General features: G+C 46.7%; 2 protein-coding genes across 4 annotated transcripts; both read right to left on the reverse strand.

Moving 5' to 3' along the window:
* Positions 1–2,372: 2,372 nt before the first annotated feature.
* DUSP7 (dual specificity phosphatase 7) lies at positions 2,373–20,504 on the reverse strand. Its single transcript, XM_056525052.1, has 3 exons — positions 19,797–20,504; positions 11,629–12,057; positions 2,373–3,272 (listed from the first exon to the last, which is right to left on the reverse strand). The coding sequence occupies exons 1-3, from the start codon at positions 20,152–20,154 to the stop codon at positions 2,965–2,967; spliced, it is 1,095 nt and encodes a 364-aa protein (XP_056381027.1). The 5' UTR covers positions 20,155–20,504; the 3' UTR covers positions 2,373–2,964.
* A 7,069-nt stretch (positions 20,505–27,573) lies between these two features.
* Positions 27,574–65,584, reverse strand: POC1A (POC1 centriolar protein A). 3 transcript variants are annotated; one of them, XM_056525054.1, is made up of 11 exons: positions 65,326–65,584; positions 60,879–60,963; positions 50,687–50,877; positions 42,666–42,845; positions 42,158–42,265; positions 39,290–39,405; positions 36,804–36,937; positions 36,562–36,630; positions 35,144–35,287; positions 30,748–30,909; positions 27,574–27,746 (listed from the first exon to the last, which is right to left on the reverse strand). In XM_056525054.1, the coding sequence occupies exons 3-11, from the start codon at positions 50,845–50,847 to the stop codon at positions 27,654–27,656; spliced, it is 1,167 nt and encodes a 388-aa protein (XP_056381029.1). In that variant the 5' UTR covers positions 50,848–50,877; positions 60,879–60,963; positions 65,326–65,584; the 3' UTR covers positions 27,574–27,653. The 3 variants fall into 3 exon arrangements, with proteins under 3 accessions (XP_056381029.1, XP_056381028.1, XP_056381030.1); XM_056525053.1 differs by having other exon boundaries at positions 50,687–50,858; positions 65,326–65,540; XM_056525055.1 differs by lacking the exon at positions 30,748–30,909 and having other exon boundaries at positions 50,687–50,858.
* Positions 65,585–115,041: the final 49,457 nt, after the last annotated feature.

Genomic DNA, 115,041 nt, shown 5'->3' on the forward strand with positions numbered 1-115,041 from the left:
TACTAAGCTGTTAAACATCTTATCCCCTATCCAAAGGATAGGGGATAAGATGTCTGATCGCGGGGTTCCCTACTGGGGCCCCCCATGATCTCCCACAGCACCCAGCGTTCTAAACAAACGCCAGGTTCCTGAGTCAGTGGTTGGGACGTCACGCCCCCTCCATTCATGTCTATGGGAGGGGGCGTGTCTTCCGACACGCCCCCTCCCATAGACATGAATGGAGGGGGCATGTTTGTGACGTCACCATCACCGCCTCCATGCGTTCTGAACAAAATGTTCAGAATGCTGGAGCCCCGGAGTACCCCTTTAACAGGAGCAAATTATCAGGTACATGAGCATTCCTATGAACGCTTGTTCCCAAAAATTAGGCCATGTAAAAGGGCCAGCGATCAGCCAATGACTGAGCAAACTCTCAGTCGTCAGCTAGTTGCCCATTTTGTGCAGCCAATAAATTATCATTTTTATCAGCTGATAAAGGATGAATTTAAAGGGCCACACAAATGATCCAGTGATCGTTCATGCAGGCCAGATGTACGACTGATCAAGCCTTGATAACAGAGATCGGTACTTGTAACCTGCAACCTGTCAGCCCATCTAAAAGGGACTTTATAAGTTCCTTTAAGTGCATCTGTCACTTAGCCCTTTAAAACTACCCGAACAGTATAGCAGGGCGTAGTGTCCTCATGCTAATCATACTTCAGTGCGAGAGAGGTGAAGCCAGGGGTCTGCTGTACCCCGGGCTGCAATGTCTTTCTCCTCTTAAGTGACGGCCACTCTGCCGTTTGATTTATACACAGGGCACCCCTGCCGGTCAGGAATGCGGTGCACGTGCGGGGAGTCTGTCAGACACACTGCAAGTGAACCACAATCCCCATTGGTGGTGCATATATGGGCAATCCACACAGGGACGCTGTTTGCAATGAGCCGTGTGTTAAACAGCGAAGAGGCAGTGACTAAGAGGTGAGGCGTTGTAACCCAGGGGATCGGCAGACCCATGCCTCTGTGACGCTGTAAGACGGCAGAAAAAAAACAGAATAAAGCCAAATTACATAACAAAGGTATGACTTGTATAGTGTATAAACCCCCTGCTATACTGTGCTGTCAGAATAATAGGTAAAGCAAAGGTGCACTTTCAGGAAAGGAAAGAAAGGCTGATGAGAAGACTGCCTGACAGACGCTGCATATAAATGAACTTTGAAGAGGCTGAAAAACAGAAAAGTGTTTTTGCACCATAATAAGAGCAAAGTACAAAAATATATTTTCGTTGGTGTCCATTGCCTTTCAATTCCTCATGATTTTCAAGATTTCTGCTTGTTGTTAATAGGTGTAACCAAGCCCTATTTACACAGATAATCTGCAACGTACACAAGGCCTATTAGGAAGATGCAGAACAATTAATTTTTTAGTGCTAAAGTTTTACATAAATGAGACTGGACACCAGCCCTTTTATATTCAGGGCAAAGGCAACCCATGAAACTGACTTGTAGAGCGCTATTTGCAAATATATTATAGACCAAAAAGATCTAAGGGGAAGGTGCACAAATCTAGTTACAGCCACATATCAGTGTGGCTGCATTTTATAGTTGCCCCAAGTTAAAGGGGTCAGTAATGCTTTATAAACTGCGTGTGATGCAGAGTAAACATAGAGCCAGTGGGGGGACATGTATCATTATTTGTGTATGGTAGAAGCATTTTACCCCTTTTGCCGAATTCTAAATTATGCGCAATCAAGCGCAATGAGTTTCATAAATTGCGGGCAAATATAGTAATCTCCTCATACCTCCGCTCTTTGAAAAATGAAATTGATGATTCAGAGCATCTTGCTACGTGCAGTCCAAGAGGGCTTATATTTGCGGTAAAAATATGGTCATTGCACAAGATTTCTGCGGGTAAATGAAATGTACGCAGTTAATATATTTGTGCGTACTAAATATGTCACTCCAAGGTACACCGAAACATACACATCTGGAGGAAATGCTCCACCAGAATGTACACAAAAAAAGACGCAAGAAAACAGCTAAATTTTGCGCAAAAATTTAAACACAAAACAGGGGTAAAATCTTTGATACATGTCCCCCACTGTCCTCACAAAGTAGGCGACTGTGCTGCCTGCATACAATTTGCATAGAATAAACCTCCCTCCTCCTCGAAGGCGGCCTACCGGATATGAACACTTTTACATTGTTAGCGCCTTGGATACTTTGTCAATACTTTCAATATGGCACAATAGAAAACCACGCAGTAGCTGCATAAAGTAATACCCAATCACAGAGAAGCATGGGAGAGAACGCGACATTCATTCCTCCGGCGGCGCGATGGTCTTCCCGTCTTACATTGTCCTGTAAACTGTGCAAACAGCATTTGGTCAATAGAAACATTTGGCTTATAAAAAAAAAAAAAATACCAAAAATATATAATGTACAAATAGAAAAGAAAGAATAGAATAGTTTCAGGGATCTTCTCGTAGAAAAAAAATAGAAAACTCTGATTAACAAAATCACCCACCTAATATTATTAACCGATTAGTCAAATATTATTTACCCTTCACCCATAGGAGCACCTGCACGCTCTAGAACGTCTCTGCAGACACCATGCAGTGAACATGGAATGACTTCATAGCAGAGCAGTTTTCTAGAGCAGGAAGCTGCTCTAATATCTATATTTTCAGTGAAATTCCTTCCAACAAGAATCTAATAATCTGGCACCTATCGGGTCCCACTGATCCCTGATGAAAGGAACTTCGCTATAAGTAAAGACAGGAACTGCCTAGAATATAAAAATAAAAAATAGACCTTTGCTTCTATACGGGTCTCAACGTCGATTTGTTAAGTGCAAGATGAAAACCGGAAGAGACTTCTGCTCCGTTTCTCAGATACAAAAGGAAAGAACTTACAGAAGGTGAACATACAAGATACTCATCATCCATTGCTCCCCCACCACACATGGACCGGAGGAGTTACTAGATCATGTGAACTCCAGGCTGTCCAGCTGGAAGAGATTGTTATTGGTTGGTGTGGTGAAGTACAGCTGGTTTGTGGGAGACCGGATGTCGCAGGGACTTTTCAATCCCAGGGTCCTTTCGAAGTCCAGCAACTGTCCCATGAAGTTAAAGTTTGGCGAGATGTTTGACTTTTTCCTCTTCACAAAATCGTAGGCGTCGTTCAGAGAGAGGTTGAGCTTCTGCATGAGGTACGCCACGGTGACCGTGACCGAGCGGCTGATTCCTGCCAGACAATGGACGAGGATCCCACACTTGTTGGAACGAGCCTCATCTGAAACGACACAAGACACCATCACAGATTACAATTATTATTGTAGGGTCATCCAAGAATGGTCTGCAACTTTCTTGTAAGATTTGTGTTTCTGGTTGTGCCTGTTTTTAGGATCTCTACTTGCTGCCAGTGAATAATGGGGACATTCTGGTTTATATCCAGGTGCTAGATAAATATTTTGATCAAATATTTTTCAAAGCTGATAGTTTGTTACATCATATCAAGGTTGGACAATCCATTCTAAGTGATAAAGGACAGCACAAACTTCTCTTACCTGCACTGACACAGTGCAACAAACTCATCAGTTGTGTGAGCAGTACTAGGTCAGAACAGATCACAGCTACAAATGTTTATTCAATGACAACAGGGAGAGATTTGGAAACTAAAACATAGATGAAATCTATAAACAAAGTGTCATGTCTAGTACTTCAGTTACATCCAGAGCTGCATTCATAGTTCTTCTGCTCCAGTCGGAAGTCCCTATAGTACAATCACTGCCAGAGCTGCAGTCTCAACACCACTAGCTACTCCTTGGTTACTGAGGTTTGTCTGTATAAGGATATGTTCACATTGTGAAATCTCCACCCAGAGATATTTCGGGTTGGAAATTCCGTCTAAGCGGCTGCCACCGCTTAGTGCCGCGGAATTTCTAATCGAAATTCCATGTGGAGATTCCATAGTGTGAACATACCCTAATGCTGAAAAATGCGTCACCTAAAAGTATGGCTGTAGGATTGTAACGATTATTGAGCTTTCACAACACAATACAGTGGTCCCTCAACATACGATGGTAATCTGTTCCAAATGGACCATCGTTTGTTGAAACCATCGTATGTTGAGGGATCCGTGCAATGTAAAGTATAGGACAGTGGTTTACAACCTGCAGACCTCCAGATGTTGTAGTTTTGCAACATCTGGAGGTCCGCAGGTTGAAGACCACTGGTATTGGAGGTTATACTCATGTGTCCCCGCTGCTCCAGACCGTCACCGCTGCCCTGGATGTCGCCTTCCATCGCTGTCACCGCATCCCCGGGGTGTCCCCGACGCTCCGGCAAGGCCTCTGCTTCCCCGGCATCCTCGCTCTCCGTCGCCGCCATCATGTCACTACGCACGCCGCTCCTATTGGATGACAGGACGGCGCATGCAGCGACGTGATGACGGCGATGGAGAGCGCCAACGATGCAGGGGATCCTGAGGAGGACGCGCCGGAGCCCCGAGGACAGGTAAGTGATCGTCAGCGGACCACACGGGGCACTGTAAACGGCTATCCGGTGGCAGCTTAAACAGTCTGCGCTGCCGGATAGCCGTTTATGCGATGGCCCAGACATACAAAAGCATCGTATGTTGATGCTGCCTTCTACATGTGAGGGCCTCTGAGAGACAATCGTATGTTGAAATGATCGTATGTCGGGGCCATCGTAGGTCGGGGGGGGGGGGGCACTGTACTCTTTGGTAACTGGAAACAGTCAGAATGGAGAATGCAGCTCTGGATGTAGCTGGAGTGTCAGCAGAATGTAAAACCACCTCCATATATCCATTTAGTGCAACCATTGTCACACACTTGGACTTTGTTTCCAGATGCAATAAAATCCTGCAAAGGACAGAGAAGAAATTATCTGCTGCTGGGATCTCATGCAATATGGATTATATTTCTGACTGCATTCGAATGGAAACACTCATTACAGTGATCCCTCAAATTACAATGGCCTACACATACAATAGTTTCAGGATACAATGATCTTTTCTCGACCATTGTAACTTGAAACCAGACTCAACATGCAATGCTACGGACAGTCCAGATCTGCGAAACATGTAAATGGCTGGAAGAACCGACCAATCAGAATAGACATTCACTGGTAAAACATCTGTATTACTGAAGTGCATGCACTGACTGGCTGTCTGGCAGTGCCCCCTACAGTACAGGGAGGTATTACATGTTCTGTACTACTCTTTACCTGTGCCAGGGATAGATGTTCCAGGTGAGGGGGCGGCACCATTGGACTTTTTGAGGACATTGTGTGTACTGTACAGGGCCCTGAAGAAGCTCCTGTCCTCTACATAGAAAGTGATCTACAGCTCCCAGCAGATCTTTCTTACTTTTATGTGTAAGGACTTGCTTTATCTGTATCTGTGGGGGGAGGGAACCTACAGCAAAGAGGGGGAAGATAGTGTAGATAGAGAGGTGGGAATTATAAATGTACCTGGGGGTGGAGCGGAGGGAGGGGTTAGAATAGTTAATAGGAATAGGCTTCATAGGAAAATAAAACTTACACCCTTGAATCCCATTAACCCCAATAACATAAAGGATGGAAATGTAAAGTGTATGTTCACAAATGCCAGAAGCCTAGCAAATAAAATGGGGGAGCTTGAGGCCTTGATACTGGAGGAACATATTGATATAGTTGGGGTCACTGAGACATGGCTGGACTCCTCGCATGACTGGGCTGTCAATCTGCAGGGGTTTACATTGTTTCGCAAGGATAGAATGAACAGAAAAGGTGGTGGAGTCTGTCTGTATGTAAGAAGTGGTATGAAAGTCAGTGTGAACGATGCCATAGTGTGTGATGATTCTGAGGAGGTGGAATCACTGTGGGTAGAATTACAAAAGGAGGGAAATACTGAAAAAATAATATTTGGGGTAATTTACAGACCCCCTAATATCACTGAAGAGATAGAAGTTCAGCTTCATAAACAAATAGAGAGGGCCGCCCGGGCAGGTACAGTGGTAATAATGGGAGATTTTAACTATCCAGATATAGATTGGGGTCCGGGGTTGGCTAAAACTACAAAGGGGCGACAATTCCTAAATTTATTGCAGGATAATTTTATGGGCCAGTTTGTGGAGGACCCAACAAGAAGTGATGCCTTGTTGGATCTGATCATTTCCAACAACGCAGAGCTGGTTGGTAATGTAACTGTGCGGGAAAACCTTGGTAATAGCGACCACAATATAGTTACTTTTGACTTACAAAGACAGGCGGGGAAGGCAAAAACATATAACTTTAAAAAGGCAAACTTCCCTGGGCTGAGGGCTGCACTACAGGACATAGACTGGGGGGAGGTGTTCTCAAATACTGATACAGAAGGTAAATGGGACATCTTTAAATCAACTCTAAATAACTATAAAGCTAAATATATACCAAAGGGGAACAAATATAAACGATTAAAACTAAATCCTACATGGCTGACAAATGATGTTAAAAGAGCAATAAACAACAAAAAAATAGCCTTCAAAAAATACAAATCTGATGGGTCAGCTATAACATTTAAACAGTACAAAGAGCTTAATAAAATCTATAAAAATGTAATAAAAACAGCAAAAATTCAAAACGAGAGACAGGTGGCCAAAGAAAGCAAAACTAATCTTAAATATTTTTTTAGATATATAAATGCAAAAAAAACAAGGACAGAGCATGTAGGACCCCTTAATAATGATAATGGGGAGGTTGTCACGGGCGATCAAGAGAAGGCGGAGCTACTGAATGGGTTCTTTAGTTCTGTATGTATTATGGAAGAAGGAGCTGACATTGGCCAGGTCAGTGCTGGTAACACATCATGTAATGTACTGAACTGGCTTAATGTAGAGATGGTACAAGGTAAGTTAAGTAAAGTAAATGTAAGCAAATCTCCAGGGCCGGATGGATTACACCCAAGAGTTCTTAGAGAGGTAAGTTCAGTAATATCTGTACCCCTGTTCATGATATTTAGAGATTCTCTGGTGTCTGGTATTGTGCCAAGGGACTGGCGCAAGGCGAATGTGGTGCCAATCTTCAAGAAGGGCTCTAGGTCTTCGCCAGGAAACTATAGAGCGGTAAGTTTAACGTGCATTGTGGGTAAATTGTTTGAAGGACTTATACGGGATTACATACAGGAATACATAGGGGATAATTGTATTATAAGTGATAGCCAGCATGGGTTTACTAAGGATAGAAGTTGTCAAACCAATCTAATTTGCTTTTATGAAGAGGTGAGTAGAAGCCTTGACAGAGGAATGGCTGTGGATATAGTGTTTCTGGATTTTGCTAAAGCGTTTGATACTGTCCCTCATAGACGTCTGACAGGTAAGTTAAGGTCTTTGGGTTTGGAAATTTTAGTTTGTAACTGGATTGAACACTGGCTCATGGATCGTACCCAGAGAGTGGTGGTCAATGATTCGTACTCTGATTGGTCCCCGGTAATTAGTGGTGTACCCCAAGGTTCAGTACTGGGACCGCTGTTGTTTAATTTATTTATCAATGATATAGAGGATGGTATTAACAGCTCTGTTTCTATCTTTGCAGATGACACCAAGCTTTGTGGCACGGTACAGTCTATAGAGGATGTGCATAAGTTACAAGATGACTTGGATAGACTAAGTGTCTGGGCATCCACTTGGCAAATGAGGTTCAATGTGGATAAATGTAAAGTTATGCATCTGGGTACTAATAACCTGCATGCATCGTATGTCTTAGGGGGGATTAAACTGGCAGAGTCACTGGTAGAGAAGGATCTGGGTGTACTTGTAGATCACAGACTACAGAATAGCATGCAATGTCAGGCTGCTGCTTCCAAAGCCGGCAGGATATTGTCATGTATAAAAAGAGGCATGGACTCGAGGGGCAGGGACATAATACTCCCCCTTTATAAAGCATTGGTACGGCCTCACCTGGAATATGCTGTTCAGTTTTGGTCGCCTGTTCATAAAAGGGACACTGTGGAGCTGGAAAGGGTGCAGAGACGCGCGACTAAACTAATATGGGGCATGGAACATCTTAGCTATGAGGAGCGATTAAAGGAGTTACAATTGTTTAGTCTTGAGAAGAGACGTTTAATGGGGGGATATGATAAATGTATATAAGTATATCACCCCTGGCATGCGTGCCATTCATGACACGCAGTGTGCTTTTGAGTGTCATGCAGGGCTGGCTCTGGGCGAGAGGCGCTTACTCCGCTAATGGGCATCCAGGACGCTTGTCCCGGATCTCCAGGCGAGCGAGCGGCGCTTTAAGCTGTGTGCACACACACACACAGCTTAAGCCTCCTCTCAGTGTGAGCTGCAGGACCTGCGGCTTCACTGAGAGGAGACCTGTGAACTTTGCCCCCACGCAGTGCAGGCACCGATGACGTCACTCATAGGCGCATGCACTGTAGTGGGAGAAGAACGCAGCCAGCTTGTGATGCTGAGGAGATCGCTGCGTGGGAAATAGGTGAGTAAAAGTTTTTTGTTTTTTTTATTCATCCTGGCATCAGCAGAGCAGGGAAGGCAAGGTGATGGGAGGGGGGATGCAAATGATGATGATGAGGGGAGGAGAGGGAGGGTGCAAATGATGATGATGAGGGGAGGAGGGAGGGTGCAAATGATGAAGGGGGGTGCAAGTGATGATGATTAGGGGGTGTAAGTGAGGATGATGATGAAGGGGGATGCAAGTGATGATGGAGGGTGCAAGTGATTACGAGGGGTGCAAGTGATGATGGGGGTGGTGGAGCAAGTGATGGGGGTGGTGGTGCAAGTGATGGGGGTGGTGGTGCAGGTGACGGGGATGCAGGTGACCGAGAGGGGGGGGGGGGGGGGTGCAGGTGACCCGGAGGTGGGGGGGGGGGTGCATGGGACGGGGGGTGCAGGTGACAGGGAGGGGCATGATGATTTGGATGTGAAGGAGCACTGGCTACTTCCCTACCTGGCTACCTACCTTATTAATTTCCTTGGTACATACCCACCTACTTAGCCACCTGGCTACCTACCTACATAGCTACCTACCTACATAGCAACCTAAGTAACTATGTACATACATACCCATTTACCTAACTTGCTACCTACCTATGAACTTACCTCCATATCTACTTACCTACCTGCATAGCTACCTACCTACCTACTTATATCTATATCCAAGGAAAATTGTAGCTTACGAAAGTGCAGAATTCAGTGCAGTTTGTTCCATTTCAAACAGTGTTACAGAGAAGGCTACATTTCATCATCTCTCATGCTTGACAAAGGCGAAGACAGGTCGCTTAAATGTAGCCTGCTCTGTAACACTGTATAAACTCCAACGAATTCTGCACTTTTGGGGGGTGCACTGGAAAAATGTAGAAACTAAGATGTTTGTCCTGCAGATGCTGCAGTGATGGGTTTTGGCTGGAAGAAGTCGTCATGGTGGTCTGAGCCAGATGAAGAACAGAAGGAAAGAGGACGCCGCCGACCGTAAAAGACGTGAATTGTGAGTCAGTTAATGTAATTGTATGTACAGTATATTATTGTGCAACACGTCCGATTCTGGGGTCTGTATTATGGTGGGGTCTGATTCTGGGGTCTGCATTATGGTGGGTGGCGAGTCTGGGGTCTGTATTATGGTGGGTGATGATTCTGGGGTCTGTATTATGGTGGGTGGTGATTCTGGGGTCTGTATTATGGTGGGTGGTGAGTCTGGGGTCTGTATTATGGTGGGTGGTGATTCTGGGGTCTGTATATGGTGGGTGATGATTCTGGGGTCTGTATTATGGTGGGTGGTGATTCTGGGGTCTGTATTATGGTGGGTGGTGATTCTGGGGTCTGTATTATGGTGGGGTCTGATTCTGGGGTCTGTATTATGGTGGGTGGTGATTCTGGGGTTGGTATAATGGTGGGGTCTGATTCTGGGGTCTGTATTATGGTGGGTGGTGATTCTGAGGTCTGTATTATGGTGGGTGGTGATTCTGGGGTCTGTATTATGGTGGGGACTGATTCTGGGGTCTGTATTATGGTGGGGTCTGATTCTGGGGTCTGTATTATGGTGGGGTCTGATTCTGAAGTCTGTATTATGGTGGGGTCTGATTCTGGGGTCTGATTCTGAAGTCTGTATTATGGTGGGGTCTGATTCTAGGGTTTGTATTATGGTGGGTGGTGATTCTGGGGTCTGTATTATGGTGGGTGGCGATTCTGGGGTCTGTATATGGTGGGTGGCGATTCTGGGGTCTGTATTATGGTGAGTGGTGATTCTGGGGTCTGTATATGGTGGGTGGTGATTCCGGGGTCTGTATTATGGTGAGTGGTGATTCCGGGGTCTATATTATGGTGGGTGGTGATTCTGAAGTCTGTATTATGGTGGGGTCTGATTCTAGGGTTTGTATTATGGTGGGTGGTGATTCTGGGGTCTGTATTATGGTGGGTGGCGATTCTGGGGTCTGTATTTGGTGGGTGGTGATTCCAGGGTCTGTATTATGGTGAGTGGTGATTCCGGGGTCTATATTATGGTGGGTGGTGATTCTGGGGTCTGTATTATGGTGGGTGGTGATTCTGGGGTCTGTATTATGGTGGGTGGGGATTCTGGGGTCTGTAATTTGGAAGGGTCTGATTCTGGGGTCTGTAATTTGGAAGGGTCTGATTCTGGGGTCTGTATTATGGTGGGTGGTGATTCTGGGATCTGTATTATGGTGGGGTTGACTCTGAGGACTGTATTATGTAGGGGGGGGGGGGTCTATAGTATACAGGTCTGAGTTAAAATGGTTGTTCTCACTGTAAGGTCCTTATAGGGAGAACAATATATAGGGACAATTCTGGGAAAAAAAACACCCTGTGACAAGCCACACCCACATCAAGCCACACCCACAACAAGCCACACCCATATTGCCGAAACAACAAGCGACTTCGAAAGAAATGTGGGCACAGCACTACCAAAAAGTTGCCTACCCCTGGTCTAAACAATACTCTTTAGTATTGTCTAGCAGCACAAGTCTCTTTTGCTGTCCTGATAGTTTGTTATAATGTATCAGTGTAGGTGACAAGTTGTGAGAAATGTAAGGTCTGTGGAGGCACTGTATATGACAGTGTTTTCCAAACCGGGCGTGTCAAGTTGTTGCAAAACTACAAGACCCAGCAGGCCCGGACAGCTGTTGGCTGTCCGGGCACGCTAGGAGTTGTAGTTTTGCAACAGCTGGAGACACTGTTTGGAAAACACTGTCATATACAGAGGCAGATGGCTTTGTTCAAAATGTAGATCTGGCCGCGGCACCTCTTAATGAGTGCAACTGGAAAACCCCTTTGACCAGGTAAATTTTGTGACAGCAATATACAAACTTGGCCTTGGCATGACATGGAATCTGGAGGTTGACATAATATATTGCATTAGAGCCAGTAGAACATATATATAGAACATAGGGGAAAAGTTGCTGAGTTGCCCATAGCAACCAATCAGATCGCTTCTTTCATTTTTCAGAGGCCTTTCCAAAAATTAAAGAAGCGATCTGATTGGTTGCTATGGGCAACTCAGCGACTTTTCCTTTGGACAGGTTTTAATAAATCTCCCCGTTATATACATATATATACACATATAATTCGTCTCTAGATGAACATAAAGGAGAGGATTTGACACCATCAGTAAGGATGCCGGCGGTTATCACCTACCAATGAACGAAATGGCCTCCGGGAAGAACTGAGACAGATTCTGGCTCCAGTGATCGGAGATGGGGATCTGCTTGTACTTAAATTCTCCGTTGTGTTCGAATGTATTGGGCAGGTTTGGCGTCACATTCAGGATGTATTTGATGTTATATTTTGCCAATATATCCAAGTTGGCAGAATCTTTTGCGCAGCCTAGGAACAAATATGGAAGGATCTGGACGGGGAATGTGGTCTGGTTAGTGAGGGCGGGGCTTCCTTCCGATTCAGTCGCACTGTTGGGTTCTCGATCAGATTCGCCATCGGAACCTTCTGAACTTATTCTTAAACTGCCCAACCTGAGCAAAGAGTCCGGGGATGGATCGGTGGGGGAGGGGATCTCCAGGCCGTGCTCACAATGCTCCGGATACTCCCTCTGGAACTTACTGTATCCACCTGGAAATGAGCGGAATTAGAGATAAGATACAAAAAGTGAAGAGTAACTCTATCCCCAGCCCGTTGGCACTTTTACCTCAGTAAGGTTAGGTTCACACTGAGTTTATGCTGTCCGTCACAGGTAGCTGTCAGCATTCTTCCAAAAACAGGATGCTGATACAGAAGTAGGTGTCATCCATTTCAATGGCTCGAACAGTGTGGCCTACTGACTCCATATGGGACACTAATTTTCTTGCATTCAATAGAGAGGTCTGCTGTAATATTGAATCACTTTAAATTTGTGTATACCAGTGGAAATCGTCCCAAATGGAGAAACTAGAAGCCTCAGTTCGACCCATTGGAATTAATGATGCCTGCTGCTGTATCCCACAGTATGGTGGTCCCTCAAGTTACAATATTTATTGGTTCCAGGATGACCATTGTAAGTTATAACCAATGTAAGTTGAGTCTAGTTTCAAGTTACAATGGTCCAGAAAAGACCTTTGTATGTTGAAAATATTGTAACCCGAGGTCATTGTAAGTTGAGGAACCACTGTATATGTCGGTATCCTATTTTTGGCAGAATGCTAGTAGATACCTGTGACAGACAGCAAAAACTCAGTGTGAACCTAGCCTTACCAAGGTGAAAATGCTAAATACTGTGTCAACAATTTATTATTATTTTTTTTAAATGCTATTTGCAACGTAACAACTGCCCACCGTGGTAATCGTAGCACCGCCAAGTGTGTACATGCAGTAATGGGTGGCATTTTGTCGCTGCACCATTTGGACATGACACCATTGATCTCTAACCCTAATGTGGATCAAGGGTCACCAATATTGTATAGAAGCAGCAAGATGGTGGCTGTAGATTTCTGGAGACTGATTTATTAATAATTGTGAGAAAAGGGGTGACCTCTGTGGTTCCCATAAGAATAGGGGTCGGAGGTCGCCCGTCGGGTGTATATAAGAAGTCTTCCTGCACAACGTGATGTGACAAGTCGACTCCACCCGCCCTTCCGGACGTTTCCTTTATTACACACGTGAATTATGACACCCACGCAGAATGTGTCAGTAACCCTCGGCATGCTGTAGCCTGTCTTACACCCTGACCAGGAAACATCACAAGCGGCTGCCAAAGGCGAGAGCATTGTAGGGAGCAGTACTGAACCAGAAATACATAGGAGTTTCCCAGTTATATCTGTTTCTGGAAAAGCTGGGTGACAACTAACATGGGAGCTGTCACCAAACTTTCCAGGGAACCCAAGAAATCCTGGCAGTGATACGACAAACATGGATGCAGTGTTAGTGAGACATTCGCTGTATCACTGATTACACAGAGCTGAAGATCTGGTGCTGTGTAGTCAGATAGCGAGTGCAGATTATGGGGATGCTTTGTGGGGAGATGGCCACATTACAACAGACTCTATACAGACGTAGCAGAGCTAAGTGTGTCATCTCATGGTGCAATCTGGTTTTACACAAATTCAGCTCTGCAACTTCCGCCAGCTCTACTTCCCAGAACTGGTCCTTGTCCTGTGTGACCATAACTCCTCAGCGTTGTGTTATTTACGCTTTATTCAGAAAGCTTCTTCTCTGCAGAACGAAAACTTCGGCAACCTCCTAACCCGCTGTGCGTCAGCTCCTCGCCATTTCCTAGATTTCTGCTTGTTTGTCAGTGAATAGGAACATACAGGCTAAGGCTAGGTTCACACTCACTCGGGTTTACTCTAATGCAGTGTTTCCCAAAGATGGTTCCTCCAGCATGCTGGGAGTTGCAGTTTTGCAACAGCTGGAGGCACCCTGGGAACACTGCTCTAATGCACACATTTGAAAAGCATTAAAAAAAAACTTACATTTTGCATGCATACTATTAGGGATGTCCCGATACCATTTTTTTAAGACAGAGTACGAGTACTGATACTTTAATTCTAGTACTCACCAATACCAAGTATGAGTAGGGTGACCAGGGTGACCCGGTCTCTGGCGCTACTTACCGTGCTGATATGTGGGTCCTTGTCATGCGCAATGGAGGCGGCTGCTGTAGTATGAGCCAAGATTTCTCTCTTCTCCATTGGGCTGAACCAAAAATTAGCATTATGGGCGAGACCGATGACCACATGGTGAACAGCTGTAGAAACCGGGTCACCTGCACCTATCTACCTATAAATTCAGGTTAATGCAGGTGACTCTGCTGTAAGATTGCCTTTAATATTAGGTAGTATCCCCTTGCAGACACTAGCAGCAGCAGCCCCCTGTAGACATTAGTAGCAGCCCCCCCTTGTAGACAGTACCCCCCCCTTGTAGACAGTGCCCCCCCTTGTAGACAGCAGGCACCCCCTGAAGACATTACTAGCAGCCCCCTGTAGACCGCAGCCCCCCTTGTTGACAGCAAGCCCCCATTTAGACAGCAGCCCGCCTTGTATACAGCTAGCCCCCCTTTAGACAGCAGTCCCCCTGCAGATGTTAGTAGCAGCACTCCTGTAGACCTCAGCCCCCCTTGTAAACAGCAGGGCCTCCCTGTAGACCGCAGCCCCCTTGTAGACAGCTAGCCCCCCTTTAGACAGCAGCCCACTGCAGATGTTAGTAGCAGCACTCCTGTAGACCTCAGCCCCCCTTGTAAACAGCAGGGCCTCCCTGTAGACCGCAGCCCCCTTGTAGACAGCTAGCCCCCCTTTAGACAGCAGTCCCCCTGCAGATGTTAGTTTCAGCCCCCCTGTAGACCGCAGCCCCCTTGTAGACAGCTAGCCCCCCTTTAGACAGCAGCCCACTGCAGATGTTAGTAGCAGCACTCCTGTAGACCTCAGCCCCTCTTGTAAACAGCAGGGCCTCCCTGTAGACCGCAGCCCCCTTGTAGACAGCTAGCCCCCTTGTAGACAGCTAGCCCCCCTTTAGACAGCAGCCCCCTGAAGATGTTAGTAGCAGCCCTCCTGTAGACCACAGCCCCCCTTGTAAACAGCAGGCCCCCTGTAGACCGCAGCCCCCACCCTTGTAAACAGCTCACCTGTGGCTGTCCTCTGACGGTTGCTGCTGCCCCGTTCTCCCGTCCTCCCGTTCGCATAATGGCGTTCTGTGGAGGAGCATGTGACATACACGCCACTCTGCTTCCTCCGTAGCGTTACGCTGGGCGCAGTGGAGGAGGTGGACGGGAGGATGGGAGAAAAGGGCAGCGGAGCAGCAGCAGGTATCGGATTTGGTATCGAGGACATTGAACGAGTCCCTGATACCAGGGAAATGGCTAGTATCGGTATCGGGACATCCCTACATACTATTGTTAAAACTAACAACCTAAAATCGGATGACAAAAAAATCTAATCGGATGTGTCTAAAATTTGTATCTGTCAGACATTTGGTAGTTTGTTTTCACACGTTATCGTTGTATTTAAAAAAAAAAAAAAAAAACTAACCTTTTTTTCGATTTTCAAGACAATTTTGAAGCTACTGCATGTAGCATGTGAAAATAAAATTTGTGTACAATTAAACGAATCAGACATACAGTGATTCAATCATGATTTACATAGATGGTAATATATAGATATACAATAAGATTGGATAGGATTTAAATCAGGATCGTATGAACTTGAAGAATGCAAAAAAACATTATGTGAATGCAGCCTTGGACAAATACTAAATACAGATTCTTCTGCTTACCGTATATACTTGAGTTTAAGCAGAGTTTTTCAGCACGATTTTTCGTGCTGAAAACGCCCTCCTCGGCTTATACTCGAGTGAACTCTCCACATGTCAATCCATTCTCAGTAGTCTTCAACCTGCGGACCTCCAGATGTTGCAAAACTACAACTCCCAGCATGCCCGGACAGCCATCGGCTGTCCGGGCATGCAGGGAGTTGTAGTTTTGCAACATCTGGAGGTCTGCAGGTTGAAGACCACTGATAAGGGATTGACATGTGGAGAGACCACTGATAAGGGATTGAAGACCACTGATGTATTTCCCACCCTAGGCTTATAGTCGAGTCAATAACTTTTCCTGGGTTTTTGAGGTGAAATTAGGGGCCTCGGCTTATATTCGGGTCGGCTTATACTCGAGTATATACAGTACATTATTTAAAAAACAAGAACAAAAAACATACATTGCAACATATACATTTTTTTTATGGAACAATAACAGACTACTATGCTGTTCTACAAAGCATAATTTTTTTTAAATAAGACTGACGTAGTTACATGGCAACCTTATCCACCATGGCGCTGCAGATGTATTTACCTCACAGAATGATGTAGACTACTAGAACTGTATCAAACCCTCCCCTGGGAGAAGTATGTCAGTACCAAAACCCTTTGGAAGGTTGACCTCCCTCAGGGACTAAAACCCTGTATAGGGTCCTATTAAAAACATCCTTTATTTATATGCATTAAAATATATGAATGTGAAATTGATCAAATAAATCACCATTAGTTTCATTTTCTCAGAGATCTCTCGTATTAGCCAGTTTGTGTATTTCTCTACCATGATCTGTTTCATGAGGTAAATATAGCGGGAGGGGGTCAATTTGGCCCGCTATATTTACCTCATGAAACAGATCATGGTAGAGCTATACACAAACTGGCTAATACGAGAGATCTCTGATCAAATAAATCACCATTAGTTTCATTTTCTCTATTTCACATTCATATATTTTAATGCATACAAATAAAGGTTGTTTTTGGTAAGAACCTATACAGGGTTTTAGTCCCTGAGGGAGGGAGGGGAGCAACCAAGGGTTTTGGTACTGAGTAATTGCCCTGGGACTCGCAAGGGATGAGTTTATATTAAGTCAGGACAGGTTTTTAGGATATGGATATAAACAATATGGCTAGGGCAACACAGCGTCTTTGGTCGGAGCAATGGTTACGCCATGGTGTTGCATTGTAGGGATCATGCTGCAGCGCAAAATGGGGTCGCTCTGCAATCTACCGCAAATACTACGACCAGGAATCAGTTCGGACATGTGGAAGCCAAAGTCGCAATGTAGCCCTAGCCAAATGGTTGATATTCAGAAAACCTGTTCTGACTTAAAGGAGAACTCCAGGATATAAAAATTGTCCCCCATACTGCCGGCAGTAAAAAAAAATAAAGATGTACATACCTTCCTCCGCACCCCCGGTCTGACTCGGCCGGCGATAGGCTGAACAGCAGTGTGAGAACGCTTCAAAACACAAAATTCTTCACTACATTGGCACCTGCTGCTGGGGCCGAAAATGTCACACTGCTGCTCAGCCTATCGCCGGCCCAGCCGGGACTTCACTGCGGACGGTGATTGGCTGAGCGCAGTATGACTCGCCGACCACCGGCAACCAGGAAGAGGATCCCGGCGGAGAACGGAGCCAGTTACCGGAGGCCCCGGGGGAGCGGAGGAAGGTATGTACATCTTTATTCTTTTACTGCCGGCAGTATGGGGGACAATTTTTATATTCTGGAGTTCTCCTTTAAAGGGTTGCTCCACTGGAAAGCATTTTTTTCTAAATCAACTAATGCTAGATAGTTAGATAGATTTGTAAATGACTTCTATTAAAGAATCTTAATCCTTTCAGTATTTATCAGCTGCTGTATGATCCACAGGAAGTTCTTTTCTTTTTGAATTTCCTTTCTGCCTGACCACAGTGCTCTCTGTTGACACCTCTGTCCATTTTCGGAACTGTCAAGAGTAGGAGCAAATCCCCATAGCTAACCTCTCCTGATATGGACAGGTGTCAGCAGAGAGCACTATGGTTAGACAGAAAGGACATTCAAAAAGAAAAGAACTTCCTGTGGATCATCCAGCAGCTGATAAGTACTGAAAGGATTAAGATTTTTTTAATAGAAATAATTTACAAATCTGTTTAACTTTCTGGCACCAGTTCATTAAAAAATAAAAAATAAAAAGATGTTTTCAGTGAAGTATCCCTTTGATACTTTCCACAGGTGAAGGTTTGTTACAATTCTATCCAGTGTAGACACTTCTTTTTTAGGTAAACACATTAGCAGAACAAATCTCTCTGCTGATAGTTTGTCACAATGTATTAGCACCAGAGCACTGTCTAAACTGACTAGGAGGAGGGAGGAAAATGAAAAAAAGATGCGGGGCGCTCTCTGGCATAGTAAATTGGATATTTGATGGTTAAAAAGAAAAGAGAAGGAAAAAAACCACCACCACACCTGTGCGGTGGCACTGACCTCCAGGAGTTGTGCGATGAGTAAGGCACGACGGTCGTGGTGTGCTGTTACAGCTTGCTGCCCCCAGGAAGGGGTCACAGAAAAGACAATGAAGGAAATAGAAGCACAAAAAATGTGGGGGTTCTGTCTCCCAAGCGCTACTGTGTAAATAAGTCAGGATGCCAATGGATACAAAGTATTTTTTTATTTTATTCGTACGTAAAGGGTACAACTGGACAACGCGTTTCGGCGTCTTCTCACGCCTTCCTCAGGTCCACAACAATAATTTTACGGTGTCCTATAATGGCCGCCTATACACAGGAACTCACTACCAGGATACCGCAAAATTATTGTTGTGGACCTGAGGAAGGCGTGAGAAGACGCCGAAACGCGTTGTCCAGTTGTACCCTTTACGTACGAATAAAATAAAAGAATACTTTGTATCCATTGGCATCCTGACTTATTTACACAGTAGCGCTTGGGAGACAGAACCCCTGCATTTTCTGTGCTTCTATTTCCTTCTAAACTGGATAGAACACCACACAACATTTGGGGCTTCCATCCCAATATCGTCGGCACCCAGTCGGGAACAGGATGGCACATATACTGTGGCAGAGTGCCATTCACTATAATCAACTGCGCTTTGGAGTCTGTTGAAAATAGCGTATACGGCCCAAATAGTATTTCAGGCCATTGAAATGAATGGCACCCACTGCTCTCTGTTCTCGTCGGGGGACGACGACAAATATTGGGATGGAAGCCCTAAATGCTGTGTGAACCTAGCCCAAGATATGTTTACATGTGACAGAGAGGTATCTGAGGGTGACCCGTGGATTAACATGACAAATGGCCCCACTGTCATGGATAGGGCTATTCCTTGGCTTTTTCATGCACACTCTGTGGGGAGAAAGTAAAAGAAACATGCTACGTCTTTCCATGACAGAAGTCATCTTCCCCATGGCGGCGCCAAAATCTGCATGGATGTTTTCTGTCAAGTGTGAACGGGGTTGGAGGTAAACAACATTGACAGAGATTTAAGCGTGGAAGCAATAACGACACTCATGACCAGGAGCTTAGGCCTCCGGGTGTAAAGTAGGTTTCTTGTCACTGACAGCAAGCAGAGATCTTGGCAATGACCAGGAATTCTCACAAAACCCCATAAACAAAAAAAAAATGATTTGCCTCAGAATCTACATTTCTGGCACTTTTCAGCTTCTTTGGGGGTTTCCGCAGGCTCCTTGGCGCAGATTATGGCTACATTATCCCCAATCATTGCCACAATCTGGTGGTGACGTTGGGTACTCCCCATAGTCTTAGAGCAGTGGACCTCCAGATGTTGCAAAACTACAACTCCCACCATGCCCGGACAGCCAATGGCTGTCCGGGCATGGTGGGAGTTGTAGTTTTGCATGCTGGGAGTTGTAGTTTTCTAAAGGTCCACAGTTTGAGGACCAGTGACTTGGGCTATGTTCACACACACTATATAGGCAGCAGGTACAGTAGGTGTGATCATAATAATCGAGGAGTGTAAATTGGCCCCATCCCTGAGCCCCTCCCCCTCAGCTGTGGACTACATCTCCCAGAATGCCCTGGTCTGCACAGTGGGAGTTGTAGTCCGGGGACGCACCTCTCAGGTAGTAGGCTCGGCAGCCGTCTTCCCGCAGCTTGTGGAGCAGGAGGCCGAGCACGGAGCTCTGGTTGTCCGGCCAGTCCAGCGTCGCCTCGTCGTACAGCAGCACGGTGTCGGCCTGTCGTCGGCGGGAGAAGGCCTCAGCGTCGCTAGCGATGACTGAGCGGACGGACATGCTGCCTGTGCGGAGGCGGCGCAGCATCAGGCCGGGGACTGTGACGCTGACGGCCGCCTCGATGTGAGCCGCCTGGTAGCGCTCCTGGGGGCGGCAGTCCAGAAGCAAGAGGCCGCTCCCGCCAGACTCCAGGGACTCCTGCAGCCACCGGACGCTCTTACTGGGGGGCGCCGCCGCCATCGGGGGCCAGCGCCGGACGCCGAGCACCGAGACACCCGGGATCCCCTCCTCCGGGAGGAGTCAGCGCTGGGGCCGCGCCTGTCACTGAGCAGAGCCGGGGGCGCGCCGGGAGACGTCACCGCTGGATGTGCGAACCGGAGGAACAGCATCGTGTACACAGAGGAATAGAGAGTGCCGCTCTGGAGTAATGTGTGACTCCACCAGCAGAATAGAGAGTGCAGCTCCGGAGTAATGTATGTGTGACTACACCAGCAGAATAGAGAGTGCAGCTCTGGAGGAATGTATGTGTGACTCCACCAGCAGAATACAGAGTGCAGCTCTGGAGGAATGTATGTGTGACTCCACCAGTAGAATAGAGAGTGCCGCTCTGGAGTAATGTGTGACTCCACCAGCAGAATACAGAGTGCAGCTCTGGAGGAATGTATGTGTGGCTCCACCAGCAGAATACAGAGTGCAGCTCTGGAGTAATGTGTGACTCCACCAGCAGAATAGAGAGTGCAGCTCCGGAGTAATGTATGTGTGACTCCACCAGCAGAATCGAGAGTGCAGCTCTGGAGTAATGTATGTGTACACTGACTCCACCAGCAGAATACAGAGTGCAGCTCTGGAGGAATGTATGTGTGACTCCACCAGCAGAATAGAGAACTCAGCTCTGGAGTAATGTATGTGTACACTGACTCCACTAGCAGAATAGAGAGTGCAGCTCTGGAGGAATGTATGTGTACACTGACTCCACCAGCAGAATAGAGAGTGCAGCTCTGGAGTAATGTATGTGTGACTCCACCAGCAGAATAGAGAGCTCAGCTCTGGAGTAATGTATGTGTACACTGACTCCACCAGCAGAATAGAGAGTGCAGCTCTGGAGTAATGTATGTACACTAGCAGAATACTCCAGAGCTTCTCTCATTCTGCTAGTGGGGTCACTGGGGGACATGTATAATTTTCAGTGTATAATAGAAGTTTTTTTACCCCTCTTCCTGTTGTGTAAATTTGGCGCAGCTGCGTTAAATTTATCATTCTTGCACAGATACTTTGTTGAATTGCGTTGAAATTTAGAATTCTCCTCAGAGCATAAATTTACACCGCAGCTCTATTTAGTAGGAGCTTTGTCTGCAGTGTATCTGCACCTAAACAGTAAGTTTTGTCCTCGTTATTAGTTTTAGAATTTTTTTTCTTCATTATGTAGAGTTTTAATCTGACAATAATACCACTTTTTGCACCAATTATAACACATCAATTATACCAATGTCCTTATTCTTCATTTAACATCTGTGACCCCCCCCTGTGCAAATAACCTCAAATGTACATGGTGCACTCTACCTTCTGGGCCTTGTTGTGCGCCCGCAGAGCACTTTGCGCCCACATATGTGGTATCTCCGTACTCTGGCTAAATTGTGTCCCAAAAAATGGGGATTTTTTTCCCATTTACCTCTTGTGAAAATGTAAAGTATGCGGCAATACCTGTATGTCAGTGTAAATAATTAAATTTTTATACACTAACATACTGGTGTAGACTCCAACTGTTCCTTTTCATAATGGGTAAAAGGAGAAAAAGCCCCCCAAAATCTGTAAGGCAATTTCTCCCGAGTACGGCGATACCCCATATGTGACCCTAAAATGTTGCCTTGAAATACGACAGGGCTCCAAAGTGAGAGACCGCCATGCGCATTTGAGGCCTAAATTATGGTTTTGCATAGGGGTGGACATAGGGGTATTCTATGCCAGTGTTTCCCAAACAGGGTGCCTTCAGCTGTTGCAAAACTCCCAACATGCCTGGACAGTCAATGGCTGTCAATGGGAGTTGTTGTTTTGCAACAGTTGGAGGCTCCATTTTGGAAACAGTGCCGTACCAGACGTTAGTCATATTTATTGGGGAGGGGAGGGCGGCTATGTAGCGTTATGTGTATATAAAGTGTTTTTTACTTATTTTATTTAAGTGTAGTGTAGTGTAGTGTTTTTAGGGTACAGTCACACGGGCGGAGGTTGACAGCGAGTTTGCTGCATCTCAATCTTGCAGCACTCCCTGTAAACCTCTGCCCATGTGAGTGTACCCTGTCCATTCACAATGGGGGGAGGGGGGGGGGAGAACATCCAGCTGTTGCAAAACAATAACTCCGAGCATGCCCTTTGGCTGTCCGTGCATGCTGGGAGTTGTAGTTTTGCAACAGCTGGAGGCACACTGGTTGCGAAACATGGAAACAGACTCAGTGTTTCGCAACCAGTGTGCCTTCAGCTGTTGCAAAAACTTCAAATCTCAGCATGCAGTGACAGCAGAAGGACATGCTGCAACATGTAGTTATGCAACAGCTGGAGGCATACTGCTACAACTCCCAGCATGCCCTTTGGCAGTCCGTGCATGCTGAGGGTTGTAGTTATGCAACAGCTGAAGGCACACTGGTTGCAAAACACTTGAAAGTTTTTTACTTAACTTAGTGTTTCCAAACCAGTGTGCCTCCAGCTGTTGCACAACTTCAATTCCCAGCATGCATGGTCTGTCAGTGCATGCTGGGCGTTATAGTTTGGAGGCACAGCTGGAGGCACACGGGTTGGGAAAAAGAGTTAGGAAACGAACAATGTTTCCCAACTAGTGAGCCTCCAGCTGTTGCAAAACTAATTCCCAGCATGGCCAGACATGCTGGAAGTTGTATTTCGGCAATATCTGAAGGGTCAGATGTTGACGAACTACAACTCCCAGCATGCTTGGGCAGTCTGGGCATGCTGGGAGTTGTAGTTTTGCAACAGCTGGAGGTCCACAGTTTGTAGACCACTGTATAATGGTCTCCAATCTGTGGTCATCCAGATGTTACAGAACTACAACTCCCAGCATGCCTCGACAGAGTGGGCATGCTGAGATTTGTAATTTTGGAACATCTGGAAGAGCACAGATTGGAGACCATTATACAGTGGTCTCCAAACTGTGGCCCTCCAGATGTTGCAAAACTACAACTCCCAGCATGCCCAGAAACCCAAAGGCTGTCTGGGCATGCTGGGAGTTGCAGTTTTGAAACTCCCAGAGGCAGCGGTGAGATCGCTTTACGCCAATCTCACTGCTGCCAATGAAGATGCCGCCCTGCTGCTGCAAACTCACCACCGGGGACGCACCACCTCCAGGACCGCGTGAGGACGCCGCTCGCACCGGGACCGCTCGGGACACCGCATGGCCGGGTAAGTGACGCCAGGGGACGGGTAAGGGACACTTAGCAGAGCGGTGTGTGTCCCGATCCCCGTGATCCGGACTCACACACCGCGCTGCTATCAGCTAGTCATATTTGACCATCTGATAGCAGTGATCGCTGGGGGGGGATGAAACCCCCCCGTGGTCACATGGTAAGATGGCTGGTTATCAGTGATAGCCACCATCTTACCGGGCGCTGGGGAAAAGTATAACGGAAAGCAGTAAATTGTAAAAATAAAAGGAGAATGATCTACAGTGTTAAGTGGATTACAAAGCTATTATAATGTGACGGATCTTGTTCAATGATAAGTAAGATATCAAACATTTCCTATGTAAATGTATTAAATTGTTGGATCATAAAATAACAATATACAAGTGATCTAATGAATAACTGAACTGTTAACAAATATTCTATATGCAAATTATTTTCAAAGTGCTTTGGAATAACCAAGGAGTAAAAATATAAAGCAACCAAATGAGGAATTGAGATAGGAAAGTGATAACATTCTGGTGGTTCCTTAGTAGAACTTTCCTTCAGAAATAGAAAGGATTTCGCTACGTGCAGTTAAAGTTGGCTTATATTTATGGGGAAAAAGACGCACGTGCGTCAAAATTTTTGGTGCAAAGGAAAAGTACGCAGGTAATAAATCCATGTGTACTATAGATGTCACTCCAAGGTACCCTGATTCAGCCACATCTGGAGGACATGCTCTACCAAAACGTGCGCAAAAAAATGCGCAAAAAAAAGGGCTTGCGCAAAATTTTGCGCAAAAAAATACACACAAAACAGGGGTAAAATCTTTGATACATGTCCCCCACTGTGTACATTACTCCAGAGCTTTTCCCACTATTCTTCTAATGTATGTGCACTGTGACTCCTGTAGCAGAATAGAGAGTGCAGCTCTGGAGTAATGTATGTGTACACTGACTCCACCAGCAGAATAGAGAGCACAGCTCTGGAGTAATGTATGTATGTAGACAAGCAGAATACTCCAGAGCTTCTCTCATTCTGCTAGTGGGGTCACTGTGTACATTACTCCAGAGCTTTTCCCACTATTCTTCTAATGTATGTGCACTGACTCCTGTAGCAGAATAGCGAGTGCAGCTCTGGAGTATAAGGCCCCTTTCACACTGCCGCTGTGCCCTGCCAGAAAATGGCTGTTAGGCTCTTTTTTTTTTATTTATTTTTTTTTTTTGATGTCTTTAATGTTAGTTATCCGGACGGGGCCCGACAGATCCCTTTTACTATTATGGGGTCCGTCGGGTGCCGTTGTTTTTTCTTAGCGGGAGAAAAAGTCATATAATTTTTTTTTCTCCCACTATTCTCCAGTTTTCCTGACCGGTGTTGCACTGTCATGTTCAAACGGCAGTCTGAAAGAATCCTCATGGCTCCTTATGCTGCGGATTTGCAGACAATGGACCCCAGTGTGTCTCAGATGTGCCTGCTTAATAATTATTCCACTTTATTTACATAACTTTTCATCCTTCCGCCAAAAAACAGAATAAAAAAAAAAAAAAAAAGTAATTGGTCATCTGTACCCAAAAGAATACGTACAAAGGAGTACAGCTCAAAACAACAAACAACTGCAAACCCAAGCCTTCACACAGCTACAGAAAAAAAAATGTAAAAAAATACTGGTGTAGTGAAGAAGACTGTTCCCTGTAGAGAAATGTGTCCAAGCAGCTGATAAATGCTGAGTCAGCAAAGCCACTGTGACTGGCTGAGACACACACACCCGCCCTATACTATTGGTTGGGGGGGGGGGGGATGTGCAGCCTCGCTCAGCTCAGGATTTGGCGCCAGCTTCCTGGGCACATTTCACTACCCCCAATCTCTCCGCTCTCACAATGGAATATAGCAAACTGTATCCTCTCTATGAGAGTGGAGAGATCAGGGCAGAGAAATGGAGAACAGGGATGGTAAGAATTGTGTCCCCGCTGCTGCAGCTCACTCTCGCCACTGCTGTAAAACTGTGAACCCAATCCGCACGGCTCTCATCAGCCTGGAGGATGTAGAAATCTGTGTCCCCCCTGCTGGCTCTCTCCATTCCCTGCAGCGAGGATGTAGAAATCTGTGTCCCCCCTGCTGGCTCTCTCCATCTCCATTCCCTGCAGCGAGGATGTAGAAATGTGTGTCTTGGGGTGCAGAGGCAGGAGAGACCGCTATCCATCACCGCTCTCCTCTGCCTCTGATTACCACTTCTTCAAATCAGTGTACCCATGCCTCACTGCTTCCCCACAGATTTTCTACATCCTCGAGGCAGGGGAGAGCAGGGATCGCGCCCTCCCTTGCCTCTGCACGGGGGACACTGTCACGGGGAAGCAGTGAGGTGCGGGTACACTGATTTGAAGAAGCAGTAATGAGAGGCAGGGGAGAGCGGTGATGGATAGCGGTATCTCATGCCTCTGCACTAAGGGACACACATTCTTACATCCTCGCCGTGGGGATCGGGATCCAGGCTGATGAGAGCCAGCAGTGGGGACACACATTTCTACATCCTCCAGGCTGATGAGAGCCGTGGGGATCGGATTCAGAGTTTTACAGCAGAGGAGAGAGTGAGCCGCAGCAGCAGGGACACAGTTCTCATCATCCCTGTTCTCCACTTATGTCCCAATCTCTCTGCTCTCATAGGGGGAGATTTATCAAAACCTGTGCAGAGGAAAGTTGCCCATAGCAACCAATCAGATCACTTCTTTCATTTTTAACTAGACCTCTGCAAACTGAAAGAAGCAATCGGATTGGTTGCTATTGGCAACTGGGCAACTTTTCCTTTGCACGGGTTTTGATAAATCTTCCCCATAGAGAGGATACAGTTTGCTTTATCCTGCTGTGAGAGCGTGGAGATCGGGGTGTAGTGAAATGTGTCCATTGAGCTGGCGCCAAATACCAAGCAGAGCGAGGCTGCCCCCCCCCCCCCCCAAACAACCAATAGTATAGGGCGGATGTGCGCGTCTCAGCCAATCAGTGACCTGCTGACTCAGCATTTATCATCAGCTGCTTGGACACAATTCTCTACAGGGAACAATTTTCAAAGTGGGGGGGGGGGGGGGAACCAAAATCCTAAATATCAGTGTCCTGAAGGCCACAATAGTCAGTAACATTAAGGAGTTAATGTGTGTCCCAAGGTGACACTTCTCATGTCTACTTATCAGTGGGTGGAGGTTGTGTCAGAGTGATGTGGAAGTTACACACAAAACCTTATAGCAAGAAACTTCCTCCTAAAGTTGTGAAACCACAAACAAGAAATGTGCTAATAGTATTGTTGAGGCCAATGAGGAAATTATTGCAGTAAGATGTCCTCGTAATAAAGGCGATAAGTGACCATATGATCAGGATCTGCTGTAGAGAGGTGGGCGTCTGTGCCCCCCTATGGGAGCACTGGGTGATAACCAGTATGGCTGCTACTACAGTTTAACAGATAGGAGACAGGCTTGCTTCAAATAGGTGGTAGGTAAACATGGCGCTGGACAGCCCCACCACCTCTTTGAAGTAAGCCCATCTCCTATCCGCTGTATTGTCATGTGGAATGGCTGCAGGGCGATAACTTTATGCCTTCTTCAATGGTTGTGTTTGGGGTACACAACTTACTGGGGTAAGCGTATTCCTCACCCCGTTCTTTCCCTTATCGCCTGGATTTACTACGCTATGTAGCGCTCTGTCTGAGGTTTAAAGGGGTACTCCAGTGGGAAAAGCATTTTTTTAATCAACTGGTGCCAAAAAGTTAAACAGATTTGTAAATGACTTTTATAAAAAAAAAATCTTAATCCTTCCAGTACATATTAGCTGCTGTGTACTACAGAGGAAATTCTTTTCTTTTTGGATTTCTTTTCTGTCTGTCCACAGTGCTCTCTGCTGACACCTCTGTTCATTTTAGGAAATGACCAGAGCAGCATATGTTTGCTATGGGGATTTGCTTCTGCTCTGGACAGTTCCTAACATGGACAGAGGTGTCAGCAGAGAGCAATGTGGTCAGACAGAAAAGAAATCCAAAAAGAAAAGAATTTCCTCTGTAGTATACAGCAGCCAAAAAGTACTGGAAGGATTAATATTTTTTTAAATAGAAGTTATTTACAAATCTGTTTAACTTCCTGGCACAAAAAAAAGAAAGTTTTCCACTGGAGTACCCCTTTAAACGTGACTATTGATCCAACCATAAAGGAAGTGAAGCCGATCACTGCCGACTGCTGTCAGGACTTATATAAGCAACACAAAATAAACAAAGGGTGGGAAATATAAAACCCAACAAAAACTATTTATTGATAAAATATTTTATATTTACAGTAAAAAAGGATAAAATAAGCTTTGTACACGAGTACAGCACCATCATGTGTCCATGCTGGGCCTCTTCTGCCTTTCCATACATTCTCTCAGTTTGTCTTCAGTCAGAGAGAGTCTCTGCTCTAAAATACCTACGGTCTAGAAAAGAGAGGGAAATAAAAGAATATATATGAGGATAAGGGGCTCTTCACAGTGTTGATCATCAGGGAGAACTGGGCCGCAGCGATTTCCCACCTCAACAGGTGATTGGCTGAGGGGGCTGTTACTCCTGAGACCAGGTTTAGCATAAATGGAGTACCCCTTTAACCCCTTAACGACGCAGGACGTATATTTACGTCCTGCGCCGGCTCCCGCGATATGAAGCGGGATCGCGCCGCGATCCCGCATCATATCGCGTGGGTCCCGGCGCTAATCAACGGCCGGGACCCGCGGCTAATACCACACATCGCCGATTGCGGCGATGTGCGGTATTAACCCTTTAGAAGCGGCGGTCAAAGCTGACCGCCGCTTCTAAAGTGAAACTGAAAGTATCCCGGCTGCTCAGTCGGGCTGTTCGGGACCGCCGCGGTGAAATCGCGGCGTCCGGAACAGCTGATCGGACACCGGGAGGGCTCTTACCTGCCTCCTCGGTGTCCGATCGACGAATGACTGCTCCGTGCCTGAGATCCAGGCAGGAGCAGTCAAGCGTCGATAATGCTGATCACAGGCGTGTTAATACACGCCAGTGATCAGGATGAAAGATCAGTGTGTGCAGTGTTATAGGTCCCTATGGGACCTATAACACTGCAAAAAAAAAGTAAAAAAAAAGTGTTAATAAAGGTCATTTAACCCCTTCCCTAATAAAAGTTTGAATCACCCCCCTTTTCCCATAAGAAAAATAAAACAGTGTAAAAAAAAAATAAAAATAAACATATGTGGTATCGCCACGTGCGTAAATGTCCGAACTATAAAAATATATCATTAATTAAGCCGTACGGTCAATGGCGTACGCGCAAAAAAATTCCAAAGTCCAAAAAAGCGTATTTTGGTAACTTTTTATAACATTAAAAAGTGATCAAAAAGTCAGATCAAAACAAAAATCATACCGATAAAAACTTCAGATCACGGCGCAAAAAATGAGTCCTCATACTGCCCCGTACGTGGAAAAATAAAAAAGTTATAGGGGTCAGAAGATGACATTTTTAAACGTATAAATTTTCCTGCATGTAGTTATGATTTTTTCCAGAAGTGCGACAAAATCAAACCTATATAATAAGTAGGGTATCATTTTAATCGTATGGACCTACAGAATAATGATAAGGTGTAATTTTTACCGAAATATGCACTGCGTAGAAACGGAAGCCCCCAAAAGTTACAAAATGGCTTTTTTTCGATTTTGTCGCACAATGATTTTTTTTTCCGTTTCGCCGTGCATTTTTGGGTAAAATGACTAATGTCACTGCAAAGTAGAATTGGCGACGCAAAAAATAAGCCATAATATGGATTTTTAGGTGGAAAATTGAAAGGGTTATGATTTTTTAAAGGTAAGGAGGAAAAAACGAAAGTGCAAAAACGGAAAAACCCTGAGTCCTTAAGGGGTTAAAGGGGTACTCTGGTGAAAACCTTTTTTCTTTTAAATCAACTGGTGGCAGAAAGGTAAACATATTTGTAAATTACTTCTATTAAAAAAATCTTAATCCTTCCAGTACTTATTAGCTGCTGAATGCTACAGAGGAAATTCCTTTCTTTTTGGAACACTGATGACATCACGAACACACTGCTCTCTGCTGACATCTCTGTCCATTTTAGCAACCCTGCATAGCAGATGTATGCTAAGGGCAGCATGGTGGCTCAGTGGTTAGCACTGCTGCCTTGCAGTGCTGAGGACTTGGGTTCAAATCCCACTAAGGACAGCAATAAATAAAGTTATTATTATTATAACAACGTCGGCAGAGAGAACTGTGGTCGTGATGTCATCAGAGAGCATTCCAAAAAGAAAAGGATTTCCTCTGTAGTATTCGGCAGCTAATAAGTACAGGAGGGATTAAGATTTTTTAATAGAAGCAATTTACAAATGTTTAACTTTCTGCCACCAGTTGATTTAAAAGAGAAAAGGTTTTCACCGGAGTACCCCTTTAAGTAGGTAGCTTTAATATTTCTATCTCGGCATAATACACAAGTGACATTTATCCTTCCATCCACGGAATAGATCAATCTCAGCCTATAACATTTCCTCTTATATTTTTTTTTAATTTTATCTCTTCCAGTAGTTTGTGTTAAAGAGTACCTCTCATAATCTTGTTAAACTTTATAATCCTCCCAGTTCACTGCCTCATCATGATAAACTACCCCCTGCCTTTATTTTTATAAATTTTTTAGTTTTCTACCTTGATATTGCTCTGTATTCTCTGCTCAGTCTCAGTCAGAGTCACAGACCGGGAAGGGGGGTTACCCAGCAGGTGTGACATCATTTGAAGTCATAAAGGGGAGAACTTCCTCCCTCACTCTGCTACACACAGCCCAGAGCATATCAGTGTGTGAGATGAGCTATGATTGGATAAGGCTGCACCCCCCCCCCCTCATCAGCATTTCCTGCTTTTGGACTTCTGCCAGGCAAGCAGGAGTGAGTCCAAAGTCTGTGCAAAAGATGGGTGAAAAAGTAGGGAGACACCAAGTGGCAGTTTTTTTTTTTTTTTTAAACACAAAACAGAAAAGTAAAAATTTTTAAACAAAGTACATTAGAAAGATTTTTTTTATTTACCATAAGGAGTGCAATAGCAAGTTACTTTTAATGAGAGTGCCCATTTAATAGATGCCACATTCGTGCATCCCCGCCTCTCCCATAGAGCTGTATGGAGGGGGCGTGTCATCGATCTCAATTAGGTTGACAACACGCCCATTAGCCGCAGGAAGGCCGGGTCCCCGTACAGGAGATCGCGGGGGTCCCCAGCAGTACAACCCCCCACGGGATCAGACACTTATCCCCTATCCTGCTATGGCTGCAGTACTCTTTAGAGTGAGCATTCGATTTATGAATAAGGAAGCTCAGAATGAACAGATAAGAATCTCTCATATGGGAGGTGCAGCAGTACACAGAAATATACAGTGAGTACATGACAAAGAGGGGTGTAAGGCTTCTATGACTGATGGACGTTCCTACCTGAGTAAGAATATCTAACTGTCCAACGATGTGCTCCAGAGTGTTGGCGACATTCCGCATATTGTAGTCATCAGGTTGAGATTTTGGTCTACAGTCGGTAGACTGGGGTCTAGGTGGGATGGGGCTCCTTCTGTCCTCCAAACTCACCATGGTATTGTGAGGCTGGGAAGACACCAGACAACGTATGTAATAACACATAAATTGACTCCTTTCATTGAGCAAAAGCTGTGTAAACTGGTAACTGAAGGCCAACTCCATGCCACGTAAATGCAAATCTCACTCCCTACCCCCAGGTGAAAAGCAAAAAAACATCCAGCCTTCTCCACATTAAAGGGGTATTACAGCTATGCAAAATGTATCCCCATTATCCACGCAGTCTTCCGGATAAGGCCAGTCTCTTTACTCTGATCTTCTGGCCCCCACCTTCTGAGAGGAACTGGCTTTGGGAGTGACAGCACAGTCCACCAATCACGCACTGCAGCAGTGTCCCACGTGAGCTGGTGACTGGCTGAGGGGGCTGTCACTCCTGAGACCAATTTGACAGTTAATCTGCTGGGACCTAGCGCACCGGGGTGTACATTTACTTCCTGTACATGACGCAAGCATCGGAACAGTGCTCGCATCATGCATGCCAGGCCCGGCTGCTATCAGTAGCCAGGAACCCGCCGGTAATGGTGATCACACTGATGGCAGCCATTAACCCCTCAGATGCAGTGATCAATACAGATCGCGGCAATGCAGCACTTTGATTGAATGATCGGATCACCCGCGGCACAGCCACGGGGATCTGATCATGCAAGAGGACGGAGGTCCCCCCACCTGCCTCTCTCCCGTGGTGGTCTTCTCTGGTCTGACATCGAGCAGACCAGAGAATAAGATCGCCAATAATACCGATAAGTACTATGCCTATGCATAGCACTGAACAGTATTAGCACTCTATTAATCGCTATAAAGTAAAGAAGCGGCACTCCAGAATCAAATGAAGGTTGTGTTTATTCACCCATCATGTGCAGAGATGCGACGTTTCAGCCTCACAATGAGGATTTTCTCAAGCAATTATGTGTTACATCACTTCCTTTTATATATAAAAAAAAAAAAAAAAAAAAAAAAAAACAGTGACATCATTGTCATACATACATACATATAACAAAACAATTAAAGTGCAAATATTCACCATCAGTGGCAATACCTTTCCATATATATAAATCCAGTGTACAGTGACATTATAATACATCATATTCCAATGTATATCGTGCTATATAAAGCGTCATCGCATATAAATCATACATAGTTATTGTATAATTTCAGCTCAGTGGGCCGTCCTTACACTGCTCACCTCCTCCGCTGTCATGTAGCCACGAGATTATTCGTTTGTATACAAACAAACTGCGCAAGTACGGAAGCTCCCTTCAACGTCATATCAGACGCGTCACGGATCACCGTGTTCGCGCATGCGCGGATTCAATGTAACAGAATGCTGTGCCTGTAACAAGTCGGCCGTTATCTGGCGCATGTGCATCCATGTCCTTCTCGGCCATCTTAAGCCAGGGCAGCGATCCCATCTATCAACAAGGTATATGTGCAATATCAATAGGCTCCATGAAATGTGAAAAACAAACTGTTTAGCCACCAGCAAGTCTGTATTATCAAGTGAAACCAAAAATATAGGGCAACAGAACAATTTGTGTGCAGTGAGTAAATGCATAGGGCAACTATATATTCGAGGTGAGTATATATATTTTTTCATTAAGAGGGCATCCCACAATGTGGACTAATTAATGCCACATAATATGGACAAGTTTACCATTACATATACGTTAGACTACATAAGTTTATGGAACCCTCCACACACATCCATATACATTCATGCATGAAGGTAGTGTGTCAGGCTCCCCCCATAATCAGTCTATCACCAAAAATGGGAAGAGGACCCATAACCCCTGGTCCGTCCCGAGGCTGTCAAACAGCCACATCGGGCCCGTCCCTGGGGTAATAATTGACACTTATTGGAAGAAAGCACATGGACAACATAGTCCTAGCACCATTTGGACCACATAGTCCTATCGGTGTTTGGTTCGCATCTTAGCGTCACGCAAAATATTAGTGAAGGGGACCATAAACTGTAATCAAGGTTTAATATCAAGTAATACTATCTAATTCAGGATGACCACCTGTGAACCTACCGCTCACCTATACAAGGCCGCCACTCCACATATCTCAATCATCACACCATATGTCATGAAAACTATTTTATTATACAATAACTATGTATGATTTATATGTGATGATGCTTTATATAGCACGATATACATTGGAATATGTTTTATAAAGTCACTGTACACTGGATATATATATATATGGAAAGGTATTGCCACTGATTTTGAATATTTGCACTTTAATTGTTTTGTTATTATATGTATATGAGACAATGATGTCACACTGTTTTTTGATATAAAAGGAAGTGATGTAACAGATGATAATTGCTTGAGAAAAGCCTCATTGTGAGGCTGAAACGTCGCATCTCTGCACATGATGGGTGAATAAACACAACCTTCATTTGATTCTGGAGTGCCGCTTCTTTACTTTTTGCTGGAGTTTCCTTGGTTTGGGGTCAAGACCTGAGAAGCAGAGCACCCGCTGGTGAGCTATAAGCTCTACATTATACAGTGCCGATTTCTCCATTCCTTGAGGTGTTTGGACTATTAATCGCTATAAATAGTCCCCTATGGGGACATAAATAGTGGGGGGAGTAAAGATAAATAAACAAATAAAATAAATTAAAAAGGCCGTCCCCCAATAAACCTTTGCGCTTTGACCATTCGGTTTAATTAACATTATATTTTAATAGTTCGGACTTTTATGCATGCAACAATACCACACACGCTTAGGCTTTATTTTTTTTACATATTACTATTTTAAAAATGGGAAAAGGGGGGGGGGGTGATTTTAACTTTTATTAAGGGGTTAATGCATTATATTTTTTTTTTTAACTTTTTTTTTTGTTCCCCACAGGGGACTATGACATGCAATCTTTGGATTGCATACACTGATAAATGCTTCTCCATAGGAGAGCATTGATCAGTGTCATCGGTGCTCCAATGCTTCAGCCTAGCATAGGTCAACGCAAGGCTGGAGCACTGATCAGATGACAGAGAAAAAGGTAAGACAGCTCCCCCCGTCCTCTCAGCTTATATGGATGCCGCGGTTTTGCCGCAGCAGTCCCGATCAGCCCACTGAACTAGCCAGGAATGGGAATAACCTTGAGAATAACAGATTGGCGACGTCTGGCATTAGCCGTGGGTCCTGGTTGCTTAACCTGCTGAGCGGGCGTCCGCAAGTACAATAATATAAAAAGTAGGTAATCATGGCTATTTTAATTGTATTGACCCACAGCATAAAGAAAACGTAATTTTTACCATAAGGTGTTCAGAGTGCAAACCAAAGCCTCTAAAATATGCAAGACATCAGTTTTCATTTCAATTTCCTCATACAATAATTGAGTTTACTGTACATTTTATGGTAAAATAACTGATGTCATTACACAGTACAGTTAGTCACACAAAAAAACCAAGCCCTTACATGGGTCTGTGGATGGAAATATAAAAGAGTTATGATTTTTAGAAGGTGAGGAGAAAAAAAAAAAAAAAAAAAAAACGCTAAAATAAAATTGTCTGTGTCCCTAAAGTCAAAATGGGCTGAGTCTTTAAGGGGTTAAGCCCTTTCCTGTGGGTAGGGGACAGGTATGCCATAACCGGAGTACCCCTTTAAGTACGTGGTTTCAATATTTTGATTGCTGCAAAATACTCAACTGATAGGTCAATATAGTAACAAACAAACAAGAAAATGTCCCTGAGGGTCTCAGGGTAATAGTGTATTGATCAACCTTTAAGGGGGTGCCCCCTCTCGGGGATAGACCCTTACTAGATACCCTCCCCTAAAAAACAACTTTTATTCAATTCGTATAAAATATAATAACCCCTACACACGTTTTAAAATTATCAGCAATGCAGTGCTGTGCTTCAGAGGGGGTATTATTATGACCCCCTACTGTGTCCGGTATCACTGGAGCTATGGTACTAAATTATTGTGTATAATTGGTGTGCTTTGTATCTGCAACACCTAACCATGAACTACCAGTCCTCTTATAATTCAACCTGCCGCTGGTTAAAACTCATTCAGAACCTCCCCGACGTTTCGCGGAGAAATCCGCTTTGTCAAGGGTTGCGAGGCAGTAACAAGACAACTGCCCGATAATCAGACTCAGGATTCCTATTCCTGCCGGATAAAGACATGTCACCATATCTAGCACATGTAGGAATAAGACTACAACGTGTGGCTGGTGAGTCCCAATATCTTAGCCTAGTCATGTGTATAGCCCTGATAGATTTCACCTTACCCCCTCATGTGCTGGGTCTGCTTGGGGTTGGAGCAGGGTACTACTTGCTTTGGTCTCTGCGCCGGTCATGAACACATCTCGTCTGTTGTGCTTCATTACGTCGCTGTACGTAGAGGAATCAAAGTTTGTTTTCCAGACCATGATCTAGGCAGAATAGAACATGTGTGAGCGGTGCGCACTCTCATCAGCCTCTTCGGTGTGTGCCACACACACAGGGGAGTCTTATCAATACCTGTATGACAGGAAGAGTGGAGCAGTTGCTTATAGCAACCAGACTGTGTCATTGATTCTTCAGAGATCATTTTAACAACTAAAAAAAAAGAGCTGATTGGTTGCTATAGGAAACTGCACAACTCTTCCTCTGCACAGGTTTTGATAAATCTACCCCACAGTCTTCATGCCACACACCTAGTCATCACCATCTCAGGTACAATGGGTAAACAGTCTTCATGCTTCTCAGGTGTGTGCCCCCACCCCCCCCCCCCACGCACAGTCATCACCATCTTGCGTGCAATGGGCACACAGTCTTCATGCTTCTCAGGTGTGTGCCCCCACATACAGTCATTGCCATCTTGCGTGCAATGGGCACAGTCTTCATGCCAACGTAAAGAACGTAGTCCTGCCCAAGACTAAGACCAATCCCAATAGATAAGTCTATCTCTGTTCACACGTTCACTGTGGTGCAATCCAGAGGAAGCAGAAGCCAATATTAATCAAACAAGTAGAAGAACATAAGGATGCACTCACCCGGGATTCTTGAAGATAGAAGACTTTATTCATTCATCGGTGTATCACACAGGCAAGTAGGCGCAGAGGAGAAAACCTCATCCCGGGTGAGTGCATCCTTTCGTTCTTCTACTTGTTTGATTAATACAGTCTTCATGCGTCTCAGGCGTGTGCCCCCACATACAGTCATCGCCATCTTGCGTGCAATGGGCACACACAGTCTTCATGTTTCTCAGGTGTGTGTGTGTGTCCACGCGCACACACACACAGTCATCGCCATCTTGGGTGCATTGGGCACACAAACATGTCACCATCTCAGGGGTGAGGCCCACATGCAAACAGTCATCTTCATAAGGGGCACACACCTGGACATTAAGTCTTATGGCCACATGACAATGATCTTGCACTGACCTGATGAAAGGCTCTGAGGTTGAAATGCATCGCCTGTTATAATTCTTTATTTAAAAGCTATAAAACACACACACACACACGTATTCAGAAGATCTAACGATCTTATGGCTGAAAATTAATTAACAATGTTTGTCCTGAGTGTTGTGACCAGAGCATCCCACTAATATGTAAGGGCACCTAGCTCCACGGTTTTCCTGATGCCATCTTTTGTTTTCTAATCGTGTACACAGACACTCTCAGGTGGGAGCCCCATACACACGTCCCCTGTAAACAACACTCACTTGCTCATCAGATCCTCCAGAGGCGAAGAACCGTCCTTCCTTAGAGAACTTGACACAAGTCACTGCTCCCTGCAAAACATAAACAGGACTTAGTGAATGAAAACTCTTATTTCCAGTATAATAAATACACAAACTGCAAGCAGAGATCCTGACCATGTTAAAGAACTGAAACAAAGTACTTGTGAAAGCTGCTGAGTGTCTGGTAACAGAATGAGACTGGAGTTTAAGCCATATACGCTTACCTGATGGCCATGCAGCGTGTACAGTAGCCGTCCCTCCAGCAGGTCCAGGATCTTCAGGGTGGAATCATTAGAGGAGGTGACGAGATAGTTACCCGAGGGGTGAAAGGAGAGGGAGTTCACTGCTCCGCTGTGTACTGAAAGATACAGGAACAGACACCAGCCATCACTAGGAGCCCTGCATCACAGGACCCCTCACCATTTTACAGACCGGACAAGGAATAAGTGTTGTCATTAACCTAAAATCACTTCAAGGGGCTGTTTATTGGGTAACACACTATATAAATATAACACACTATATAACTCCAACATGCATAATATCAATCGGACAAGATATTACTTTTCCAGAGTGCTGATGGTCATGGCTGTGTGTAGAGGGAACACAATATTATGTTATACATGCTATGCCAGTGTTTCCCAACCAGGGTGCCTCCAGATGTTGCAAAACTACAACTCCCAGCATGCCTGGACAGCCTTTGGCTGTCCAGGCATGCTGGGAGTTGTAGTTTTGCAACATCTGGAGGCACCCTGGTTGGGAAACACTGTGCTATGCACTCGCTACTTTACTTTGTGCCCTTTGCATAACCATGAAAACTGCTTTTTATTGTCCCAGCCCCCACCATCACTGTAGGCAAGACACACTTGTCTGTACTCCTCACCTGGTTGCTGCCACACGCGCTTATCATCTGAACCAAATAAGTTTAGTTTGGTCTCATCGGACCACAGGACATGGTTCCAGTAATCCATATCCTTGGCCTGCAGCAAACTGTTTGTAGGCTTTCTCTGCATCATCTTTAGAAGAGGCTTCCTTCAGGAACGACAGCCATGCAGACCAATTTGATGCAGTGTGCGGCCTATGGTCTGAGCACTGACAGACTTAGCCCCCACCCCACCCCACCAACCTCTGCAACAATACTGGCATCACTCATATGCCTGTTTCCAAAAGAAAACCTTTCTATATAACGCCGAGCATGTGAACTCAACTTCTTTGGTCTACCATGGGATGGCCTGTTCTGAATGGAACTTATCCTGTAAAACAACTGTATGGTCTTGCCCACCATGCTGCAGCTCAGTTAAAGGGTCCGACCCCAGCCGTCGGACCCCCCACAATCTAACTCTTATCCCGTATCCTTAGGATAGGGGATAATTTGTACATCCCGGAGGTATCCTTTAAGGGTCTTGGCAATCTTCTTATAGCCTAGGTCATCTTTATGTAGAGCAAAAGTTCTCTTTTCAGGTCCTCAGAAAGATTTTTGCCATTAGGCGCCATGTTTAACTTCCAGTGACCAGTATTAGAGAGTGTGAAAGTGATAACACCACCTGCTCCCCATTCACACCAGAGACCTTGTAACCCTAAAAGAGTCACATGACACCGGGGAGGGAAAATGGCTAATTGGGCCCATTTACCACTTAGAGGTGGACTCACTTTTGTTGCCAAGTTTTAGACATGAATGGCTGTGTGTTGAATTATTTTGAGAGGACGCAACATTAAACTCTGCTATACAGGCTGCACACTCACTACTTTACATTGTAGCACAGTGTCATTTCTTCAGTGTTTTCACATGAAAAGATAAAAATGTGAGGGGTGGACTCCATTATTGCAGCTAGCACCCCCTCAACGAAAGTCTATGGGAAGGGGGCGTGACCGCTGTCACGCCCCCTTCCCATAGACTTTCGTTGAGAGGGCAGGCGTGACGTCACGAGGGGGCGGCCTTGAACACGGAAGCCCGCACACTGCGTCCAAAGTAATAAACTTCCAGGCGCTACTAGCGGAGCTCCGGAAGACAGGGCAGTGGAGAACCCCTTTCACTATTCCTATAAAAAAAAATACAAAAAAAACACACCTTTCACATTTTCAGCAGCAGTTTACATTTAATGGTTCAGAATCAGTCAGGGGAAGATTTTATTATACACGTGGCTTCTAAACAGTATAGAGCGATGACCTGCAACCAGAAGCTAAAACTACAACTACCAGCAAGCCATTACAGCTTCATGCTGTCAGAATATGCTGGTTGTTGTAGTTTCACAACAGCTTTGGGGACACAGATTGCTTGTGGATTGAGTGTGATGTGGGAAGTCTTGACAGGCGTCAGCCACATTAGTGACTCAGCAAATACCGCGATTATACCGACCTCTACTCTATAAACACAGCCGGGATCATAGTATACACAATGGGCTATTTAAAGGGATGTGAGGTCATGTTTTTCTACGAACTCAGGTTTATCACTAAAGACATCTCACAAGTTTCAACATCGTTTTTTCCCCCCATCAGCTTGAGGACTTGCCCTATAATGGCAGTATTTAGGCTGGGTATTGTACAGTATGATGTGGTGCGGGCTCCTTTTTACCAACACGCTACTAGGATGGTGTCTTTTAGGTTCATTGACTGTACAACCAGCTTAATGATGTGTGTCCTATCAATAATTCCCCACTTAACTATATGTCTTCAGGTGGGGAATAACAGGAGCCCACATTGCAGGACACAATACCTTGGTAATGCTGGATAAGTTTGTTCATTCGGATGTCCCAAACTTTCACGGTGTTGTCAGTGGCCGCAGCCGCCACACAGGTCCCGCTTGGGTGAAAGTCCACAAAGTTCACAAACCTGAAGCACAAAGCACAGGAGCCGCCTCACATGTCAACACTGACACTCAAAGACTTAAAGGGGTACTCTGGTGAAAAACATCTTATCCCCTATCCCTTGGGATAAGATGTCTGATCACGGGGATTCCGCTGCCGAGGACCCCCGCGATCTCCGGGCCGGCAGCATCCGGAACACCGAAGCCTCCATGTTCATGATGTGACGTCACGCCACACCCCCTCCATTCATGTCTATGGCAGAGGCGTGATGGCTAGTACGGGAGTTCGCTCTGTGCACGAATAACGGGGATGCCGTGCCGGAGATCGCGGGGGTCCCGACGCTGGATAGGGGATAAGATGTTTTTCACCAGAGTACCCATTTAGTACACATAATGATTAATTTCAAAGTCAGAGGTACCAAGGCATATACTCCATGGTGGCCTGTAGGGGGTGGTATTCCATTGATCTGTATGGCAGAGACTTTATGACTACTTGTCATATGAAATCTGACAGGAACCTACCCCCTTACTGAGGAAACTGAATTCTAATAGTTATTTTAATGTCACTGCGTGCTGTCAAGAGAGTGGGAACATTTGTGTATATGTCTAGAGAACTGTTTCCCAACCAGGGTGCCTGCAGCTGTTGCAAAACTACAACTCCCAGCATGACCGGACAGCCTTTGGCTGTCCGGGCATGCTGGGAGTTGTAGTTTTGCAACAGCTGGGAGTTACCCTAGTTGGGAAACATTGATCTAGAGGCTAGAATCTAAAATAAACAGACCTAATACTTTTTGTAACTGAGAATTTATTACAGTTGTATCCAGGCAAATCTCTGAGCTAAAGACATCTGCAGCACAAATCTCTCTCCCCTGGTGTTTGTTACAATGGTTCAGTGAAGGTAAATGTGTCAGGTCCAGGCTGTTTACCTCACAGTGGATTGTCTAGACTGATAACAACTGTAACAAAACATCAGCTGCGAGTAGTACGAGATCAGGATGGGCTTTCAGACACCAGATTTGTATAGGCCCCCATTAACTGAACAACAAAAATGTTAAAAAGCTAGAGAAATTGATGCAAAAGACGTTTTCTGGCAACCAGAAATCCTTTTTATCTACAGTCCTCATCAGGGAGGGGTCCATGTATTAGTATGTACAGTCATGGCCGTAAATGTTGGCACCCCTGAAATTTTTCTAGAAAATTGAGTATTTCTCACAGAAATGGATTGCAGTAACACATGTTTTGCTATACACATGTTTATTCCCTTTGTGTGTATTGGAACTAAACCAAAAAAGGGAGGAAAAAAAGCAAATTGGACATAATGTCACACCAAACTCCAAAAATGGGCTGGACAAAATTATTGCCACCCTTTCAAAATTGTGGAAAAATAAGATTGATTCAAGCATGTGATGCTCCTTTAAAACTTTCCTGGGGCAAGTAACAGGTGTGGGCAATATAAAAATCACACCTGAAAGCAGATAAAAAAAGGAGAGGAGTTCACTTAGTCTTTGCACTGTGTGTGCCACACTAAGCATGGACAGCAGAAAGAGGAGAAGAGAACTGTCTGAGGACTTGAGAACCAAAATTGTGGAAAAACCATCAACAATCTCAAGGTTACAAGTCCATCTCCAGAGATCTAGATTTGCCTTTGTCCACAGTGCGCAACATTATCAAGAAGTTTGCAACCCATGGCACTGTAGCTAATCTCCCTGGGCGTGGACGGAAGAGAAAAATTGCTGAACGGTATCAACGCAGGATAGTCCGGATGGTGGATAAGCAGCCCCAAACAAGTTCCAAAGATATTCAAGGTGTCCTGCAGGCTCAGGGAGAATCAGTGTCAGAGCGAACTATCTGTCGACATTTAAATTAAATGAAACGCTATGGCAGAAGACCCAGGAGGACCCCACTGCTGACACAGACAGACATAAAAAAGCAAGACTACATTTTGCTAAAATGAACTTGAGCCAGCCAAAATCCTTCTGGGAAAATGTCTTGTGGACAGATGAGACCAAGATAGAGATTTTTGGTAAAGCACATCATTCTACTGTTTACCAAAAACGGAATGAGGCCTACAAAGAAAAGAACACCGTACCTACAGTGAAATATGGTGGAGGTTCAATGATGTTTTGGGGTTGTTTTGCTGCCTCTGGTACTGGGTGCCTTGAATGTGTGCAAGACATCATGAAATCTGAGGATTATCCTTGTATTTTGGGTAGCACTGTACAGCCCAGTGTCAGAAAGCAGGTTTTGTGTCAGAGATCTTGGGTCTTTCAGCAGGACAATGACCCCAAACATACATCAAAAAGCACCCAGGAATGGATGGCAACAAAGCACTGTTGAGTTCTGAAGTGGCCAGCAATGAGTCCAGATATAAATCCCATTGAAAACCTGTGGAGAGATCTTAAAATTGCTGTTGGGAAAAGGCGCCCTTCCAATAAGAGAGACCTGGAGCAGTTTGCAAAGAAAGAGAGTGGTCCAACATTCCGGCTGAGAGGTGTAAGAAGCTTATTGATGGTTATAGGAAGTGACTGATTTCAGTTATTTTTTTCCAAAGGGTGTGCAACCAAATATTAAGTTAAGGGTGCCAATAATTTTGTCTAGCCCATTTTTGGAGTTTGGTGTGACATTATGTCCAATTTGGTGTGACATTATGTCCAATTTGCCTCAAGAACAAACACTTTATTGCCTGCTGGGGATCCTGGGAAATGTAGTTCAGTAAAAGCAGGTGTGTCAGGGTTTTCTTGCAGTTTGATGGTATTTAAGTTATGGAAATGTCCTTACCCGCCATGTTCACAGAAGGAGTGTGTGCATTCCCGACTGGTTTTGTCCCACAGTTTTATGGTTTTGTCGTCACTGGCGGACACGATTAGTCGCCCATCTGGTGAAAACCTGAAGGAGGGAAGAGACTGAGAACAGTGCTACAGAGGGTGAGTTCAGCCCCTGATCATCACATCATGTTTCATTGTGGAACTTACAATATCAGTTATCAGGGGCCATTTGGGCTCCCACCTTAGTGTAGGAGCTGCCTTTGTCTTAGGTACTTATCCAAGCAGCACAGAAGGTGCAGAGAAAGAACTATGAAAATGACATACCCAAGGTCATCAGGTCAGTTTACAGACATGTATGCATGCCACCAAATGGCTGCCCATAGCCGCCAAAATGGCTGACAATGGTCACAACTAATAGCTAATACCGATCATCTGACAAGGCATGTGCTGTGACAGCTAATACACTTGTCCTCTGTGCTGCTGTGGGGAGCTGTAGCATTAGAAACATTAATGGCACCTACTTGGCACAGCGAACCCAGTTTATGTGCTGATTCAGAGAGAAGAGGAACTTTTGCCTGTGAACCGTCCACACTTTGACCGTCTTATCATCTGACGCAGTGACCAGAGACTGCCCGTCGCTGGAGAAACTGACACTCCGCACTGTGCCCGTATGGGCTTTAAACACAGTCGATTCTCCTTTTCTGGAAAACAAAATCACATGCATAATGTCTGATGGTCAAACATACTAATACATCTCTAAACACAGGGAAACACTTTTTAAAAGGAGCCCATATTCACTCATCAAAACCTAGTTGTTTCCTCTTCATAGATCAGTCATAGAAAGGGAATTTATCATCTAGTGGTATGCAGTAATAGTAATGGTGACCCTGGTCACAATTGTACTTTTTTTATTTTTAATTAATACATTGCACCATTTAGGAAATATTTAGATAAATCAGAATATGCAAATGAGTATTTTTGGTACACTGGTGGTGTTGTGTGTTTCTATATTCTATTCATAAACTCCCTCCGCAATTATGCAGCTGCAACATGTGCCAAGATCCCGCGCTTGCAGGTTAAAGGGCTTATCCAGGAAAAAGTATATATATATCTCTCAACTGCCTCCAGAAAGTTAAACAGATTTGTAAATTACTTTATTAAAAAATCTTAATCCTTTCAGTACTTATGAGCTGCTGAAGTTAAGGTTGTTCTTTTCTGTCTAAGTGCTCTCTGATGACACCTGTCTTGGGAACTGTCCAGAGTAGAAGCAAATCTCTTGCAGTTCCCGAGACAAGCAGATGTCAGCAGAGAGCACTGTTGCCAGACAGAAAAGAACAACTCAACTTAAGCAGCTGATAATTATTTGAAGGATTAAGATTTTTTTTATAGAAGTAATTTACAAATCTGTTTAACTTTCTTGAGCCAGTTGATATAAAAAAATAATAAATAAATAAAAAAGTTTTTTTTCTGGAATACCCCTTTAAAGTTTTACTGCACAAGAATGGGATCTTGGCTCTAGGAAATAACTATTTCCAAGATGACATCTGTCTAAAGAGACTGCAGCAGTTCTTAAGTTAGTGCTGCAAACCTTTATGTGTATATCTCCTTCATATGTTACACTAGTGTTTTCCAACCAGGGTGCCTCCAGCTATTGCAAAACTACAACTCCCAGCATGCCTGGACAGCCAAAGGCTGTCCGAGAATATGGGGAGTTATAGTTTTGCAACAGCTGGTGGCACCCTGGTTGGGAAACACTGTGCTACACAATGGTATTGTTGTTACTTGCCTTTCATTACTTGGATTCTCCAATCCACAATAGTCCAGGCATGTTGGGAGGAGGACAAAGAGGAAAGAACAGGGGGGGGCATTTACTAATCTTTTACTATGTAGTCTGGTTTTTACCCTGTTTTTTTCTACTTCATTTTTGACTATGTGCGACAAATTTACTAAATTGTTGCACGGCATTAATAAATTTGGCACACATAGGCAAAAGGGGGAAATTTACTTCATGTAGTAGAAAAAATAGTCTGTTCCTTTTTCCAGCTGTCTGAATAGGTTTGGCTGCTGGTTTCCTTCTGGATCTTTTGTTTTTGAGTTTTTTTTTAGCTTTTTCACCACATCTAAATAATTCAATAACTACAGTGGTCCCTCAAGTTACAATATTAATTGGTTCCAGGAAAACCATTGTAAGTTGAAACCATTGTATGTTGAGACCATAACTCTATGGAAACAGGGTAATTGGTTCTAAAGGCACCAAAATGTCATCCAAAAATAGGAAAAAGTGACAAAGAAAAATAAGTAGATAACTGATATAGATAAAGCAAATCCTTATATATACAAGTAATAAAGATCTGGTGGGAGCTGTAAATCACTGTCTATGTCAGTGTTTCCCAAGCAGGGAGCCTCCAGCTGTTGCAAAACTATAACTCCCAGCATGCCTGGACAGCCAAAGGCTGTCCGGGCATGCTGGGAGTTGTAGTTTTGCAAAAAATGGGGCCACCCTGCTTGGCAAACACTGGTCTATGTAGAGGACAGGAGCTTCTTCAGGGGTCCTGTACAGTACAGGCAATGTCCAAAACAAGTAATGGAGTCGCCCTCACCTGGTGTCCAAAAGAGCAGCTAACCCTGATACAGGTAAAGTGTACAGAACATGTAATACCAGTCAGTGCATACACTTCAGTAATACAGGGGTTTTACCAGTGAATGCCCATTTTGATTGGTTGGTTCTTCCAGCCATTGACACGTTTTACAGATCTGGACTGTCTGTAGCATTGTATGTTGAGTCTGGTTTCAACTTACGATGGTCCAGAAAAGACCATTGTATGTTGAAACTATTGTATGTTGAGGCCATTGTAAGTTGAGGGATCACTGTAAATTGTAGTCATGGCTCAGAAGTGGTAAACGGCGTTTAGTGTGTGTGTGTGTGTGTTTATTACATTTTTTAACACAGTTTTTTTCTCCCTAAATGTACTTACACTTTTTTTTTTTTTGGTTACTTCTTCTACAGATCTGTGTATCCTGTGGACTCCTTCGGATTCGGTGGACTACTTCGATGACCAGCGTTTTTCTTTGCTTGATGTTAATAAAATGGTTAACGAGGGCTTGTGGGGGAGTGTTTTTTGTAATAAATTTTTTTTAAAACCTGTTGTGTTTTATTTTTATTTTACTTTACTAGACAGGCTTAGTAGTGGAAGCTGTCTTATAGACTGAGTCCATTACTAAGCCGAGCTTAGCGTTAGCCACAAAAACAGCTAGCGCTAACCCCCAATTATTACCCCGGTACCCAACACCACAGGGGTGCCGGGAAGAGCCGGTACCAACAGGCCCGGAGCGTCAAAAATGGCGCTCCTGGGCCTAGGCGGTAACAGGCTGGCGTTATTTAGGTTGGGGAGGGCCAGTAACAATGGTCCTCGCCCACCCTGGTAACGTCAGGCTGTTACTGTTTGGTTGGTATTTGGTTGAGAATAAAAATAGGGGGACCCTATGCGTTTTTTTAATATATTTAATTATTTATTTAAAAAAAAAAACGCATAGGGTCCCCCCTATTTTCATTCTCAGCCAAATACCAACCAAACAGTAACAGCCTGACGTTCCCAGGGTGGGCGAGGACCATTGTTACTGGCCCTCCCCAGCCTAAATAACGCCAGCCTGTTACCGCCTAGGCCCAGGAGCGCCATTTTTGACGCTCCAGGCCTGTTGGTACCGGCTCTTCCCGGCACCCCTGTGGCGTTGGGTACCGGGGTAATAATAGGGGGTTAGCACTAGCTGTTTTTGTGGCTAGCGCTAAGCCCAGGTTAGTAATGGACTCTGTCTATAAGACAGCTTCCACTACTAAGCCTGTCTAGTAAAGTAAGAAAAAAACACAACAGGTTTTAAAAAATTTTTATTACAAAAAACACTCCCCCACAAGCCCTCGTTAACCATTTTATTAAAATCAAACAAAGAAAAACGCTGGTCATCGAAGTAGTCCACCGAATCCGAAGGAGTCCACAGGATAAACGGATCTGAAATGAGAAGAAAACAAAAAAATGGGTTAGTACATTTATTATCACCTGCTCACACATCTCCCGCCCCGCACGACTACAACTGCCAGCATGCCCTTACAGTAAGGACATGCTGGGAGTTGTAGTTGTGTGGTGCAGGAGATGTGTGAGCAGGTGATAATAAATGTGACAAGCTTGTCCCCTGCCCCCAGCTGCAGGACTACAACTCCCAGCATGCCCTTACAGTAAGGTGGGGCGGAGGCCGGGCACAGTGTTTCCCAACCTGGGACTTGTAGTTTTGCAACATCTGGAGGCACCCTGGTTGGGAAACACTGTTTTAGGCCAGTGTTTCCCAACCAGGGTGCCTCCAGATGTTGCAAAACTACAAGCCCCAGCATGCCTGGACAGTCAAAGGCTGTCCAGGCATGCTGGGAGTTGTAGTCTTGCAACATCTGGAGGCACCCTGGTTGGGAAACACTGGCCTAAAACAGTGTTTCCCAACCAGGGTGCCTCCAGATGTTGCAAAACTACAAGTCCCAGCATGCCTGGACAGTCAAAGGCTGTCTAGGCATGCTGGGAGTTGTAGTTTTGCAACATCTGGAGGCAACCTGGCTGGGAAACACTGGAATAAAACAGTGTTTCCCAACCAAGGTGCCTCCAGATGTTGCAAAACTACAAGTCCCAGCATGCCTGGACAGTCAAAGGCTGTCTAGGCATGCTGGGAGTTGTAGTTTTGCAACATCTGGAGGCAACCTGGCTGGGAAACACTGGCCTAAAACAGTGTTTCCCAACCAGGGTGCCTCCAGATGTTGCAAAACTACAAGTCCCAGCATGCCTGGACAGTCAAAGGCTGTCTAGGCATGCTGGGAGTTGTAGTTTTGCAACATCTGGAGGCAACCTGGCTGGGAAACACTGGCCTAAAACAGTGTTTCCCAACCAGGGTGCCTCCAGATGTTTCAAAACTACAAGCCCCAGCATGCCTGGACAGTCAAAGGCTGTCCAGGCATGCTGGGAGTTGTAGTCTTGCAACAACTGGAGGCACCCTGGTTGGGAAGCCTGCGCAACTTACCGGCTTCCGTAGGATCCAGCGCTGCACGACAGTGCCGCGCGACGATCTCCGACAGCGATCGTCGCTGGAGCCTCGGAAGGGTAAGTGAACCTCTTCGCCGGTCCCCTTCAGCTGTTTAGTTTTGCAACAGCTGGAGGACTACAGTTTACAGACCACAAACCAGGGGTCTGCAAACTGTGGCCCTCCAGCTGTTGCAAAACTACAACTCCCAGCATGCCTGGACAGCCAATGGCTGTCCAGGCATGCTGGGAGTTGTAGTCTTGCAACATCTGGAGGCACCCTGGTTGGGAAACACTGTTTTAGGCCAGTGTTTCCCAACAAGGGTGCCTCCAGCTGTTGCAAAACTACAACTCCCAGCATGCCCGGACAGCCAATGGCTGTCCAGGCATGCTGGGAGTTGTAGTCTTGCAACATCTGGAGGCACCCTGGTTGGGAAACACTGTTTTAGGCCAGTGTTTCCCAACAAGGGTGCCTCCAGCTGTTGCAAAACTACAACTCCCAGCATGCCCGGACAGCCAATGGCTGTCCAGGCATGCTGGGAGTTGTAGTCTTGCAACATCTGGAGGCACCCTGGTTGGGAAACACTGTTTTAGGCCAGTGTTTCCCAGCAAGGGTGCCTCCAGCTGTTGCAAAACTACAACTCCCAGCATGCCCGGACAGCCAATGGCTGTCCAGGCATGCTGGGAGTTGTAGTCTTGCAACATTTGGAGGCACCCTGGTTGGGAAGCTTGCGCAACTTACCGGCTTCCGTAGGATCCAGCGCTGCACGACACTGCCGCGCGACAGTGCCGCGCGACGATCTCCGTCAGCGATCGTCGCTGGAGCCTCGGAAGGGTAAGTGAACTTCTTCGCCGGTCCCCTTCAGCTGTTTAGTTTTGCAACAGCCGGAGGACTACAGTTTACAGACCACACACCAGTGGTCTGCAAACTGTGGCCCTCCAGCTGTTGCAAAACTACAACACCCAGCATGCCCTGACAGCCAAAGCCTATGGCTCTCAGGGCAGGAGCCCGGGCTGACATTACAGTGCAGCCGCCCGGGCTCCTCATACGGTCTCCCCGCTACCCCCCTTGTCTCCCGCCCGGGCTCCTCATACGGCCTCCCCGCTACCCCCCCCCTCCCCTTGTCTCCCGCCCGCGCCGCTCAGCTCCCGCTGCTACAAGACTACAACTCCCAGCGTGTCCTCACTGTAAGGCCATGCTGGGACTTGTAGTCTTGCAACAGCAGACAGATGGGAGTTGTGTGGCGCTGGCAGGTGAGAGGGGTGGGATGTAAATCACTGCAGTGTCCCGGTAGCGCAGTGAGGGTAGCGGGGAGAAAGTATGTCGGAGCCCGGGCGGCAGTAGCTTTTCCTGCTCCATGTTGGAGCTGGAGTAAATTTAGTCAATTTTTACGGCCGTTGCGACAGTTTATTGCGCAACTGCGACTGTCTCAGTTAATAAATTCCTGACCACTGCAAGTCAAAACTGAAAACTTGCGTAAATTAAGCGGGAAAAAAAAATTTGACTTTCTAGCTCTTGCTAGGGAAAGTCGCACAATTTATAGGGTAGGCGCAATTGCGACAATTTTGCGCCAAAAATAGTCAGAAAAAAATGACTAAACCCCTTAGTAAATGCCCCCAAGGGTCTATAGACTTTTCTGAAGCTTGGGTTCAAAATAGACTCCTGGAGAAAAACTTTGTTCAAAAGAGATTGTCTGGGTCAGACAGCCCCATTAATGCTGAACGTAAGGGCAGGAACAACCATATGGTGCCACTCAGACAATGTGGCTTGTTTAGCACAGGATGACGGGTGAGATATATTAAAACTTAGCAACTAATCGGATTGTGTTTTGTAAAAATCATTTAATAGGTGCCTGTGTAGTGAAATGATAAGTGTGTTACTTAAATGCACCACTAGGGGGAGTAGTAGCTTAACAATTGTCACCTTGTATAGACCCAGTAGATGAAGTTTCCATGCCTGGACTCAATATTTTTTATTATTTGATTATTTATGAAAACCCTTTTCCCTCTAATCCAAAAGGGCTACAAGTGCTATGTATGCAAGGATAGCGTCCCAAGTCTCCTGTTGGAGCACATGATATGTATGCAGCACCCTTTTATTCAATGTCTATGGGAGCTGCCAGAGAGCCAAGAACAGCTTGGCCATCTGAGCATGGATGACCTTCGTTCCATTCCAACAGGGGATTCAGAACCCCATTCTTGAGACTTGCAGAGCATCCTAGCAGTCGGACCGCCATCAATCATACACTTACTGAACTAACACAGTGCTTGCTGTTCTTTACATTCTTCCGGAGGCTGAAAACCCTTCCAGGCCAAATACAATCCAGTATAAAACAAATCAAAACACCACTTTAAGCTAAATAGCCTGGTATCCCAACTGATACACTGTAACAAACTATCAAGACAAGAGGGAAATTACTGCAGATTGCGGATTGTCAGAATTACATACAAATGAAGCAAACCTTCAGCTGTGAGAAATAGGTCAGGATGGGTTTTAAAGGGAAAACGTTCACCCGCACTATAACCCGATACAGTAGTGCGAGTGAACAGTAGACTGATGCGGGGTCTCGGACTGCTATACCTACCTGCAGTCCTGAGCCCGTTCCTCCAAATGTCCCCTTCTTCCAGCGCTGACTTGCGCTCTGGAGGCGGGCCCGCTGGCTAGATTTGAGTATACATAAGCGCCGGTCATGTGAGCGCTCATGCCTACTGAGCGCTCACGTGACCGACACTTATGAATATTTAAATTCAGCCGGCAGGCCCGCCTCAAAGGGCAAGTCAGCGCTGGAAGAGGGGGACCTTCGGGGGATCAGGGCTCCAGACTGCAGGTAGGTATAGCAGTCTGAGACCCCGCATCGGTCTCCTGTTCACCCGCACTATAATCCGGTGTATAGGGTCATAGGCCCACATTTATCAATGTGTTTACACCGTTTTTTCCTTCTATATTTGGCACTAATTTGGCGCAAAGTATGGTTTTTGCGCCTTTTTGTTTAGAAGTTTCTGCTGATTTTGAGTTACGATCCACTGATTTGGGCAGTACGCATGATATGGACGTGTTTTATCAATTACGCCTTTTCTAAAAAGGCGCAAAGACCAGAAATCCGGCAAAAATTTACACCAAGCTCAAGATGGTGTAGGAAATCCTTCTACGTGTCCACTGCGCTATCACAAAAACCAGTGTAAGAGAAAGGTGTAAGATAGAGGTTTGAGGGTATTACCGTGCTTGCGCCAAGATCATCAAGATGCGCGCGCCTTTTTAATAAAAAAGGCGCAAGGACAGGAAATATACGGGGTTTAAAAAGACGCAACAAAAACACGGAGGTAGACAGCTAATGATAAATGTGGGCCATAGTGCGGGTGAAAGGGTGAACGTTTTCCTTTAAGTCACCAAACACGTTTATATCCCATCACTTACTGAAAGCAGAAAGGAAAATAAAAAAGTACACACACTCCTCCCTGCAAGTTAAGGACATTGTAACCCAAATACTCACACACTGGGAACCCAAAGACGAACGGTCTTATCTCTGGAGGCTGACGCAAGAAGATGCCCCGAGGGCGAGAATTCCACAGACATCACTGCGTCCTTATGGCCCACAAAGCGATACGCTCTCATCTGAGGCTTCATATTCCAGACCATCACACATGAGTCCATAGAGCCGCTGGCTGTGAATACATGAGTACCCTATAACATGTATGTATGAATCCCAACACATCAGAAGAGATAAATGACTAGCTTACGCAATTACTGTGTGTGTATATATATATATATATATATATATATATATATATATATATATATATACACACACACACACACACACACACCATCCAATGGTGCAAGGACCAGCAGAGGAAGGTGGTAAGTAACCCTATAACAGTGGTCTCCAACCTGTAGACCTCCAGATGTTGCAAAACTACAACTCCCAGCATGCCCAGACCACCAATGGCTGTCTGGGCATGCTGGGAGTTGTAGTTTTGCAACATATGGAGGTCTGCAGGTTGGAGACCACTGCCCTATAAGATAGCATATCTAGCACTCGTACTTTCTTCGTAAAAACATCACACTTTATTAGTATCCATCCATTATTAGCAGTGACGGGAGGCGATGAAAACAATGGCTTCCAGAGATCATGTGTACTGTCAGAATCTACTCCTGTCACTGCTATTAACGGATACTAAAGTCACATTTTACAAAGAAAACAAGAGTGCTGGATCTACTACTCTTTATGATAGCGGTCTTCAAACTGTGGCCCTTTAGAGGTTGCAAAACTACAACTCTCAGCATGCCCGGACAGCCAGCGGCTGTCCGGGCATGCTGTGAATTGTAGTTTTACAACATCTGGGAGGGCCACAGTTTGAAGACCACTGCTTTATGATGCATGTTTACCTCTGATCACCAGCTAGGATGAGTGTACATAAACAGCAGAGCCTGTGTATGTATGTATGTATGTATGTATGTATGTATGTATATATATATATATATATATATATATATATATATATATATATATATACACATACATACATACACACACACAAAGAAAGTTGCAACAGCACTCTAGGTCAAAAAAATGGAGGCTCTCAGCGTACTTTTTGATCAAAATGTGTCCCCCCATCCACCACGCGGAGGTGGCCTCATATCGGATGGGACCCTAACATGATAACTCACCTCTGCTGTGCATATAGCCTCTGACTGTGTGACATGTTTGATCAGCCATTGACTAAACCACCTCCAGTCTGAGAGGGGTAGGGTGCACGGCTAAAGAGGGTGCCACACCCCCCAATTTACAAAGTAAAAACAAAAGGAAAAATAGCCAGCACAACAACCTAATACACAGGTGCCCGCTGCTGTGGCAAATACAAAATGTACAAACAAGAAAGTTGCAACAGCACACACACACACACACACTACTTATGTACCTATCCTGAGTTACAATCTGTATTACACTCCAAAGCTGTGCTCACTATTCTGCCAGTGAAGTCAGTGTGTACATGCATTACATTACTGATCCTGTATTATATTCTAGAAAAGCACTCACTATTCTGCTGGTGGAGTCCCTGTGCACATACATTTAGGGCTGCAATGATAAATCAATAAAGGGATTTGTGGTCGACGAATCCTGTCATCAATTCAGCGAGCTCCAATTTGTTGTCAAGGGAAAATTTGAAAAATAGTTATAATTCTTAAAAAATAAACCCAGCTCACACTTGCGCAGGGAAGGAGGGGGGCACCACAAACACCAGAGACCTCAGGAGGACCAACGGAAGACAGGTGTGGCCTACAGAACCCGGGCGCAAATCAAGCCAGGGCATGACGCAGGCGTCCAGACGCCATCTGGATTGCAGAAACCATCTGTGCTTCACTGCTGATCTGTGGTACTGTCTGGCAGAGCGGGGGTGTCTCAGCCTCATGATGTGTGGTACTATCTGGCAGAGCGGGGGGGGTGTCTCAGCCTCATGATGTGTGGTACTGTCTGGCAGAGCGGGGGGTGTCTCAGCCTCATGATGTGTGGTACTGTCTGGCAGAGCGGGGGGGGTGTCTCAGCCTCATGATGTGTGGTACTGTCTGGCAGAGCGGGGGGGGGGGGGGGGGGTGTCTCAGCCTCATGATGTGTGGTACTGTCTGGCAGAGCGGGGGGTGTCTCAGCCTCATGATGTGTGGTACTGTCTGGCAGAGCGGGGGGGGTGTCTCAGCCTCATGATGTGTGGTACTGTCTGGCAGAGCGGGGGGTGTCTCAGCCTCATGATGTGTGGTACTGTCTGGCAGAGCGGGGGGGGGTGTCTCAGCCTCATGATGTGTGGTACTGTCTGGCAGAGCGGGGGGTGTCTCAGCCTCATGATGTGTGGTACTATCTGGCAGAGCGGGGGGGGTGTCTCAGCCTCATGATGTGTGGTACTGTCTGGCAGAGCGGGGGGGGGGTGTCTCAGCCTCATGATGTGTGGTACTGTCTGGCAGAGCGGGGGGGGGGGTGTCTCAGCCTCATGATGTGTGGTACTGTCTGGCAGAGCGGGGGGTGTCTCAGCCTCATGATGTGTGGTACTGTCTGGCAGAGCGGGGGGGGTGTCTCAGCCTCATGATGTGTGGTACTATCTGGCAGAGCGGGGGGGGTGTCTCAGCCTCATGATGTGTGGTACTATCTGGCAGAGCGGGGGGGGGTGTCTCAGCCTCATGATGTGTGGTACTGTCTGGCAGAGCGGGGGGGTGTCTCAGCCTCATGATGTGTGGTACTGTCTGGCAGAGTGGGGGGTGTCTCAGCCTCATGATGTGTGGTACTATCTGGCAGAGCGGGGGGGGTGTCTCAGCCTCATGATGTGTGGTACTGTCTGGCAGAGCGGGGGGGGTGTCTCAGCCTCATGATGTGTGGTACTGTCTGGCAGAGCGGGGGGGGTGTCTCAGCCTCATGATGTGTGGTACTATCTGGCAGAGCGGGGGGGGTGTCTCAGCCTCATGATGTGTGGTACTGTCTGGCAGAGCGGGGGGGGTGTCTCAGCCTCATGATGTGTGGTACTATCTGGCAGAGCGGGGGGGGTGTCTCAGCCTCATGATGTGTGGTACTATCTGGCAGAGCGGGGGGGGTGTCTCAGCCTCATGATGTGTGGTACTGTCTGGCAGAGCGGGGGGGTGTCTCAGCCTCATGATGTGTGGTACTGTCTGGCAGAGCGGGGGGGGTGTCTCAGCCTCATGATGTGTGGTACTATCTGGCAGAGCGGGGGGGGTGTCTCAGCCTCATGATGTGTGGTACTGTCTGGCAGAGCGGGGGGGGTGTCTCAGCCTCATGATGTGTGGTACTGTCTGGCAGAGCGGGGGGGGTGTCTCAGCCTCATGATGTGTGGTACTGTCTGGCAGAGCGGGGGGTGTCTCAGCCTCATGATGTGTGGTACTATCTGGCAGAGCGGGGGGGGTGTCTCAGCCTCATGATGTGTGGTACTGTCTGGCAGAGCGGGGGGTGTCTCAGCCTCATGATGTGTGGTACTATCTGGCAGAGCGGGGGGGGTGTCTCAGCCTCATGATGTGTGGTACTGTCTGGCAGAGCGGGGGGGGGGGGGGGGGTGTCTCAGCCTCATGATGTGTGGTACTGTCTGGCAGAGCGGGGGGTGTCTCAGCCTCATGATGTGTGGTACCGTCTGGCAGAGCGGGGGTGTCTCAGCCTCATGATGTGTGGTACTATCTGGCAGAGCGGGGGGGGGGGGGGGGGTGTCTCAGCCTCATGATGTGTGGTACTATCTGGCAGAGCGGGGGGGGGGGGGTCTCAGCCTCATGATGTGTGGTACTGTCTGGCAGAGCGGGGGGTGTCTCAGCCTCATGATGTGTGGTACCGTCTGGCAGAGCGGGGGTGTCTCAGCCTCATGATGTGTGGTACTATCTGGCAGAGCGGGGGGGGGGGGGGGGTGTCTCAGCCTCATGATGTGTGGTACTATCTGGCAGAGCGGGGGGGGGGGGGTCTCAGCCTCATGATGTGTGGTACTGTCTGGCAGAGCGGGGGTGTCTCAGCCTCATGATGTGTGGTACTGTCTGGCAGGCCGGGGGGGGGGGGGGGGTTCTCAGTCTCATGATGTGTGGTACTGTCTGGCAGAGCGGGGGGGGGGGGGTCTCAGCCTCATGATGTGTGGTACTATCTGGCAGAGCGGGGGGGGGGGTGTCTCAGCCTCATGATGTGTGGTACTGTCTGGCAGAGCGGGGGGGTGTCTCAGCCTCATGATGTGTGGTACTATCTGGCAGAGCCGGGGGGGGGGGGTGTCTCAGCCTCATGATGTGTGGTACTGTCTGGCAGAGCGGGGGGGGTGTCTCAGCCTCATGATGTGTGGTACTGTCTGGCAGAGCGGGGGGGGGGGGGGGGGGGTCTCAGCCTCATGATGTGTGGTACTGTCTGGCAGAGCGGGGGGGGGGGGGGTTGTCTCAGCCTCATGATGTGTGGTACTGTCTGGCAGAGCGGGGGGGGGGGGGGGTTGTCTCAGCCTCATGATGTGTGGTACTGTCTGGCAGAGCGGGGGGGGGGGTGTCTCAGCCTCATGATGTGTGGTACTGTCTGGCAGAGCGGGGGGGGGGGGGTGTCGGGGGTGTCTCAGCCTCATGATGTGTGGGACTGTCTGACAGAGCGGGGGGGGTGTCTCAGCCTCATGATGTGTGGTACTGTCTGGCAGAGCGGGGGGTGTCTCAGCCTCATGATGTGTGGTACTGTCTGGCAGAGCGGGGGGTGTCTCAGCCTCATGATGTGTGGTACTGTCTGGCAGAGCGGGGGGGTGTCTCAGCCTCATGATGTGTGGTACCGTCTGGCAGAGCGGGGGTGTCTCAGCCTCATGATGTGTGGTACCGTCTGGCAGAGCGGGGGGTGTCTCAGCCTCATGATGTGTGGTACTGTCTGGCAGAGCGGGGGGGGGGGGGGGGGGGGGGTGTCTCAGCCTCATGATGTGTGGTACTATCTGGCAGAGCGGGGGGGGGGGGGGTGTCTCAGCCTCATGATGTGTGGTACTGTCTGGCAGAGCGGGGGTGTCTCAGCCTCATGATGTGTGGTACTGTCTGGCAGACCGGGGGGGGGTGTCTCAGCCTCATGATGTGTGGTACTGTCTGGCAGGCCGGGGGGGGGGGGGGGTTCTCACTCTCATGATGTGTGGTACTGTCTGGCAGAGCGGGGGGGGGGTGTCTCAGCCTCATGATGTGTGGTACTGTCTGGCAGAGCGGGGGGTGTCTCAGCCTCATGATGTGTGGTACTGTCTGGCAGAGCGGGGGGTGTCTCAGCCTCATGATGTGTGGTACTGTCTGGCAGAGCCGGGGGGGGGGGGTGTCTCAGCCTCATGATGTGTGGTACTGTCTGGCAGAGCGGGGGGGGGGGTGTCTCAGCCTCATGATGTGTGGTACTGTCTGGCAGAGCGGGGGGGGGGGGTGTCGGGGGTGTCTCAGCCTCATGATGTGTGGTACTGTCTGGCAGAGCGGGGGGGGGTGTCTCAGCCTCATGATGTGTGGTACTGTCTGGCAGAGCGGGCGGGGTCTCAGCCTCATGATGTGTGGTACTATCTGGCAGAGCGGGGGGGGGGGGGGGGGGGGTGTCTCAGCCTCATGATGTGTGGTACTATCTGGCAGAGCGGGGGGTGTCTCAGCCTCATGATGTGTGGTACTGTCTGGCAGAGCGGGGGGGGGGGGGTGTCTCAGCCTCATGATGTGTGGTACTGTCTGGCAGGCCGGGGGGGGGGGGGGGGTTCTCAGTCTCATGATGTGTGGTACTGTCTGGCAGGGCGGGGGGTGTCTCAGCCTCATGATGTGTGGTACTGTCTGGCAGAGCGGGGGGTGTCTCAGCCTCATGATGTGTGGTACTGTCTGGCAGAGCGGGGGGGGGGGGTGTCTCAGCCTCATGATGTGTGGTACTGTCTGGCAGGCCGGGGGGGGGGGGGGGGGGGGGGGTTCTCAGTCTCATGATGTGTGGTACTGTCTGGCAGACCGGGGGGGGGGTGTCTCAGCCTCATGATGTGTGGTACTGTCTGGCAGAGCGGGGGGGGGGGGGGGGGGGGGTGTCTCAGCCTCATGATGTGTGGTACTATCTGGCAGAGCGGGGGTGTCTCAGCCTCATGATGTGTGGGTACTGTCTGGCAGAGCGGGGGGGGGGGGGTGTCTCAGCCTCATGATGTGTGGTACTGTCTGGCAGGCCGGGGGGGGGGGGGTTCTCAGTCTCATGATGTGTGGTACTGTCTGGCAGGGCGGGGGGTGTCTCAGCCTCATGATGTGTGGTACTGTCTGGCAGAGCGGGGGGTGTCTCAGCCTCATGATGTGTGGTACTGTCTGGCAGGCCGGGGGGGGGGGGGGGGGGGGTTCTCAGTCTCATGATGTGTGGTACTGTCTGGCAGACCGGGGGGGGGGGTGTCTCAGCCTCATGATGTGTGGTACTGTCTGGCAGGCCGGGGGGGGGGGTTCTCAGTCTCATGATGTGTGGTACTGTCTGGCAGAGCGGGGGGGGTGTCTCAGCCTCATGATGTGTGGTACTGTCTGGCAGAGCGGGGGGGGGGGGGGGTGTCTCAGCCTCATGATGTGTGGTACTGTCTGGCAGGCCGGGGGGGGGGGGGGTTCTCAGTCTCATGATGTGTGGTACTGTCTGGCAGACCGGGGGGGGGGGTGTCTCAGCCTCATGATGTGTGGTACTGTCTGGCAGGCCGGGGGGGGGGGGTTCTCAGTCTCATGATGTGTGGTACTGTCTGGCAGAGCGGGGGGGGTGTCTCAGCCTCATGATCTGTGGTACTGTCTGGCAGAGCGGGGGGTGTCTCAGCCTCATGATGTGTGGTACTGTCTGGCAGAGCGGGGGGTGTCTCAGCCTCATGATCTGTGGTACTGTCTGGCAGAGCGGGGGGTGTCTCAGCCTCATGATGTGTGGTACTGTCTGGCAGAGCGGGGGGTGTCTCAGCCTCATGATGTGTGGTACTGTCTGGCAGAGCGGGCGGGGTCTCAGCCTCATGATGTGTGGTACTATCTGGCAGAGCGGGGGGGGGGGGGGGGGGTGTCTCAGCCTCATGATGTGTGGTACTATCTGGCAGAGCGGGGGTGTCTCAGCCTCATGATGTGTGGTACTGTCTGGCAGAGCGGGGGGGGGGGGGGGTGTCTCAGCCTCATGATGTGTGGTACTGTCTGGCAGGCCGGGGGGGGGGGGGGGGGTTCTCAGTCTCATGATGTGTGGTACTGTCTGGCAGGGCGGGGGGTGTCTCAGCCTCATGATGTGTGGTACTGTCTGGCAGAGCGGGGGTGTCTCAGCCTCATGATGTGTGGTACTGTCTGGCAGAGCGGGGGGGGGGGTGTCTCAGCCTCATGATGTGTGGTACTGTCTGGCAGGCCGGGGGGGGGGGGGGGGGGGGGGGGGTTCTCAGTCTCATGATGTGTGGTACTGTCTGGCAGACCGGGGGGGGGTGTCTCAGCCTCATGATGTGTGGTACTGTCTGGCAGAGCGGGGGGGGGGGGGGGGGGGGGGTGTCTCAGCCTCATGATGTGTGGTACTATCTGGCAGAGCGGGGGTGTCTCAGCCTCATGATGTGTGGTACTGTCTGGCAGAGCGGGGGGGGGGGGGGGTGTCTCAGCCTCATGATGTGTGGTACTGTCTGGCAGGCCGGGGGGGGGGGGGGGGGGTTCTCAGTCTCATGATGTGTGGTACTGTCTGGCAGGGCGGGGGGTGTCTCAGCCTCATGATGTGTGGTACTGTCTGGCAGAGCGGGGGTGTCTCAGCCTCATGATGTGTGGTACTGTCTGGCAGGCCGGGGGGGGGGGGGGGGGGGGGGTTCTCAGTCTCATGATGTGTGGTACTGTCTGGCAGACCGGGGGGGGGGTGTCTCAGCCTCATGATGTGTGGTACTGTCTGGCAGGCCGGGGGGGGGGGTTCTCAGTCTCATGATGTGTGGTACTGTCTGGCAGAGCGGGGGGGGTGTCTCAGCCTCATGATGTGTGGTACTGTCTGGCAGAGCGGGGGGGGGGGGGGGTGTCTCAGCCTCATGATGTGTGGTACTGTCTGGCAGGCCGGGGGGGGGGGGGGGTTCTCAGTCTCATGATGTGTGGTACTGTCTGGCAGAGCGGGGGGGGGTGTCTCAGCCTCATGATCTGTGGTACTGTCTGGCAGAGCGGGGGGTGTCTCAGCCTCATGATGTGTGGTACTGTCTGGCAGAGCGGGGGGTGTCTCAGCCTCATGATCTGTGGTACTGTCTGGCAGAGCGGGGGGTGTCTCAGCCTCATGATGTGTGGTACTGTCTGGCAGAGCGGGGGGTGTCTCAGCCTCATGATGTGTGGTACTGTCTGGCAGAGCGGGGGGTGTCTCAGCCTCATGATGTGTGGTACTGTCTGGCAGGCCGGGGGGGGGAATAATGTGGGTTCTGCAAGGCTATTATTATGCTAGAAAAGCTATTTATGACTTACTCACACTGATATACAAAATATGAGTAGGTTGGATAAAATAGCTTTTACCTGCACGATACCTTATTTATTTATTTAAATGGGCACTGTCACTAACTTTATTTTTTGATATGTTGTAGTACTTATGTACTACAACATATATACTTTTATTATTTTTTTTTTCATTAAAAAGGTTTAATTTACATTTAAAAACCGGCTACTGAAAAAGGACTGATTTTGGAGTGGCAATCAGTCCTTTTTCATTTAGGCTGCTCTCGCTCCCTGCCTGTCAATCAGACAGGCGGGAGCGAGCGCATTGGCTCCCCGGCCACTGGCTGGGAGGCCACTCCTCCCGCACATCGCCGCCGCCGTCCCTGCACGCCCGCTGCCGGACTCTGCAGTAACTGCAAGTGTAATGAGGGAACGGGGTATGCGGACGGAGGGGGAACGGGGTATGCGGACGGAGGGGGAACGGGCTAGCAAAAAAAAAAAAAAAAAAAAAAAAATAGGATGGTGGGAGCTACCCTTTAATTATTACTGACTTACTATCCTTCCTTACTAACCTTGTTTGAAGTTTAATTTTACTTAACTTTTTTCAGATGTTTTTATATGCTTAAAGGGGTATTCCGCTACCCTAGACATCTTATCCCCTATCCAAAGGATAGGGGATAAGATGTTAGATCGCCACGGTCCCGCTGCTGGGGACCCCTGGGATCCCCGCTACGGCACCGCGCTATCATTACAGCACAGAGCGAGTTCGCTCTGCACGTAATGATGGGCAGTACAGGGGCTGGAGCATAGTTACGTCACGGCTCCGCCCCTCGTGATGTCACAGCCCGCCCCTTTCAATACAAGTCTATGAGAGGGGGCGTGGCGGTCGTCACGCCCCCCTCCCATAGACTTGCATTAAGGGAATGGGCCGTGATGTCACGAGGGGCGGCGCCATGACGTCACGCTGCTCCGTCCCCCGTATCGCCCGTCATTACGCACAGAGCGAACTCGCTCTGTGCTGTAATGATATCGCGGTGCCGCAGCGGGGATCCCAGGGATCCCCAGCAGCGGGACCGCGGCGATCTAACATCTTATCCCCTATCCTTTGGATAGGGGATAAGATGTGTAGGGGCGGAGTACCCCTTTAATGTATTTTTTTTTTATAATATCTGTTAAACCCCTTTTGGGCATGTCAATCTGTGCCTTTTTGTTCTGCTGTGGGTGTATGAGATATGTTAAAATATCATCTATGTTAATAAATAATGAGTAAAGCTCTGAATAATAATACAGGTTATAACTCAGGATCAGTACAGGATAAGTAACGAATATATGTATGCAGTGACTTTACCAGCAGAATAGTGAGTGCAGCTCTATGTATGGTGGCTTAGATTTATAAATCTGTCTGAGACAACAATAAGTCAGATTTTTATTTCAGACAGCAACCAAGCACATCCTCTTTTTTTGAACCAGAGCACTGCGAGAAAATCTGAGCTGTGATTGGTTCCTATCTTATTATTATTACTTTTTTTTAAATCTCAGAAAGGTTGATAAATCTGGGCCAGTGACTACACCAGCAGAATAGTGAGTGCAGCTATACACTTCCGACGCTCCCAGTTTCTGCTGCTCAACAATGTTTCCTGGTTACTGTGACGCATCAATCCAGCAGGAACTGCCCTGATCACTGGCCGCACTTGTGACTTACCTCGGCCAGTTATCTCATGAGCAGGCAGTTCGCATGGGGTTGGCGCATCATAGGAACAAGCAGCAGAACATGGGCACGGAGTAGGACTTTCTTATTTATGTGAGGTCATTGACCATGTGCTCTCCATGTCACTCACCGATCTGCTTCATGTTGGGATTAAAATCCACACTGGTAACGGTGTCTCTGTGGCCTTTAAAATTCCTCTCCAGGGACGGATCCTCCTAAGAACATAAGCATAATAACTGATTATTGTACAGTGCCCAGTTTTTGGTATCCCCCAATTCCCCATATAAAATATTTATTACAAGAAGCACAGGGATGTGATGTTCTAGCACCCACATGGACTGAAATTGTGCACAATCCAGGGGTGTGGGGTACGTCCTGGGCAGGTGCACCGTCCAGGGGTGTGGGGGGGGGGGGGGGGGTACGTCCTGGGCAGGTGCACCGTCCAGGGGTGTGGGGGAGGGTACGTCCTGGGCAGGTGCACCGTCCAGGGGTGTGGGGGGGGGGGGGGGTGGGGTACGTCCTGGGCAGGTGCACCGTCCAGGGGTGTGGGGTACGTCCTGGGCAGGTGCACCGTCCAGGGGTGTGGGGGGTGTGGGGTACGTCCTGGGCAGGTGCACCGTCCAGGGGTGTGGGGGGGGGGGGGTACGTCCTGGGCAGGTGCACCGTCCAGGGGTGTGGGGGGGGGGGGTACGTCCTGGGCAGGTGCACCGTCCAGGGGTGTGGGGGGGTACGTCCTGGGCAGGTGCGGGGTACGTCCTGGGCAGGTGCACCGTCCAGGGGTGTGGGGGGTGTGGGGTACGTCCTGGGCAGGTGCACCGTCCAGGGGTGTGGGGTACGTCCTGGGCAGGTGCACCGTCCAGGGGTGTGGGGGGTGTGGGGTACGTCCTGGGCAGGTGCACCGTCCAGGGGTGTGGGGGGGGTACATCCTGGGCAGGTGCACCGTCCAGGGGTGTGGGGGGGGTACGTCCTGGGCAGGTGCACCGTCCAGGGGTGTGGGGGGGGGGTACGTCCTGGGCAGGTGCACCGTCCAGGGGTGTGGGGGGGGGTACGTCCTGGGCAGGTGCACCGTCCAGGGGTGTGTGGGGGGGTACGTCCTGGGCAGGTGCACCGTCCAGGGGTGTGTGGGGGGGTACGTCCTGGGCAGGTGCACCGTCCAGGGGTGTGTGGGGGGGGGGGTACGTCCTGGGCAGGTGCACCGTCCAGGGGTGTGTGGGGGGGGGGTACGTCCTGGGCAGGTGCACCGTCCAGGGGTGTGTGGGGGGGGGGTACGTCCTGGCCAGGTGCACCGTCCAGGGGTGTGGGGGGGGGGGGGTACGTCCTGGCCAGGTGCACCGTCCAGGGGTGTGGGGGGGGTACGTCCTGGCCAGGTGCACCGTCCAGGGGTGTGGGGGGGGTACGTCCTGGGCAGGTGCACCGTCCAGGGGTGTGGGGGGGTACGTCCTGGGCAGGTGCACCGTCCAGGGGTGTGGGGTGTGGGGGGGTACGTCCTGGGCAGGTGCACCGTCCAGGGGTGTGGGGTGTGGGGGGGTACGTCCTGGGCAGGTGCACCGTCCAGGGGTGTGGGGGGGGGGTACGTCCTGGGCAGGTGCACCGTCCAGGGGTGTGGGGGGGGGGTACGTCCTGGGCAGGTGCACCGTCCAGGGGTGTGGGGGGGGGGGGTACGTCCTGGGCAGGTGCACCGTCCAGGGGTGTGGGGGGGGGGGTACGTCCTGGGCAGGTGCACCGTCCAGGGGTGTGGGGGGGGGGGGTATGTCCTGGGCAGGTGCACCGTCCTGGGCAGGTGCACCGTCCAGGGGTGTGGGGGGGGGGGGGGGGGTACGTCCTGGGCAGGTGCACCGTCCAGGGGTGTGGGGGGGGGGGGGGGGGTACGTCCTGGGCAGGTGCACCGTCCAGGGGTGTGGGGGGGGGGGGGGGGTACGTCCTGGGCAGGTGCACCGTCCAGGGGTGTGGGGGGGGGGGGGTACGTCCTGGGCAGGTGCACCGTCCAGGGGTGTGGGGGGGGGGGGGGGTACGTCCTGGGCAGGTGCACCGTCCAGGGGTGTGGGGGGGGTACGTCCTGGGCAGGTGCACCGTCCAGGGGTGGGGGGGGGGGGGGTACGTCCTGGGCAGGTGCACCGTCCAGGGGTGTGGGGGGGGTACGTCCTGGGCAGGTGCACCGTCCAGGGGTGTGGGGGGGGGGGGGGTACGTCCTGGGCAGGTGCACCGTCCAGGGGTGTGGGGGGTGTGGGGTACGTCCTGGGCAGGTGCACCGTCCAGGGGTGTGGGGGTGTGGGGTACGTCCTGGGCAGGTGCACCGTTCAGGGGTGTGGGGTACGTCCTGGGCAGGTGCACCGTCCAGGGGTGTGGGGGGTGTGGGGTACGTCCTGGGCAGGTGCACCGTCCAGGGGTGTGGGGTACGTCCTGGGCAGGTGCACCGTCCAGGGGTGTGGGGGGTGTGGGGTACGTCCTGGGCAGGTGCACCGTCCAGGGGTGTGGGGGGGGGGGGGGGTACGTCCTGGCCAGGTGCACCGTCCAGGGGTGTGGGGGGGGTACGTCCTGGCCAGGTGCACCGTCCAGGGGTGTGGGGTGTGGGGGGGGTACGTCCTGGGCAGGTGCACCGTCCAGGGGTGTGGGGGGGGGTACGTCCTGGGCAGGTGCACCGTCCAGGGGTGTGGGGGGGGGTACGTCCTGGGCAGGTGCACCGTCCAGGGGTGTGGGGGGGGGTACGTCCTGGGCAGGTGCACCGTCCAGGGGTGTGGGGGGGGGTACGTCCTGGGCAGGTGCACCGTCCAGGGGTGTGGGGGGGGGTACGTCCTGGGCAGGTGCACCGTCCAGGGGTGTGGGGGGGGGGTACGTCCTGGGCAGGTGCACCGTCCAGGGGTGTGGGGGGGGGGTACGTCCTGGGCAGGTGCACCGTCCAGGGGTGTGGGGGGGGGGGTACGTCCTGGGCAGGTGCACCGTCCAGGGGTGTGGGGGGGGGGGTACGTCCTGGGCAGGTGCACCGTCCAGGGGTGTGGGGGGGGGGTACGTCCTGGGCAGGTGCACCGTCCAGGGGTGTGGGGGGGGGTACGTCCTGGGCAGGTGCACCGTCCAGGGGTGTGGGGGGGGGGGTACGTCCTGGGCAGGTGCACCGTCCAGGGGTGTGGGGGGTGTGGGGTACGTCCTGGGCAGGTGCACCGTCCAGGGGTGTGGGGTGGGTACGTACTGGGCAGGTGCACCGTCCAGGGGTGTGGGGGGGGGGGGGTACGTCCTGGGCAGGTGCACCGTCCAGGGGTGTGGGGGGGGGGGGGTACGTCCTGGGCAGGTGCACCGTCCAGGGGTGGGGGGGGGGGGGGGGGGGTACGTCCTGGGCAGGTGCACCGTCCAGGGGTGTGGGGGGGGTACGTCCTGGGCAGGTGCACCGTCCAGGGGTGTGGGGGGGGGGGGTACGTCCTGGGCAGGTGCACCGTCCAGGGGTGTGGGGGGTGTGGGGTACGTCCTGGGCAGGTGCACCGTCCAGGGGTGTGGGGGGTGTGGGGTACGTCCTGGGCAGGTGCACCGTTCAGGGGTGTGGGGTACGTCCTGGGCAGGTGCACCGTCCAGGGGTGTGGGGGGTGTGGGGTACGTCCTGGGCAGGTGCACCGTCCAGGGGTGTGGGGTACGTCCTGGGCAGGTGCACCGTCCAGGGGTGTGGGGGGTGTGGGGTACGTCCTGGGCAGGTGCACCGTCCAGGGGTGTGGGGGGGGGGGGGTACGTCCTGGCCAGGTGCACCGTCCAGGGGTGTGGGGGGGGTACGTCCTGGCCAGGTGCACCGTCCAGGGGTGTGGGGGGGGTACGTCCTGGCCAGGTGCACCGTCCAGGGGTGTGGGGGGGGGTACATCCTGGCCAGGTGCACCGTCCAGGGGTGTGGGGTGTGGGGGGGTACGTCCTGGGCAGGTGCACCGTCCAGGGGTGTGGGGGGGGGTACGTCCTGGGCAGGTGCACCGTCCAGGGGTGTGGGGGGGGGTACGTCCTGGGCAGGTGCACCGTCCAGGGGTGTGGGGGGGGGGGTACGTCCTGGGCAGGTGCACCGTCCAGGGGTGTGGGGGGGGGGGTACGTCCTGGGCAGGTGCACCGTCCAGGGGTGTGGGGGGGGGGGGTACGTCCTGGGCAGGTGCACCGTCCAGGGGTGTGGGGGGTGTGGGGTACGTCCTGGGCAGGTGCACCGTCCAGGGGTGTGGGGGGGGGGGGTACGTCCTGGGCAGGTGCACCGTCCAGGGGTGTGGGGGGGGGGTACGTCCTGGGCAGGTGCACCGTCCAGGGGTGTGGGGGGGGTACGTACTGGGCAGGTGCACCGTCCAGGGGTGTGGGGTATGTCATTGTCCCAGGATGTGAGCATACAGAAGTGGGGAGCTATGTGTACACTGGGGTAATACTGTATAGGAATTGGGGTGTATATTATACACATTGAGGGGTCTGGCATACACGAACAGACAAGGTATAATAGCAGGAGGACTATAATGCTCAGCATGACATCTGCATACAGAAATACAAGTTGTAGTTGTTGTTCTCCCCCCCCCCCCCCCCATAACGTCTTGCTGGGCCTTCTAGTTCCTCCACAGACAGTTGACAGCACTTACCGGCTGCTCCATGGTGCTGTGTGCTCTGCAGGCAGCGATCTCCAGTACTGACCGAAGCTCTCCGACCGGGCTGTGACTACGAATCTGCCGCCTAGTCCCTGTTAACTCTTCCCGCACCGCCTCGCCCGCTCTCCTCAGTGATCAGGAATCGAAGCTGCTGTCGTCCCAGTACGAAGGGGTTAAGAATTTAAAGCGCCTCTCTAGCCGCCTCCAAACTGATAGGCTGAAAAGTGTGGGGTGTGGCTAACGGACGACGCGTTGCTAGGTTACTGGAGGGATGATGACCCCCCCCCCTCAAGAACAAACATGGCGCCACTTCCGGCAGGACGTCAGGCTGCGTGGGAACCCAGCATGCATTGCGACAAAGGCAGGCTAATGGTATGGCAGTCCGAACATTGGCAACGATTGGGGGTCAATGATAACATGCTGGTACTTATAGTCCTGTGCCAGGGTCCAGTCCAGCTCACAAAGGATAGTCTACACTAATACAAAGTTACAATCCTTAGGACAGTGTTTTCCAAACTGTTGTGCAGTGTATGGGACCTATAACACTGCAAAAAAAGTGTTAATAAAGGTCATTTAACCCCTTCCCTTGTATCACCCCCCTTTTCCCATACCCATAAAAAAAAATAAAACAGGTTAAAAAAAAAAAAACGTGGTATCGCCGCGTGCGTAAATGTCCAAACTATAAAAATATATCATTAATTAAACCGCACGGTCAACGGCGTACGCGCAAAAAAATTCCAAAGTTCAAAAAAGCGTATTTTGGTCACTTTTTTATACCATTAAAAAATGAATAAAAAGTGATCAAAAAGTCCGATCAAAACAAAAATCATACCGATAAAAACTTCAGATAACGGCGCAAAAAATGAGTCCTCATACCGCCCCGTACGTGGAAAAATAAAAAAGTTATAGGGGTCAGAAGATGACATTTTTAAACGTATAAATTTTCCTGCATGTAGTTATGATTTTTTCCAGAAGTACGACAAAATCAAACCTATATAAGTAGGGTATCATTTTAACCGTATGGAACTACAGAATAATGATAAGGTGTAATTTTTACCGAAATATGCACTGCGTAGAAACGGAAGCCCCCAAAAGTTACAAAATGGCGTTTTTTTTTTATTTTGTCTCACAATTATTTTTTTTTCCGTTTCACCGTGCATTTTTGAGTAAAATGACTAATGTTACTGCAAAGTAGAATTGCCGATGCAAAAAATAAGCCATAATATGGATTTTTAGGTGGAAAATTGAAAGGGTTATGATTTTTAAAAGGTAAGGAGGAAAAAACTAAAGTGCAAAAACGGAAAAACCCTGAGTCCTTAAGGGGTTAAATGTGCAGAATAAAAAACTTCGTATATGCTGTACATCTTGGCAGAACATTAACCTTTCTAAAATAATTCATAAAAAAAAATGTATCTCCTTTTTATAAAAATCATCATTTTTAAAGGGGTACTCCAGTGGAATTTTTTTTTTAAATCAACTGGTGCCAGAAAGTTAAACAGGTTTGTAAATTACAATGTAGGTTTTGAGAGGCTCTTGTCAATCAAATAACCATACGACCTGGGCTACCCAATTATATCGCCTATACCCAAGGTGATGGAAATAGTAAAAATGTAAATAAGTAGTAAATTGGGGCTCAAGGTCTTGAACAAATGGCCATAGGATATAGATTTAAATAAAATTAACTGTTTATTAATATATATGTATAAAACTAGTGGAGATAGGTGTCCCACAGGGCCCTTGTGATGACACCACTCCAACTAGTATAACAATAAAATCGTATATACAGATAATAAAATATTAAAAATGTGACCACTATAAAAGGGTAAATAAGTTCATCTAATTGGTGCGCTCATTTTTTCTTTCCGAATGGCGCAATATGTACAAATAGCAATTCAATAGCAGTAACAACCATATATGAAAAAGTCAGCCGGCAGCAGTAAATCCTAATAAATTCTCTCAGTCCTCAATCAATGGTAAATATAGAGAAAAGCTGGCCAGCATAAACACTTTGTTTCAACAAATAATTTGAGTTCAAGTCTCTAGGGCAGTCACTTTGTAACAGGTTGAACAGATTTATACTGTAACAACAATAGGATCTTTGATGGTTATCAACTATGCAAGAGATACTGGCAGTTATGACAGGTAATTATGTATCTCACCACTCCCGGGTATGTTTGGTTGCGATCACCTCTGCGATCTCCTCTGTGATGCAGTCCTCGCAGTAAGTTGGCCCCCAGCTATCTCTCAGCAGATATATATATATATATCTGCTGAAGAAAGGACTGAGACAGTCCTGAAACGCGTCCAGCGTCCCCCTGTGACTACTGAGACCACTTTCATATGGAATAAATATAGTTCCATTCTATTTCCAAGCAACCAGACAGTAGTGGAGATAACTGTCAATCAATTTATCGTCTCTACGCGCGCCTCGCTGCCACGAGGACGCTACCAGCACTGCCACTTACCTGCTGGCGGAAGCGCTGCAGAATCACCATCTGGCGACCACCGCCACCTATTACTATCCTGGCATAGCAGCTGCAGGACTGCTATCTTGACGCCACTTGCAGGCGCTGCAGGTCCACAATCCGGCACCCACCGCCACTGATACCACTACTGTGCTAGCACCACAGGATCGCCACCGCGGTAGTAACGTTCCTATCCAGGAGATCACCACCACCAAAACACCACCACTGTGGGAGACGGCCGAGTCTCCGGTGGTGTTCCCCCACATTGTGAGAGATAGCTGGGGGCCAACTTACTGCGAGGACTGCATCACAGAGGAGATCGCAGAGGTGATCGCAACCAAACATACCCGGGAGTGGTGAGATACATAATTACCTGTCATAACTGCCAGTATCTCTTGCATAGTTGATAACCATCAAAGATCCTATTGTTGTTACAGTATAAATCTGTTCAACCTGTTACAAAGTGACTGCCCTAGAGAACTTGAACTCAAATTATTTATTGAAATAAATTTAATTAGGATTTATTGCTGCCGGCTGACTTTTTCATATATGGTTGCTACTGGTTACTGCTATTGATTTGCTATTTGTACATATTGCGCCATTCGGAAAGAAAAAATGAGCGCACCAATTAGATGAACTTATCTACCCTTTTATAGTGGTCACATTTTTAATATTTTATTATCTGTATATACCATTTTATTGTTATACTAGTTGGAGTGGTGTCATCACAAGGGCCCTGTGGGACACCTATCTCCACTAGTTTTATACATATATATTAATAAACAGTTAATTTTATTTAAATCCATATCCTATGGCCATTTGTTCCAGACCTTGAGCCCCAATTTACTTCTTATTTAGATTTGTAAATTACTTCTATTTAAAAATCTTAATCCTTCCAGTACTTATCAGTACTTATGCTGTATGCTCCACAGGAAGTTATTTTCTTTTTGAATTTCCTTCCTCTCTGACCACAGTGCTCTCTGCTGACACCTCTGTCCATTTTTGGAACTGTCCAGAGCAGGAGAGGTTTGCTATGGGGATTTGCTCCTGCTCTGGACAGTTCCTGACATTGACAGAGGTGTCACCGGAGAGCACTGTGGTCAGACAGTAAAGAAATTCAAAAAGAAAAGAACTTCCTCTGTAGTATACAGCAGCTGATAAGCACTGAAAGGATTAAGATTTTTAAATAGAAGTAATTTACAAATCTGTCTAACTTTCTGGCACCATTTGATTAAAAAATTTTTTTTTCCACCGGAGTACCCCTTTAATGTGCCAAAAGGAAGTCATTGGTCAGTCGACCTCTTGTGAACTACAGGATTACATCATCACCTATAAGATAGCTCCTGCTGTGTATCAAAGTAGCCAAAAGTGGCAATAAGGTACAACATTAGTTAGAAGTTCTAATAGAAAGTTTGTAACTTTGATCCAAAAGGATTGGATCATATGCAACAGAATAAATCTGCATCTGGTGCTTGGCATCTCAAACTATTTTCAAAACCACGTCCTGCTGGATCCTTACCCCACTGATTTCAGTGAGCCATTCTGGAGTCAGCTAGTGTCTCTGGTTGGCTCATTTTTCGATGATAACCAGTTTTTGAACCAACAGCCGGATTATGTTTAGAATGGTATAGGGACCCCCTAGTGTTGTTTTCTTAGAGGGGTACTCCGGTGGAAAACAATTTATTGTAAATTAGCTGGTGTCAGAAAGTTAAACAGATTTGTAAATTACTTCTATTTAAAAATCTTAATCCTTCCAGTACTTAGCAGCTGCTGTATACTACAGAGGAAGTTCTTTTCTTTTTGAATGTCTTTTCTGTCTAACTACAGTGCTCCCTGCTGACACCTCTGCCCATGTCAGGAACTGTCCAGAGTAAGAGAGGTTGGCTTTGGGGATTTGCTCCTGCTCAGGACAGTTCCGTGACAGAGGTGTCAGCAGAGAGCACTATAGTCAGGCAGAAAATAAATTCCTGTGGAGCATACAGCAGCTGATAGGTACTGGAAGGATTAAGATTTTTAATTTACAAATCTGTTTAACTTTCTGGCACCAGTTGATTTAAAAAAAAAATTCCTCTGGAGTACCCCTTTAAAAATGATGATTTTTATAAAAAGGAGATACATTTTTTTTTATGAATTATTTTAGAAAGGTTAATGTTCTGCCAAGATGTACAGCATATACAAAGTTTTTTATTCTGCACATTTAAAGGGGGTACTCCCATGGAAAACTTTTTTTTTTCTTTTTCTTTTTTTTTTATCAACTGGTGCCAGAAAGTTAAACAGATTTGTAAATTAATTCTATAATTTTTTTTTAATCCTTCCAGTACTTATTAGCTGCTGAATACTACAGAGGAAATGGGTTTTCTTTTTGGAACACAGAGCTCTCTGCTGACATCATGACCACAGTGCTCTCTGCTGACATCTCTGTCCATTGTAAGAACTGTCCAGAGTTTGAGAAAATCTCCATAGCAAACATATGCTGCTCTGGACAGTTCCTAAAAATGGACAGAGATGTCAGCATAGAGCACTGTGGTCCTGATGTCAGCAGAGAGCACGGTGTTCCAAAAAGAAAACCATTTCCTCTGTAGTATTCAGCAGTCAATAAGTACTGGAAGGATTAAGATTTTTTAATAGAAGTATGGTAATTTACAAATCTGTTTAACTGTCTGGCACCAGTTCATTTAAAAAAAAAAAGTTTTCTATGTGAGTACCCCTTTAAGAGTCAAGGAGGCAGAGCAAAACTGCTCAAGTGCCACATCCTGCCATGCCTTCTTGCTCGCCCTAACCTGTTGTGAGGCTTGTTAAGAACAATGGGGGAGATGTATCAAAACCAGTGTAGAGGGAGAATGTTGCAGTTACCCAAAGAAACCAGTCTAATCACTTTTTTTTTAATTTTTTGGAGACCTTTTTAAAAATGAAAGAAGCAATCTAATTGGTTGTTATGGGCAACTGCGCCACTCTTCCTCTACACAGGTTTTGATAAATCTCCCCCAATATCTCTCTTTTTATCCTGATCTAAAAGTTGGTCTATTGGCGTCAAGCCCTGCCTATGCCATTGATAAGTTTAATATGCTTTTATATTGTAAAGCTCAGGATTTTGTATCAGTGTTATATGAATTGAATAGTTTGGATTTAAATAGGCACCGTCAGATTCAAAAACTTTTTATATGTTGTACATCTTGGCAAAACATTACACTTTATGATATACTTCATGAAAGATTATCTTTTTTTTTTTTTTAAATAGAAACATGGCTTAAAAAAAAAAAAAAACACCACTAGGGGTCCCCATACTATCCTGTTCAGCTGCAGCATTATCTTTGTCCCAGGTGGAGCACAGGCAGAGACAAAATCCAGTAAGGGAGGGCAAGACTAGTACTCCTCTGTGCTCTCTCCTGTCTATAAGGCTAGGTTTAGACTATGAAATCTCCGAAAATTTCCGCCCGGAGATTCCGAGTGCGGCCAGGGCTGACTGAATCAGTTGGTGCTAGGACCGCGCGGACACTGCAGTCTCCCATAGACTGCAATGTGTTCCGCGCGGATTTCCGCCTGAAGAAAGAGCAACCCCTTTCTTCAGGCGGAAATTTCCAAGCAGATTTTCCGTTCACAAATTCCGAAGTGTGAATTTGTGAACGGAAACTCATTCACTATACTATACATTTTAGCAAGCGGAATTTCCGCCTGCAATTTCAAAGCAGAATTGCAGACGGAAATTCCGTAGTCTGAACCTAGCCTTAGACTGCAGCATGAAAATAGAGAGGAGGGAGATACAGAACAGCCTGCAGTGATTGGATAATGAGACCCAGCACAGCAGAGTCCTGCAGGGTGAGGACACGCCCCTTCCAAAGCACAGGATGAAAAACCAAGTGAGCAACAGAAAGAAGGTATTTGTAAGAGAAATAAAGGTGCTAGATTGCTAGAATATAGAGGTGAAGACTGAAGCATTACAGTTAGGCTACAGTTCCCGTATCAGGTTTTTGATTAATAAAAAATGAATTCCTCAAAACCTGACTAAACTGTATCAAAACGTGTGTACAAATTTTAATCTGTATACGGTTGAAAACCATATACGGTTTGAAAAATGTTGTCCGGTTGCATCCATTTTAAGAAAAAAAAAAAGTTTAAGTTTTTAACTTTTCATTCAATTATGAATAAAGTTTCACTTGTGTGATTGAAATTCCAAGAAAAAAAAACTGTGCAAAGTCGAAAACTGGATGGAACCGTACGCACAAACGGTTCTGTGTGGTTTCCACGGACTCCCATGTTTAAAAAAAAAACGTATACGGTTTCAATACGGTTTTTCACCCGGACCAAAAACCGTGGTAGGCTATGGTATGGGGTACGGGAAAAAAACTGACAAAACCGTACAAGATGCAAAACAGACACAACCGGATGCATCTTTTGGCGTACAGTTTTCAATACGGTTCCGTATGGTTTTCAAATTTAAAAGGTATACGGGAACTGTATTGCAAAAACGTGGTGTGAACCCAGCCTTAAGGAGATATTGCCTGTCTGGTGTTTGTCTATCTTTACAGTTTTTGAAGCCAGTGCTACACAATCCCACAATTGGAGGCTAAATTAGAAGCAAATACAGCACTGGGAAATATATTCCTTTGTTTAGCTTTGGTTGGTGTGGCATATGAAAGGGAATTTTTGGGCAGGCTGTGGATTTTATGCTGTGAACATAATATTTTAACCATGTAGGCTACATGTGAACATACCAAAATCTTCATCGGATTATATATAGGTCTGATCACTTGAGGCTATAATACCAGCGAGCAGCAGAGATGTCTATCCTTCACCCCACGACCGTACATGACTATTACTCATTTATCATTTGTCTGTATTTAATAAAACAGAATGAACCAAAACCTTGTTATTTGCGTTCTGCAGGAAACAGCAGCTTTACTTATTAATGGATCCCAACCTGTTACCCCATTGTGACATGGACCATGTGATGGCGACATCTGCAGCAACCAGGCGGAAACAGAGTCATTAGGATGACAGTAATTGTGATGTATTAATCTCCAGACTGACTTAATACAAGGACAGACACAAGATCTCGATATTTAGACATATGTTCTGTATTATTATTGACTTGTAACAGCACAATATACTATGACTATAGTTTGGCCTCACAGCTTTTACTCTAGTCATCATTTTAGTCATCATTTTGCTTAATATAGTCACTTTTTTTATGTCTGATCTTCTTAAAGGGGTACTCCGCCCTAGACATCTTTTCCCCCCATCCAAAGGATAGGGGATAAGATGTCGGATCGCAGGGGTCCCGGCGCTTTGACCCCCCACAATCTCTACTGTGGCACCACAGTCATCAGGTGCATGGAGCGAACTTTGCTCTGTGCCTGATGACTAGCTATGCAGTGCTGACATCATGGTCACGCCCCCTTGGTGACATCACTATCACTCCCTCTCAATGCAAACCTACGGGAGGGGGCGTGATGGCCGCCACGCCCCCTCTTATAGACTTGTATTGAGGGGGCGTTGCCGAAACACTGGGTGCTGCAGGGAGATCGTAGGGGGGTCCCAGTGGCAGGACCCCTGCGATCATACATCTTATCCCCTATCCTTTGGATAGGGGATAAGATGTCTAGGGGCAGAGCACCCCTTTAAAGGTATAATCTGGCGGGTGCTAGGACCGCACGGAATAGCGCCATCTCATAGACAGCAATGCATTTCTGAGCAGAATCCACAGCATGTCCAAGCATGCTGGGAGTTGTAGTTTTGCAACAGCTGCCAGCACCCTGGTTGGGAAACACTGGTCTAGGTGATGGATTAGTATAAATAGATTCTGTTAGGATCTAAAGAGAATCTCGGTGCAAGGATCTGGATCAGGTCAAGGGGATTCGCTGCTGATAAAAGCCTGAAAGATCCTTGAGCTCAGAACATCCTTGGAAAACCCTGTCATTATCCTTGGGTGCTCTGCTTCACTGGAGCGCTGTATCTTACATAATTATTGGCAGAACTGTCATTAGAACAATAATTATACTAAAAGAACAGATACAACTCTGAACAAACACAGGTGTGTCCGCAAAAAGTCTATGGGGGTTACCCTGTATCGCTTACATAATATGTAGGACGACTTCCAGATTGATATACACATAGCTAAATAATTCACCTAGAAGAAAGGAGCCAAGGCACCAGGTGTTCTTATGCAATTATTGCGGGACACACAGAGGTGGAACAAGGCGCCGATGAGCACTAGTTTCATGCCTAGTGACGCTTTGTCAAGGCATGCTGGGAGGAGACGGAGCCCGTCTTTATCCTCCCTCTAATCAATCAATCAATATAACACACAATAAAATCACATACAAAATTATATCAAAAGTACACAGATTAATTAACCCCTTCCCGCAGAATGTCATATATAAACGCCGGGTTGTGCAGTGCGTTCGCGCATCCCGGCGTTTATAAATGACATTCAGTTAACCCGGCGATGCGCAGCATCGCACGGGTTAACTGGCAGAAGTCCCGCTGTTTCCAGCAGGGGACAACTTCTGCTTCACCCCCAGGACCATCCATTGATGGTCCTGGTCAGCGATCACTGTGATTGGTCCCTGTGGACCAATCACAGTGATCTGGGGTGAAAGTTCAGATCCCCCGCACTGCCCGCCCCTGGAAGTCGGGCAGAACGGGGGACGATGGCTGCGGGGGCTCGCGGCATAGGGGGGGAACACCAGGGGATCGGCGGCCTTACCTGGTGGGACCGAGGAGCAGCGGCAGGACCGGCCACGTGGAGGAGCAGCGACGGGACCGGCAGGTGAGTGTATGGTCCTCAGAAGCAGCAGTGAAGATCTTCACTGCTGCTTCTAGGAGTCTGAAAACTACAACTCCCAGCATGCCTAGACAGCCTTTGGCTGTCTGGGCATGCTGGGAGTTGTAGTTTTGCAACATCTGGAGGGCCCCAGTTTGGAGACCATTGTATAATGGTCTCCAATCTGTGCTCTTCCAGCTGTTGCAAAACTACAACTCCCAGCATGCACTGACTGTCCAGGCATGCTGGGAGTTTTAGTTCAGCAACATCTGGCTCTTCAGATGTTGCCGAACTACAACTCCCAGCATGCCCTTCAGCTGTCTGGGCATGCTGGGAGTTGTAGTTTTGCAACAACTGGAGACACACTGGTTGGGAAACATTGTTTCTAACTCAGTGTTTCCTAACCAGTGTGCCTCCAGCTGTTGCAAAACTATAACTCCCAGCATGCACTAACAGACCATGCATGCTGGGAGTTGTGGTTTTGCAACAGCTGGTGCACCCCCCCCCCCCCCCCCCCCTGTGAATGTACAGGGTACATTCACATGGGCGAGGCTTTTACAGTGGGTTTCTCGCATCTTGAGATGCAGCAAATTTTGCGCCGGGAAACTCGCTGTAATCCCCCGCCCATGTGACTGTACCCTAAAAACACTACACTACACTAACACAAAATAAAAAGTTAAAAACACTACATATACACATACCCCTACACAGCCCCCCTCCCCCAATAAGAACGTCCGGTACACCACTGTTTCCAAAGCAGAGCCTCCAGCTGTTGAAAAACAACAACTCCCCGTATTGCCGGACAGCCGTTGACTGTCCACGCATGCTGGGAGTTTTGCAACAGCTGGAGGCACCCTGTTTGGGAATCACTGGCGTAGAATACCCCTATGTCCACCCCTATGCAAATCCCTAATTTAGGCCTCAAATGCGCACGGCGCTCTCACTTTGGAGCCCTGTCGTATTTCAAGGCAACAGTTTAGGGAGACATATGGGGTATCGCCGTACTCGGGAGAAATTGCGTTACAAGGTTTGGGGGGCTTTTTCTTCTTTAACCCTTCATGAAAAGGAAATGTTGGGGTCTACACCAGAATGTTAGTGTAAAAAAATTAAATTTTTTACACTAACATGCTGATGTTGCCCTATACTTTACATTTTCATAAGAGGTAAAAGGGAAAAAAGCCCCCCAAAATTTGTAACGCAATTTCTCCCGACTACAGAGATACCCCATATGTGAGCGCAAAGTGCTCTGGGGGCGCACAACAAGGCCCAGAAGGGAGAGCGCACCATGTACATTTGAGGTGATTTGCACAGGGGTGGCTGATTGTTACAGCGGTTTTGACAAACGCAAAAAAAACAAAACCCCACATGTGACCCCATTTCGGAAACGACACCCCTCACATTAACAGTCGCCAACTTGTAACCCGATTTCCACTCAAGACCCTCTACCAATTGGAGAAGTGCCTTCATGTCAGCTAGGTAGGAGGGGACAGATTTTAATAGAGGACGCAGAAAGTAATCCAAGTATCGGGAAAGGGGCTCCGTCAAAGAGCCCCTTCCTGACACGATCGGTTTCTCGGGTGGTTTTTCAGAGCCTTATGTATTTTTGGTAGGTAATACCAACTTGGTTTTTGTGGATTGCGGGGGAGTGATTTTTCAGCTAGTTTTTTAGAAATGACCCCCAACATCACTTCTTTCCTTAATACGGACTGCAGTTTTAGGAAATAGGTCCAGGAGGGATCCCCGTTCAATTTTGGTGCTAGAATCCCCTAATTGTCTCATCGCCTCCTCAGCATAATATGACCTGTTAAGTATCACAATATTTCAGCCTTTGTCAGCCGGCTTCAGAATAATCTCCTTATTATTTCTTAACCAGATCAAAGCTCATTGTTCACGGTCAGTCAGATTGCTCATGACTTCGGGATACACAAGACTTTTGATTTCTGACATAACCAAAAATTACACTGAAAATGTCCAGACTGGAGTCCGGCTGCAAAGGAGAAAAAAAGGAAGTTTTCATGCCACCTGTGAAGACATTGCGTTCTTTAGAAACCATACTGTTATTTTCACACAATAATTCAAAGAGCTCTAGCACCACTTGATGATCTGTTTCTGATATTTGCAGGTCAGGTAAGAACCCGAGAGGACCAAACTCTACCAGATCCTCACATGACTGCAAAATAGACACCTGCTCAGGTTTGTTTTTGAACATTTTGCATAAATTCAGCTTACGGAGTGACTTAGCTAGGTCAATATGAAATTGTACCTCATTAAACTTATTAGTTAAACAAAAATTAAGCCTTTTGACAAAAGCTGGTTAGGAAACACTGGTCTGGGTGATGGATTAGTATAAATAGATTCTGTTAGGATCTAAAGAGAATCTCTGTTCAAGGATCTGGATCAGGTCAAGGGGATTCGCTGCTGATAAAAGCCTGAAAGATCCTTGAGCTCAGACCATCCTTGGAAAACCCTGTCATTATCCTTGGATGCTCTGCTTCACTGGAGCGCTGTATCTTACATAATTATTGGCAGAACTTTTATTAGAACGATAATTATACTAAAAGAACAGATACAACTCTATGAACAAACACAGGTGTGTCCGCAAAAAGTTTATGGGGGTTATCCTGTATCGCTTACATAATATGTAGGACGACTTCCAGATTGATATAGCTAAATAATTACATAATAACATTTTGCAACCCTTCTTGCACAGACCTAAGGGTGAAATCACAAGTGATAGATTAGCTATAGAAGGTATAGCTTGGGAGGATATCCTCATGTATACCTCCGACATATGCCCCCGCATTGACATACAAAGTAAACAAAAGATAAACAAGTGGTGCACACCTTGTGCGGATTATCCTGTGGTAAGAAATTAATCACAGAGGGACAATTAGATGGTCCCTTACCTGACAGAGTAAGCAAGTATATAGCGGACGCAGCCTCACGATCCAGCCCCCCCCCCCCCCGGCAAGAGTGAGGGCAAAACATTCCTCTAAAATGGCATGTCAGAAAGGGCACACACCTCAGGAATTGATGCGTTTCCAGCCCGGACCGGGCTCTTCGTCAGGTACATGTACAATCTTGATTTCAGGCAGTAATAAAGCAAAAAAAAAAAAAAAATATCAAGATTATACATGTGCCTGATGAAGAGCCCGGTCCAGGCTGGAAATGCTGTTTTATTTTGCGTTGCATGATTTTTATTGGAATAAATTACCTTTCAATGACATCAATTCCTGAGGTCTGCGCCCTTTCTGACGTCCCATATTGGAGGAGTTTTTTGCCCTCACTCTGCTATTGCCGCATTGACATACATAGACTCATAAGATACTATGCAATATACATTGGTTTACTGAATGTCTGCGTACGAAACAGTGCAGAAGAGTCTTTCATACTGCTTAAAAAAAAGAGATACAAGGGATGTCAAAGGACACTTTAGGGTACATGGGGGCCTATGAAAGGATTTTGCATATGGTCGGTACATATGGAGCACAAACCTCTTGTCCCGATAGTTTGTTTGAATGTATCGGTGTAAATCAGAACTATTGCCCACAGGCAGGGATATATATAATGAGATTATCAGTCAAAAAATATTGTCCCGACCTGTTTTGTTGTGGTGTGTGCCAGATTCTGGCGCATTGCACCAGAAATTCTGTCTGCACCAGAATTTGTGCATGGATTTAAAAAAACCCGACCAACTCTCCATTTTACTGAGAAAACCCTAAAAGGGGGTGTGGCCGTCTGGAAAAGGGGTGTGGTCAACATTTTCACAAAAGCCCAACATATTTGCTAAGGTTTCCACAGAAAATGTGGTGGATTTGAGCTGAGGAAAACCCCACAGAGCATGTGTAAGAAAAGCTAAATGTTGGGAAACATACAGTGGAAAAAAATTGTAGGGAATTAAAACCCACAGAGAAAACTTCACTCCACTCTGAGTAAATCAGGTCCATTATGCTCTAAAACAATAACTTTTAATTATTACCTATAAAAGGCAATAGGGTTGATTTACTAAGAGTGGAGTGTAGTTTCCTGTGTGGGGTTTTTTCAACAGTATTTACAAATTTTTCCCTACGTTTTGCTTTTTTTGTAAAACAATTCTAAACTGTCAGGTTTTCCAGAACTTAAATCCACCACATTTTATGTGAAAACATTAGTAAATATGTCGGGGTCAAGCCCTTTTTTTGTCAGTGACACGCCCCTTTCCCTGGCCGGCCAAGCACCTTTTCCAGGTTTTCATGGAAAAATAGAGTGATGATTGGGTTTGAAGGTTTCTTATGCGTGCACCTAAATTCAGCCGCAAAACCCGACAAAAAACATTGGAAACACATTAGTAAATAACCCGTAATGTGGGAGAGATGTATCAGAAATTGTGCAGAGAAAAAGTTGACCAGTTGCCCATAGCAACCAGATTTTTTAAATACATTTTTTTAAAAGGTCCCTGAAAAATAAAAGAAGAAATATGATTGATTGTTATGGGCAACTTTTCCTCTATAGAAGTTTTGATAAATTTACCCCATTATGTTTAAACTTCTTAATAAGAAAACTTCACAATGCATCGCATTTAGTAAGTGTGAAAACCCTAAAGCAAACTGTAGTATACCAATGGAGTCATGTGTGATGCAGGTGGGGGTCTTGTACTCTTAAAGAATACCTATCATATGCCACAAAAAAATAATATATATATATATATATATATCATTATTATATATATATATATATATATATATATATATATATATATTATTTCCCAGTACCTAATCCTGATCATGTACATATAAATATTGTGTATAGCACCTATATACTTTTCCAGCCCATGGGAGCACCTGAAAGCTGAACTAATTTATGCAGGAAAAGCATCAACTGCCGAGCAGAGAAGTTCGTGATGAATCGAATTTACTGTAAGTTCGCTCATCTCTAATTACAACCCTCCTCTCCGTAAGTCATTGTCAAGTGATTCTGAGTAGAGCTTTGCTTTAGTTCTACTCCTAGTTTTGGCTTCCTAATATTGATATAAAATAATGACCAAAAAAACAGCTTAAAGGGGTACTCATTCCTCTTTCCAAAGACATGACGTCACAACCACAGATACAGAAAGCCCAGCATTCTGCATATAATGTTCAGAACGCCGGGGTGCTGGCAAAGAGATCACGGGGAGTGTCCCTGCAGCCAGACCCCCCATGATCAGACATCTTATCCCCTATCCTTTGGATAGGGAATAAGATGTCTTGGGACAGAGTACCCCTTTAAGTTCACTCAATATATTGCTTAATTAATTTATCTTACAACAACTTTCCTTTGTTCTGGAACTCAGTTATTATTAGTTATCCTCTAATCCCTTTAAGGAGTTTGTTATGAGACTTAATCACACCCTATCGGTCTCTATTTTACATCAGAGTTGAATAAGTACATGCTGCTATTTTTTTACATTTTAATTAGTAAAAATGGTAATGGCTTATAGGAGACCAAGGTGTTTTGTAAGAATACGGCAAATTATATCCTGGGGGATCCTTAAAGAGTACCTAGCATAAACTAATCTGTCCCAAAATCCCTTCAGCATCTGTCCCTGACTGATCCTAACACTAATCCTGCCTTTTATTCTTTTAACCCCCCCCCCCTTTTTTTTTTTTTTTACAGGATTTTCAGCCTGCCCAGTCATCATCGGTGTTCCAGTGAGGGAGGAAGTGGTAGTGGCCCGGCAGGCGCGACGTCATCTGATGCCTGCCAGGGCTGGCTTCCGCCCTTCTTCCTGGCTGTGCAGATTATATGGTCCTCTCTCTTCTCTCCACGCCTGCTCGCGTTACACTGGGGTTGCACGCAGCAGAAGGACTAATACAGGAGGAGAACGTGGGAGATGGATGGGGTGGACATATGTAAATTAAGTGCGCGCTGCACGAGAACTGCGCTCGCTCTCTCCCTGTTTCATATACAGACAGAGAGCGAGCTGCACGGACGTGATTTCCAGCAGTGGGACCACTGCCCTGGCCACTGCCTTGGCAAGCAGTGGTCCGAACGGGCATTACGTGAGGGGGGGGGGGGTGGGGGAGAATGCCATCCTGGACCAAGTAGGATGACACCTAGTAGCCAAGATTTCAAAGGACAAAAAATATGGTAAAAGTTAATTTTTTAATAAAAGAAATATATTACAAAGATTTTTTTTTTTTAAAGATCTATATTGTGTAAAAAGTTTACTATAATAAGAGTGCCCATTGAAAGTGGGATACAGTAGTCCCTCAAGTTACAATATTATTGGCTCCAGTATGACCACTGTATATTGAAACCATTGTGTATTGAGTCCATGGAGGAGATGTATCAAAACCTGTCCAGAGGAAAAGTGGCCCAGTTGCCCATAGCAACCAATCAGATTGCTTCTTTCATTTGCAAAGGCCTTGTTAAAAATGAAAGAAGCGAGCTGATTGGTTGCTATGGGAAACTGGGAAACTTTTCCTTTGTACAGGTTTTGATAAATCTTCCCCTATAACTCTATGGAAATCTGGTTATTGGCTCTGAAGCCCCAAAATGTCATCCAAAATTAGACTAAAAGTAAGAATTTAAGAAAAATAAGAGGATAACTAATACAGATAAAACAAATCCTTATATGTAAAAGTAAGAAAGATCTGCTGGGAGCTGTAAATCACTGTCTATGTAGAGGACAGGAGCTTCTTCAGGGTCCTGTACAGTATACAAAGTGTCCCAAAAAAGTCAAATGGAGCCGCCCTCACCTGGTGTCCAAAGGAGCAGCTAAGGCTACATTCACGCTGTCGTTATGTCTCAGCAGTACATCGGCCGCTGTAAAACGACAGGAGCATAGCGTGAGAAAAATTAGTGCATGCACCGTCTTTTTCTCTCAATATACTCTATACCCCTTGTGAAAGCGTCCGTTAACCCCTTAAGGACCGAGCCCTTTTTCACCTTAAGGACCGGAGCGTTTTTTGCAATTCTGACCACTGTCACTTTAAACATTAATAACTCTGGAATGCTTTTAGTTATCATTCTGATTCCGAGATTGTTTTTTCATGACATATTCTACTTTAACTTAGTGGTAACATTTTATGGTAACTTGCATCCTTTCTCGGTGAAAAATCCCAAAATTTGATGAAAAAAATGAAAATTTTGCATTTTTCTAACTTTGACGCTCTCTGCTTGTAAGGAAAATGGATATTCAAAATTATTTTTTTTTTGGTTCACATATACAATATGTCTACTTTATGTTTGCATAATAAAATTTATGAGTTTTTACTTTTGGAAGACACCAGAGGGCTTCAAAGTTCAGCAGCAATTTTGAAATTTTTCACAAAATTTTCAAACTCGCTATTTTTCATGGACCAGTTCAGGTTTGAAGTGGATTTGAAGGGTCTTCATATTAGAAATACCCCACAAATGACCCCATTATAAAAACTGCACCCCCGAAAGTATTCAAAATGACATTCAATAAGTGTATTAACCCTTTAGGTGTTTCACAGGAATAGCAGCAAAGTGAAGGAGAAAATTCAAAATCTTCATTTTTTACACTCGCATGTTCTTGTAGACCCAATTTTTGAATTTTTGCAAGGGGTAAAAAGGAGAAAATTTTTACTTGTATTTGAAACCCAATTTCTCTCGAGTAAGCACATACCTCATATGTCTATGTTAATTGTTCGGCGGGCGCAGTAGAGGGCTCAGAAGGGAAGGAGCGACAAATGGTTTTTGGGGGGCATGTCACCTTTAGGAAGCCCCTATGGTGCCAGGACAGCAAAAAAACACACATGGCATACCATTTTGGAAACTAGACCCCTCGGGGAACATAACAAGGGGTAAAGTGAACCTTAATACCCCACAGGTGTTTCACGACTTTTGCATATGTAAAAAAAAATATTTTTTTTTTACCTAAAATGCTTGGTTTCTCAAAAATTTTACATTTTTAAAAAGGGTAATAGCAGAAAATACCCCCCAAAATTTGAAGCCCAATTTCTCCCGATTCAGAAAACACCCCATATGGGGGTGAAAAGTGCTCTGCTGGCGCACTACAGGTCTCAGAAGAGAAGGAGTCATATTTGGCTTTTTGAAAGCAAATTTTGCTATGGGGGCATGCCGCATTTAGGAAGCCCCTATGGTGCCAGGACAGCAAAAATACACACATGGCATACCATTTTGGAAACAGAAAATATCCACCAAAATTTGAAGCCCAATTTCTCCCGAGTACGGCGATACCCCATATGTGGCCCTAAACTGTTGCCTTGAAATACGACAGGGCTCCAAAGTGAGAGCGCCATGCGCATTTGAGGCCTAAATTAGGGACTTGCATAGGGGTGGACATAGGGGTATTCTACGCCAGTGATTCCCAAACAGGGTGCCTCCAGCTGTTGTAAAACTCCAAGCATGCCTGGACAGTCAGTGGCTATCTGGCAATACTGGGAGTAGTTGTTTTGCAACAGCTGGAGGCTCTGCTCTGGAAACCGTGGCGTACCAGACGTTTTTCATTTTTATTGGGGAGGGGAGGGGGGTATGTGTATACGTAGTGTTTTTTACTTTTTGGTAGTGTAGTGTAGTGTTTTTAGGGTACAGTCACACGGGCGGGGGTTCACAGTAGTTTCTCGCTGGCAGTTTGAGCAGCGGCAGAAAATTTGCTGCAGCTCAAACTTGCAGCCGGATACTTACTGTAATCCTCCGCCCATGTGAGTGTACCCTGTACATTCACATTGGGGGGGGGGGGGAACATCCAGCTGTTGCAAAACTACAACTCCCAGCATGGACGGTCTATCAGTGCATGCTGGGAGTTGTAGTTTTGCAACAGCTGGAGACACACAGGTTGTGAAACACCGAGTTTGGTAACAAACTCAGTGTTTTGCAACCAGTGTGCCTTCAGCTGTTGCAAAAGCTACAACCCCCAGCATGTACGGACAGCGGAAGGGCATGCTGGGTCTTGTAGTTATGCAACAGCCGGAGGCATACTACATTGGCTGGGGATGCTGGGGATTGTAGTTATGCAACAGCTGGAGACACACTGGTTTACTACTTAACTCAGTGTGCCTTCAGCTGTTGCAAAAGCTACAACCCCCAGCATGTACGGACAGCGGAAGGGCATGCTGGGTCTTGTAGTTATGCAACAGCCGGAGGCATACTACATTGGCTGGGGATGCTGGGGATTGTAGTTATGCAACAGCTGGAGACACACTGGTTTACTACTTAACTCAGTGTGCCTTCAGCTGTTGCAAAACTACAACTCTCAGCAGTCACCGACAGCCAACGGGCATGCTGGGAGTTGTAGTTATGCAACCACCAGATGCACCACTACAACTCCCAGCATGCACTTGAGCTGTTTGTGCAAGCTGGGAGTTGTAGTTACACAACAGCTGAAGGTACACTTTTCCATAGAAAGAATGTGCCTCCAGCTGTTGCAAAACTACAAGTCCCAGCATGCCCATAAGGGCATGCTGCGAGTTGTGGTGGTCTGCCTCCTGCTGTTGCATAACTACAGCTCCCAGCATGCCCTTGTTGCATGCTGGGAGCTGTTGCTAAGCAACAGCAGGAGGCTGTCACTCACCTCCAACGATCCTCGCCGCACAGGTCAGTCCCTTGTCGTCTCCGCCGCCGCCACTGCTCCTGGGGCCCCGATCCCAACAGGGACGCCGGGGATCGGGGTCCCCAGCACCGGGGGTTGTCTTCCCGCACCCGCTCACGTCCTCCGGAAGAGGGGCGGAGCGGGTTGCGGGAGTGACACCCGCAGCAGGCGCCCTGATTGGTCGGCCGGTAATCCGGCCGACGAATCAGGGCGATCGTGAGGTGGCACCAGTGCCACCTCGCCCCTGCTGGCTATGGCTGTTCGGGGCCGTCTCTGACGGCCCCGATCAGCCAGTAATTCCGGGTCATTGGGTCACTGGAGACCCGATTGACCCGGAATCCGCTGCAGATCGCTGGACTGAATTGTCCAGCGATCTGTGGCAATCGCCGACATGGGGGGACATAATGACCCCCCTGGGCGATATGCCGGGATGCCTGCTGAACGATTTCAGCAGGCATCCGGCTCCCCTCCGGCTAGCGGTGGGGGCCGGAAATGCTCAGGGCGTATCCATACGCCCTCGGTCCTTAAGGACTTGGAAACGGGGGCGTATGGATACGCCCTATGTCCTTAAGGGGTTAAAGGCCAAAAAAAAAGAGCCTAACGGACCCGCCATGGACTGGTCTCAACAGCAGTGTTAAAGTAGCCTAGGCACAGGTAAAGAGTAGTACAGAACATGTAGTACCTTCCTGTACTGTAGGGAGGCGCTAACAGATAGCCAGTCAGTCAGCACACTTCAGTATTACAAGGGTTTTAGTGAATGCCCATTCTGGTTGGTCAGTTCTTCCAGCCATTTACACTTTTTGCAGATTTGGACTGTCTTTAGCATTGTATGTTGAGTCTGGTTTAAGTTACAATGGTCCAGGATATACATTGTAAGTTGAGGGACAACTGTAGTTGTCATAATAGATCCCTAGTAAGGGGAATACCTAATGGACAATGTTTGCACTCTCCACCTTCAGTACATAGGCTATGGAGCTGAAGAGCAGATTTATGTAAAGGGGGTACCCCCAAAAGAGTGTTATTGAGATCCCATTAGGATGCCTTTTAGAGAGATGATTCCACTTTGCTGAATCCACCACATTATGACACAAGTAGTCCTTTAGGATCAGATCTCAGGAATATAGGACCTTTTGATGGATTTTTAGAAACCATGAGAGAAATACTGTCTATAGACATCAGGGCCTGTTATTATTGGATACAAATGTATATACACATATTGCAGAGGAAGAAGTTTGTATGATCAGTTACTCAGAAGCCATTTTGTTACCCCATTTAGTGGGACTACCTGGCTGGATAGAAAACCCCTAAGATGTGACAATTGTACGTTTTGTAATTTCATTAAAAGTACTAAGACCTCCACCCTTTTTGTTACTGGACAAGAATTAGGGACAATTAGAGACTTTACACATTACAAGCAGAATATAAAAATGATCATAGTGATGCCAGCTATCCTTCACTTCATGATCATGGCTTCTGAGGTAGAGACGGCTTGGGTCATATTAAGCAGAAACTGTTCAAATTGCTAAAGAAAACTTACATAATTTTAGAGGTCTGAAAAAAGGGAAGCTGCTGCTGTCTGTCCGTTGTGACAGGTATTATGCAATATTGCTGTATCATATTGTGTTATAGACCTGCCGCAGCAAAGAGCCAGAAAACCAATTTGAAGTTGACCTTTCAGTTATCTCCTTTCAAAAACTCCAAGAAACCCGGGGGATCACTTTGTCTAAACTTGGTAATCCTACCACTGGAAATGTATGATGTCTGTATATGTTGGCATCGGTCAGTTACAGGCGTAATCCTTCCCCCCCCCCCCCCCCCCCAGACATGTTATCCCCTATCCAAAGGATAAGAGATAAGATGTCTGAACGTGAGGGGTCTGGCTGCTGGGACCCTTCCCAGGAAAAGCTGTCTGGCCCAGGAAAAGCTGTCTCCATCTTCGGACCTTGTATAGGCTAACGGTGCCCTGTAATCATGAAGTGATCAGGCATTCCTAGCACCCCTGTGGCACCACATTTCCAGAGGGTGGCAACTGAGTTTGTAAAATGGCATTGAGAGATGCTCCATTTGCTACACATAGGTGAGAACAGGGGTCCATGTCCTATGTGCCAGGGGAGCCTAACAGCTGTGAAGGTCATGTATACGGTGTCCAATTTAGGACATAGTCGTTAGCCGTAACCCCCTCAGGCGAAACAGCGTCCCGCCCCCTCCCTCGGACCAATCTCCATCACACATCAGTCGCAACTCCCTCCTCCGTCATCCTAAACTCCCTCATTTGAAACGCTTACATCCCTCAGACGGAAAACCTTCCTGCCGTGTAGCAGAGCCGAGTCAATGTCTGCTCTCTGCTCTTTGGGTTCTGCTGTACATGCTATTCAGTGTCGGCTCTCTGCTCTACGGGTTCTGCTGTACATGCTATTGTGTCGGCTCTCTGCTCTACGGGTCTTCTGTACATGCTATTGTTACGCCTAGCGCTCCGGGTCCCCGCTCCTCCCCGGAGCGCTCACGGCGTCTTTCTCCCTGCAGCGCTCCGGTCGGTCCCGCTGACCGGGAGCGCCGCACTGTCATGGCCGTTGGGGATGCGATCCGCACAGCGGGACGCGCCCGCTCGCGAATCGCATCCCAGGTCACTTACCCGTCCCGGTCCCCTGCTGTCTTGTGCTGGCGCGCGCGGCTCCGCTCTCTAGGGCGCGCGCGCGCCAGCTCTCTGAGACTTAAAGGGCCAGTGCACCAATGATTGGTGCCTGGCCCAATTAGCTTAATTGGCTCCCACCTGTTCCCTGGCTATATCTAGTCTCCTCCCTTGCACTCCCTTGCCGGATCTTGTTGCCTTGTGCCAGTGAAAGCGTTTAGTGTGTCCAAAGCCTGTGTACCTGAACTTCTGCTACCCATTCTGACTACGAACCTTGCCGCCTGCCCCCGACCTTCTGCTACGTCTGACCTTGCCTCTGCCTAGTCCTTCTGTCCCACGCCTTCTCAGCAGTCAGCGAGGTAGAGCCGTTGCTAGTGGATACGACCTGGTTGCTACTGCCGCAGCAAGACCATCCCGCTTTGCGGCGGGCTCTGGTGAAAACCAGTAGCCTCTTAGAACCGGTCCACTAGCACGGTCCACGCCAATCCCTCGCTGACACAGAGGATCCACTACCTGGAAGCCGAATCGTGACAGTAGATCCGGCCATGGATCCCGCTGAGGTGCCGCTGCCAAGTCTCGCTGATCTTACCACGGTGGTCGCTCAGCAATCGCAGCAGATTGCCCAACAAGGACAGCAGCTGTCGCAGTTGACCGCCACGTTACAGCAACTTCTGCCTCTGTTACAGCAGCAACCATCTCCTCCGCCAGCTCCTGCACCTCCTCCGCAGCGAGTGGCCGCTCCTAGCCTCCGCTTGTCCCTGCCGGACAAATTTGATGGGGACTCCAGACTCTGCCGTGGATTTTTGTCTCAGTGTTCCCTGCATATGGAGATGATGTCGGACTTGTTTCCTTCAGAACGGTCTAAGGTGGCGTTCGTAGTAAGCCTTCTTTCAGGAAAGGCCTTGTCTTGGGCCACACCACTCTGGGACCGCAATGATCCTGCCACAGCCACAGTCCAGGCCTTCTTCACTGAACTCCGGAGTGTCTTCGAGGAGCCAGCCCGAGCTTCTTCTGCCGAGACTGCCCTGTTGAACCTGGTCCAGGGTAATTCTACCGTTGGCGAGTATGCCGTACAATTCCGTACTCTTGCTTCAGAATTATCCTGGAATAACGAGGCTCTCTGCGCGACCTTTAAAAAAGGCCTATCCAGTCGCATCAAGGATGTGCTGGCCGCACGAGAGATTCCTGCCAATCTGCAAGAACTCATCCATCTAGCTACCCGCATTGACATGCGTTTTTCTGAGCGACACCAAGAGCTCCGCCAGGAAAAAGACTTAGATCTCTGGGCACCTCTCCCACAGTATCCGTTGCAATCTACGCCTGGGCCTCCCGCCGAGGAGGCCATGCAAGTGGATAAGTCTCGCCTGACCCAGGAAGAGAGGAATCGCCGCAGGGAAGAAAATCTCTGTCTTTACTGTGCCAGTACCGAGCATTTCTTGGTGGATTGCCCTATCCGTCCTCCACGCCTGGGAAACGCACGCACGCACCCAGCTCACGTGGGTGTGGCGTCTCTTGGTTCCAAGTCTGCTCCTCCACGTCTCACGGTACCCGTGCGGATTTCTTCTTCAGCCAGCTCCTCCCTCTCAGCCGTGGCCTGCTTGGACTCCGGTGCCTCAGGAAATTTTATTTTGGAGTCGTTTGTTAATAAATTCAGCATCCCGGTGACCCGTCTCGTTAAGCCGCTCTACATTTCCGCGGTCAACGGAGCCAGATTGGACTGCACCGTGCGTTACCGCACAGAGCCCCTCCTCATGTCTATTGGACCCCACCTTGAGAGGATTGAATTCTTCATTCTCCCCAACTGTACCTCTGAGGTTCTCCTCGGTCTGCCTTGGCTCCGGCTTCATTCCCCCACCATTGATTGGACCACCGGGGAGATCAGGAACTGGGACTCTGCCTGCCACAGGAAGTGCCTCTCCCCCCCTCCCAGTCCCGTCAGGCAAGCCTCTGTGCCACCCCATGGCCCCCGTCCTGGTGTCACACTGCCCCGTGCCAGGCTTCGCCCTCTGCCCTCCCTCCCCATTCCCACTCCTGCTGTACTGCCTGCCGTTGAGGAAACCCTCCATTCTTTCCCGGTGTCCTCATCCCAGGGGAGGCAGTTACTGGACAAAGAGAAGGGGAGACCTAAGGGGGGGGGTACTGTTACGCCTAGCGCTCCGGGTCCCCGCTCCTCCCCGGAGCGCTCACGGCGTCTTTCTCCCTGCAGCGCTCCGGTCGGTCCCGCTGACCGGGAGCGCCGCACTGTCATGGCCGTTGGGGATGCGATCCGCACAGCGGGACGCGCCCGCTCGCGAATCGCATCCCAGGTCACTTACCCGTCCCGGTCCCCTGCTGTCTTGTGCTGGCGCTCGCGGCTCCGCTCTCTAGGGCGCGCGCGCGCCAGCTCTCTGAGACTTAAAGGGCCAGTGCACCAATGATTGGTGCCTGGCCCAATTAGCTTAATTGGCTCCCACCTGTTCCCTGGCTATATCTAGTCTCCTCCCTTGCACTCCCTTGCCGGATCTTGTTGCCTTGTGCCAGTGAAAGCGTTTAGTGTGTCCAAAGCCTGTGTACCTGAACTTCTGCTACCCATTCTGACTACGAACCTTGCCGCCTGCCCCCGACCTTCTGCTACGTCTGACCTTGCCTCTGCCTAGTCCTTCTGTCCCACGCCTTCTCAGCAGTCAGCGAGGTAGAGCCGTTGCTAGTGGATACGACCTGGTTGCTACTGCCGCAGCAAGACCATCCCGCTTTGCGGCGGGCTCTGGTGAAAACCAGTAGCCTCTTAGAACCGGTCCACTAGCACGGTCCACGCCAATCCCTCGCTGACACAGAGGATCCACTACCTGGAAGCCGAATCGTGACAGCTATTCAGTGTCGGCTCTCTGCTATACGGGTTCTGCTGTACATGCTATTCAGTGTCGGCTCTCTGCTCTACGGGTTCTGCTGTACATGCTATTCAGTGTCGGCTCTCTGCTCTACGGGTTCTGCTGTACATGCTATTCAGTGTCGGCTCTCTGCTCTACGGGTTCTGCTGTACATGCTATTCAGTGTCGGCTCTCTGCTCTACGGGTTCTGCTGTACATGCTATTCAGTGTCGGCTCTCTGCTATACGGGTTCTGCTGTACATGCTATTCAGTGTCGGCTCTCCGCTATACGGGTTCTGCTGTACATGCTATTGAGTGTCGGCTCTCTGCTCTACGGGTTCTGCTGTACATGCTATTCAATGTCGGCTCTCTGCTCTACGGGTTCTGCTGTACATGCTATTCAGTGTCGGCTCTCTGCTCTACGGGTTCTGCTGTACATGCTATTCAGTGTTGGCTCTCTGCTCTACGGGTTCTGCTGTACATGCTATTCAGTGTCGGCTCTCTGCTATACGGGTTCTGCTGTACATGCTATTCAGTGTCGGCTCTCTGCTATACGGGTTCTGCTGTACATGCTATTCAGTGTCGGCTCTCTGCTCTACGGGTTCTGCTGTACATGCTATTCAGTGTCGGCTCTCTGCTCTACGGGTTCTGCTGTACATGCTATTCAGTGTCGGCTCTCTGCTATACGGGTTCTGCTGTACATGCTATTCAGTGTCGGCTCTCTGCTATACGGGTTCTGCTGTACATGCTCTTCAGTGTCGGCTCTCTGCTCTACGGGTTCTGCTGTACATGCTATTCAGTGTCGGCTCTCCGCTATACGGGTTCTGCTGTACATGCTATTCAGTGTCGGCTCTCTGCTATACGGGTTCTGCTGTACATGCTATTCAATGTCGGCTCTCTGCTCTACGGGTTCTGCTGTACATGCTATTGTGTCGGCTCTCTGCTCTACGGGTCTTCTGTACATGCTATTCAGTGTCGGCTCTCTGCTATACAGGTTCTGCTGTACATGCTATTCAGTGTCGGCTCTCTGCTCTACGGGTTCTGCTGTACATGCTATTCAGTGTCGGCTCTCTGCTCTACGGGTTCTGCTGTACATGCTATTCAGTGTCGGCTCTCTGCTCTACGGGTTCTGCTGTACATGCTATTCAGTGTCGGCTCTCTGCTCTACGGGTTCTGCTGTACATGCTATTCAGTGTCGGCTCTCCGCTATACGGGTTCTGCTGTACATGCTATTGAGTGTCGGCTCTCTGCTCTACGGGTTCTGCTGTACATGCTATTGAGTGTCGGCTCTCTGCTCTACGGGTTCTGCTGTACATGCTATTCAATGTCGGCTCTCTGCTCTACGGGTTCTGCTGTACATGCTATTCAGTGTCGGCTCTCTGCTCTACGGGTTCTGCTGTACATGCTATTCAGTGTCGGCTCTCTGCTCTACGGGTTCTGCTGTACATGCTATTCAGTGTCGGCTCTCTGCTATACGGGTTCTGCTGTACATGCTATTCAGTGTCGGCTCTCTGCTATACGGGTTCTGCTGTACATGCTATTCAGTGTCGGCTCTCCGCTATACGGGTTCTGCTGTACATGCTATTCAGTGTCGGCTCTCTGCTATACGGGTTCTGCTGTACATGCTATTCAGTGTCGGCTCTCTGCTATACGGGTTCTGCTGTACATGCTATTCAGTGTCGGCTCTCTGCTATACGGGTTCTGCTGTACATGCTATTCAGTGTTAGCTCTCTGCTCTACGGGTTCTGCTGTACATGCTATTCAGTGTCGGCTCTCTGCTATACGGGTTCTGCTGTACATGCTCTTCAGTGTCGGCTCTCTGCTCTACGGGTTCTGCTGTACATGCTATTCAGTGTCGGCTCTCCGCTATACGGGTTCTGCTGTACATGCTATTCAGTGTCGGCTCTCTGCTCTACGGGTTCTGCTGTACATGCTATTCAGTGTCGGCTCTCTGCTCTACGGGTTCTGCTGTACATGCTATTCAGTGTCGGCTCTCTGCTATACGGGTTCTGCTGTACATGCTATTCAGTGTCGGCTCTCCGCTATACGGGTTCTGCTGTACATGCTATTCAGTGTCGGCTCTCTGCTCTACGGTTCTGCTGTACATGCTATTCAGTGTCGGCTCTCTGCTCTACGGGTTCTGCTGTACATGCTATTCAGTGTCGGCTCTGCTATACAGACTCTGTAGAACATGTAGTGTCTGTAATACACGTGAAGTTTGTTTTGACTCTGCTATACATGCTGTGCAGCGTCGGCTCTGCTATGTGGCAGGAAGTTGCATCTGAGGGAGAATCGTCTGAGGCATGACAGCGTTTTGGACCAGGGAGTTGTGGCTGAAGGATGACTGCGATTAGTGTTAGGGAGGAGGCGGGACGCTGTTTTGCCTGACGTGAGACGGAGTTGTCGTTGTCAACTGATGGCGATTGGTCCGAGGTAGAAGGATGACTGCGATTGGTGTTAGGGAGGAGCTGAGACGCTGTTTCGCCTGACGGGAGATGGAGTTGTCGTTGTCAACTGATGGCGATTGGTCCGAGGTAGGATGACTGCGATTGGTGTTAGGGAGGAGGCGGGACGCTGTTTTGCCTGACGTGAGACGGAGTTGTCGTTGTCAACTGATGGCGATTGGTCCGAGGTAGAAGGATGACTGCGATTGGTGTTAGGGAGGAGCTGAGACGCTGTTTCGCCTGACGGGAGATGGAGTTGTCGTTGTCAACTGATGGCGATTGGTCCGAGGTAGGATGACTGCGATTGGTGTTAGGGAGGAGGCGGGACGCTGTTTTGCCTGACGGGAGACGGAGTTGTTGTTGTCAACTGATGGCGATTGGTCCGAGGTAGAAGGATGACTGCGATTGGTGTTAGGGAGGAGGCGAGACGCTGTTTCGCCTGACGTGGGACGGAGTTACAGCTGATGACTGATGTCCTAAAATGTGGATGTGCCTATTCCCTGTTCTGAGACTGTCATGATGTGTATATTGAGTTACTCATTAACTTTGCCCCAAGGGTGAAGCAAGGATAGTAGTAGTGAATCAGTAATGCTCATAATTGTGCCTTCCAGCTTGGAGGAGTCAAAGCCTTGTTGCTGATGTGATGTTCCACAATAAAGACTAAAGAAACCTCAACCTGTGTCTAGTTGTTCTTCATCACACAGCCTCCTGCTAGGGGCCCGGAGCCTTGAGTGCAGGGCCACATGGGAGGCACCTTAATCCCTGGGAGCAGTTGGGAGTAGTGAGGGTTAAAAAAGAAGAAAAAAAATAAAATATAGAAGATAAGGTGTGTTGTTTGTTACTGGGTATGTTTTTATACAGGTGGGTGATGATTGGTTGCTCACCTTGTATCCAGGCAGATGTTCCTGGCCAGATGTTCAGCTGGCCTTGGATTGGGCGCGGGGCAACGGCGGGAACTTTTCTTATTTATAAATACAGGTACCGAGTTGGTTCCAGTCAGAAGCCGGCGCGTCGAGAGAACACCCGCCCACCCTCCCCTTTACTTTGTCTTTTCATTGTCGTGGTCCGAGTTTGTTAAGTAGGGTGTTACCCAGCTAGGCTGGGCGGACAGGTGGTAAGAATCACATTAGTTGGCATTCTAGTTTTAATATTTATTATTACAGTTTATTATCCTGTTATGATATTGGTTTCCTTAATAAATGAGGACCGCGGCCTGGTTTATCCAAAATAGAGTGTATGTGTCTTTATCCTTAGTGTTAGCATTGGAGTTATAATTATTATATATTTATCGGCTCCCTGGGTATGAAGGCTAGCCCTCCCATGACAGACTCATCACTCAGAAAGGGCATACAGTGTTCCCTCAACTTACAATGGCCTCAACATACAATAGTTTCAACATACAATGGTCTTTTCTGGACCATTGTAACTTGAAACCAGACTCAACACACAATGCTTTGGAATCTGCGAAACGTGTCAATGGCTGGAAGAACCGACCAATCAGAATTGATATTTCACTGGTAAAACTCCTGTGCATGCACTGACTGGTGTCTGGTAGCGCCCCCTACAGTACAGGGAGGTATTACATGTTCTGTGCTCTTTACCTGTACCAGGGTTAGCTTCTCCTTTGGGCATCAGGTGAGGGCGACTCCATTTTCCTTTTTTTTAGGACATTGCTTGTTCTGTACAGGACCCTGAAGAAGCTTCTGTCCTCTACATAGACCAGTGTTTCCCAAAGAGGGTGCCTCCAGCTGTTGCAAAACTACAACTCCCAGCATGCCCGGACAGCCTTTGGCTGTCCGGGCATGCTGGTAGTTGTAGTTTTGCAACAGCTGGAGGCACCCTGGTTGGGAAACACTGAAACAGACAGTGATTACAGCTCCCAGCAGATCTTTCTTACTTTTATATGTAAGGATTTGCTTTGTCTGTATTAGTTATCTACTTATTTATGTTTAATCCTCACTTTTTCCTATTTTTGGATGACATTTTGGTGGCTTCAGAACCAATTACCAGGTTTCCATAGAGTTATGGTCTCAACATACAATGGTTTCAACATACAACGGTCGTCCTGGAACCGATTAATATTGTAACTTGAGGGACCACTGTACTGTCCTGCCTCCACCCTGCACCTCCACGCATTCTGCACCCTTATTCAGACCACCACAAACAGCACCCACAATATGCCCATGGTACTTGCAAGGCAATGGTAACATAGACAGCTATTCTGAGAATTTAACCTGTCGCCACTAATGGGATTACTCTCATTTATTATACAGTAACACAACTTCCGTCTGCTCTGACACAAAAGAAAAGCTATATGTTAGGCCTCGGGCAGATTCCAAGACATTGTAAATACCGATGCAGGGGTCTAAAAAAAAACACATGGATTAGATGTGAAAAGGATGAATGCAACTAGAGATTAGCGAATTTACAGTAAATTCGATTCGTCACGAACTTCTCGGCTCGGCAGTTGATGACTTTTCCTGCATAAATGAGTTCAGCTTTCAGGTGCTCTGGTGGGCTGGAAAAGGTGGATACAGTCCTGGGAAAGAGTCTCCTAGGACTGTATCCACCTTTTCTAGCCCAAGGGAGCACCTGAAAGCTGAACTAATTTATGCAGGAAAAGTCATCAACTGCCGAGCCGAGAAGTTCGTGACGAATGGAATTTACTGTAAATTCGCTCCTCTCTAAATGCAACCTATTCCTCTATAGTGATTACAAAACTACAACACCCAGCATGCCCTGCAGACAGGGTTACTGTGTGTATCTCCCCTTATTTCAGTCACTGTATGGCTCTGTGTATTGAGAGCATTAGAGGATAACAGTAATAGGGTTGTGTGTTGGTTGAGGGTCCCTGTACTGAACTTTGCCACGGGCCATGTAAGCTGCCCACTATTTCTATAGATTGTCTATTTCTTCTCCAGCTGCACCATGTATTATGATGCCAATTATTAAACCAAGCCTGTCACTTTTATAGGATCTGTATTATATTGTCAAGTTAAAAGGGTACTCCGGTGGAATTTATTTTTATTTTTTTTAATCAACTGGTGCCAGAAAGTTAAACAGATTTGTAAATTACTTCGATTAAAAAAAAATCTTTATCCTTCCAGTACTTTATAGCAGCTGTATGCTACAGAGGAAATTCTTTTCTTTTTGAATTTCTTTTTTGTCTTGTCCACAGTGCTCTCTGCTGACACCTGATGCCCGTATATCAGGAACTGTCCAGAGGAGGAGAAAATCCTCATAGCAAACCTATGCTGCTCTGGATAAAGGTGTCAGCAGAGACAAAAAAATAAATTCAAAATGTAAAGAATTTCCTCTGTAGCATATAGCTGCTAATAAGTACTGGAAGGATAAAGATTTTTAAATAGAAGTCATTTACAAATCTGTTTAACTTTCTGGCACCAGTTCATAAAAAAAAAAAAAAAAAAAATAAAGGTTTTCACCGGAGTACCCCTTTAACTGTACTGTCTCAGCATTCTAAAGTGACTAGATTATGCACCATATTGCATTTTATTATTATGGTATATCACAATGAAGAAAAACTGTTATAACAAAAATGCTAGATTTCGTATCTATCTATCATTACGATGTCTCCCTATGTTTATGTATAAAAGTATCTACCTGGAGACCACCACCAAGTAAGCTAGCTTCTGCTGACAGATCTGATAGTTGCTTCGGCTGACAGTTTTCTTTATTTGAATTTGAATTCTATCTAGTGCAGTGTTTTTCAAGCGGGGTGCCTACAGCTGTTGCTAAACTACAACTCCCGGCTGTCCGGGCATGCTGGGAGTTGTAGTTTTGCAACAGCTGGAGGCACCCTGGTTGGGAAACACTGATGGAGTGTAAATACCCAGAAAGCCACTGTTTACGAATATCATAAACATATGAACACCAGATATCAGCATTGTGTACTGCATTGTAGAACAATCAACAGTAACTTGTTGCCAGTTTCCATATATTAAGATAGGCTTATATATATATATATATATATATATATATATATATATATATATATATATATATTTTTTTTTTTTTTATAAACAGTACAGAAAGATTTAATGTAATTTTAAGGGGTTATCCAGGAAAAAACTTTTTTTTAACTTTCTGGCTCCAGAAAGTTAAACAGATTTGTCAATTAAAAAAATTGGGGTATGTGCAGCTCACAATATAAATTAATCGAGGCTAAATGGAAAGTATTTACACCCAAAAAATACTAGTACAAAATAATATATAAGAAAAAAAAAAAGGGGGGGTACCAAATGCCTCTAGACTAATACCATAAAATGGTACATGATGATGGAATTACAGAAAAAATAAATAAATTGGACAATTCTAGTCTTTAATGGTCTTTTTGTTATCCCAATATATTGTTTCATACATCCACACTGTATCAAATATAGTACTCCACTTGTGTGGCACGAAATGTGTTTTTTAATGGATCAAAAAGACCATTAAAGACTAGAATTGCTGAACACTTAACAAATATAAAAAATGGAAACCTAAAACACCCTTTATCAGCCCATTTTGCAAAATTTCATAATAAAGAAATTACTACCTTCTTCTACACAGGCTTACAAACTATTAAGAAAGATTGGAGAGGAGGCAGCTTCATTGTTAAAATGTCTAAGGCTGAAAGTCAGAAGATTTATGAATTTAATTCTCTAGAGCCGAATGGCCTGAACTCGAATTTTGAACTTTTTGGATTTCTGTAGAGTGTGTCCCGCTCTCCCCATGGAGGCCCCCTTTCTACTTGGGGGCCCCCATGGAGGGGTCGGACCCACTCTATCTTTGTTCTGCGTGACTGGCCATCCTTCAACCTTCCTGTACACTAATTATTTTCATGTAAATCTATAGCATTTTATTTTACTTATGCACCTATTTTATATTTATTTTACATCCTTTTATTTATTACCCCTTTTTTATTTTTTGTTTTTTTATTTCTAATCTTATTTTCATTTTCATTTATTTCTACTTCTATATTTTATTTTTTATATTATTATCATCCTTATTTCTACATTTATTATTCTTCTATATTTTTATTTATTTATTTATTTATTTATTTTTTATTTTTTATTTATTTATTTTTTTTATTTTTAAATGTATTATTATTATTTTTATTTATTTTTATTTTTGTCAATATCTCTATCTCAGTATTATACACTCTATCTGTACATCTTACTGTGTGCTATATGTACCATTCCAATGTTTACAATATATATAATACTATATTTAAACAAGAACGCATACATACTGATTCTAAATGTGAACACTGCTTTATCAAGATGAAACAACCCCATGTTTCCCGTTCCATTCCGCTATTTGCGGAAGATCTAAACAGAAACACACCTGTAACAATTAGACAGGTAACATGTATAAAAGGACTTTGAGCTTCACTGTTAAAGATATCTCTACTGAGGAAAGGGTCATATATAAAGTACCCTGAAACGCATCTAGAGAAAGAAATATTTACCGCATGACCACCGCAATCCACACACCGCCAGCACTTACCTCCGACACAACTCCATCATCTGCTGATTTTACACCTGGCTGTAATTCATTCGCCATTCCACCAGACGCCGAGAGATCTTCCACGAGGCTTTCCTTTCCTTGTTTCCGGAGCAAGATCCATCTATCTCCGAGTACATCTCCACCTCCGGAGCCACTCCGTGACCGGTGACTTCTCTTCGGCCTGCGGCAACCGGGCCCGTCACCGCAAGCGCATGCCAGCGCTGGACACAGCCTCTACTACATCTGCCATCGAGCCTGCAATTACTCCGTGACCGGTGACCTTTTTTGGCCTGTGGCATCCGGGCCCGTCACCGTATGCGCACGCTAGCGCTGGACACAGCCCTCACTTATCCATCTCTCGGACGTCCAGCCAAAACTACCCTTAGGAGTTGGTAACTATATCACTTTGTGAACTGTTCTAAATCACATGAGAACGGAGTGTACCGCACAAAAGTACACTATGTCGGTTTGCAATATATTGGGATAGCGGTAGAACGTAATTCACATGCTATATTTTAAAAAAATTTTTAATATATGCTTTGTATTCAAATATCATACCTCCCCACAAGGGCCCTGTGGTAGGAGGCATTTATGTATTAGATTTGCATTATTTATTTTATGTCTCATTTGTAATATTTTTTATATTAAATTTGTACATCATTTAAAGTGAAGCACAGTCCGATTTATTTATTTTTTCTGTAATTCTATCATCATGTACCATTTTATGGTATTAGTCTAGAGGCATTTGGTACCCCCCCTTTTTTTTTTCTTATATATTAGATTTGTCAATTACTTCTATTAAATAATCTTAATCCTTTCAGTACTTAAGAGCTGCTGAAGTTGAGTTGCTCTTTTCTGTCTAAGTGCTCTCTGATGACACCTGTCTCTGGAACTGTCCAGAGTAGAAGCAAATCCCCATAGCAAACCTCTTCTACTCTGTACAGTTCCCGAGACAAGCAGAGATATCAGCAGAGAGAGCACTGTTGCCAGAGAGAAAAGAACAACTCAACTTCAGCAGCTCATAATTATTGGAAGGATTAAGATTTAATAGAAGTCATTTACAAATCTGTTTTTCTGGAGCCAGTTGATAATAAAAAATTTTTTTCCTGGAATACCCCTTTAAGAAAAGGTCTCACAGCTGGCAATAGTCCATTCTCAAAACACCAACATGCTTTACAAGTGCACAAAGTCACCGACCAACTTCGGAAACATCCTAAGCATCTATGCACACTTTGGAATCTCAGCCCAGATAAACTCCGGGAATGGATTCCAAGGGCGTATGGCAAGACTGAATCAGTCGGCACTAGGACTGCATGGGCATTGCCGGTCCCCATAGCCAACAATACATTCTGCAGAAAGAATGAACATGGGGGAAAGCTACCCTGCTGAAATTCTGTAGTGTGCAGTGGAATCCTATTGATTGCAATAACACTCTGCTGCACCGGAATTCCATAGTGTGCATGGATCCTAATGAAGATTGGGGAGGCATCCGACACTTTGAGAATTTCTTAACATATGCTCAAGGGGAAATTCTCGGGTCAGTAGCATCCTATAAAGATGCTGTAGGCCTGCCCAGGAATTTTTTTTCTCCATATGGCAGGGGGTGCGTCAAACATAACAAGTTACCCTACCTTGATCCCCCTCAGCTGCCGCTAGTCACCAGCTGGTTCCTGTGACACATCGTCTCAGTAGGAGCTGCATGCTTAGCCATTCATTGGCTGAAGCGGTGTTCAGCCTTAAAGGGGTACTCCCGTGGAAAACTTTTTTTTTTTTTTTAAATCAACTGGTGCCAGAAAGTTAAACAGATTTGTAAATTACTTCTATTAAAAAATCTTAATCTTTCCAGTACTTTTTAGCGGCTATATACTACAGAAGAAATGCTTTTCTTTTTGGATTTCTCTTCTGTCAAGACCACAGTGCTCTCTGCTAACCTCTGCTGTCAATTTTTGGAACTGTCCAGAGCAGGAGAAAATTCCCATAGCAAACATATGCTGCTCTGGACAGTTCCTAAAATGGACAGCAGAGAGCACTGTGGTCGGGACATCAGAGAAATCCAAAAAGAAAAGCATTTCCTCTGTAATATACAGCCCCTAAAATGTATTGGAAGAATTAAGATTTTTTACTTTCTTGCACCAGTTGATTTAAAAAAAAGTTTTCCACAGGAGTACCCCTTTAATCAGTGATTGGCTGAGTGCGCAGGCCCTGCTGGGAAGACTGGTCTTGAAAATAGCAACAACCGGTGGACTGGAGGCTGCTGGAGTTAGGTGAGTATAATTTTGTTTGTTTGTTTTTAGTGCTCCCCAGCAACATATGAAAAAATAAATTTGGAAGCTGGAATACCCCTTTAACAGTTCTGTGTTGTATTTATGTAGATGTTACTGCATTTACATTTTCAGATATCTGACCCATATTATTTAAACTTACTGGGGGAGATTTATCAAAACTGTCCAGAGGTAAAGTTGCCGAGTTGCCCATAGCAACCAATCTATGGGCAACTCAGAAACGTTTCCTCTGCACAGGTTTTGATAAATCTCCCCCACTGGGTGTAAATAACCTCTTAATCTGATTAAAATATGTTTTGTCCCAAATACCTAACCTCTTGAGCTTGTATATCAGTCCCCAGTGTAGGTCCCCCAGGTGCACGCAATACCTTGCATAATACCTGGTGTCTCGTGTTTCTCGCATTTCATCTTACAGGCTTTATCCTCTTTTATTATTCTTCCTCATTTGGCTCTCACAGCTCAGATATCTTCTGCAGCTGATGCTCACGTAACACCCATCTACATTGTTAAATTTGACCTGAGAAGTGAAAAGAACCAACTTGACCCATAAATCGTTTAATGTGGGTCACAGAAATCCTGTGTCCAAAGAAACTAAAGCAATGGATCAGGACGGACTTGCCCTGAAGGCTTGCGATCAGTACTACTTTTCTGTAGGAAAAATGTTGCCAGACTAAAGTCAACTGTGTGGCCTTTTGTCCAGCTTCCAACATCAGATTTTTTTGTTTTTAAAGGGGTACTCCCCCCCTAGACATCTTATCCCCTATCCAAAGGATAGGGGATAAGATGTCTGATCGCGGGGGTCCCGCCGCTGGGGACCCCTGCAATGTTGCATGCGGCACCCACCTGTTTCTTGTCCGGAAGCGCTGGAGGGTCTCGGTCGCGACCACGGGAACGGAAGTCCGTGACGTCAGGACTCCGCCCCCGTGTGACGTCATGCCCTGTCCCCTCAATGTAAGTCTATATGGGAGGGGGCGTGACCAGTTCTTATTAGCAGCTGTATACTACAGAGGAAATTCTTTTATTTTTGAATTTCTTTTTTGTCTTGTCCACAGTGCTCTCTGCTGACACCTGATGCCCGTATCAGGAACTGTCCAGAGCAGGAGAAAATCCCCGTTGCAAACCTATGCTGCTCTGGACAGTTCCTGACACGGACAGAGGTGTCAGAAGAGAGCACTGTGGACAAGACTAAAAAGAAATTCAAAAAGAAAAGAATTTTCTCTGTAGCATACAGCTGCTAATAAGTATTGGAAGGATTAAGATTTTTAAATAGAAGTAATTTACAAATCTAAAAAAGTAGCCCACCCCTCTAGGCTAGCATCAGTTGCCTGATACAGTGATGTAATGGTAAAAATGATGACTGGATCGTGCTTCAATTATAATATGAAAGTGCAAATTTATTACACAATAAAATACATATAAAATATAAACAATAACTCCTCGAAACACAAGGGCCCTTGTGCCGAGGAAAATTACAATATAAAACTTATACACACACCAATAGCTAGCATTGAGAATTTTTTTTTTGAGAATTTTTTAGCAATGCAATAATACTTTAAATCCGGCCTCCGATATTTCAAATGGGTTAAATGTCCCTTAAAAGGTATGGATTCCAATTATACGTAAGGTAAAGTCCCATATAGGATATAGATTCCAAATTTTAAACGTAGAATGGGTAAATTCTAGTTACCAGTCTGCAATACATCCCGATAGAAAGTCACCTTGAGTTGAAATGGGGAGTCCGCACGATTAGGTGGTACTTTTGTTTCCCTTATCACAACACCAGGTGTAGGTGTACAGCCCTCTTACCTCGGCTAGTTAATTGTGAGCTGCACATCCCCAGTTTTTTACCTATTTTAACTTTCTGGCACCAGTTAATTAAAAAAAAAAAAGTTTTCCACCGAAATACCCCTTTAAGCTCTGCTACATCTTCACCTTGAGACTACTTAACACTCACAGGGCTGAATCTCCTGCTACAGATCAGTACCACCTATTGGAGCTACCCCTTTAAGATGTTCTAGTAGCAGCAGGATGATTTGCTGGCTAGATACAAACACTGGTTTAATGTTGACAGTCCAGGTCATAAAGAGGAGAGTCAGTGAGGTACACAGAGGTCAGGCATAGGAAACATCAGGTAAACAGGCACTGGTCCGTTACAAGACAGCAGATCAGAAAAACACCCCTTTGCTATTGCAGAACCACAATATTGCTCAAACAAAGGTGAGCGGGCAGAACAGCCTTAAATATATAATGGCAGGCAGGGATAGGTGGAAGACACATTAAAGGGAATACACTGGCCCTTAAAGTTGCAGAGAGTGCATATCTGTGGTCCCTAGAAGGCATACCATGAACTACAGTCATGGAGATAGCAGCAGAGAGACTAGAGGAGGAAGCCCAGAGCAGACAGGGGGAAGGTGAGTGCTGCCAGGACACCTGCAGGTTCCAGATACATGGCATAAGGGTTTTGCAGGATAATCTGGTGCTCCTTAAGTTCCGCAGTCATTTACAAAAAAGAAATTGGCACATCAGAGAGACGTGAAACATTTTGATTGGTCAGGTCACTGATCACTAGAATGAGCAGGAGGAAGTGTTCAGCTAAGCAATTCTTTCCTAGTCCTCTCCTCAATGCCAGAGATTGTAGTAAGTTTAAAGAGCCGGTCACGTTTTAGCAATCAGTGAGGTCTCAATACTCAGACCACATTTTTACTAAATGATAGTGACACTTTAAGCTGGAGCAGTAAAGGACTGCACAGATAGTGTTGTTCATGGTGTTTTCCCAGGGGGTGTCTGGTCAGGTGGATTGTGGGGTGCCCCTGCTATTAGCAGTGCAGATAACAATCAATACACAGATGTAAAGATACGTATAAAATATAGGGTAGCCTTTTACTTGACAAACAAACCATCCAATGGAATGGAGGCACAGTCTCTGGTAACAGAGTAACAGTATTCCAAGAAATGGCTGGAGCAGGGGGGACGCCTTTAAAGAAGTGAGGCAAGTAACCCTCTATGCTACGCCCTAGCTCTTAACAAAGCTCTAGCCCACTGATTTCTCTTCTGAGGGGTGCACACTGACTGGTTGGCTCCCAGCAGATTCCCATATGGGAGGCAGGTTGTTTGGACTTTCGATAAACTGAAGCTTGGCAACCACATACTCTCTAGGTCTGACTACAAGCCCCAAGTGATTGCTGGCAAAAAAGCCAGGAACTGTCCACAGCAGGGACAAATCCCCATAGAATACCTCTCCTGCTCTGGACAGTTTCTGACATAGACAGAGGTGTCAGCAGAGAGCACTGTGGATAAAAAAGGACTTTAACCCCTTGGGGACGGAGCCCATTATGACCCTAAGGACGGGAGCTTTTTTTTGCAAATCTGTCCACTGTCTTTTTAAGCATTAATAACTCTGGGATGCTTTTACTTATAAATTTGATTCCGAGATTGTTTTTTCATGACATATTCTACTTTATGTTAGTGGTAAATTTTCGTCGATACTTGCATCATTTCTTGGTGAAAAATTAAAAAAATTCATGAAAAATTTGAAAATTTTGCATTTTTCTAACTTAGAAGCTCTCTGCTTATAAGGAATATGGATATTCCAAATAAATTATATATTGATTCACATATACAATATGTCTACTTTATGTTTCCATCATAAAGTTGAAATGTTTTTACTTTTGGAAAACATCAGAGGGCTTCAAAGTTCAGCATCAATTTTCCAATTTTTCCCAAAATTTCCAAAATCAGAATTTTTCAGGGACCAGTTCAGGTTTGAAGTGGATTTGAAGGGTCTTCTGGTTAGAAATACCCCATAAATGACCCCATTATAAAAACTGCACCCCTCAAAGTATTCAAAATGACATTCAATAAGTGTGTTAACCCTTTAGGTGTTTCACAGGAATAGCAGCAAAGTGAAGGAGAAAATTCAAAATCTTCATTTTTTACACTTGCATGTTCTTGTAGACCCAGTTTTTGAATTTTTACAAGGGGTAAAAGGAAAAAAATCCTCTCAAAATTTGTAACCCAATTTCTCTCGAGTAACAAAAAATACCTCATGTGTATGTCAAGTGTTCGGCGGGTGCAGTAGAGGGCTCAGAAGCGAAGGAGCAACAATGGGATTTTGGAGAGTGAGTTTTTCTGAAATGGTTTTTGGGGGGCATGTCCCATTTAGGAAGCCCCTAGGGTGCAAGGACAGCAAACCCCCCTCCACATCGCACACTATTATGGAAAATACACCCCTCAAGGAACGTTACAAGAGGTACGGTGAGCCTTAACACCCCACAGGTGTTTGACAACTTTTTGTTAAAGTCGGATGTGTAAATGAAAAAAAAAACATTTTTTCACTAAAATGCTGTTTTTTCCCAAAATTTTACTTTTTTACAAGGGGTAATAGGAGAAAATGCCCCCCAAAATTTGTAACCCCATTTCTTTTGAGTATGGAAATACCCCATGTTTGGACGTCAAGTGCACTGCGAGCGAACTACAATGCTCAGAAGAGAAGGAGCGCCATTGAGCTTTTAGAGAGCTAATTTGTTTGGAATGGAAGTCAGGGGCCATGTGCATTTACAAAGCCCCCCATGGTGCCAGAACAGTGGACCCCCCCACATGTGACCCCATTTTGGAAACTACACCCCTCACGGAATGTAGTTTCATTACATTCCGTGAGGGGTGTAGTTTCCAAAATGGGGTCACATGTGGGTATTTATTTTTTGGGGTTTATGTCGTAACCGCTGTAAAATTAGCCACCCCTGTGCAAATAACCAATTTAGGCCTCAAATGTACATAGTGCACTCTCACTCCTGAGCCTTGTTGTGCATCCGCAGAGTATTTTACGCCCACATATGGGGTATTTCCGTACTTAGGAGAAATTGCGTTACAAATTTTTTTCCTTTTACCTCTTGTGAAAATAAAAAGTAAAGGGCAACAGCAGCATTTTAGTGTAAAAATATTTTTTTTTACACTAACAGGCTGGTGTAGACCCCAACTTTCCTTTTCATAAGGGGTAAAAGAAGAAAAAGCCCCCCAAAATTTGTAGTGCAATTTCTCTCGAGTACGGAAATACCCCATATGTGGCCCTAAACTGTTTCCTTGAAATACGACAGGGCTCCGAAGTGAGAGAGTGCCATGCGCATTTGAGGACTAAATTAGGGATTGCATAGGGGTGGACATAGGGGTATTCTACGCCAGTGATTCCCAAACAGGGTGCCTCCAGCTGTTGCTAAACTCCCAGCATGCCTGGACAGTCAGTGGCTGTCCGGAAATGCTGGGAGTTGTTGTTTTGTAAGAGCTGGAGGCTCCGTTTTGGATACACTGCCGTACAATACGTTTTTCATTTTTATTGGAGGGGACAGTGTAAGGGGGTGTATCTGTAGTGTTTTACTCTTTATTATGTGTTAGTGTAGTGTTTTTAGGGTACATTCGCACTGGCAGGTTACGGTGAGTTTCCCACTAGGAATTTGCGCTGCAGCGAAAAATTTGCCGCAGCTCATACTTGAAGCAGGAAACTTACGGTAAACCCTCCCGTGTGAATGCCCCCTGGGCATTTGCACGGGGTGCCTGCTGATAGATATCAGCAGTCACCCCGGTCCGGTCCCCGCCCGGAGCGCGGCGGAGACTGAAATTCTCACGGGCGTATGGATATGCCCTTCGTCCTTAAGTACCAGGACGCAAGGGTGTATGCATACGCCCTTCGTCCCCAACAGGTTAAAAAGAAAATTATTTCCTGTGTAGCATGCAGCTGCTAAAAAGGACTGGAAGGGTAAATATTTTTTAATAGAAGTAATTTACAAATCTGTTTAACTTTCTGGCACCAGTTACATAGTTAGTATGGTTGAAAAAAAGACATACGTCCATCAAGTCCAACCAGGGAATTGAAGGGAAGGGTGTAAGGGGAAGGGATGTAGTTTTATAATTCTGCATAAGCATTAATGTTGTTTTGTTCCAGGAATGTATCTAACCCTGTTTTAAAGCTGTTAATTGTTCCTGCTGTGACCAGTTCCTGAGGTAGACTGTTCCATAAATTCACAGTCCTTATGGTAAAGAAGGCGTGTCGTCCCTTTAGACTAAACCTTTTCTTCTCCAGACGGAGGGAGTGCCCCCTCGTCCTTTGGGGGGGTTTAACCTGGAACAGTTTTTCTCCATATTTTTTGTATGGGCCATTAATATACTTATATACGGTTATCATATCCCCCCTTAAACGTCTCTTCTCAAGACTAAACAATTGTAACTCCTTTAATCGCTCCTCATAGCTAAGATGTTCCATGCCCCATATTAGTTTAGTCGCGCGTCTCTGCACCCTCTCCAGCTCCACAGTGTCCCTTTTATGAACAGGTGCCCAAAACTGAACAGCATATTCCAGGTGAGGCCGTACCAATGCTTTATAAAGGGGGAGTATTATGTCCCTGTCCCTTGAGTCCATGCCTCTTTTGATACATGACAATATCCTGCCGGCTTTGGAAGCAGCAGCCTGACATTGCATGCTATTCTGTAGTCTGTGATCTACAAGTACACCCAGACCCTTCTCTACCAGTGACTCTGCCAGTTTAATCCCCCCTAAGACATACGATGCATGCAGGTTATTAGTACCCAGATGCATAACTTTACATTTATCCACATTGAACCTCATTTGCCAAGTGGATGCCCAGACACTTAGTCTATCCAAGTCATCTTGTAACTTATGCACATCCTCTATAGACTGTACTGTGCTACAAAGCTTGGTGTCATCTGCAAAGATAGAAACAGAGCTGTTAATACCATCCTCTATATCATTGATAAATAAATTAAACAACAGCGGGCCCAGTACTGAACCTTGGGGTACACCACTAATAATCGGGGACCAATCAGAGTACGAATCATTGACCACCACTCTCTGGGTACGATCCATGAGCCAGTGTTCAATCCAGTTACAAACTAAAGTTTCCAAACCCAAAGACCTTAACTTACCTATCAGACGTCTATGAGGGACAGTATCAAACGCTTTAGCAAAATCCAGAAACACTATATCCACAGCCATTCCTCTGTCAAGGCTTCTACTCACCTCTTCATAAAAGCAAATTAGATTGGTTTGACAACTTCTATCCTTAGTAAACCCAGTTGACTTAAAAAAAAATATTTTCGACCAGAGTACCCCTTTAAGGTGCAGAGATGACTAGTCAGGGGAACCAATTTATACAAGGTTGAAGTTTTATTTATTTTTTTTTTTTTATATAAGAACATTTTCTTATAAATTTCTAATTCCCAAAAAAAACTTTTCTACTTCTATTCATCTACAGTAAATCTGTTTTATTTACATAAATGTTGAATATTATGTGGAAACAATCATATTCTGGAAAAAATTTCAAGGGGTTAAACACCATTAGGCAAAAGTGGATTGGCAGTAAAATCGGTGCCAACTTTGCCAGTTGCTTACATTTCCTGCATTTTGAATAAGTAACTGAAGAATTCAAGGGTTAAACACCACTGGGCCAGTAACTTAGGGCCGGGAATTTTTCTTATTTAAAGGGGTGCTCCGGGTCTGATTACGGTCGACCGCAGGGCCGGCGGCGTGTGACTTCACGCCCCCGTGTGACATCATGCTCCGCCCCTCAATGCAAGCCTACGGGAGGGGGTGTGACAGCTATCACGCCCCCTCCCGTAGACTTGCATTGAGGGGCGGAGCGTGACGTCACACGCCGCCGGCGGCGTGACGTCACACGCCGCCGGCCCTGCGGTCGACTGTAATCAGACCCAGAGCAAACACGCTACGGGGACTGATTACAAACGGGGTGCCGCGTGCAAGATCCCGGGGGTCCCCAGCTGCGGGACTCCCTCAATCAGGCATCTTATCCCCTATCCTTTGGATAGTGGATAAGATGTGTAAGCACCGGAGTACCCCTTTAAAAAACTGGTGTTTTCAAATGGGTTAAATTACTTTGGGTAATTTACTTGATCTCACACTGCCAACACATAAAGGGATGCTACACATCAAACTCACTTGAGTCCAACCTGGCAAAAAAACTGTTCTGGTCCAGGTTGGACAGTTCTGCCCATTTTGATGCCTGTCTTTATACCCAGAACAAGTTTAGGCCAGGCTTAACTCAATTGATATTGATGAGGGATGTCCCTCTGTATGTTGGCAGTGTGAGATTAGTGGCCCAAAGTTATTTAACCCCTTGGGAAACATCTATTACTTATTTAAACCACAAATATATATATGCAGGTGGCAAGGTTGGTGCCTGTTTTCTTGTCCAACCCCTTTTTGTGCCAGGCTGAATACAGTTGGGTATTATGTAAGGACCCTTACTCTTTCTATTTCTATGCTCTTTCTATGGTGGCTGAATGGTGTTAAACCCTAAAAAAAAAATCACTTACTCAAAATGCAGAAAATGTAAGGAATTGGCACGGTTGGCACCTGTTTGTCTGTCAATTCCCTTTTTGAGCCAGGCTGTATAAAGCTGGGTATTATGAAGGGGCCCTTACTCTTTCTATTAACACCCTAAGGTTAGTGGCCAAATATTGTTTAACTAGGGTGACCACATTTCCTAACTGCCATTCAGGAACACTTACTTTCACAAGTGCATTTCGTCAAACTTATACGTGAGACTGGCAAAAACATATCTTCCTGTGCATTTTTCAGTATTTCTGCACACTTTACCTGGCTACTTAGATATCTCTGAAGAAATAGAAAACAAAACAATGGCCTGAGGAAGTGCTGTGAGCACGCAACGGTCCGTCGCCACTCCCCCCGCTTGTCTGGGAGACCCGCTCTCCCGCTGTACCTGCTGGCGTGTTTTATCTTTCACGAATAAAGAAGACACCTTGGTTGGAATCCTGGTGAGTGCAGCGTATTATTTCTTTCATATGTGTATGGACAGTTTCTTTCTACTTGGTTATACGCTTGCACCACGAGCACCATTAGCCGCAGGAGCACACCTGATTATTCCCCACTGACAGCACTTCCATGTAAGAGACATTCAAACAGGTTACTGGTGCCGGTATCATTTCCTTCTACGTAAGAAGTATAGAAAACAAAACAAGTTGCATTAAAGAACAGTTAAAAAAAAAAAAATTATTTTCTTAATGAGCAGGAACTTTTACAAAATATGAATACTTTACCAACCATAAATAACAGACTGCAAAACAATTCCACATATTTCTTACTGTATAAATAACCAATATATTACTCTACAATATATTCTTGAAAATAAACATAATACTAACAATAGTTGCCCACATTAGGTGCAGTATAGTCCCCACATTAGGTGCAGTATAGTCCCCACATTAGGTGCAGTATAGTCCCCACATTAGGTGCAGTATAGTCCTCACATTAGGTGCAGTATAGTCCCCACGTTAGGTGCAGTATAGTTCCCCCAAATTAGGTGCCATATAGTTCCCCACATTAGATGCAGTATAGCTCCCCCACATTAGGTGCAGTATAGTTCCCCCACATTAGGTGCAGTATAGCTCCCCACATTAGGTGCAGTATAGCTCCCCACATTAGGTGCAGTATAGCTCCCCCACATTAGGTGCAGTATAGTTCCCCCACATTAGGTGCAGTATAGTTCCCCCACATTAGGTGCAGTATAGCTCCCCACATTAGGTGCAGTATAGTTCCCCACATTAGGTGCAGTATAGTTCCCCCACATTAGGTGCAGTATAGGTGCCCCACATTAGGTGCAGTATAGGTCCCCACATTAGGTGCAGTACAGTTCCCCCACATTAGGTGCAGTATAGTTCCCCCACATTAGGTGCAGTATAGCTCCCCACATTAGGTGCAGTATAGTTCCCCCACATTAGGTGCAGTATAGTTCCCCCACATTAAGTGCAGTATAGTTCCCCCACATTAGGTGCAGTATAGGTCCCCACATTAGGTGCAGTATAGGTCCCCACATTAGGTGCAGTACAGTTCCCCACATTAGGTGCAGTATAGTCCCCACATTAGGTGCAGTATAGTCCCCACATTAGGTGCAGTATAGTCCCCACGTTAGGTGCAGTATAGTTCCCCCAAATTAGGTGCCATATAGTTCCCCACATTAGATACAGTATAGCTCCCCCACATTAGGTGCAGTATAGTTCCCCCACATTAGGTGCAGTATAGTTCTCCATATTAGGTGCAGTATAGCTCCCCCACATTAGGTGCAGTATAGTTCCCCCACATTAGGTGCAGTATAGTTCCCCCACATTAGGTGCAGTATAGTTCCCCCACATTAGGTGCAGTATAGTTCCCCACATTAGGTGCAGTATAGTTCCCCCACATTAGGTTCATTATAGTTCCCCCACATTAGGTGCAGTATAGGTCCCCAAATTAGGTGCAGTATAGCCCCACATTAGGAAGTAGCAGGTTCCCCACATTAGGTAGTAGCAGGTTCCCCACATTAGGTAGTAGCAGGTTCCCCATATTAGGTAGTAGCAGGTTCCCCAAATTCGGTAGCATTGTCGTTCCCCCCTCCCCCGACTCACACACACACACACAGACAGACAACCACACACACACACACACACACACACACACAGACAGACACATACACATAGACAACCTTACCTGACCTTACCTTACCTGACTAACGTCCTGTGCGGGTCTGCGGAGGTACGTCACATGCGCGACGTCCCTCTTCAGACTCCGGCCGCCAGCCAACCGGAGACGCGGAGGAGGGCGAGGTAAGTGAAGCCTTCCGGTGTAATGAAGAAAACTGTGCCCTGAATCGGAATGTGACCCTCCGCATAGGGACACAGTTGAGGGAGGGTAGTGGGAATGTAATGAGAGAGAGCGGCCTGCAAAGCAGAAAACTGTGTCCCTGTGCGGAGGGTCACATTCTGCTACAGGGCACAGTATTCTTCATTACACCGGCATTTAGCGCTGCTTGCCCGAAGCAGGGCTAAATGCCGGGCATCGGGCTGTGGGCTCAGATCATTCCGGGACACTGCATTGTCCCGGAATGAGGGTCACCGGGACCAGGGACAGACTCTCCAAATGCGGGACTGTCCCGGGCGATCCGGGACTGTCCCGGGCGATCCTGGACACATGGTCACCCAAACACCCAGGGGTCAAGTCCTGGGGAAAAAAAAGTGTAGGAACTCACCCAAGATTTCCACTGAAGGGTTGGTCCTGCAGGACTCAGCTAATGGGAACAGTGGGGGAAATTTGTCATTGGATTGACACCACTTTAATGTTCTAAAAGTCCCTGCGAACGCAATTGCATTTTTTGCGAATACTGTATACAGCTGTCTTAATTCATAATCCCTGCCGCCGGGAGACGGGAGCTCTGATTGGTGCATAGCTTTGTGACAGCTTTATACAGTTTTCCCCGCCTGGAGCCGGCGGGGAGCGCAGTGGAGTGGCATGTGCTGCCCGCTTGTTAAAGGGTACCTCTCATCAAATAAACTTTTAAAATATTTTAGATTAATGAATGTTGAATAACTTTCCAATAGCATGTTAATGAAAAATATGCTTCTTTCTATTGTATTTTTCCCTATCAGTCCTGTCAGCAAGCATTTCTGACTCATGCTGGAGTCCTAAACACTCAGAGCTGCCAGCCTGCTTTGTTCACAGCCAAACAGGCTGTGAACAAAGCAGGCTGGCAGCGCTGAGTGTTCTCCTTTGTGAACAAAGCAGACTGGCAGCTCGTAGTGTTTAGGACTCCAGCATGAGTCTAAAATGCTTGCTGACAGGACTGGTAGGGAGACCCCTAGTGGTCATTTCTTCAAAGTGGAAAATTAAATAGAAAGAAGCATATTTTTTAATAACATGCAATTGTAAAATTATTCTGCATACATTAATCTATAATATATGAAAAGTTTTTTTGATGAGAGGTACCCTTTAAGTTAAACAATGCGGATCGCAGCAGTTCTCTGGAGTATGACCCACTGCGATCTGTCCCTTAGCCCCGGGACTATAACTCCCATCATGGACAGAGTCTGTCCATGATGGTAGTAGCACTCCTAAAAGTCCCAAAAGAGTTCCGCAGCCGGGGATGTGCAAGTGCCATCCCTCAGTGCTGCAATAATACAACTACTCCCATCATGGGACATACGCTGTCCCATGATGGGAGTAGTAGTCCAAGGCAGCGGGACAGATCGAAAGGGCGTCTCACTCCTGAGACCCCCTGGGATCTTTACTGCTCCGCCCCTAAGTGATGATGTAATTAGGGGCAGAGCTACACAGTCCAGTCCTAAAGCCAGGGTGGTAAGAATGACTCTGTTCTCATTATGCTGTTTGCATAATGGGAACAGAGCCCTTCTGGCAGTGTGTTCCCAAACAGAGAGACTCCAGTTGTTGCTTAACCCCTTAAGGACCGGGGGGTTTTACGTTTTTGCACTATCGTTTTTTCCTCCTTACCTTTAAAAAATCCTAATTTTCAATTTTGCACCTAAAAATCCATATGATGACTTATTTTTTGCGCCACCAATTCTACTTTGTAATGAAGTGAGTCATTTTACCCAAAAATGTACGGCGAAATGGAAAAAAAATTATTGTGAGACAAAATTGGAAAAAAAAAAGCCATTTTGTAACTTTTGGGGGCTTCTGTTTCTACACCGTACAATTTTCTGTAAAAATGATACCTTCTCTTTATTCTGTAGGCCCATACAATTAAAATGATACCCTATTTATATAGGTTTGAGTTTGTCGTACTTCTGAAAAAAATCATAACTACATGCAGAAAAATGTATACGTTTAAAATTGTTATATTCTGACCCCTATAATTTTTAACTTTTACGTGTACGGGGCGGTATGAGAGCTCATTTTTTGCGCGGTGATCTGAAATTAGCGGTACCATTTTTGTATTGATCGAACTTTTTCATTGCTTTTTATAAATTTTTTTCATGATATAAAAAATGACCAAAAATGCGCTATCTTGGACTTAGGAATTTTTTTGCGCGTACGCCATTGGCCGTGCGGTTTAATTAATTATATATTTTTAGAATTTGGACATTTCCGCACGCGGCAATACCACATATGTTTATTTTTATTTACATTGGGGGAGAGTTTTTTTTAAATACATTTGTTTTTAAGGGTACGTTCACACGCACAGGATTCCGCGCAGATTTGATGCACAGGATTTGTAACTGAAGATGAATGTCTTCATCTTCTTACATACAGTGTTGTCATATTGTGGACTCCAATTTCTGGAAGAGCACCCCACGGATGTTGGAATTTTATTTGTGTATTGCCTAGACGGATTACTCTCTCTAGTGTAAGGTCTGCAATTGAAGGTAGTGCCGACATCTCTACCTATTCAATACTGCTTTGACAAAAAAAAGGGTTAGTACATTTTTGGCGCTCTCCCCTGGGGAGTGTGCCCATACTGCAGTGTGTTCCTAAACAGGGAGCCTCCGATTGTTGATGTCTGCCTACTGTATGCTGTATATACAGGATAGTGCACAGACTTAACCCAGAACTGCTTAGCAGCAGTGTGGGTTAACTCTTTCCTTGCAGGGCTCCTGTATAGTATACATGGGTACACTATGTACCCCTGTATACTATACAGCTGGCAGAGGTAAGTAGTGATGCACCCTGTATATGTATATGCTATACATCACTCCTTACACTCTGTGGACTGGGCGCTCTGCATCCGACCCATGGAGTGGTACCCTGAAGGCAGTGAGAAAATTGCCACAGGGTACAAAAATGACTGTTTCCACACACCAGCAAAAACGCAAGAAAAACTGCCAAAACGCAGCAAAAAGGTTTTCTTGCGTTTTTGCTGGTGGAAAAAAAACATATAGATATGTGTGTGTACATCTAAAGTGATTCTTAAGTGTGATATCAAGAATTATACCAGAATTGAACCAGAAGGGAACAAAAGGGAACTAACTCAACATTATAACTACAAAAATAAGTCACCCTTTTTCAGGAAAAAAAAAACAAATAACAAACATGCACACACTTATTATTTACATCATTGCGATACATTTTCTCTTCTATCCCCCACCGATTTCTCCAGTGGACTCTATATACATCTGTCCATGCCTCCTTCCCTCACCTATGTATTGCTCGCATGCACTGCTCACCATCATAAACCACCCAAAGTCACCTCATTCCATATTACAGCACAGAAGTCGCTCCATCACTTCACCCAGCCGTCTGCTCTCCCTCTTCTTTCTTCTGCTTTTAGCTGCTGGGGACATTGCTCCTAACCCTGGCCCACCTTTCAGGAATATTTGCTCTACACTACCTGCCTCTTGCGGAACCACTACAAACTTTAACAGCGCTCTCCTAAACTCTCGATCTGTGTGCAATAAGCTCACCCAGATCCATGACTTATTTCTCACTAATGCTCTTAATCTGCTGGCCCTCACAGAAACATGGATACAACCTTCTGACACTGCTTCTCTCGCTGCTTTATCTTATGGTGACCTTCACTTTTCCAATACCCCCAGATCTGACACCAGGCATGGTGGAGGAGTTGGGGTGCTTCTAGCCCCACAATGCACTTTTCAAGTCATCCCCCACTACCCTCACTCACATTTCCCTCTTTTGAGGTCCACACCCTCAGGCCCTTCCGCCCATTGTCTCTCAGCGTGGCGGTCATCTATCGTCCTCCTGGTCCTCCCCAAATGTTCCTGGATCATTTTGCCACCTGGCTCCCTCACTTTCTTTCCTCAGAAACACCTACACTCATCATTGGGGGATTTTAATATCCCCATCGATACCCCAATCTCCTCTTCTGCCTCTCGGCTTCTGTCTCTAACCTCCTCCTATGCCCTTTCACAGCTTACTGACTCTCCCACACACAAGGATGGGAATACACTGGACTTGATCTTCTCTACACTTTTCTCTGTCTCTAAATTCACAAATTCTCCTTTTGAGCTCTCTGACCACAACCTTCTCTCTTTCTCTATCAGTAACTCCTATCCTCTTCCGGACACTCCAACCTAGTACACGTACAGAAACCTGCGTGCCATAAACACCAATCAATTTATAGACATTCTACAATCTTCACTATCACCAATCTCTTCTCTCTCCTGCCCTAATCTAGCAGCCAAACATTACCACACCCTAAAGTCTACCCTGGATCAAATGGCACCCCCTAAAAAATGAACCTCCTGACACAGACGGCAGCAACCCTGGCACATGCAAACAACCCACTTTCTCAGGCGATGCTCTATGTGTGCTGAACGTCTGTGGAGGAAAACTAAGACTTCTTCAGACTATCTGCACTATAAATTCATGCTTAAATCCTATTACTCCGCTATTCATCTCGCCAAACAAACATATTTTACCTCCCTCATCTCCTCTCTGTCTAACAACCCAAAACGCCTTTTTGACACG

Source organism: Hyla sarda, chromosome 6 (assembly GCF_029499605.1).
Source record: "Hyla sarda isolate aHylSar1 chromosome 6, aHylSar1.hap1, whole genome shotgun sequence".
Lineage (NCBI taxonomy): Eukaryota > Metazoa > Chordata > Amphibia > Anura > Hylidae > Hyla > Hyla sarda.

What these genes read in the sequence shown, in the direction of transcription:
- POC1A (XM_056525053.1), bottom strand. An exon ending in CGTCTTTGGGTTCCCAGTGT is followed by an intron (nt 42,846 to 50,686) that starts GTGAGTATTTGG and finishes TTTGTTTTCCAG; the next exon opens with AAAAGGAGAATCGACTGTGT. An exon ending in AGTTAGATATTCTTACTCAG is followed by an intron (nt 27,747 to 30,747) that starts GTAGGAACGTCC and finishes TCTCTTTTCTAG; the next exon opens with ACCGTAGGTATTTTAGAGCA.
- DUSP7 (XM_056525052.1), bottom strand. Translation starts at nt 20,154, where the DNA reads ATGGCGGCGGCGCCCCCCAGTAAGAGCGTCCGGTGGCTGCAGGAGTCC. An exon ending in CCGAGCCTACTACCTGAGAG is followed by an intron (nt 12,058 to 19,796) that starts GTGCGTCCCCGG and finishes GCTCATTTCCAG; the next exon opens with GTGGATACAGTAAGTTCCAG. An exon ending in GGAGGCCATTTCGTTCATTG is followed by an intron (nt 3,273 to 11,628) that starts GTAGGTGATAAC and finishes GTGTCGTTTCAG; the next exon opens with ATGAGGCTCGTTCCAACAAG.